Here is a 111,939-nt window from a genome sequence, read left to right as displayed (position 1 = left end):
CATTGTTCTATCCCTAGAACAGTGTCTGCCACAGAATATTCAACAAGTTCTTGTTGAATAAATGAGTGGCAGAAGCCCATTGGACTTGATACTAATGAACTGGATCATCCAAATAGTGTTGTGAACACCCTGTCATTCACCCACCTCTCTCTCAAGTTTATATCCTCAAAGCCTACCGTAATAATGTAGGTCCCTCCACTTAAACTCTGGAAAATTAAAGATCTGGAAAAGCATGAAAACTTGCTTTCCATATTAAATACTTCCATATTTAAATACTTTGGTGAGATGAAGACTCCCACCAAACAAATCTAGGGGATTCACAGTCACCACACACTACTGAAAGATGGTCTGGAAGGAAGGACGCAGCTAAATGTGGGAAATAGTAGCACTTTCCTCACCTAGAGGAAAGTTCTAGATACATAAAAAGTTCTAGATACATAAAAAGAGGTCTGTGGCTTTACATTTCCATTCTTGAAACCTCCCTGGTGTTACTAACTGTACATTCTCTTTAATCTATTAGTACCCTTTGATCACAGTCTCTTTGATTACAGTTTCCTGAATAGGATTTTGCATTCAGCAAGCATTCTATTCCCACCTTACTTACTGGTCTCTGACTGACTGCTGAGCATTTTTCTCCTCTCTCCTAAGGCTAGGAATATAGGCTATATCTCTATGTTCTCTGTCTCCTCCAGCACTAAACTAAACACAGGACAGGTCCTTCAGCAATACCTTGATCATGGAGTATTATAATCCATACCTTGCCTTTATTTCTCTTTTTTATGCTAAGTGTGTCTATGTGAATATCTTTCTTCTGCCCCATTTTAGGGAGAGGAATATCCATGGTTGGCCCATGGGTCACAAAAGGATTCTTTTGAGACCCATTCCAGAAAGCAGCTGTTCAACTCTATTTTGTATTTGTGTCTCTCTGTGGTGTGTAGGGTGGGTGGATTTTGCCCCTATCATCCTAAAAGAACAGGACATTAAGTGCATTCATAAATGCACTCACAAATACAAAGTCATGCTTACACATATAACCTAATAATCTCTGAGGTGGCATATGGAATTTCAATCTCCATATGTCTGGCCCCAGCCTGAAATGGTCAGTTCTAAATGTATCATGACCACTCATTCTCTTTTATTTATTTATTTTTACATCTGTAGCACTATATTTTTTTAATTCTTTTTTTTTAATGTTTATTTTTTGAGGCAGAGATAGACAGAGCATGAACGGAGGAGGGGCAGAGGGAGAGGGAGACACAGAATCTGAAGCAGACTCCAGGCTCTGAGCTGTCAGCACAAAGCCCGACGCGGGGCTCAAACTCACAGACCGTGAAATCATGACCAGAGCTGAAGTTGGACGCTCAACCGACTGAGACACCCAGCGGCACCTACATCTGTAGCATTATAAATTTTGACCAGAAAAACCCAGAAATATTTGAGGAAAAACAGTGAGAGGGGCTCAGAATTAAGCTCCTAATAGACACCTGTCTATCATACCATTCTCTTAGCATGAGTGTCAGCTTTATAATCTATATGCAGAATTGTAATCTTGTCTATTCCTCTTCCTCAGAGCCCTGTCTTTCCCCACTCTTCCTCTCCTCTTCACCAGCTCCTATTCTCATTGGCTCTGCTCCCTGCTGTTACTCCCTAATAGTTCTGCTTTCCTCACCACCGGCTTATACCTTGTAAATCCTGGTCCCGGAACTACTTTGCAAAGGCAAGGTGATGATCAGAGAGTGCAGAAACACAGCAGGTAAAAATCAGACCAAAGAACAAAAGAAGCAGTTCCCGGGCAGTAAGGATAGACATAAGATCATGCTCACAGTAGGGAAGAACCAACACAGAGCCCAGAGGAGTGGAGTGCAAATGTACGTCTCTTATGTCTCTGGGGATTTGAGACAAGTTAGAACAGAGGCCCTCTGAACCCAGGGGACCTATAAGCCTCAGATCTGAAGGCCCCAAGTCAGTCTAGGCCATGAGCAAAGGTTCGACCAAATTAACACTTTCCCGGCTTAGGAACTTACACCTTTGTTCATATTAGTGTTGGCTTGGAAATTCTGGAATCGATGATAGCAGCACACCTGAGCCTCACTAGGGTCTTTATCTAGTTTGATCAGTAATTTGATAAAGAGTCATATCTACCATGTGTCGGCTCAGTATAGAACTCCTAAGACTTCTGGTGCAAGGACTGTTTCATTTTCTTGTGAATCCCTAGCAGAGAGTATTTCATAGTGGAAAATCCATAAATGTCTGAAATGCATCTACTTCTAGCCTTATATAACAAAACCCTGAAGCTATTTCTCACTGGGACTGCATCGCTCCAGATGTGAAGAGGCCTCTCTTTTTAGATACTTACTTCAATGTTCACTATTGCTTGGCAATTCTGTCCATCTTCCCTCAGTGAAGAATCATTACTAATTTTGTGTTCAGTCAATTTTTAGACTATAGGCTACTAACTATTTGTCTAGAGCAAACCTCTAACACAAAGCAGACACAAATCTGAAAATCATAGCTATCCAGCCAGGGTATGGTCTCAGCCTTCCAATAGAACCCTGTGTACAACTGCCCATCAGATCAAGAAGGAAGTTTACTTTCAATGTCTTATGGCTAAAAATCTGGAATTTATCGCTTATTCCACTCATTCCTCCCTTCTGCTGTAACAAAGTACTTTAACTGTTCTAGAAATCAGTTTCTGCATCTATAGTAAGGGAATGATAACTTGGAAATGCTTAATTTAAAGAAGAGCTCTGAGGAATAAGTGGGGAAACAACTATCACCTTTCTGTGGAAAAATTCTTTTTCCATGACTCTCCATAATTTTTCTTTGATTATTTAGAGTTATAAATCCAAGTAGTCTCCCTCTAAGCAAATGGATTTCATTCATTAATTAAAACTTATACATTTCAACTCCTTTATTCAGCAAATGCTTATTGCATGCCTATTACAACCTAAGAGATTGTAAATGATAGGAATGCAATGGTAAACAAGGTAGGCAGGCGTGAACCTGGTCCTTGATGACACATAATGGGGGAATAGATATTAAACAACTAAGTATACAAGCAATCATCTTATTAAAGTTGTGGTAAGTCTTGAAATAAAAAGTACCTTGTGCAGTGAGAATGTATATAAGAGATACTAATCTAATATTATCTGAGGGGATTTGTAGTTGAAGCCTAAATAGGAATTGCCAAACAAAAATAAATAAATAAAGAGAAAGCACAGGTAGAAGAGAAAAGGAGAAATCTGATGCATTTGAGAAGCTGAAAGCTGGCAAGTATGGCGATGTACCGTCTTAATATATTAACAGTAATATCAGTATATCTTGCACAGTCGTTTTATCCAGCTGCCTCAACATACAGAGCTAAGTTCACTAAGATTCATTAAGATTCCTTTTTTTTCAACTGAATATGTAAGGAGGACAGCTGAGTTTAGAACAAGTTGAGTTTAGGGTTAACAAGACAATGACTGCAATTATATACTATGGAATCTAAACTGAATAGGGAAGAAAGGAAAAGTTAGGGATAATGGCAGAAAGGAAGGGGTTTCTGGTAAAGTTTGAAGGTGTATGAAACATTTATTGAGAACACATGTTATATCACATACTTTCATACCAAAGGGCATAAGAAGATGCTTAGGACTAAGTTTCAGCCTTCAAGGAGCTCATAATGTAGGTGTGGATAGATAAATTAAAGAGCAAATAAGTATGATGGTTTGTAACTGTGGCATGGATAAAGCAGCCCCGTCTGGGTATCTTCTGAGCTGCCTAAGGGCACTACAGACAGCAAAGAAAATGTCAACACACACACACAGACACACATACACATAGACACACACACACACACACACACACACACAGAGGATCTTATCTCATTATGCCAATTTTACTCTTTACTTCTTACTCCCAAGTAATTTAAAATGCTCATCTTGATTAAATTTATGGCTTCTCTTTCAGTGAAGATTTTAGGAAATGAGTGTTTTTATCCTGGGACAGTTTCTTAAGAGGAACATAGATGAATCCTACCCAACTCCACTCAATACACACTCTACTCACACCAAGTTGTTGTTGTTGTTGTTTTATTTTTTTAATATTTATTTATTTATTTTGAGAGAGAGAGAGAAAGGGAAAGAGTAGGGGAGGGGCAGAGAGAGATGGAGAGAGAGAATACCAAGCAGGCTCTGCACTGTCAGCATGGAGCCTGACATGGGGCTCAATCTCATGAACTGTGAAATCATAACCTGAGCTGAAATGAAATCAGATGCTTAGCTGACTGAGCCACCACGCACCCTGTGCTGTTGTTGTTGTTGTTGTTGTTGTTTTAAATAATAGGACATTGAGTATGACACACACAAAAAGAACATTGCTTCTGAAATTACTTGCTCAAAGAGTCAGGGATATGCAAATTAAGCAAAATAAAAATAAATGAAGTGTAAATGAATGTAAATTACATGTAAGGCTTTGAGCTTCATGCAAGATTGCTCTTTTTATTAAATTCTTCCATTCCTTGCATTGATACCAAGAACAATATTATGCATGATCTTGAAGGCAATGGAATTATTGAAGAGATTCAAGGTACAAAGTGACAGTATCATATGAATTGTAAAATGATCACTCTAGCTTTAACAGAGAGAGTGGATTGAATGGAGCTCCTATAAAAAGATGACTTTGAAATACTCTCAGAGGGACGAATAATAGAAAGGGGCCCAGGTGAGTTCAATGGTCAGGGTAAAGGTTAGAATGTCATGTATATATCTACAGGTATGGCTTATAAGGACCTTCAAATCAAACATTTAACCCAAGTATTGAATTAATTTTGTTGGATGGTGATGTAAGACAAATCAAGGACAAGCCACAGATTTCTGGCTTAGGAACTCATGTTGGGGGTAGTGCCATTCACTGTAAAAGAAGACCAAAAAGGAAGGGCACTTTTCATGAAGGAAGTTAGTGAGCTTCCAGGTCAGTTTTGAAGAAATTAAGTCTGAGGAGTTTGTAAGCCATTCAAGTGAGTAGTACCCAGGAAGCAATTGGACAGAAAATTCTGAATCAGGCAGACCTGGGTTTAGATCCTAAGTCTACTGATTGTCTCTCTGTAATCTTTGTAGTTCTCCATTTCCTATCTGTGAAATGAATGAACTAAGATTACCCTCTCATAATTATTTTTTTATTAAAAAATATTTTTAACATTTTTATTTTTTTGTTGTTTATTTTTGATAGAGAAACCAAGCAGGGGAAGGGCAGAGAGAGTGGGAGAGACAGAGAATCCCAGGCAAGCTCCACACTGTCAGCCCAGAGCCCGATGTGGGGCTCAAAATCACAAATTGTGAGATCATGACCTGAGCCGAAATCAAGAGTTGGATACTTAATCGACTGAACCATAACTGTTTTTAATTAAATTGATTAATATTTGTAAAATATGAGGTAGTGAAAATTTTCTTGGAGCGTGCAACTGAAGAAAACAGATACAAAAGAAAATGAGCTCCGTGTAATTTGAGATGGGTAGGGGAAAAAGTAAAGCAAGTACAGGACACGGGAGGAGGGATTACTCATGTACAGACTCAGGAATGAACTGCAAAGCATCAAGCTCAGAAGTTGTAGTAGACAGACTTGATAGCTACTTAAAGAGGGAAGACAGGAGCCTTTGCCTTTAACTCAGGAACTCAGAAGCAAAGGGGTGAGTTGTATATTAGGAAATAAGTAGCCTTCAAATATCTCAAAATTAGCAATAGGAAAGAGGTAAACCTTAGTATTAGTGCTCTTCTCTACTAATCATCACCTTCTTCATACAAGTGGTGAGAAAACTGAACCAAGAAAACCCTTGATTTTCTGGAAGTCTAGAAGGTTTTCTTTTTCCTTTTCCCCCACCTGTCCCTACTTTGCACACGGCTGGAACTCTAAAATTTCAAGCTATAGGAGTTACAGCTTTATTTTTATAGCTCCTATGTTATGCAAAATCTCATCTAATTAATTTACCTAACTTTCTCCATCAGTGGCCCTCCGCATTCAGTGTGTCCTCTTCAAAGAAAAGAGGAGAACAAATTTGTCCTGGATCTGCTTGGTCTTCACTCCATAGACCACAGGATTTAGGGCAGGGGGGATGACCACATAGAGGTTGGCAAATAGGATGAGCACATTTCGAGGGACACTGTGCCCAAAGCGATGTGCAAGGATGGAGAAGAAGGCAGGTGTGTAAAACATGAGGATGACACTGACATGGGAACCACAGGTGCTGAGGGCCTTTTGGCGGGCACCCTGGGATGAGAGGTGAAAGACAGCATGGAGGATGAAGGTATAGGAAACAGCAATAAAGATCACATCTGAGATGACAGTCATGAGAGGGACAGAAAATCCATACCAGATGTTGATGGAGATGTCAGCAGAGGAAAGCCGAGCAACACCTATGTGCTCACAGTATGTGTGCGGTATGATGCGTGTCCCGCAGAAGGGTAACCGTTTCAGCAGAAAAACATCTGGCAAGATGACAGAGAAGCTCCTCCCAACAATGCTCACCATCAGCTTGATGATCACCTGCCGAGTCAGGATGGTGGTGTACCTCAAAGGGAAGCAGATGGCCACATAGCGATCGAACGCCATGGCCAACAGGATGGCTGAGTCCACTACAAAGCTGAAGTGGAGGAAGAACATCTGGGTGAGACAGCCAGAGAAGGTTATTTCCTGGAAGCCCAGCCAGAGGTTACTGAGCAGTTTGGGCACTGTGGCAGTGGACAGGATGAGGTCCGTGGTAGCCAGCATAGCTAGGAAGAAAAACATGGGCTCATGGAGGCTGTGCTCAGTTGCAATGAGGTAGAGGAGGATGAAGTTTCCCACAATAGCCAAAACATAGATGACACAAAAGGGAATCCCAATCCAGATGTGGAACTTGTCCAGGCCAGGTATTCCCACAAGGAGAAAGGAACTGGGATTGTAGCAGCTCATATTATGCATGGTCCCTTTAGTCTAGGATCCACTGGCTTCTGAACCCTGAGGAGAAATCAGCTATCATAAGGGGCTGTGAAAGACACTTCTACTCTGCTACTGACCATGGTCGGGGACTGCAACTGTCACATTCAGTGTTCCTGCTTGAGAAGCACCTCTGTTCCCTGGATGTTGGCACCTGTAGAATTGACTTGTTATTGCACCTTTTCTTTGCCATTGGCCCCATTCATTTCCTTATACATTTATTAATAAACCTTAAAGAACGGTTATTTTTCTGGGTCAGCAATATCATATGCTGACTCTTTCTCACTGTAGATTATATGGGATAGGCACAGGTTCAAATGGAAAAAAGAAAGCATAGTATATGTATATGAGGAGAAGAAGGCATGTGTATGTAAGGGAGAGGGAAGGCAGGGGAGAGAGAGAAGGAGGAAATATTAAAATTATGAAATGGGATGAGCTGTGAGTAATAGGCTTTTGTAGAGCAAAAATTATGTTTCCAACAATGGTTTTGATAAAAAATAAACTGAAGAATTTCAATAAAGGAGTAGAAAAATAATGAAAAAATAAGGAAAAAAGAAAGGACAAGTTCCAGGGCTGTGGGTAGTACAGGAGATTTGTTGCACAGGGATTGAAATATGGTTCCGATTAGGAGGGATGCTTCCTGGGATGTGAAAATAAGAGAATGCATCTACCAGAAAATGCCCAGGGACAGGTAAGCAGCATTCCCCCAACTCAGGCAAAGGGTAGTGAGGTCAGAGGATGATTTATGGCTTCAGGGGCAATGCCCTAAACCTTGGAGGATCTCTGCTCCCTAACTTAGGAGGGGAGACCACTCTACCCATTAGTGAGTCTGACAGTGCCTCTGTGACAGATACCAGCCAGTGTGATTGGCTTGGGCAAAGTCAAGCTGAGCAGATTCTCACCTCCTAGAGATAAAATTAAGAGCAGTGCTGCCCTAATGTTTTCATTTCTGGTCTACAGGTTCGTGGACCCCATCTATGGGAATTGCTAGCTTTGCGCTGAATAGAGTCGGCCTTTGGAGGTGCCTTTTGCATTTTAGTTTTAACTCCATTCTATGATCTAGTTTATAAAGTACTTTTGAAAAGGGTGCCAGTAATGGTGATAAGCAGGGAGTGCAGCCATGGAAAGGCCAGAGCAACTGAGGCCCTCCTTCAACCAGTTTTGGAGAGGTTTAGTTTTTACCCTCTCCAACAAATCTACAAAGCCATTCAGAAAGCTTTGAGGGAAAGGGAGTGGATTTTGTGGGTAAGTCATAACAGTTCTATATTATTGTGTTTGGCAGGAATCTGTAGTTTTGTGACAAGAGAGGGGGATTTTGTGACATCTCCGCCAGAACCCCAGTCAAAACTTTACACATTGAGGTTCTCTCACATAGGGGATGATTTTGTCACTGCCAGAGTCCTTAATTAGCCAAAGTGGACAAAACATCTACGTGGCTGGGAGGAATGTAACCAGTTACCACTGTCCAAAAGCGGCACCCCCACCCTTGCCCCAAACGCGACTCATCCTCCAAGCCCGTAAGAACGTGTGTTTGAAGTTTCATCTGCAGCTCTGATTTAGGTTACATGCCTGTGGGCACCGAACTTATTCAAATAATGGTAACGACAGAATCTTCATAAAAGTCATCCCTAAAAGGACAGCTACCTCATCTCCTGTGGTATGAAAAGTAGATAGACTGAGAATGCCTCAAAATGTCTCTATAATTTAGGCTAGATTGCAACTGAGTCTCTTGAAACACAGACTCACTGCCTCTTGACAAAAAACACACTTCTTCGGGGTCACAGGGGATACATTTAAAGAGGAGAAAAATAAACCACTAATCATTAAAACCACAAAGGAGGTCAACAGAAAATATACAAACCACAGTTTGCTGCTTCAGCCTGAATCTCTTCTGATTTCACTTCTTTTACCCAAAGAGCTCTTCTTTCCTTCTGGATTCTCCGCTGTGTTACTGGTCACGTTAGTCAGTCTGCACAAAAAATCAATCGTTTTCTGCCAGGAGCTGTCTCTTTATGGAATCACTGGTATCAGAAGGACTCCTTCCTCCCAGAGTCCTGTCCTCCAGGGCACAGACCCTAGTTGCGCACAACACAAGGCTACATTATTTGATAAAGATCAAAGAGCCAGTGTAGCATTTTTCTCTTCCCTAATTGGCTGTAGTTTTCAACTCAATGAATTCTCTTCTGTCTCTTGCTTTACAATAGTAGAAAGTATCTGTTTGGAAGGAAAACAAGGAAACAAGTAAACTTTTAACAGAGGAGAGGTGCCATAAAGGGTAAAAACAACCTTTTTATGCATTACCTTCTATTCCCAGGAGATAGAACTCAGGTTTATGGGTCCCACCATTGTTTCATCCCCAGACAAGGGAGGAGGTCAAACATATTAACTCCTTTCCCTTGAGATGGAATGTAAGTTGGTGATTTTAGTAGGGGTGGATATTAGATCCCTAGGAGATTCAGCTTAGACAACTTAGACACAGTAAGTTGAGACAGAATTCTCAGAGGCCTAAGAATGTTCCTCTATATGTGGTATTCTTTAATTAGTCTATTTATATAAACTTGCACCAATATTATATAAATACAATTAAAGTTTTCTAGTCTTGATATTGGGATGTAAGACCTTCGACGTTCCCCCCCAAAATTTCTTAGCCATTATTTGCACTATGCGTTGCCAAAAATTTTATAAGCAGTTTCTCAACTTATAAATACATGCGCACACACACACACACACGTGCGCACACACACACTCTTAGAGTTTTTGTTTTAATTACATTGAATCTGTACATTAATACAGAAATACCTGATATGTTTATAATATTGTATCCTTATATTATAGATATGACATATTCCCCTATTAATGTAGTCATTTTTAATTTCACTAATAATGTGTTTAAAAAACTAATTTGAAAAGATATCTGCATGCCCATGTTCATTGAAGCATTATTTACAATAGCCAAGATATGGAAACATTCTAAGTGTCCATTCATGGAGGAATGAAAAAGAAAATGTGGTATAGATGTGGATTATACACATAGATAGATATATAGATATATATGGTGAAATATTATTCAGCCATAAAAAACAGTGACATCTTCCCATTTGTGACAACAGAGATGGAATTTGAGGGCATTATGCTAAGTGAAATATGTCAGACAGAGAAAGACAGATATTATATGACTTACATGTGGAATCTTAAAAAACAAAACAAACAAAAAACAAGCTCATAAATACAGAGAACAGACTGGTGGTTACCAGAAGAGGGGAGTGAGTGGTGGGCAAAATGGGTAAAGGTAGTCAAAAGGTACAAGCTCCCAGTTATGAAATAAATAAGTCATGGAAAGATAATATACAGTATGGTGACTATAATTAATAATGGTGTATTATGTATTTGAAAGTTGTGACAGAGCAGATCTTGAAAGTTCTCATCACAACAAAAAAAATATTTTGTAACTACGTATGGTGACAGATGTTAACTAGACTTATTGTGGTGATCATTTGGTAACATATACAATTTTTTTAAGTTTATTTATTTTGAGAGAGAGAGAGAGAGAGAGAGAGAGAGAGAACAAGAGTGGGGGAGGGGCAGAGAGAGAGGGAGAAAGAGAATCCCAAGTAGGCTCTGTGCTATCATCACAGAGCCCAACATGGGGCTCGAACTCATGAAACACAAGGTCATGACCTGAGTCGAAATCAAGAGTTGGAGGCTAGGGGCACCTTGGTGGCCCAGTCGGTTGTCTAACTTCAGCTCAGGTCATGATCTCACAGTTCGTGAGTTTGATCCCCACGTCAGGCTCTGTGCTGACAGCTCAGAGCCTGGACTCTGCTTCAGAATCTGTGTCTCCCTCTCTCTCTCCACCTCTCCCCCACTTGCACTCTGTGTCCCTTGCTGTCTATCAAAAATGAATAAATGTTAAAACAAATTTTTAAAAAAGGAGTTGGAGGCTTAACCAGCTGAGCCACCCTGGTGCCCGAAAGTATACAAATATTGAATCATTGTGTTGTGCACCTGAAACTAATATAATGTATGTCAGTTATGCCTCAATTAAAAAATACAAATATTCTTTTTTTGTGGGATGCAGAATATTTGTTTTCTATAGCTATTATAAAATATTACCACAGACTCCACAGCTTAAAATGCCAGAATTCGAGGTGCCTGGGTGGCTCAGTTGGTGAAGCATCTGACTTCAGCTCAGGTCATGATCTCACAGCTCATGAGTTCAAGCTCCACGTCAGTCTCTGTGCTGACAGAGTCTGGAGCCTGCTTCGGATTCTGTGTCTCCCTCTCTCTGCCCCCCCCCCCCTTTCACATTCTGTCTCTCTCTGTCTCTCAAAAATAAATAAATGTTAAAAAGAAAAAAAATCTCTGTGATTATATTTGAGCCAGCTAGATATTCCAGGAAAATCTCCCTAGTTTAAGGTGTAGTTTCATTTGATAGTCATCTTAATCCCCCTTTACCATCTAACCTAACATAATCACAGAGGTTTGCAATGGGGATGCCATTTGAGAGGCCATTATTCGGCCATTATTCTGCCTTGTGGTAGGCAGAATAAGTTTCAGAGTTTGTAAATGATGTTTGTCACACTCGCTATTCTTGATTAATTTAATCTCTAGATATACTGTCAATAATAGATGCATTTAAATGTCTCATTTTGTTATGCTCATTTCTCCTTGCTTCTTAATTAATATTTCACATATTGAGGCTACATTGTAATACACGTACATAATGTCTGTATGTATTCACAGATCCTGCTGGTTTTTTAACATGATTCTGAGTGGAAGATTCTCTCTGACTTTTCTCTTTCTTTTTTATTTCCTCTTTGTGCTCATTCTTCCAGTTCCCTCAACCTGTTCTCCTAGACACTCTGTCTTGAATGAAAGCTTAGTGTGGTGGCTTCTGATCCTGATCCAGTGATGATTCCATGGACATCACAGATCTAGTTACTGAGATGGAAGGAAGATTGGTTCAGTTCCTTGGGGGCAGAATGTATCTCTATCTCCTTACATTTCTAGATAAGCCACTTTCCAGAAATGTAATTCTAGGAAGTGGTTTGATACCAGTTTTTTGGTGTGTGTGTGTGTGTGTGTGTGTGTGTGTGTGTGTGTGTTTAATTTACATTTTTGAACAGGAACCCTATCTCTCATTATTCTTGGTCTCAAGTAGTGACCTTAGTTTGGGTCTGCTACATGAAAGAACTTGTCAAAATCTTGCAGAAGCTATATTTCTTTCTAGGCTACTACCTTTTTCTAGATCTGGAACTCTGGATATTATGGATTTGTGAATCCTCTGACCCATGATCCTTGTTTTATTTTTTCCTTGATCCACAAAAACGTTGTTAGTATCTAGGTATCACAATCCTGCAACATTTATTTTCCCAGAGACTAAAAACAAACTTCTAATCTATTTTCCCCATTTTTTATTAGTTTAAAGTGAGAAAGTTTCATTTGTACCATTTACTTCTCATAAACACTAAAGACAAAGTACCTGTGTTCATTGTTAAAATGACCGCTATCAATCATCTCAGACCCCCTTCCCCACAAGGATGGTGTCCTTAGATGCTGGGAATGCAGTAGAAAAAGACTTAAAGTGTCCAGAAAAGTCTTCCCCTGCCTTCCAGCACATCGTATCTGTGATATCACTTGCCAAATTCTCAGCATCCTACTGCTGTTTCCTCAGCCACTGAGGGTCTGCTTACATCTTCTCTGAAAACTACATCAGGTCAACATAAAATGTCAGGGTGTCTTAGTGTCAGAACATGGGACAAATTGGAGGCAGATACTATGTTTCTTCTGAATAGAATGTCATTGAGAGATCCACAAGCAATGTGACCGCATGTCAAAATAAGTCATTACTCTTTAAGGAAAGTCAGTAAACCAGATATTAGATGTAAAAAATACAAATATAAAGTCTTTACTAGAAAGCAGAGGAGAACATTTTTACAGTCTTGAGTAGTTCAAGATGTTTAAAAAAAAAACATTTAGGCCCAAGATGGAGCCACTTGTGCCCAGGGTGCCACATCAGCAAACAGAACTCAGGTAACTTTTGTGTTCCTGTAAGTGTTCCACTTGACCATACACACAGTATATCCACTGAGCCAACCCCCAAACGCCACTCCAACTCTGGGCCTTCTCACCCCACACAAAGTTGACTATATGACCCCTGCCAATTGGATATTTTCTATTTGCCTCTCCCTTGTTGTTCATTCTCTATCCTGTAGAAGTTTTCTGCTTTCAACCCAATTTTGCAGTTGTCTGACAGACTATCCACTTCATGAAGTATTAAAAAAGTTCATGTGTATACCTAAAATGTTTTCTTCAATCATTTCTTCAACAAAGATTTTATGGAAAGGAACCAGAAATAATAAACTTTTAAAAAATGATAAATCATGCAGGGAATATAGTCAATAATATTGTAATAACTTTGTGTGGTGGTAGAGGGTAACTACATTACCATGGTGAACATTGTGTAACATATATAATTGTTGAATCATGGTCCTGTATACCTGAAACTAATATAACATTACATGTCAACTATATTCCAATTCAAAATATTTTAAATGATAAATTAAACTACAAAAAAAAATTAAAGTTCTTCTCAACCACAGACACCAGTAAAAAGACACCATATGTGGGATGCTTGGGTGGCACAGTTAGTTAAGTGTCTGACTCTTGATTTTGGTTCTGGTCATGATCTCACAGTTTGTGAGATCAAGCTCCACGTTGAGCTCTGCACTGACAGCACAGAGCCTGCTTGGGATTCTCACTTTCCCTCTCTTTCTCTCTCTCTTCCCCTCCCATGCTCTCTCTCTCTCTCACTCTCTTTCTTAAAATGAATAAGTGAACATTAAAAAAAAAGACACCATATGCAAGCCAAAGTGAGAGAGAAAATAGTCCAATATTCACCCAACAAATATTTGACAAAGGACTTGTATCCAGAATCTATACAGAACTCCACAAATCAACAATAAAAAAGACAAAACAATCTAATTTTAAAATGAGCAAATGATTTGAACAGACATGTCATTCTAATTTTAAAATTAGGGAAGGATTTGGAAGTAAAGTTATGAGTGGCCAAGGTGCATATGAAAAAAATTCTTGCCATGATGAGTTCAGGAATATGCACATTAAAATCACAATGAAATAGCGCTAAAAATCACTAAAGTGCTTAGAATTGCAATGACTTACAGACTCATATGTTGGCAAGGGTATGTAGCAATCTGAATCCTCATATGTTGTTGGTGGGTGTGTGAAATGGTACAAATTTGGGAGAAAATCTAGCACTTGTCTTCAAGTGAAATATATATCTACCCTGTAACAAAGGAATTCAAATTTTATGTATAGTTTCAAGAAGAATTAAGCACATGTCCACCACAAGAAGACTTGTCTATACCTTTATTCATAAAACTAGTAATACCTTAATTAATAACATAAAAAAATTGAAGACACTTCAAATATATCTCAACAGGAGATTGGATACATAGATTGTGTATATTCATACGATGGAATGTTAATCAATAATAGAAGAGAACAAACCACTGATAAATAAATTAATATGAATAAAGAACAAAAATGTTATGTGAAAGAAAGCTTATCCAATGGAGTTTATACTGTATGATTCCATTCATAAGAAGATCCAAACAGGCAAAATTTAGATTGAACTTCAAATAGGGGAGGAATTCATTCTATCAAAACAATCTTCCCATAGAAAACTTCAAATCATGAGTGGTGGGATGTAGGGAGGGAAGCAGGGAACAAGAATCTGAAATCACTGTAAAATACTCAAAAACAGTCAGAACCAAAAGGGAGTATGCCCTTAATAAAAAGGAAATAACATTGGGTGAGTTTCCTGGTTTTGTATCTTTTCAGCTGAGAACAGACCCCAGTCAGCACAAAGTTACACAATTAAAACTTGTAGAGAAGCTCAATTTTGTTGACTAGAAAAGTAATTTAGAAAAGAAAATACAAGTTTACCACATACACGGGAAAGTGAAGAGAAATACCCACAATAGAAAGAGTTTGAAAATTCTACATATAAATACTGCAAACATCTCTAAAGTACACATGTTTGAGGAAGACTCTATACAATTCAAGTAAAACTGTAAGACCTGAAGAGGTATTTTAGCTGCTACTTACTGCCGAGAAGACACATGGAATTTGACATCATCCAAGTAAACTGCCTGAAAAAAAATTTCATTCAGAAAACTGTAACAGAATCCAGGCATTTTTGCAACATATCTTTCACAATTTCCAGAGTACATTATACAATCTAAAATCACTAGACATATTTAAACATGACCCATGCTTTAAAAAAAAAGAAAAAGACAGTCGTGGAGATTGACTCCAAGATGAGCCAGATGTTTGTTAGTGGACACAGACTTCAAAGCAACTGCCTTAACTATAGTCAAAGACGAAGGGATAAATATGTTTCTAATGACTGCACAAGTAGGAAATCTCAGCAGAAAAATAAAAATTATTTTAAAATAATGAAAACTCTGAAGCTATAAAAACAATAACTGAAACTTTAAAACCACTATATGGGCTAAAAGAATGATTAGAGATGAGAGAAGATAAAGGAACTTGAGGATAGATTAATAATAACTATCCAAGAAGGAAAATAGTATCCAACTTGAAAAGCATATTTTAAAAACTGAAGTAAAAAAAAGAAGAGAACAGAATCTCAGTGCCTTGTGGAACAAAATAAAAGGAATAATATACATTTAATTGGGATTCCAGAATTAGAACAAAAGGAAAACAATACATATCTGAAAAATATTTAAAGAGATATTAGCCAAAAAGGCCCTGATTTTATGAAAGTCATAGACCTGATTAGAATAAATACAAAGAAAATCAGTTTCAAGCATATTATAGTCAAAATTCTGAGAAAAATTTGACAGCAGCCAGATGAAGCAGCACAGTAAATACAGTGAGATGATTGTTGGCCTCTATTTAGAGACATCAAAGACCAGAAGGGAGTGGAATGATATTTTTTTAATTGAAGAAAAAAAAAATACACACATACACACACACACATATATATATATCTATATATATATATATAGATATATATATATCTGTCCACACTTCTGTATGAAGTGAAAATATTCTTAATAAAGGCAAATGAAGACATTTTATCAGATCAACAAAAACCATAACTATTTTTTATAGCCCAAAGTTGAGAAAAAAATGGAAGTGTTTTGTTTTGTTTTGTTTTTTTAATTTCTTATCCCAGGGGCACCTGGGTGACTCAGTCAGTTAAGCGTTCTGACTCTTTGATTCCAGCTCAGGTCATGATCTCACAGTTTGTGAGACTGAGCCCCACGAAGGGCCCTGCACTGGCAGTGTGCTTGGGATTCTGTCTCTCTCTCTCTTTCTTGACCCCTACCCCACTCGCATGCACTCTCTCTCTAAAAATAAATAAACAGTTAAAAAAGAAAATAAAATTATAAAATAAATTTTAAAAACTATTTAAAAAAATTCTTGTACTATACCTAATGAAGGTAGACAGAAACAAGGAGACTAATATATATCTGTACTTAGCAGTGCATGAGTTTCTTAGTGAACAGGAAGTCCTGGGATCATCGAGAATGAAGTGAGGGCACAGGTGCCCCTTGTGTCATCAGTTCATTCTAGTTTTGCTAGACTATATTAAACACCAAAAATATTTTATTTTATTTTATTTTATTTTATTTTATTTTATTTGTTTAAGTTTATTTATTTATTTTGAAAGAGGGAATGAGAGAGAGAGAGAGAGACCACATGCACATGAGTGTAAGAGCAGGGCAGGGGCAGAGAGAGAGGGAGAGAAAGAATCCCAAGCAGGCTCTCTGCTGTCAGCGCAGAGCCCAACACAGGGCTCAATCCCAGGAACTGTGAGTTCATGACCTGAGCTGGTATCAAGAGTCAGAGGCCTAACCAACTAAGCCACCCAGGCCCCCCTGTTACACATTAAATATAAATGTTATAAAATTGTATAAGTTTGTTGAAGATGACCGCTCAGCATAATGGCATGTTTGATAGAAAGAAAAATAACATTTATTTATCTGCTATGAGGATTTGTTTTCTCCATACCTTGAAAACAATATGGGTTATTGTTTTCCAATATTCTCAAAAACAAGTGAAAATACTTAGAGTCTATGAATGTACCTGTAGGGTTTTAGTAGCAAAGCAGCTCTCAGTAAAAAAATGAAGCCACACTTACCACCCCCAACCTACTAGATGACAGTCACCAGAGCTGAGGATGGAGGGGAGAGAGAGATAGGATAGAGAGAATGACAGAGGGGGAGGGGCTTAGGCCTTTGGAGATTAAAAACAGATTTGGGGTTGGACAATTTAGAGAGATTAGGGGTCTGGATCAATTAGATTGTGCAGTATTATCCTTGAGCAAAAAGGAAACCATTGGAATCCCAAAACCATGGGGCAGTCCGCGTGCCAGTCTTCCAATAACAGCATCACAGATCAGCACATTGAGAGATGTCTGATCACTTCTGGTGATGGTTCTAGGTACATTGTTGGTGGATAATCCTGAGAGCTGAAGGCTTCTTATGCACTGAGATTCTCCTGAGCCCACCCAGACTTCCCACTGTGGTCACCCACCTTATTCATTAATGTCCCAGCAAAGTCCTAAAGATCCAGAAACACGAATAGTGTAATTACCACTCAAAATTCAGAGGTAGTGGGGAGGGAAAAGCCCCAGAACGGATACCTGGTCTCTGAGAGTGTCTGCAGCTCCGATGAACTAGGGAGGACTAAACAATCAGGCATCAGAGTAGCTGATTAAATTCAGCAAGCCAAAATGAAAGTAACAGTGAAGCCTTTAAACATTTACTACAGGGGCATGTGGGTGGTTCTGTCAGTTACCACTTCAGCTCAGGTCATGGTCTCACCTTTCATGAGTTCCAGCTCCTAATGGGACATCTCTGCTGTCAGCGCAGATCCCACTTCAGATCCTCTGCTCCTCTCTGCCCCTTCCCTGCTCATGTTCTCTCTCTTTCTCTCTCAAGAATAAATAAAACATTAAAAATAAAAAGGATAAACATTTACTACAGTAGCATGAGGAAGAGGCTGGAACAGGGGAAAGTGCTGTATAAATAACAGAAATGAAACCGGTGAATTGCCAAAGTAGTAATTAGTAAGGGCTTATTTTGCACACACCAGAAAATACAGTTTGCAAACCAAGAGCACTCAGCCGAAAACACGGTATGAGGTGTGGGAGTATATAAAGCAGCTCATCTAGTGAGAAGGCAGTGATTGTTTATTCTTCACAATGATGGGTTATAATATTAGACTTTTCTTTAATGTTTATTTTTGAGAGAAAAAGAGAGAGAGAGAGGGAGAGAGAGCATGAGCAGAGGAGGGGCAGAGAGAGAGGGAGACACAGAATCTGAAGCAGGCTCCAGGCTCTGAGCTGTCAACACAGAGCCCGATGAGAGGCTCCAACTCATGAATCTTGAAATCATGACCTGAGCCTAAGTTGGCTGCTTAAGCAACTGAGCCACCCAGGTGCCCCAATATTAGAATTTTCTTATAAATGATAAGGAATTGGTCAGTGGTTACCTGATATCAACCGTGGGAAACAGTTCAAGTTTTGCTTCTGATTTCCAAGAACACAAGCAAGAAATGACCCAGGTCAAGGTAGCCTTGCAAAATAAGTTAAATTAAACTTTATATATGACTAAACTGGTTCGTCTGCTTAGGAAAAGGCTGAGTGTCTGTTTATTATTGATTTTAACAGTGCCAACTTCCTCATTAGGTCTCCCCCTGTGGAAGAGTGCACAAGCTCAGGGTCAGATAGACCAGCACAGACCTGGGGGCTGTCTCATTGCCAAGGGAACCCTGAAAAAAAGGTTCCTACAGTTTTGTGAACCCTGGGGTCTGAAGGAGTTTGAGGAAGGAGGGCTAAGAGTGGAAAAGTATTGAGTGTTGAGCCAGAGGACAGTATCTTCCAGGTTTCCAAATAAGAACACCTCCAAGCAAAGGCTTCCGGGCTAGCAGTATAAGTGTGCACCAAAAGCATGGCCTGCCGGGGAGGTGGGGGGCCCGGGTCCTTGACCGCCACTCCCTTCCAAGACTGCCATGCATGGCTGTGTACCAAGTCTGGTGTGGGAGGAGGTTTTTGCCCTGTGACATCCAGCCTATGAAGTAAAGCTTTTGTCACTGCCAGTAGAGGGGCCTAAGAAATTACACATAGGATTTCAGACTAGAGCTAAAATCCTCAATTTCACTCCCTGACTTTTCAGGACCTAAGCTGGAAACAGACGACATTATCATGAACTCTAATGGGTGAGACTTTGAGGAGTTATGTCAGAACTGGGTAATGAGTCTGACGCAACAGTGGACCAGGCAATGATCAAGATTATTCTGAGGAGGATGAAACCTGTCTGAAGAACTGAATATAACCATGGGTCTTCAGTTACCAAGTCAGAAAAAGAGGTCCCATACCCAGTAGGGCTTCCTTTAAAGAGCTAGAAAGCTTCCCCCTTAAGTTCCTTTTTATTTTAAATGTTTATTTATTTATTTTGATAGAGACAGAGCACAAGCCAGGGAGGGGCAGAGAGAGAGGGAGAGAGCAAGCTCCACACTGTCAGTGCAGAGGCAGACACGGGGCTTGAACTCACAAACTGTGAGATCATGACCTGTGCCTAAATCAAGAGTTGGATGCTTAACCAACTGCATCACTGAGGCGTGAACCCCCCACACTAAGTTTCTATAAGGATCTTGTCTTATCTGGTCCAAGGCATTGATTCAAGCACAGCACAGCTTTGGCCACAGTACAGCTAAAGGCTACCCTGAAGCTTTCAGAGGAGCTGAGACAGTGTCAGGATAGTCAGGGTTCACATGCAAGAAGGATAATCCCAGGGGGCAAATGTGGTCTCCCTAAAAACAGGGTTTACAATGTGAGGGCACCCCAAGGGGATAGATACTAATCTGGCTGCAGACTAACAGAGTTCCTGCCCTGGGGTTCCCAGTCCAGACAGAATAATTCAGTTTAGTCCTTGGTTTCAGAACTACCACAGATGGTTCGTTTCAGTCTTATTTGTGTGTGATATCAGTTTATCAGCCTGGTGATGTGAATGACATCTGTGTGTGCTCTGTTGTGTGACTGTGGGATCAGTAGTCAGTCTGGATCCAAAGCACTTACAACAGCTCAGAAAGGCAACACCCCAAGGTTTCAGTTCAAGAAGAAGGAGAAGCTTACAGGGCTGGTTCTAAAAGACCTGAAAGACCACTGATGTTTTTCCCTTTCCCCCTTCCCCATGCCTCCCGAGGTACCAGAGTGTTACGATTCTTTTCTGTTTTTTGTTATTCATTTTCCCATGTTGCTATCAGTATGTCTCTTTTACGTTTTTTAATTCTGTATTTTCATCTAAACCTTTTAGTCTGGAAGGACTATCTGCAAGAAGGGCGAAAGCATTTATACAGGAAAACATTTTTGTACAACTTAATCAGAAAGACACATCATGTTAAAGAATTGGTTAGCACAAAAATCTTGGATCTCTCATCCCTTGCTGTCATGTTAATCTCTGACCTATTTGAATCTTTAGAAAGGGGTTGATGGGTGTCTACATGGCTCAGTCAGTTAAGCTTTTGACTCTTGACTTTGGCTCAGGTCATGATCTCACAGTTCATGAGTTTGAGCCTCGTGTCAGGCTCTGCTCTCTCTCAAAACAAATAAATAAATTTTAGAAAGGAGTTGAAGGGATTAGAAAGCCTTTGCAAGGTCCTCCACAAAATATTGAAATGTCAAAGTTATAAAAGACAGATGTACAATTGAAGGAAGGGAGCAGACATCCTGATCAAACATGAGGCTCAAGTGAGAATTGTCCTTTTGGGCAATCACTGCTTTGAGAACCTGGATTGTTTGTCTGAGCTGTGTGGTCCAGGCTGGGGTTGTCTTATCTCTTCATCAGCTGCAGAATTCCATCCAGTAATTGTTCATTAAAATACTCAGTTTCCTTTGTGGCTTGAGTATGGCATAAAGCATGAAGAGTCCACCATGTGTCCCATGATTAGGTCCACTGATTTGTAGCTTGGGCTGCTAATCCAGGGCCATTATCAGAGGCAAAGTGCTCAGGAAACCTAACAGGAAACAAATATGGCCTTGTAGGGCCTGGACACCATGGCTTGAGTCAGTGGAATGCATGGGAGTGCTAGGACAAATACAAAGAAAGTGTCAACTGTAGATAGGGTTGAGTGAGAGCTCTGATGGGACAAGGGGTTTGATGTTAGGCAGGATGTTCTACTGGCCAAGAATATATTTGGCCCTTGGGCAGTTTGGGGATTCTGTCCTTGGGCAGTGATTTTAGCCTTGACCAGAGTCAGGGACAAGCTTTTTATACTATTTCAGTATTTGCTTCTGACAGTGGCAGTCTGTGCATGTAGGCTTTTTCTAGATTTTCCAAGGCCATCCTCACCTGAATTCAAGAGAATATTGGTCACAAACCTGTTTGCTCTGAAGTAGAAGACACTTTAGTCTCCACATTTAGTTGACAATCATGGTCTGTTCATTGATTGTTTCCTTGGCCAAGTGTAGGTCCTCTCTGCTGAGCATCCACATGGATCACAAACACTTATTAGGAGCAGAACTAATTTTTCTCCAACTGTTCCATCTCCACAGGGAAACTTGTTTTATATGCCAGGCTCAGGTTCTCTAGCAGCCCAATCAAATAGCCAGGCCATTTACTATCGCCCAGGAATCATGTTGGCTTACAGTCCTTCACATGCCCCATGAAAATATCCCTAACAAAGACTAGCAAAGGTGCACACAGACAATTTAACAATATCAATAATACCTTCAGCAGTGGGGGGGCATCACAGTAGAAGTTTGTAGGGGCCCAGAGACACCTACCCATTGTCAGGTTTGGGCAAAGGCCTGGGTGCTGACAAAGATTCTCTCCTGAACTGAACTCAGGCCCTTTAGTATCCCATCTAGTAACCTCTGACCCTGTTCCTTGGCTCTAAATCCCCACTTTTTTTATTGTACTCAGAGTTGAGCCAATCTCTCTCTCCCACTACAAAACCCCATTGTAGCAGCCCCCCTAGAATAAAGTCCTCCTTACCTTACATCTTTAACAAGTGCCCTGAATAGTTTTTTCTTTAAATGGTGGTGGCTTCAGACCCCAAATCAGAGCATAGTGTCTGTTTTTTCTTCATTTGGTGCCAGGGATTAAGGGATCACAGTAACCAGGCCATGGATGTATAAAATGCCTAAAAAGTGCAATTCTCTTTAATCTTCTCATTGAACTCTAACGTTGGCAAAGAGCATCTGGTCCCTACTAGAGACAGCGGGATCCACTTAATTCCTAGTCTTGTTTATATCTGAAAACAGTTTAGGTCGGGCCACTTCCCTGCTCTCATCTGTATGTCAGCTGGCACCTTGAGCATACTCCAGTGAGACCCTAAAGGAGAGAACCCAGAAGAACTTTACCCAGACTCCTGATCCACAGAAACCATGACATAATAATTGTGTGTTCTTTTAAGCCTAAAATTTAAACCTACCACTAAATTTGTGATAGTTTGTTACATAGAAGGAGAAAATAAATACAATTTCATATAGTCTATTAAGTTAAAGAGACTATTACAATTACAGGAGATGATGAGAATGAAGTAATTTTTACAATAACGTAATATTTATTTTAACCGGATAGAAAAAAATTTTAAACACTGATTCTTTACTCAAATTATCCTATTTCTTGAAAGCAAAGTTAATTATTTTAAAATGAATGGATGTGCTTTCTTAAAATCATTTATTTCAAGTCAGAAAATAAACCAATAAAAAGCATCAATAGACACACTCTGGGTCAATGCTTATGTGCTAGAAAACAGCAGGTTGTTACAACTAACCTATTATTTAATTTCCACAACATCCCCATCAGGTAAGTTTTATTATTTTTATTTGTTTTATACACGAAAAACTGAATCTGATAAAAATTAGTTAATGTGATAAGGGCCACAAAGGGATAATATCATTACACAAAATTTGGTCTGTTTTCAGAGTCCAGCTTTGTAACTGTCCAATTATAGTGTTCACCGTCTACATTAAAAGGTGGGGACATTTTCTTCATGTCATCTGCAGTAGCATGGTGGCCATGAAGCATCTCAGCATAATATTATCTATGACCTACTACTGTCTCATTTGGGCTATATGGATTGAGCATATCAAATTGAATTTCATGGCACCTAAGGTTTGCCCTAAGATGGCCAGGCTCCTCCTGCAGGCAGCATTTCCTGGCTCTCCCTCCTTCCCCATATCCTTGGGAGTCAAGTTGCTGCCTTCTCTGTGGTGTGGTGCAGAGGACAGCACACAGGTGTGGGAGTAGCACACAGCTGGTACTATTCCTGCCTCTCTCACTCATTAACCTTGAAACCTTAGGGGAAAATTCTAACAGCTTACAAACTTCTAGAATTTTTTTCTTCCATTTGTAAACCCTTTTAATCTCCTGATATAAATTTCTTCCTCTTAGGATATTTGTAAAGACTAACCAGAATGATGTTAATATATATTCACGTATTTATACAAATGGTTACAGGTATATATACCCATAGGTGTACATGCGTGTGTATGCATGTGTGTATATAGACAGACATATAAATATTGATCCCACTCCAGACACTTTCATTTTCATCCAGCATGGCCAAGGTATGCATCTTTCTCTAAAGTCCTGTGAATCTTGATTCAAATTTTGTACAGTGGCATAGTCTGCTCTATTTTATAATGCATGCTTCTCAAAGAGCAATCTGTGTCTTCACTATGCTAGGTAGTTCTATTCTTCATTTCATATTCTGACAAAGAAGAGGGAGAAGAAGAAAAAGAAGAAGGAGGAGGAGGGAGAGGGAGGAAGAGAAAGAGGAGGAGGAAGAAGGAGGGGGGAGGAGATGGGGAGTGGGAAGAGAAGGGAGAGGAGGAGGAGGAGGAGAAGGAGAAGAAGAGTGCATAGGGTGGTAAATGCAGAGGTATACTCAGATGTTTCACCACAAGGACAAGGACTGAACACCAGAAGGCTGTCTTTCATCAGCACAGCTGAGCCTAGACATGACGCTCTCTACACGACACAACATGAAAACTCATATTGTCTGCAGTGGAGTTTTGGAATCTGGGAAATGAGACTTCAGTGAGCCAATTATCATTTTATTAAAGCAAAACCAAACCAGAACAAAACAAAAAATTGTTCCTCATTAATACAGCTTATATTTTTTCAGCAATAACAAATGTTTACTCTTTCATGTAAGACTCTTAGATAAGTGCTTCACATCTAATAAAATTTGGTTTCTCAAAGTGACCCTAGGAAGTAGGTACAATCTTTCACATGAATTTTTTATTTTAGGAAAATGAGACCAAGAGGTGCTAAATAACTTGTTCAAGTTTACACAAATTGTAAGTAAAGACATGAGATTTGACCTCAGAAACTCTGAGCACCAAAAATCCACTCTTGGTAAATATTTTATTTGTGCACTTCTGCTTTAACTCCGTCATATAAAGGGGTGCCACTGTAAAGCAACACACTCTGAAGGATTCACTACCAAATGACAGATTCCTATGCACTGTCCTAAATCCTATGTATAGGGGTAGAATTGATAAGTTTTCCTTGTTAATTCCATTAAACAGCAGCGGGAATGAGGAAAAGAGATGTCAGATGTGGTACAGCAATACTGGTCTTTCTACAGAAAGGATTACATGTGTTCCCTTTGCAAATAAGCATCCTCTCCTCATAATAAACAAAAACAAATAAGAAAAAAAATATTCTTTCCTAGTGAGAACAAAATATTATGTAGAAAATGGTTCAAGCTTTCGCTGCATGGCAAAGACATGCAAAAGACTGTTGAGTTGACTTGTGTTCCCCTTAAGTTCATGTGTTACAATCCTAACCCCCAATATTTCAGAGTGTGATCTTTTGGAGAGAGGGTCTTTACAGGGGTGATTAAGTCAAATGATGTAATTAGGATGGGCCTTGCTCCAATCTGATTAGTGTTCTTAGAAAAGGGGAGATTTAGACACAGAGGCATGCAACAGTGGGAAGATGATATGAATATACACAGAGAGAAGACAGCCACCTACAATGCAAGGAAGAGACCCTTCCCTCACAGCCCTCAGAAAAAAGCCAACTTTGCTGACACCTTGGTGTTAGACTTCCAGCCTCCACAACTGTGAGACAAGAAATTTCTGTTGTTTAAGCCACCCACTCTGTGGTAATTTGTTACAGAAGTGCTAGCAGACTCTTCCAAAGACATTCTAAAATAAAAGATGGAGAAAAGAAGGAAGAGGTTTCAGAATGGTGCAGATGAGCTCAGGTGTAGGAGATGAGCCCCAAGGACAAGGAGCACTACACAAAAGTGAGGGGGGTGCCAAGAGGTTGAGGAGCTTGGTGGGCACAGGATGATGGAGACTGGACAATTCCAAGGATTAAAATATGGATAAGTAGTCTGAAAAAACTGACATCTAGAAAACTTGGAGATGAGTGACCCATGGTTTGCGATATTGAAAAATGAGACAATGCCTGCTTCATAGTCTAGGAAAACCCCAATACGGGGAGGGACAGTCATGCAAAGAGTCAAGACCTTGGGATCAAAGGTGGAAGACTCCTCAAAAACCTTATAACCAGATTCATTCTGTAACCCAATAACCCAGTAGCCAAATTGAGGGTTGTATCTGGAGTAAACATCTGGAAGATATACATTCGGGTCAAAAACAAACCCAGAACTCCCCTTTCTCTTGGGGCTTCTTGCTTTACTGTGCACCCCCAGGATCCAGGCGATCTTCTCAGACACATCTACTTCCCAGTAATACTTCCCTTCGGAGAAATGCTGGCAACCCAAGACATCAAAAAGAGAGAGACTACATAGATGTATATTTTGAAGAGAGAAATCTTGTATGCCTTTTACCTGTCTTTTATCTGCAGAAATGGTAATATTCAAAATAGCATTGACTGGCTTCAGCATCACGTCCACTGTGGGAAAAATGACAGGGTTGGGTGAAGGATACAGAGCAGGTGTGTCTTATGACATTTGAGGTGGAACATCAGGAACTGACTGGGAGGAACTCATGTTGATGGGTCAGAGATGAGTAGCACACTTAAGAACTGTTGTATGCATGCATGTTTGGGGGGGAGCACATGAAGCTAAGATCATGGGACCTGATAGTAACCACAACTTCTAAAAGGGATCAGAACATGGCAGTTTGAACAACCTGTAACTCCTTCTTACCCCAGTAGCGTTGAACCTCTGTCAGCTCTGAAATGACAAAAGTTTCAATGATGTTGTTAAAAGCAAAGGGATTAAACCCTGATACTTGGCTTCTCACTAGAATGGAGGCACGAGGCCCTGTGTGGCTATCAACTGGTGAATGAAATGATGAATCAGACACCTTGACCATTCCCCCTTAGATATGATCTCATCTTCCACACAATATATCTATCTCCGCTTGTCAGGCCTACATCCTCTCTTTTATCCTCATCTAGAAACCACACCCTCTTCCCCATTTTGCCCCAATACTACAACAATTTGACACCCACACCCTTCCTCTGACTCTCCTTACCTTTAAACACTTGCAGCGTCCCTTTCAGATCTGGAATTTGGTATGTACTCTTCGGTTTCTTGGAAACAATGTTTGGCCTCTTCAAAATCCAGCTCTCACTCCTAGAGAAGACAAAATTGGTCACCCCACATGTCTGACCTCTGCAAGACCACTGCTTCTCCCACTTTTCACTCCACTGATGTACTTGAATCCTCTCCACTGAAGGTCCTGAGGAGGGGAACAGGGAGAGACCTGATGCTGCAACCAGAAAAAATATCTGCTCACATCTACCTTTCCATTTGCCCTCTGTGTGACCTTCAGAAGGGGTCTTCACCTCAATGAAGCTCATGTTCTTCCTTCTAAAATGGCGAAACTAACCCCATACTCTCTACCTCTTAAAATAATAAAACTGTATAAAATAATGATGCATTTAACAGGTATTTGATGACTCTAAAAAAAAAAATCAAGTATTTGATACATGAAGAAGTCACTGCCACCCTAGGGGTTCCACCAGTGAGAGGCCAGAGATGTGAGTTCCCAGACAGGTGGTCAGTAAAGAAGCTCCAGAACCTGACTACAGAGGGATTTAGGTTATCAAGTATGGAGCTCTATGTTAAGAGTCTGAAGGGTCTCCAAAGCCTGGTATCCCAGTACAGATGTCTAGAGAATAATATTTGAGGTTACATTCTCTGGGGAAATATTACACACATGTGGAAAAGGAGAAGTTATGACAACCAAATGAATAGTGGTTTGAATTTCATGTATTTGGGAAGACCTTGAAGCTGCCATGTGGATAGGCCACTTTAGACACAAAAAGGCCATATTTTCTATAAGATACTAAAGTGTGTAAGCAAGTAGAAATTAATTATTGGCACCAGGACCAAAGCCACTGTTCTCCAAGACAGGGGTTGGGTTTTTTTGTTTGTTTTGTTTTTTTGTTTTTTTTGTTTTTTCTGAAGCCCCAATGAAACCACTAGAAAGACCTTGTTTCTTCTATCTTCAGGAAGAAAAATAAATGAAAGGAGCTGCCTTTGTGGAAAACTTGGGGGTCTGGAAGATAGAGGATAGGATCCTCCCTGAAATAAGACAGGTACCTATGAAATATGGAAACAAGCTGAAGCAGAGACTAAGGTTTGACTAAAATTAGTGAAATCATGTTCTTACTGGCCCTAACTGTGTGACCTCCCGCCACCCAAATTCCATTGAAAACTTTCACCTGTGATCAAAAATTTAAAATGATATAATTTCCCAATTCCCCAGCTCTGTGGTTTTTTTAAATTTCTTATTCATCCCAAGATAACTCTCATGGCTATAATTCTGTCTTCACATAAGAAAGGACCATACCTGGTCTCCCACACATACCTTTTCATGACATTAATCAAATCCTGGAGAAGAGAGAAAACATGAGTCAAGTACAGGATTGGTATACTTAGAAAATAAAAATGGATAGTTAAATTTTCATTTTAAGTAAAAATATACTTTAGCTTAAGCAAGACTCCTGCAATATTTAGGATATCCTTCTACTAAAAAAATGATTTATAATTTATCTGAAATTCAAATTTAATTATGCATCCTGGATTTGATCTGGCAACCCTCCAAGGATTTATAAGCCCTCCTACCTTGAAAAGTTTTATCCACCTTAACCCCCTAACATCCCTTGCTAAGGTGTGAAAAAAGAGATGATCAGAATGTGGAGGACAGAATATATGATAAGATCCAGATCAACCATCCTGAGGACTCATGTGAGTGTCAGAAAGATGCTTCCAGTGCTTGGAGATGGGATATATTTAAAAGAAGAGAAGAGGCTTGACATTTTTAAACAAATACGTACATGAGAAGACCTCATTAATTCATTATGCTTTTATTTATTCCAGAGACAGATAAAGGTGAAACACATATGTGCCAGACATCATTCCAGGCTCTGGAGAGTCAAAGATGAATAATCAATAATAATAGTTCTCCAAAAGTATACTTTCTTTTGCTGTGGGTACATGCAAACAAACACTTCAAGTGAATGTTTCTCTAGCTTTCTTTCACTCATTCTATATACCTCCTCTCCGTTACCTATAGGTAATCTCATCAATATTTGAGCATGAAATAAGCCAGAGGAACCAGAACCTGAGAAAGTCTAAAATGTAATTTACTATTTCCCAAATGTTTATATTCCATTGCCCCAAATGATACCAATACATACTCCGTCACAGTCTTAGAAACTATAATATCTTACTCTGAATTTCAATATTGTATTGTCAATCCAGCCCATGGTCTCAAAATCTTTTAGCCATCTTTTTATTCCCATCATAGAACAGAATGTACCAATATATTGGTTTTCCTCTTTCCAGCCCAACCCCTTTTATACCAATGAAGACCTGGCCTTCAGTTGACTCTACATTTCAGATAAAGTTTTACTCTCTGTATTAGGCTTTTTCTTGTTATTGTATATGACAAAAACCCAAATAAAACTGGTTTAAATTTAAAAGAAAGATGAATAAATTCAGGGGCAGGTGTAAATTTCGTCATAGGTGGTTTTTAAGTGAAAATCTTGTCATCAGAATCTGTTATTCTCAAAATTCTAATTCTATTTTCTACTTGCAATATTGACTTTCTTTTTAGGCTCTGTGTGGCATCAACTTGAATCTCCTGGTTTAAATGATAATCCCTTATATACTACCTAGTGAAAAAGAGAATTTCTCTTTCCTAGTCATGACAGTAAAATTCAAAGGCATAAAAATCTTTGACCTGAATTGGGTCAGATGCATATGTCAAAATAATTACTGCATTATTGGTAAACATAAGAATCTGATATTCTGACTTACCTAGAATTTAGAGACACATCCCTAAAGCTACTGATTTTATCAACCCTAACCAACTACATAGACTGGGAGTAAGAATGGTTCTTCAAAGAGTAATTCAAGAAGTTCTAGAAAGGAAAGAAAGAAAGAAAGAAAGAAAGAAAGAAAGAAAGAAAGAGGGAGGTAATTGAATTGAGGTTGGACAAACAAAAGTCCCATACAGTCCATCCCTTCACTGATTGCCATCTCCTCATTCTTTTTACCAAATTATTTCCCCCCAAAATGGCTCAAAATAATACAATGGTTACAATACTATTAAACATAGATGACTTGCATCACATATAAATTATAAATCAAGATGAATTAAAGATCTAGACTTGAGATATAAAACTATATAACTGTTAGAAGAAAACAAAGAGAAAAATATTCACAATATTAGATTTGGTAATGATTTCTTGGATATAACAACAACAACAAAAGCACAAGGAATAAAAGAAAAACCGCTAAGTTGAACTACCCCAAAGTTAAAAATTTCTATGCACCAAAGAACACTATGAAGAGACAATGCACAAAAAGGTAGATGATATTTGCAAATCATATATCTGATAAGGTATTAGTCATAGAATATACAACAAACTACAACAATGCAACAACAACAAAAAGCCAATTCAAAAAATGGGGAAAAATTTGAATAGATACTTCTCCAAAGAAAATATACAAATGGACAATAAACCCATGAAAAGATGCACAACATTATTGGTCTATATTAGGGAAATGAAAATCAAAACTACAAATATTGCACAGTCTAGTACTCAACAACAACAAGAAAATCAAATGTAAATAGAGATTTGTGTTATTTGACAAAACTTAATGAAGAGATGCCTTACAAATGATAGAGCATAGATAAGGGGAGCTTATAAAGAATCTTGTCTTCGGGGCGCCTGGGTGGCTCAGTCAATTAAGCGTCCGACTTCAGCTCAGGTCACCATCTCGCAGTCTGTGAGTTCGAGCCCCGTGTCGGGCTCTGGGCTGATGGCTCGGAGCCTGGAGCCTGCTTCCGATTCTGTGTCTCCCTCTCTCTCTGCCCCTTCCCCGTTCATGCTCTGTCTCTCTCTGTCTCAAAAATAAATAAACGTTAAAAAGAATCTTGTCTTCAAATTTTTTGCACTGCCTTTTATGAATTGCTAACAATGGCAATTTTCTTTGCCATTCTTTGAATTATCCCTCCAAGCTTTGAAATGATAGAGAGTGGGTATGGAGGGGCCCAAGAGCCTTTCAATGTCACCATAAGGAAGAAAATGAAGAAATCCAGCAGGGAAGGAAATTTACTCTCTGTTTCCCCTAAATCTCATCATGTAAACGCTCCAACCGAAGCCTTACCTGCAGCATGTCTTCTGAGGACCACCATATCTGATGCTCAATGTGTGAGATGAGCCCTCTCAAGTACTGCCTCTGCCAGTCCAGCTGGTCTCTGGCCACTACCAAGTTATCCAACACATTTACTTTGTCTTCCTCCAGCTTTTGCAACACCCTCTTCTCCTTGCTGTCCAGGAGGCCTTTCATTTCATTAAACTCTTTCAGAATCCTTTGTCTCTCAGTCTGCATATGATTCTTTGGGGACGGGAAGAGAAAGAGGCAGTCAGTCTGTTTGGCCAAGGGCCTACTTTGTCTGGGCCTGGGAACCAAGACAAGAATTATCTTCCTCAGGGACTTCTCAATGAGGTAGTGAGCAACTACTGAGAAAGCCATTTCCCCATGACTTTCCTTTGGATTTCTTCCAAAGGAATATATTAAAGTCTACTTTAGCAGGGCCCACCCTCAGACACAATATGACACCTGGATGAGTCTTGGCTTGAAGATATCTGTCCTGGATAATCATGCCACACTGTATAGTAAGCCCTTCCACCCACACCTCCTAAATAGGAAACACTGGGCTTTTCTCAGTATGTTTTCTGGAAGTATTAGTGCCTCAAACTTGATGATGGATATGGAACATGAGATTCATTAGTCACTTTTACATGGCTTTCTCCTATGCCTTCACCTCCAAATATTTGGTTTTATTTGTGATATGTCTACCCTCTGGAACCCAATTCCAACAGGGAAGGAATGAAATGAGGACTAATCAAATATCTTCTGAACTCATTAATTGTGAGGTAACCAAGAGAAAGGGGCCTCCTTGTGACTGGACTAAGATGCTGCCTTGTTTCCTGCCTCAGAACTCCCTCAGGAAATATTTTCCTGCCTTCCAGGAATCTCTCTCCTCTCTGATGTCAACTTCAAGCTCTTCTACTTTCTGCTGCTCCTTCCTCAGCTTCTTCAGAGTTGCCTGGAGTTTCTACTATGAGAAAAAGAATCACCAGAGTCAAGTTATGAGCTTTCTTAGCACCTGGATAGAAGGAAGAAATAAGACTCATCACAGAAGAGACTAGGTTACGGAAATGAAACTGATGATTAGAATCTACTATGTAGACAAAAATCTGAAGAGGTTAATGTATTCTTTATCCCTGTGTGCTGCAAGTTATCACCCCTTGATCAAGAGTAACCTGATTCTCTCTTTTCCTAGAGGAAGAAGTGATCCTGCAGCAAGGAAATTCCTTTCCTCTCATTGACAGCATTCTCCACATCCAACCAGCCATGTTCCCCAAAAACCCTTCTGCTCAAAGTGGCTATCAGATTTTATCTTGGGAAGCATTTCTCCATTCATCCAACTTCTCTTTGCTAAGGGTCTCTAATCTAGACTCATTCCTGATCAGATGAAAGAATGCACAGAAATATCCTTTAGGTCTCAGAAGCTGAGAAAAGGGTATGGAAAAGAGATTTCAGAGCTCAGTTTTATGATGGCAAGGGGAGGAACATAAGCTTAAAAAGTGAAGAATTCACTTCAGGTATCATCCTGCCCCATCTTCTTTCACCCTTGAGCCTACATGACATTCCTTGACCACCTTCTCTGTGAGGAATATATGATGACCGTGATACTCCTGAGACACTGCAGTGTGCTGGCAACCAGCCTTCCCATGCTCCTTACAGAAGACACAGAGTGTTTTTCCATGATTCTCACAGAACTTTTTCTTCTGTGGGCTCCTATTTTCCCTGACTCTCTCCACAATGCCGGCCAGAGGGTGGTTAGGTCAGAGATTCTGAAGCTGATATTTGCACTGGCACACAGGACAGTTGCTCTCCCCTCCTTGGTGAGTCCCTGTTCTTTGCAGTGATGCAATCTCAGCAGAAGGTGTGGCCACAGTCCAGGCTCAGGGGCTCTGTCAGAAGCTCCAGTAGGTCAAGTCCCTCTTAAAGTTTACCTATGCTAGAAAATCCATTGCAGTGCTCCCCTGGCTTCTTCCTTTCCTGACAACTGAGGCTCTTCTTGCTCACAGACTCCTGTAGGGCTGGAATGTTGAAGGGGACATGATAAGAAAGGCAGAAATAGAAAGGATACTGATTATGTAGAGATTTGGAATTGGGCAAAACATTAATATTCAATATAGAGAAGAAAACGGACAAGAGAAGTAGGTCAGTAGCAGAATGAAAAGCACTCTTTGTAATAATTTTAAACACGTCACTCTCAGTTTATGTAGCATGATAAATTTCACCCCATCAGGGCAAGCTTGCTAGTTTGTCTTCTTCTACTGGTAGACGGACAAACTGAAGCCCTTCCTACCAAGAACCTTGTGCAACCCATAAGTTTTTCCGGTCTTTACTTGCCCATCCCAAAACACATCCTTCCTGTTAAATACACTAAACCCACTGTGGCCCCTGGGCTTTTGCACTGCTCTTCTCCTGAGTGGAGTGATCCCACTCTTGATATTTACATGACCTTTTTTAAAAAACAATTTTATCAAGTAATATTTCTATCAAATGCATTAATTTCAAGAGTACAATGCAATGATTCTAGTAAACTTATGGAACTGGATAACTAACACCACAGTCCAATTCTAGAACATTTCTATCACATGAAAACAAGCCTCATGCCATTAGTAGTCACCCCATTCTGAACTTGAGCCTTAGGAAATCATCAATCTTGTGTTTTTATATTTTACAATCTTGTATATTTATATTATAATGTATAATAAGAATGGAATTATAATATATGATCTTTTGAGGCTGACTTCTTCACTTAGCATACTGGTTTTGAGCTTTATCCACCCTGCCTTTCTCTCCAGTTCCTCAATGTCAAAAGCACAGAAGTCACTGCTACCTCAGAAACTTTGCACTTGTCTCTCTACATAGAATCACTCTCCTCCGACATCAGCATGACTCTTAGTTTTCATTCAGTCTCCTTTTATGCCTTCTCATCAGGACCTGCTTTGTTAACTTCTCTATAGCAATACTGCTGATACTATCGTTTGCTGTACATTCGCTATATTTCTTTTATTTTTACTACATAATATAAAACATCTTTCTTTAAATATCTGTCTCTTCCTCCTAAAAAGTAACCCATAGATTTTGTTCACTGACGGATCCTCAGTACCTAGAACAGTACATCATACACAGGAACACAATATGTGATAAATATATAAAGTTAGAATCTCCTCATCTCTCCATAGATGATTAGATCTTTCTCATCAACTTTTCAGCTTTTTTTCCTTTTTTTAATGTTTATTTATTTATGTTTATTTATTTTTGAGACAGAGAGAGATAGAGTGCAAGTCGGGGAGGGGCAGAAAGAAAGGGAGACACAGAATCCGAAACAGGCTCCAGGCTCTGAGCTGTCAGCACAGAGCCCAATGCGGGGCTTGAACCCACAAACGTGAGATCATGACCTAGGCCGAAGTCAGACGCTTAACCAACTGAGCCACCCAGGCGCCCCAAATGTTTATTTATTTTTGAAAGAAAGAGAGAAGGAGAGAGAGGAAGAAAGTGCACTAGCAAGTGGGGGAGGGGCAGAGAGAGGAGGACAGGATTTGAAGCAGGCTCCATGCTGACAGCAGACAGCCTGCTGGGGGGCTCAGACTCATGAACTGTGAGATTATGACTTGAGCCAGTCAGACACTCAACCGACTGAGCCACCCAGGTACCCCTTAAGCTTTTCTTCCTATCTATTAGTAGTTCTCTAACAACTGAGAAGAATTTATCTCCTAACACACCTGTCCCACATAGAGCCTTCCCCATGCCCTCAAATTCGTTCCCCAGAGACACCTACAGAAATAGCAAGGATCACAATAGGGAGGTAATTTTGTCACTAATGGTTTTATAACCAATTACCATTTACAAGTCACTCTGACCTATTTATTCCTTATATAAGAATCCCTGAGAAATAAGAGTGTACATAGAATCTTTCTTCACATGTGTACATAGAATCACATGGCTTCCAGATCATTCTATTTACAGACGTCATTCTATTATAAAAGGTAGAGTTGAGTGGACATACAATCCTCAGGATCTTCTTTCAGAATTCTCTCCATTACTGCACAGATGTTAACAAAGACAAACAGAGGGAAAGGCTGTATGAACTAGACAGCTACACAGTGCTCTGGCGGTATAGGAATAGAGACCTCAAGACCAGATGGGTGGTCTGGGGAGTCTTGTATTTGTAGATGGAATTTCACCTTGACCTGGACATACAACAAGGAGGTCGATGGGCACAGAAAGGAATATGTTTTTAGGGAGGAAAGAACAGGTTCATATACTCATAGGGTCACAACCTATACCTGAGAAGATAGAGACTCAGGAAACATAAATTCCAATGAGGCAACCGTTGGTTGCTGTTGGTCATGGGAGAAAAGAATCAATATATAATGAAGGCCATAGATAGAAAGATAAAGTCTGTCCTGTTTCAAACACATTGAGTGCTATTATGGTTTGAATTATATTCCCCCAAAAGATGTCAAAGTCCTAACCCCCAGTATGTGTAGATGTAACTTTACTTGGAAATAGTGTCTTTGCAGATGATCAAGTTAATGTGAAGTCATTATGACGGGCCTTAATTCAACATGACTGCATCTTCATAAAATGGGGAAATTTGGGGACACAGATGGACATGCACACATGGAGAAGGCCACATAAAGACAAGAGCTGAGATCAGGGTGGTGCATCTACAGAGAACATCAAAGGTTGCCAGAAAGCTATCAAAAGCAAGCAGAGACATGGAACAGATCCTCTGTCACCACCCATGGAAGGAACCAACCCTGCCAACAAGTTGATCTTGTACTTTTAGCCTCCAGCACTGTGAGAAAATGAATTTCACCTAAGCCAACCATTTGTGGTGCATCTTTTTATGGCAGCCCCAGAAAACTAATATAAGTGCTTACGTTTCCTTATTCATGTGTTTTTTTAATGTTTATTTATTTATTTTGCATGCACTCAAGAGAGAGAGAACTGGAAAGGAACAGAGAGAAAGGGAGACAGAGAATCCAAAGCAGGCTCCAGACTCTGAATTATCAGCACAAAGCCTGACACGGGGCTCAAACCAACGAACCCTGAGATCATGACCTGAGCCAAAATCAGGCGCTTAACCAACTGAGCACTCAGGCGTCCCTATTTCGTGTATTCTTTATTCTGTCATTGAAGAAGTGTTACACCATTGAAAGTCTCTCCACCTGGCAGAGGAGAGAATAGGTGAACTAGAAGATAAAGTTATGGAAAAAGAGGAAGCTGAGAAAAAGAGAGATAAAAAAATCCAGGAGTATGAGGGGAAAATTAGAGAATTAAGCGATACACTAAAAAGAAATAATATACGCATAATTGGTATCCCAGAGGAGGAAGAGAGAGGGAAAGGTGCTGAAGGGGTACTTGAAGAAATAATAGCTGAGAACTTCCCTGAACTGGGGAAGGAAAAAGGCATTGAAATCCAAGAGGCACAGAGAACTCCCTTAAGACGTAACTTGAATCGATCTTCTGCACGACATATCATAGTGAAACTGGCAAAATACAAGGATAAAGAGAAAATTCTGAAAGCAGCAAGGGGTAAACGTGCCCTCACATATAAAGGGAGACCTATAAGACTCGTGACTGATCTCTCTTTTGAAACTTGGCAGGCCAGAAAGAATTGGCACGAGATTTTCAGGGTGCTAGACAGAAAAAATATGCAGCCAAGAATCCTCTATCCAGCAAGTCTGTCATTTAGAATAGAAGGAGAGATAAAGGTCTTCCCAAACAAACAAAAACTGAAGGAATTTGTCACCACTAAACCAGCCCTACAAGAGATCCCAAGGGGGACCCTGTGAGACAAAGTCCCAGAGACATCACTATAAGCATAAAACATACAGACATCACAATGACTCTAAACCCGTATCTTTCTATAATAACACTGAATGTAAATGGATTAAATGCGCCAACCAAAAGACATAGGGTATCAGAATGGATGAAAAAACAAGACCCATCTTTTTGCTGTCTACAGGAGACTCATTTTAGACCTGAGGACACCTTTAGATTGAGAGTGAGGGGATGGAGAACTATTTATCATGCGACTGGAAGCCAAAAGAAAGCTGGAGTAGCCATACTTATATCAGACAAACTGGACTTTAAATTAAAGGCTGTAACAAGAGATGAAGAAGGACATTATATAATAGTTACAGGGTCTATCCATCAGGAAGAGCTAACAATTATAAATGTCTATGCACCGAATACCGGAGCCCCCAAATATATAAAACAATTACTCATAAACATAAGCAACCTTATTGATAAGAATGTGGTAATTGCAGGGGACTTTAATACACCACTTACAGAAATGGATAGATCATCTAGACACATGGTCAATAAAGAAACAAGGGCCTTGAATGAGACACTGGATCAGATGGACTTGACAGATGTATTTAGAACTCTGCATCCCAAAGCAACAGAATATACTTTCTTCTCGAGTGCACATGGAACATTCTCCAAGATAGATCATATACTGGGTCACAAAACAGCCCTTCATAAGTTTACAAGAATTGAAATTATACCATGCTTACTTTCAGACCACAATGCTATGAAGCTTGAAATCAACCACAGAAAAAAGTCTGGAAAACCTCCAAAAGCGTGGAGGTTAAAGAACACCCTACTAACGAATGAGTGGGTCAACCAGGCAATTAGAGAAGAAATTCAAAAATATATGGAAACAAACGAAAATGAAAATACAACAATCCAAACGCTTTGGGACGCAGCAAAGGCAGTCCTGAGAGGAAAATACATTGCAACCCAGGCCTATCTCAAGAAACAAGAAAAATCCCAAATACAAAATCTAACAGCACACCTAAAGGAACTAGAAGCAGAACAGCAAAGGTAGCCTAAGCCCAGCAGAAGAAGAGAAATAATAAAGATCAGAGCAGAAATAAACAATATAGAAACTAAAAAAACTGTAGAGCAGATCAACGAAACCAAGAGTTGGTTTTTTGAAAAAATAAACAAAATTGACAAACCTCTAGCCAGGCTTCTCAAAAAGAAAAGGGAGATGACCCAAATAGATAAAATCATGAATGAAAATGGAATGATTACAACCAATCCCTCAGAGATACAAACAATTATCAGGGAATACTATGAAAAATTATATGCCAACAAATTGGACAACCTGGAAGAAATGGACAAATTCCTGAACACCCACACTCTTCCAAAACTCAATCAGGAGGAAATAGAAAGCTTGAACAGACCCATAACCAGCGAAGAAATTGAATCGGTTATCAAAAATCTCCCAACAAATAAGAGTCCAGGACCAGATGGCTTCCCAGGGAGTTCTACCAGACGTTTAAAGCAGAGATAATACCTATCCTTCTCAAGCTATTCCAAGAAATAGAAAGGGAAGGAAAACTTCCAGACTCATTCTATGAAGCCAGTATTACTTTGATTCCTAAACCAGACAGAGACCCAGTAAAAAAAGAGAACTACAGGCCAATATCCCTGATGAATATGGATGCAAAAATTCTCAATAAGATACTAGCAAATCGAATTCAACGGCATATAAAAAGAATTATTCACCATGATCAAGTGGGATTCATTCCTGGGATGCAGGGCTGGTTCAACATTCGCAAATCAATCAACGTGATACATCACATCAACAAAAAAAGAGAGAAGAACCATATGATCCTGTCAATCGATGCAGAAAAGGCCTTCGACAAAATCCAGCACCCTTTCTTAATAAAAACCCTTGAGAAAGTCGGGATAGAAGGAACATACTTAAAGATCATAAAAGCCATTTATGAAAAGCCCACAGCTAACATCATCCTCAACGGGGAAAAACTGAGAGCTTTTTCCCTGAGATCAGGAACACGACAAGGATGCCCACTCTCACCGCTGCTGTTTAACATAGTGCTGGAAGTTCTAGCATCAGCAATCAGACAACAAAAGGAAATCAAAGGCATCAAAATTGGCAAAGATGAAGTCAAGCTTTCGCTTTTTGCAGATGACATGATATTATACATGGAAAATCCGATAGACTCCACCAAAAGTCTGCTAGAACTGATACAGGAATTCAGCAAAGTTGCAGGATACAAAATCAATGTACAGAAATCAGTTGCATTCTTATACACTAACAATGAAGCAACAGAAAGACAAATAAAGGAACTGATCCCATTCACAATTGCACCAAGAAGCATAAAATACCTAGGAATAAATCTAACCAAAGATGTAAAGGATCTGTATGCTGAAAACTATAGAAAGCTTATGAAGGAAATTGAAGAAGATTTAAAGAAATGGAAAGACATTCCCTGCTCATGGATTGGAAAAATAAATATTGTCAAAATGTCAATACTACCCAAAGCTATCTACACATTCAATGCAATCCCAATCAAAATTGCACCAGCATTCTTCTCGAAACTAGAACAAGCAATCCTAAAATTCATATGGAACCACATAAAGGCCCCGAATAGCCAAAGGAATTTTGAAGAAGAAGGCCAAAGCAGGAGGCATCACAATCCCAGACTTTAGCCTCTACTACAAAGCTGTCATCATCAAGACAGCATGGTATTGGCACCAAAACAGACACATAGACCAATGGAATAGAATAGAAACCCCAGAACTAGACCCACAAACGTATGGCCAACTCATCTTTGACAAAGCAGGAAAGAACATCCAATGGAAAAAAGACAGCCTCTTTAACAAATGGTGCTGGGAGAACTGGACAGCAACATGCAGAAGGTTGAAACTAGACCACTTTCTCACACCATTCACAAAAATAAACTCAAAATGGATAAAGGACCTAAATGTGAGACAGGAAACCATCAAAATCTTAGAGGAGAAAGCAGGAAAAGACCTCTCTGACCTCAGCCGTAGCAATCTCTTACTCGACACATCCCCAAAGGCAAGGGATTTAAAAGCAAAAGTGAATTTCTGGGACCTTATGAAGATAAAAAGCTTCTGCACAGCAAAGGAAACAACCAACAAAACTAAAAGGCAACCAACGGAATGGGAAAAGATATTTGCAAATGACATATCGGACAAAGGGCTAGTATCCAAAATCTATAAAGAGCTCACCAAACTCCACCCCCAAAAAACAAATAACCCAGTGAAGAAATGGGCAGAAAACATGAATAGACACTTCTCTAAAGAAGACATCCGGATGGCCAACAGGCACATGAAAAGATGTTCAGCATCGCTCCTTATCAGGGAAATACAAATCAAAACCACACTCAGGTATCACCTCACGCCAGTCAGAGTGGCCAAAATGAACAAATCAGGAGACTATAGATGCTGGAGAGGATGTGGAGAAATGGGAACCCTCTTGCACTGTTGGTGGGAATGCAAATTGGTGCAGCCGCTCTGGAAAGCAGTGTGGAGGTTCCTCAGAAAATTAAAAATAGACCTACCATATGACCCAGCAATAGCACTGCTAGGAATTTATCCAAGGGATACAGGAGCACTGATGCATAGGGCCACTTGTACCCCAATGTTCATAGCAGCACTCTCAACAATAGCCAATCTATGGAAAGAGCCTAAATGTCCATCAACTGATGAATGGATAAAGAAATTGTGGTTTATATACACAATGCAATATTACGTGGCAATGAGAAAAAATGAAATATGGCCTTTTGTAGCAACGTGGATGGAACTGGAGAGTGTGATGCTAAGTGAAATAAGCCATACAGAGAAAGACAGATACCATATGGTTTCACTCTTATGTGGATCCTGAGAAACTTAACAGGAACCCATGGGGGAGGGGAAGGAAAAAAAAAAAAAAAAGAGGTTAGAATGGGAGAGAGCCAAAGCATAAGAGACTGTTAAAAACTGAGAACAAACTGAGGGTTGATGGGGCGTGGGAGGGAGGAGAGGGTGGGTGATGGGTATTGAGGAGGGCACCTTTTGGGATGAGCACTGGGTGTTGTATGGAAACCAATTTGTCAATAAATTTCAGAAAAAAAAAAAAAAAAAGAAAGTCTCTCCACCTTAAACAGACAGACAGACAGATACAGAGCCCAAATGTATACTCCCCTTGGAGATGGTACAAATGTGGAGTTTTTACAGTAGGGTAAGGGCCAACTAGGTCCTAAATTTCCTTATCTCCCTACATCTTGATTGTATGGAGGCTTTCTGTGTCTGCACAGATGAGAAAAATGAAAAGTGTCTCCACAATAAGGGGAGAAAGTCCTATGAGGAATGGAGACATACTTGATCCTGCCCCTGTTCCTGAGTAGAAGAGCCTTCTTCTTCTACCACCCCTTAGAGTCCAGGGTTTAATCTGCCCCACATTAATGACACTGCCCCCAAGAGCTCAAGCTCTGAGGTCAACCTGTTTCAAAGTAGTCATTTTGTCACAGAAGTCCATGTCCATAAGGCTATGGCAGGCTCATCACTGTCTGTCACCATCGGTTCATCAGAATGTCCTGTAAGCATTCTCTTCAAATTATGTCCCCTCCAACTGAGTCTTTTACCTGGATTCCAGAAGTAGCTTCTGCACCAGTCTCCCTGATACTGTCATCCATCTCATGCAGTCTGCTCTCATCACTGTTTACAACCCAGCAGGAATGTTTTTTTTTAAAGCATCCATCAATCTTGCCATTCCTCTGCTCAAATACATGCCATTCAGCTGGAGTCAGTCTTTATCATGGTCGAGTTAGGTTGACGTGACACATCCCTTCCTATGCCTCATCTTCTCAGCCCAGCTCCTACTCCTCCCCAGCCTACACTGGCTGCCTTATATGTGCCTTGCTCACTCTTAGCAAAAATCCATCCTCAATCCATCACTTCCTTGAAAACTCAGCTCAAAATCACCTCTCCACACTGAGACCTAGCCTGAAATCTGTTCTAAATTGCAAATCCTTTTATCAAGCCACAGCGTAGATACCTAGCCCTGTGGTGGGACTTCTTATCTACTAGTGCTCTTGCTTCTTTGTTTTCATATTTTCTCATACCGTGTTACTCTTTTACTGTTTACTTTCTGTCCATTCACCCAGAATATAATTTTTTGGAGATGCTTAATATCTACTGAATGTCCAGTAGATGTTAATACATTTTTTTCATCACAGCTATATGCTTTTGCCTTTGTGAATTTAATCAAAAATATTTTTAAAAATTTTAAAACCATTTTCTCCCATCTATTGGACCCTGTGCTAGCCCTCTGAGTAAGCAATTAATATACACCAAATACGAACCTGGTCTAGATGTAAGACATAGAACAATGACTTCTGAAAAGTGATAGGAAAGGAAAGTGCACATCAAAATATTATATAACATAGAGATCAAGGTACAAGGTGTTCAGAGGTGAGATTAAGACGGAGTTCTTTCTGAAAAATTACCAACTCCTTTCCTTACTCTGAGCAGGGACAAAGGAGTTAGGAGTTGAGCTAAAAAGCAATGGAAAAGTGTGTCTAACAGGACAGAGTTCTGTCATGTTTTTTTTTAATTAAAAAAAATTTTTTGGGGGGGCGCCTGGGTGGCGCAGTCGGTTAAGCGTCCGACTTCAGCCAGGTCACGATCTCGCGGTCCGTGAGTTCAAGCCCCGCGTCAGGCTCTGGGCTGATGGCTCAGAGCCTGGAGCCTGTTTCCGATTCTGTGTCTCCCTCTCTCTGCCCCTCCCCCGTTCATGCTCTGTCTCTCTCTGTCCCAAAAATAAATAAAAACGTTGAAAAAAGAAAAAAAATTAAAAAAAAATAATAATAAAAAAAATTTTTTTTTGAGAGAGAGAGAGCAAGCAGGGGAGGGGCAAAGAGAAAGGGAGACACCAATCCAAAGCAGAATCCCGGTTCTGAGCAATCAGCACAGAGCCTGATGCAGATCTTGAACCCACGAACCGTGAGATCATGACCTGAGCTGAAGTCAGATGCTTAACTGACTGAGCCACCCAGGTGCCTTAATGGAGGACAAGTTCTAAAGCAGGAGAGGACTCCAGAGAGTCCCGAGGTGAGGGTAAGCTGTCCTCACTCAGAAAAGAACAAATTCCCTGTGGCTGGAGCCCCAGAGACAAGTGACCACACGGGAGCTGTAGAGATGAGCAGCAGATTGCTCATCCAGTCTGTCTCATCAGCCTGGCCAAAACTCTGGTGATTTATCAGGAATGTTGCAGACAATTTCCCAGAAGTTACAAGGACAAGAAGCATAAAATGATGGGTTTCAAGAGGTCTTATCCTTGGCACAGCCCCTAAGATCCCTTTCCCTCCCACAAGTCTAGATGAGGGTCGTCATCTCTGCCAACTCTCTCCAGGAACTTGGGCTTTTATGAATAGGGAAAACAGGGCTCCATCTCGCAGGTTTCTCTGGAGAAAAAGAGGAAGGGATTTTCTGTTTCTGAAAAAAAAAAGTTATTCTGGCTCACCTTGGCAAAAAAAGTCAAAACTACAGAATAGAAAGAAGATGAGAGTAATTCAGCCTGAAGAAGTAATGATCCTTCCAAGAAAAAAACAAGGTTCTTTGCATTCTCAAGCCTCCCTTCTTTAGTGGTCATGCCTCCCCCACACTCAATGCACCTCTCTTCTGCAGAAAACCTACAAGCTGGCTCTTTGGTGAATTCAGAGCAGCTTCAGAACCACAAATTGAACTCATCCAAACACACTCAATTGATTCCTCCCAAACTTACTGCCCTTTGCCTTCACAGACTGCCCCACACACCTTCAGGCTTAAGTGGAGAAGCCTTGACTCAGCAGAGATCAGATGCAGGTATGGTCAATAATTCACTCACCAAGTCAAAGCACTGGTCTTAGTGAGGGAGTTTCCCTCCAGGTGAGAAATGAAAGTCAAAATCTTAGAAGGGGAAATGAAACAAAGGAAGCAGAACAGAAACTTGCAAGATAGTAACAGTGGGAGGGCACCGTGTGGGATGCCAGGGAAGGGTATGTCCTAGGACTTGCACCAGCTAAGCACCCAATCATAACATTCTTATTCCTCCTCCAGCTTATTCCAGCAAGAATATCTGAGTAAGAAAAAAAAATGTGAATTACAGTGATATAGCCTGAATATTCAGCATTTCAATTCAATCCTATAATTATTTGTTGAGCTTATCCTATATTCAGGCCCTAAGCAAGTCACAAAGGATAAAATAATGATCCAGAAAGTCTTGGCACCTGAGCTTTTGTAATGCAGAGGGTGATGGGAAAGATAATCAGTTATAAAGCTCTGTAAATATAAGCAGACCTAGTAAGCATTAGCAGCCATTATTGTAAATGGCAAAAATAAAATTTAAAAGTTTCTTCAGTGTGCGCCTATGGAAAAAATCTTTCCAAAATATCATTGAAACCATTTTTTGTTTCTTATCCAGGCAGGCCAAAAACAGGCTTCCAGAAATTAATCATGGTAGAACTGAGTCAGTGCCTTGTTACCTAATGAGTAGGAAGCAGGTGAGAACATGGAGTTTAAATTTTTTTTTCAACGTTTATTTACTTTGGGGACAGCGAGAGACAGAGCATGAACGGGGGAGGGGCAGAGAGAGGGAGACACAGAATCAGAAACAGGCTCCAGGCTCTGAGCCATCAGCCCAGAGCCTGACGCGGGGCTCGAACTCACGGGCCGCGAGATCGTGACCTGGCTGAAGTCGGACGCTTAACCGACTGCGCCACCCAGGCGCCCCGAGAACATGGAGTTTAATAGATGGTGCTATTCAAGTATAATCTTCGATGTGAGGGTAATCTGCCTGTGACATCTCTCACGCCATTGATTGCCAGAATTGATTCGGCTGATCTGGCTGGCTAGGCAAGTGTCCCCTTCCTCCCTCACCGCTCCATGTGTGTCCCTCCAGAAGCTACAGCTGCGAGCTCAGTGGAAGAGGATGACCTGCCCCTATAATAGAGGAGGGCCATTCTTTGGTTAAGGGGACACAAGTATCTGCACTCTCCTGCTAGGACCTCCAAGCAAGCTCTCAAGTATAATCTTTTTTTTTTTTTTAATGTGTGTTTGTTTATTTATTTATTTTTGAGAGAGAGGGAGTGAGCACAAGTGGGGAAGGGGCAGAGAGGCAGGGAGACAGAATGTGAAGCAGGCTCCAGGCTGTGAGCTGTCAGCACAGGGCCCAGGGCAGGGCTCAAACTCATGAACTGTGAGATGAGCTGAGCCAAAGTTGGTCGCTTAACCAACTGAGCCACCCAGGCGCCCCTCAAGTATAATCTTTTACTGAGTAACACACCTTCATAATTTTTCCACCTTACCCCACTTCCTTTGGGAAAAATTTGGTCTTTTTTACACTATCAATCAAAGGCAGATCTGAAATATTTTATACTTTGTACACATAGTTTCGTGCTTTGTTGTCTATCTTGTTCTTGTTCAGATTACATGCTCTTCATGGGGCAACTGCATGATGGTGGAAGCTCCATCATGGGTCCCTGACTGGCAGAACTGGAGAGCACAGTAAACTTCACACATTATATGATGTGAGGCATGTAGCATGACTCAGAAGCTGGTTTGTTGAACTAAGGCACAGATACTTTGTTATTGTCCATATCACACAGAAAAGTGAGCTAATCATGGCTTTTAAACACTGAATCAGGGGCACCTGGGTGGCTCAGTCGGTTGAGTGTCCAACTTCAGGTCATGATCTCAAGGTTCGTTGGGGGATTGAGTCCCATATTGGGCTCTGTGCTGACAGCTCAGAGCCTGGCACCTGCTTTAGATTCTGCGTCCCTCTCTCTCTGCTCCTCCCCCACTCGTGCTCTGTCTGTCTCTCTCAAAAATAAGTAACCATTAAAAAAATAACCAAAAATATTAAAAATAAATAAACTCCTTGAATCACTTTTATCTATGAGGCAGGAACTGAAAATCATATAGGCATAGTCACTAAGCCATACTGACAGTTTCACTTTCTTGGGTATGAAGTAAGTTTTTGCTAACAGCGAATAAATTGTATGATGCTTCTCAAGAACAATAATAATCATCTAAATTTTGCACACATTACATTTGGAGAGCTAGCATTTTTTATCACCTTTGTTATCATATGACACAATCAATGAGTATCCCTCCTCATGCAGCCCTGCACCAAACAACAGTAAGTTCTATGAAGACCGGAAGGAAACTTTTCTACCTTGTTCCTTCTTGCCTCAGATCTATTACAAAGTGTTGCATACAGGGAGTGACATTTAAACAGAAAGATATGTAGTTACCCAGCCATAGATACAATTTTAGTTGCATTGAGTGTGCTGATGATAATCATGGTTCTGTTCATTTGTTGGTCTTGCAGTTAACACAATTGCTGTGCTGAATGTGAAGTTCTGGTATTAACATCTATATGAACTCCTTTGAAAAAAGCTAACCAACAGGTTTTCTTATCTTCTCTGTGTCTTCCTAAGATTTACTCAGATACTTACCTCAATGCCTGTTGTTTAATCTTTCTGTACCAGTACACTTGAACCACATTACTTCCTGTGGCTTGTGGTTTTTTTCAGGCTGAAAACATGGGCCCAGAGTGGGAGATATTTCATTTGTATCCCTCTGCAACAGGAGATACAGGAATTGGAGGGAGACACAGAGCCCTAAGGAGGATTTATTATTCCCTGCTCCTTGGGAGCATAGTAAACTGGAAAGTGGATCACAGCAATGTGGTTAGCATCAGAGATAGACTTTGAGTGGCAGGAGGACCATGGCTCATTGAACTTTCCTACCAACCCATGTTTCCTTGTACCTGGCATGCTCAGATTTCCTCACTGGTTTCTCCCATCTTAAATATGATGTCTCAGGGGATGTTCCCAGGACATCAGTGCCATCTTCCCACCCTCCCACCCTCTTGGGCCTCTGATTCCCTCCCACATCTTCCAAATAAGTTTTTTATTATCTCTTCTCAGACATGCTCAAAAACATCAGGTTCTCTATTGACTGTAATTTAAAAAAAAAATAACAATCATTTATTATCTCACAATTTCTGCAGATCAGAAATTCAGGTACTGCTTAGCTCAGGGTCTCATAAGAGTGCAATGAAGGTATTGGTCAGGCTGCCTTCTCATTTGGTTCTTGGGTTCTTCTCTCAGTCTCAATCCTACGACTGGGAGAATTCAGTTCCTGTCCTTTATAGTTAACTGTAATTTTCAAATGACAGATTGATCCAAGGTTTTATAGCCCAAAGCTGCCCCATCAAAACTTCCTCAGATATGCATCATGGGTACTGGGATCTGTGTTTTGGAAGAAAGGGAGTTCTTGAAAGCTGAAGAGAAGGGATCCTGATTTAAAAGTCAGCTTTTAGACTCCCCCTACTGCCAAACATCACTTTCTTCACATTCCAGAAGCTCTTGTATTTCATACAAGCTTCTCACACAAAGTCTAGAGGGAATCCATTAGTCATCTGGGGCCCAGGATGTGGGATCAGATCAGAGATTCACAGGGAATAAAAGAATGGATATGGGACTTGTGGGAGGCAAGAGAAAGGAGAATATTAGAGAGACAAGAGGCCCTTGGATAACGAACTCCTCTCCTTCAGTCCTCACAATTGTCTCGCCTTTACCTTGCCCCTGTTCACATCCCATAAACAAACCCACACACCCACACACAAAGCCCTGCACTCCCCTCCAATAGTCAGCAAGATATACAAAGCAAAAATAGACTATACCATATAGACTTCTCCATATCACTGTGGAAGTGTGATGTGGGGCTACAAGTTTCTCGAGATTAGGCTATTGATAAGACTGCCTTTTTCTTGTAATTTGCCAAGGTATTTGTAAACTGATGGAGACCCATGTCCTGTATGACTGCGATCTCTATCAGTTGGCCACTTCTCTTCTTTCCTTTCCTTTGTCCTTGGGCAGCCAGGAGTGCCTAAAGAATGTCACACACATCCCAACTTGGGGGGAGCAGGTGTGCCAGTTTGTACTTTGTCCTCTGCCTGCCCCACGCTACCTCATGAAAGGGAACCAGAAAAATAACAGACATCATTCTAGATGGATGTTTATGTTAGGAGGCAGCAGCAATTATTAAAAATATTCTACTAATTTTCACAATAACTCATCAAGTAATTTTCATTACTTTTTTTTTATAAATGAGAAAGAGTATCTCATTAAATTTACTTTATTTGATAAGGGCCAGTATGTGGCAACACCAGAATTATAATAAAAGTCCACCTGTGATATAGAAAGAGAAATACTGCATGATCTCACTTACATGTTACACTAGGAAGTAGAGATTAGGATAGTGGTTGTCAGGGGCTGGGGGCGGGAGGAAATGGGGAAACACACACACACTCACACACACTGGTAACTATGTAGAGGTGATGAACAGGTTTATTAGCTTGCTTGTGGTGATCATTTCACAACATATACATGTATTCAAATATCAAGTTGTACAGCTTAAAAGTTTATAATGTTTATGTCAATAACATCTCACTATCTCAAAGCTGTTAAAAAACTGAAAACAAGTATGCCTATGAGGTGTGTGTGTGTGTGTGCGCGCGTATCAAAGGCAGAACTGGAAGAGTCTTCTCAGTAGCATTAAGGATCTGAAAAATGGGGGAATTGAGAAAAGCGTGTAAGATATGTCTCTGGGTTATTTCTCACACCTGTATGTGAAGCTACAGCTACCTTTCACTTAAAAAAAAAGTTGACAATTTTGGAAATTCTTCTCTAGGGTACAAGTTTTCCTTCGGTTTTGTATCCTCAGCTGAGCTTTGCTTCCAGGTGGGCAGGGCCCAGGCAGAGGCACAAGTATCCAGAAATCTGTCGGTTTTTCCAGAGGACTGGGCACTGGGCTCAAGAGAGCTGGGTGAAGAGAGGAGAGATTGCAGAACTGAGCAGGGGCCCAGTCATCAAGCCTCCTTTATACAGGTAAAGAGAATGATGTAGGGGAACAAAGGCTGAAGGAAATGACAGATACAATAAAATTTCCTTATAACCTGCAGCCCATTGACAAACGCTTGAGGCCCGGAGAGTACAACATTCCTCCAGAACTCCCTACTGCCTTAAGGTTAATGCTTTGCTAGAGGGAAAAAAAACCCTGAGCTTATTAGCCAGGCCTCCAGGATCCTATGAGTCTTCTTGAGCATATGAAAGTCCTTTTGGAAACTTCCCCCTGACTTTACCTCCCCCAACTGCCAAGTATATAATCAATCACTCCTCATAACTCCAGGGCAACTTTTTCTGCCCATAGTTTCTGTCCTTGTGCCTTATTTTTTGTTTAAAATTTTTAAATGTTTATTCTTGAGAGAGAGAGAGGGAGAGGGAGAGAGAGAGCATGAGCAGGGTAGGGGCAGAGAGAGAGAGAGGGAGGCACAGAATCCAAAGCAGGTGCCAGGCTCTGAGCTGTCAGCACAGAGCCCGATGCGGGGTTCAAACTCATGAACTGTGAGATCATGACCTGAGCTGAAGTCGGATGCTTAACCGACTGAGCCACCCAGGTGCTCCATGTCCCTGTACTTTAATAAAACCCCCTTTTTGCACCGAAGACATCTCAAGAATTCTTCCTTGACCTTGGGCTCTAAACCCCAACACATTTCCACATCAGAAAGCACTGAGAATTTCTCTACAGGATCACAAACACACTATATATTTACAAGTGTGAAGAGTTAAGGGAGAGGAAGCAATTGGATTGGCTTTCCTAGATCCCTCTGGAAAAATGATAATGAGGTCTCCTCATTTCCTTTTCTGTCCTGAAGCGGGCAGAGACATCATCTGGGGTCCCCGACTACAGAAGTGACCCAGATGAGGCTATCAAAAGGAGGATTGCCTGACACACTTTGGACACTTGTAATTTCATAATTTTGCACATACTTTTGTTATTATGATCCTATGAAGTTTTCTGCTACTTCTAGAAGATATTTTTGTATTTCCCCAGATTACTCATTGTAGCAATAGGGTGACAGGAAAACAGAGGTCAAAGGGAAAATTTAGAAGATCAATATCCTCCAGTTTCCATGGATGAGTGCTGATAGAGATGTGTGAATGCACACACACACACACACACACAGGTTCTAGAAATATTCACCTTGGAATCCCTTGTGTTATCAAAGGTCATCCAGAGATGAAGCAGATGGGGATTTTGTGGACAAGCAGAAATGAGAGCAGATCCTGTTTAACCAACAGCCCACTTTTTCTCTCTGTAGCTCTGAACGTAGTTAAGACAGAATTGGAAATGAAAATGCTAAAAGACACAGGGATCCCACCAAGCCTCAAATGGACATCCACTGCAGAGATAACTCCCCTCCTATCTCACTGAAGGAGGAAAGCAGGATTTCCCTCTTCCTGAGAACTTTCAAGTCACTGCAAAAGGAAAGCTGACCAGGCAAGCAAAACACTTACCTACACCATTGCTAAGAAATCCCATGATTGTACTTCTTGTACTGTATCACTGTGAATAATAACTTTTAAAGCTGGGCCAACATCTCAAATGAATATTTAACTTCAATGAAACAGAATTACTGCAGAAAAAATAAAAAAAAAAGACTAGGTACCTATGCAAAAAAAAGTATTTTACAATCAGCTAAAATTTAAAGAAAATTGAAATTCTTTAATGAAGTTATTTTATTTCTTAAAACAAAACGAAAGTACTAATGTTGAAAGAAAGCTAATAGGTATTCTTAAGATCATTTATTTTGGTCACAGTGAGAGGGAGCCAAAAAATGAATAGACACCTTATTGGATCCTGCGTATGTACTAGAAAACATTCTGTTTGTTAATTTTCACAATTCTACATCAGGTACTTTTTTTTTCTTTTCTTTTTACAAATGAGAAAACTGAATCCCACAGAATTTCATGAGACACTGACACAGCTTATATTTTTTAGGAATTAGTAAAGCAATTATTTATAATATTTATTAATAATTTGAGACACTTAGATGCTTTATTTTTATTTTTTAATGTTTATTTATTTTTAATTTTTTTTGAGAGAGAGGGAGACACAGAATCTGAAGCAGGCTCCAGGCTCTGAGCTGTCAGCACAGCGCCCGACGAAGGGCTCAAACCCACGAACTGCAAGATCATGACCTGAGCCAAAGTCGGACACTTAAGCAACTGAGCCACCCAGGTGCCCCTAGATGCTTTATTTTTAATGACATTTATTTTCTTACAATGATCCTAAGTACAGTGCAGTTTTTACACCAAGCTTATTTTAAGAAAATAAACACAACATTAATGTATGTTATTCAAGGTTGCATTTGCTACGTGTGGAGAGAGGACAGGAACTCAGACATGCTGAACATAAACTTCCATTCTTACTATTTATGATATTTTCTCATTTTCTCCCTAACTCTTTGATGAGTAAGAGGCATCATGAGAACACTGACACACCACTAAGGGTTCAGTCTTTAGTGAATAATTCCTACGCTTAGGTCTTTGATAATACATCAAAATTGTTGAAAAGCTTTCCTTCATCTTTTCAGTCATGACAGAGGAAATGGGATTGTAACAATCTGGCAGAGCTGTTCCCTCAATAATGATCTTTCTTTATGAGGCATCAGCCCCTTTTTTTTCCGTTGGGACTATGGAAAATTATGAACAGAGATTCTTTCCTAATGCAAACATCATACTGGGAAAAACATTATTCAAGGCAAATTGTACACCCTGCTGATGAATGAAGGTGTTCACGTAGAGAAAAGGGAGGCAGCAAGGGACACACGGTGAGACAGACTCAATGCATTAGGTGTACTTAAGGCAAGTGCAACTACAAAGAAATAAGTAGGGGTGTAAGAAGGTTCAAGAGCTTGGCGAGTACAAGAACTAGACTCTAGTAGTCTAGTAGTCTAGACTCTACTACTCTGACTCTAGTAGTCTAGAGTCAGTCCCCCCCGAGTCATGGGGTCAGTATATTTCCCAGGGTTGAAATACAGAAAAGCTTTCTGAGAAAAGGAACATGAAGAGAATTTATAGATGAGAAACCTATGGTTTGTGACATTGAAAAAGGAGACGGTGCCAGGCTTGTAGTCTAGGAAAACTCCAACACAATGGGGAGGAACAGGCAAGGCCAGGATTAAGACGAAGGGGTCAGAGAAGGAGGACTCCTCAAAAGCATTATATTCAACCCTTTAACCCTTTAACGCAATAGCCATATTAGGTTGATACCCAGAGTAAACATGTTGGTAATTTTAAGTATGTCTAACATGAAATTTCATATTGGATTCTGGGCATGTTCTATCATATACCCCCCAAGATCAAACCCCCAGTAATGTTTCCCCGAACTGATAACCAGGGAGCCTGGGACACCATAATCGCTGTTACATGCATTATTTGATTTCCACCAGCACATATATCTCACTGGTCTTCGTCCCGTAGAAATGCCAAAATACGTCGTATTTTGGGGTCAGTGTGGAATCACGTGAGCTGCAAAAAAAGTACAGGGTTGGGTGAGGGATATGACGTAGCTTTATTTGTGACCCTGTGACAGGGATCTGATCTTGGGAATAACTGGAGTGGGAACTATGAAAAATCTGTCTTTGGGGAGAGGTATAACACTGAAGAAGCACAATATGTACGTTATGTGTTACAGGGGAAAATATGGGTCTCGGAACATAAGACCTACTAGGAATGAAAAATTCTGAAAGGTGGTAAGTACAAGGTGGTTTGATGATACTGATATCTCCTTACCTTGCTAGTGCTAAACATGTGTCGGTTCTCAAAAAACAAAACAAAACAAAACAAAACCCCACAATCAACATAAGCAAGGGAGGCAGCCCTGAAATCTCTTTCCCCTGATGATCAAGGGAAAGACTGGGGATGATGGTGAGATAGTGAACTGGTGAAGGAGAGTATGAACCAGACACCCAATGAAATATGACCATATCATCAGCACAGGACATCCAGTCTCCTTTGTCTTCTCTCTCCATACCCAGAAATTGTGCCCTTTTCCCCATTTAGCCCCTGGCATCACAAGACTCCCACAGCCACCCACTTGCTCTAACACTCCTCACCTTTTTTAAAGGCTTGTATTATCTCTTGCAGATCAAGAGCTCGGAATGTGTTCCTTTGTCCCTTGAGAAAAGTTTTTGGTTTCTTCAGACTCAAGACCCTGCTCCTAGGGATGACAAAAATTGAACCCCACACTTCTGACTTTTTGTCCCTCCACACAACTTTTTATCTTCACCCCATTGAAGCGCTTGAACCCTGAATACCCTGAGAAAGAACAGGAGACTTGTGACCTTAGAGTCAGGGAAAAGTGTTCACACCTACCCTCTCTCAGTTGCCTTCTGTGTGACCTTAGGAAGGTCTTGACCTCTCAGAGGCACAGTTTCCAAAATTAAATCATGAACCTCTCCCTCTCTAAATCCTAGAAATCATATAAAATTACATGAAATAATGGATATAACAAAACAAAACTTTGGTACCTTTAAAAAAAACGTAAACTCTGCTTCCCAGCAGGAAAGCCCTCAGAATAACATCTGAGCTTTCAGGTTTTCTGGGAACGTTTGCAAACACTTGGAACTTGAGCACCAAACTAACGATGGCCTGAATTTCCTGTGTTAGGAAAAAACTCGATGCTGTCACATAGGTGTGCAAAATTGAGACACAAGGATGCCACCTTTCCAATCTGGCTTCCAATGTATGAGATCAAGATGGATCACTTGTGTATACTAGGGCCAAAATATTTCTTGAGATTCGAGTCTGTTTTTGGAAATCTAAGAGCTGCATAGAAGGTCTCTTCCATTCCAAGGGCAGAAATTTAAATATAAGGGAGCTGTCTCCAACTCTGGGTGCTTGGCAGATAAAGAAGATATGACATTCCCAGGATAAGCCAAGCGCCTAAGAAATATGAGAACCTGAGTTAGATATGGGCATGCAAGGTGAATAAAAGCTATCATGTCACAAGGGTCTGCCACGCCTTAGCCTTGATACTGCTACTGACCCAAACTGTGTGACTTCCCACCATCCAAATTCTATACCACAGAGCCTGGTCTATTCTCAACAGTTACAGAACACTCAAACCACAATTTGTGAACAGAAATTTCACATAAAACTATGCATCCAAATTGTCCGGCCCTGAGAAATGTTTTATTCTAACTGATCACCACAGAACTCTAATGCCTTTAAACCTCTTTCACCATCTCTGATCCCCCACACATACCTTTCCATGAGGTGATTCACATCCTAGGGAGAAAAGGGAAAACATGAGTCAAGAGGTAACAGGCCCTCCCCACTTACAAAGCATCATCACATTCCCACCAACCCTACGGTGGGAATAAAGATGGTCCCAATGTGAGAGCAAATAAGTAAAGATAAGACCCAGGCTAATCATTCCAGAAGACTCATGTGAGGTTGTCAGATTTCCTAAAAGGTAGAAACAGCTTTGAGCCTTGTGGAAGTAAAGCATGAAGCTTCTAGTATCCGGAGTGGAGACATATTTACGAGGAAAACAACAGTTCCATAATTTTTTCCCCAAGTGCATGAGATGATATGAATAATGCATGGCTCTTTCATTTATTCAATAGAAACGTAAAGGGATTTGCTATTATTTGCCAAACGTCAGGACAGGCTTTGGAGAATCAAAGATGAGTAAATAATCATAATATCCCTCAAGAGGTTTCCATGCCTTTGCTGAGGATACGAGCAATATACGAAGGTAGGCATTTTTCAAGTCCTCTTCTCATTACACGCTATCTGTAAGTGACCTTGTCCACTCCCTTAAGTTCAACACACATCCATGTCCACTTAATTTCCAACCCTATGTTTTTACTCAGTTTTGTCTCTTAAACGCAGGTTAATGATTTCAGTAGTAAACAGGCCACAGAAACAAGTAGGTTAGGATGTCTAATATGTAACTTACCATTCACCAACCAAACCGTCTCCTCCCTTACACTCCATTGTTCATAAGGTTGCCAATATCCATTCACTCACTGTCCTAAACATTACAATATTTACAACGCACTTCAGTCTCCACCAAGCAATTCAGTCCACATTCTTTGTCTAATTTTTTCAAGTTTTTATTTAATTATTTTTAATTTTTTAAATGTTTTTGAGAGAGGGAGAGAGAGAGAGTACAGGACAAAGGCAGAGAGAGGGAGAGAGAGAATCCCAAGGAGGCTCCATGCTGTCAGTGCAGAGCCTGACACGGGGCTCGATCTCACAAACTGAGATCATGACCCGATCTGAAATCAAGAGCTGGACACTTAACCAACTGAGCTACTGAGGCACCCCAAGTTTTTATTTAAAATTCCATTTGATTAACATACATACATAATACATACTCATAATACATACATACATAACTCATACATAGTATGAGTTCAGTTTAGTCCACTTTCTTAAAGTTTTTAGCCATCTGATTTTCTTTATCATCACAGATATTGCTTCATTTGTTTGAACAAATATCTACCAGTATATTTGATGTCGTCTACCTCAGACTTCACGTCCCTCATGTCACCAAAATCTAGGCCAACAGGTGGGTCTCCAAGGGCCATTAAAAATAAATGCTCTCTGTATTAGGGCTTTTGTGTTGTATATGACAAAATTCAAAACTAAATTAAGTAGCGAAAAGGATCTGGGGGCAGTTATAACTTTAATGAAAGCTTAATTTTGAAGCTCAAACCCTGTCATCAAGACCCTATGTCTTTCTCCAAATTCTACTTATTCCCTCTTAATTGACTTTATTCTCAGTTCATAAAGGAAACATGAATCTCCTGATATAAACTCCAGAAGAAAAAAGAACTTCTCTTCCCAATTAAAACAAACAAACAAAAAAAAACTCTTATGGCTGCATGGCACTGCCCTGCATTGGATCAGGTGCCCATATTAAAAGTATCACTGTAGGGGCGCCTGGGTGGCTCAGTCGGTTAAGCGTCTGACTTTGGCTCAGGTCATGATCTTGTGGTTTGTGGGTTCAAGCCCCGCGTTGGGATCTGTGCTGACAGCTCAGAGCCTGGAGCCTGCTTCAGATTCTGTGCCTCCCTCTCTCTGCCCCTCCCATGTTCATGCTCTGTCTCTCTACGTCTCAAAAATAAATAAACGTTAAAAAAATTTTTAAATCATTTATCCAATAATTAAAATTGGTATTAAAATTAGTATTAATCTGAGGTAGATGATGATAGGGTAAGAGGCATGCTGTAATCACTCGAATAACCACTATGGGGAAAAAAAACTAACACTGAAACAAAACAAAACAAAACAAAACAAAACAAAACCCCCACAGAAATAGGAAAATTTAAAATTAAACTTAAAATATTTGTTTAACTCAAACAAAGCTAGTCAAGGGAAAACAGAACAATGAAAACTACAGGCAACATATGGAGAGAAAATAGCAATATGATAAATTTAAATACAACAACACCAAAAATTGCATTAAATGTTATTGTTTTAACATCCCAATTAAAAGGCAATGATTATACGGGTGCTTGGTGGCTCAGTTGGTTGAGCATCCAACTTTGGCTCAGGTCATGATCCATATTTTGGATCCAAAGATAGAAATACAGTAAAAAGATAGAAAAATATATACCATGCAAGCAGTAATCACAAGATAGCTCAAGTATTTATATTAATACTAGACAAAATAGACTTTAAGACAATAAATATTATGAGAGAATGAGAGGGAAGTTTCAGAATGATAAAAGGTTCAGTATGTCAAGAAAGGATATAACAATTATAAACGTATGTGTACCTAACAGCAGAGCTTCAAAATACACAAAGCAAAACTGAAAGGATTAAACAAAAATAGACAATTTAGTAGTTGTAGATTTCAATAGCTCACTCTCAATAACTGACAGAATAACTTGTATGAAAATCTGCAGATACAGAAGATGTGGATGATACTATCAACCAACTTGACCTAACTGACATCTATAGACTATTATATCTAACAAACGCAGAATATACGTTCTTCTCAAATTCATATAGAAAAAGTTTGTGGACATACACTATTTTAGTCCGTGAGACAAGTATCAATACATTCAAATACTGAAATAATAAAATATGTGTTTTCTGACTGCAAAGAAATTAAATTTGAAATCTGCGGCAGAAGAAAAAGTGAGAAATCAAGTATTATTAAATTAAACGCACACTTTCTAGGGATTTACCCAAAGAATACAAAAATACAAATTCGAAGGGATACATGCACTCTAATGTAGCATTAGAACTGCATTATCTACAATAGCCAAATTATTGTAACAGCATAAGTGTCCACTGACTGATGAATGGATAAAGATGTGATATCTATATATAACGGGATATTACTCAGCCATAAAAAAAATGAAATCTTGTCATTTGCAACAACATGGATGGAACTAGAGAGTATTATGCTAAACGAAATAAATGCAATGCATTTATATCATTAAATACTATTATCAGAAAAGATGGTCTCAAATAAGTAATGAATGTTTCTACTTTAAGAAACTAGAAAAAGGATGGCAAACTAAACCCAACACACACATACTCGCATTCATGCGTGCATACACATACATACACAAAGGAAACAATAAAGATAAAAGCAGACACAAATGACACAGAAAGGTTAAAAAAAAACCTAAAGTCAATGACATAATAATTGATTCTTGAAGAAAATCAACAAAGACAAATTGACCAAAGACAACTAAACTGACCAAAAAAAAAAAAAAAAGAAGAAGAAGAAGAAGAAAGAAAGAAAAAGAAAAAAGCACACCACCAAAATCAGGAATCAAAGAGGGGACATTACTGTGAGTGTTGGAAAAGCTAGAGGTATTATAAGTGATTATTATGACCACCTTTATGTCTATATATCAGGCAACTTAGAGTGGAATGATCCCTACAAAGACATATATTACAAAAGCTGACTTAAGAACTTCAACAAAATGTAAATAAACCTAATACATATTTTTAAATATTATTTTAAGTCTTTTACAAAAGAAAAGCCCAGAATGAGATGGCTTCACTGGGTGAATTCTATTGAATGTTTTAAGAATAAATAATACTAGTCCTTCACCACCTACTTTTTGTTTGTTTGTTTTTCAGAAACTAGAAAAGGAGGGAGAAGAAAAATCTTAGTTCATTCTATGAGGGAAGAACAAGTCTCAGGATGTGAAGTTCATTTGTCTGTGACCAAGCTGAATCGGGAAGAGGTACCAGATAAGTCCTTAGCACTAGATCACAGATAACAGAGGCCCATAGACTATCCCTGGATACAAAGCAAATTCTCTCCACAGTGAGATTTCTGCACTGCACTTGATAAATAAATATGCAATTGTTCCTTGCTATTTATTCCTATAAGCTCTGACAGAGATGCAGGAAAGGGGTACTCTGCAGGGCCAAAGGAACCTTAGAGTCACCACCAGGAAGAGCAAAGCAACACGGGAGAGAAGGAAACTTGGTCTTCATTTTTCTCAAATCTCAGGTGCTGGCGCTTCTTCCCGAGTCTTACCTGCAGCATGTCCATCGTTGACCCCTGGAGCCGATGTTCCAGATCTGAGATGAGGTCGGTCAACAGCTGGCTGTGCTGGGCCAGTTCATCCCCAGCTTCAGCCAGCCTGCCTAGAACAGCTTTCTCCTCGTTTTCCAAATTCTGCAGCTCCCTCAGCTCCTCATACTCCAGGATGTCCTTCAGTTTTTTAAACTGTGCCTGGATACTTTGTCTCTCAGTTTGCATTTGTTTCTTCAGGAATGAGAAAGAGAGAGAGGTACCTGGGCTATCAGGCCGAGACTAGGAACCAGAAAGAACTCCTTTCTTTGGAAAGTTCTCACAGGGAAATGAAATAGAAGCCAGGGAGCAATTCTTGGGAAAGCTGACTTTTCCTATCATCTTTTCTCCATCACATTCCAAAATAATGGCCTCAAGTTTGCATTATTGAGGCTAACCCTGAGCCCCAATGGGATCCCCGGGTGTGGCTTAGCTTTCACACAGCTGTCCAGGACAACCAAGTCTCCTCATATTATTCTTGACCCCCACCCCTTCACCCTTGGCTGAAAACTGAACGGTGCTGACAGAACCATGAGTCATTGCTAAATGTCTTCCCCTAGAAAGATCAAAGACTCAAAATCACAACAGGAATGTAGCACAGAATTCACTAGCCATCTTCTATGTGAATACCTGCTTCTAAACATCTGTGTTCATTTATAATAGGTTCACTTCTCAGCCCCAACCCTTATCAGAGAAAGGATAAAGAAGAGGACCAATCAAATGACTTTTGGACATAGAAACTATCAGGGAACAAAAAGGAAGGAGGCTCTTTGTTAGTAAGGCCCAAGGTCCTGTCTAGATTTTTGTCAAACTCCCTCAGGAAACATCTCCTACCTTCCAGGAAGTTCTCTCTTCTCCGATACCAGCTTCCAACATCCTAGCTTCCTGCTGGTCTTCCCTCAGCTTCCATAGAGCTTCCTGGAGCTTCTTCTATGAGACAGGAATCACACCATAGTCAAGCTATGAGATTCCTCAGCATTAGCATAGGGTATAAATGAGGGGAAAAATCAGGCTGATCTCCAAAGAGACAAGAGTTTACAGAACCGGTGAAAATAGCAATTAGAATCCATGACTTGGAAGAAAACTTGAGGTGGTGGTGAATGTGTTCTTTAAGACTCAGGTGATAGACATCACCATCCCCTTGTCAAAAGAGAGTGACTGATTCTCTTTGTACCAGAAGAACAAGCTGAATCCTGCAGCCAGGAAAGAAATTACATCTCAATCTACCCTACTGTTCAAAGGAGTGATGAGAGCCTCTCTTGGGCACGGAATCTCCACCCATCTAGCACAAGGTACAAAAGTATCTACTTTTGGTTAAACCTGTGTGGTAGGGTTACAAAAAGTTGTAATTGAATGGAATGGCCAAAAATGTTCTTTAGGCAAAAAACAAAAACAAACAAACAAACAAACAAACAAAAAAACTGTCTTTCAGGTCTTAGAAGGTGAGAATAGAAAGACAAAATCACAGGCTTGGGCACAGCCTTCGGGTCTATGGTGACAAGGGAATGCAAGTTGAATACAAAGTGGAGATTGCTCATCAAGTATCGTTTTCATCAAGTATCGTTTTCTGCCCTGTATTTCCTCCATCCTGGTCTCTTACCTGGTAGTCCTGGGCAATTTCCTCCACGAGGACCGTGTGGTGACCACGGTGCTCCTGAGACCGTTCGCAAAGCCAGCAAATGATCTTCCCATCCGTCTTACAGAAAAGCAGGAGTTTCTCTTCATGGCGCTCACAGAGATTTATCTTCTGCCCCTCCTCGGGGCTCACCTTGACCTCTCTGAGCCTCTCCACTATGTTGGCCACATGCCAGTTAGGCCGCAGCTCCCCAGTACAGTACCTGATTCGGCACACAGGGCATCTGCTCTCCCCTCCTTGGTTTGTCGTGGACTCCTTGGTCTTTGCAGTGATGCAGGCCTGGCAGAAGCTGTGGCCACAGTCTAGGCTCAGGGGCTGTGTCAGGATGTCCAGGCAGATGGGGCAGGTCACTTCCTCCTGTAAGCATTTCAGGAGTTCAGAAGCCATAGCAGCTGCTCCCTGTCCTGACTTCTGTGGCTCTTCTTGCTCACAGATCCCTGCATGATAGGGAAGGTTAAAAGGGGGCAGAATAAGAAAGGTAGGAATAAAATTACACTAATTGCGCAGAAATCGAGGACAGGCCAAAATCATAATATCGAAGGACAAGAAAGAGAAGGTGGAGAAACAAGAAAGGAGCATGGGGACCTGGTAAACAGGACTTTTCTTAATAATTTCAAGTGCATTACTCCTGGTTCATGTGACAGGAAAAATCCCATCTTTATCTGCGACGACTATTATTTTCCTTTTATTTTACTAAACAAAAAGATGACCTGAGGCCTCCTCTACCAAGACCCTTGTGTGACCTACCATCTCTCTTGCTTTTTCTTTGCCATCTCCAAAACACAGCCCCACTGTAAAAAGCACCCATCCACATATGCCTTTGGGTTTTTATACCTGTCTTTCACTCAGCATGGATACTGCCCCTGACATCGATATGACTCACTCTTACACTTCAGTAAACTCTCAACAAGTTCTCTTATCAAAAAGTCCTGCTCTAACTTACAGTGTAACCATTGACATCACTTACGAGAAGTTTGCAATGATTTCTCTTATCATGGCATAATATATGACAGTATGTTTGTGTACACGGTAAAAGCAAACCCTTCATCAGATGTGTGAACAGAGGTGGTAAGTGACTTACAAAGGTCATTTATCTCCAATACAGAGTTGGGATCAACTTAACGTATTCAAAGCCCTCCTACAGAGGTCTGTCCCCTATCCCAATGAGCTAATCAAAGGCAAACAAAAGGACCCAATTAACACCCAGAACAATGGAAGGTGTGGGGATGAAGAGATCCAGACCAGCTGAGAGGTTCTGGGAAGTCCAGTGTTTATAACCAGTGAGATTTCAGCGTGGCCAGGAAATAAACCAGGGACATTAACAGGAACCTAAAGGTGTGTATGTAGGGGGACAGTAGGGGAGATGGTATATACTCATAGGATCATATAAGTCAAATACCTGAAAAAAAAAAAATAGAAACACAGATGAAATGTTAGTCTTGACAAAGAAGTCTCAAAATATTGGGCAAGTTTATTCAATTAATTATCATTAATGATGAATTAAATGCCAGCAACTTGACTAATACCCATAAACACCAAAATAAGTCTAAACAGAGGGTTTAAACCCAAACGAGCAAGGGGGGGGGGAGAGAAAGAGAGAGAGAGAAAGACTGAGAGAGAGAGAGAGAGAGAGAGAGAGAGAAATCAAGAAACAGACTCTTAACTATAGAGAACAAACTGATGGTTACCAGAGGGGATATGAGTGGGGGATGGGTTAAATAGGCAAGGAAGATTAAGGAGGGCACTTGCTGTGATGAGCATAATGTGTCATATGAAGCGCTGAATCACTATATTGTACACCTGAAACTAATATAACACTATACGTGAACCATATTGGAACTAAAATTTTTAAAAACAGAGGGTTTAAACCACTATGGACTTGGCATTCATAAATTAAGTAATAGACCACACACACATACACACACACACACACACACACACACACATACACAGCATGTGCAAGAAGATGTGGAAAACACTACTAGAGAGATGCACATACTGTTGGGAAAACAAATAATGGGGTAAATAAAGGGTTATCCAAGAATTCCAACTTGAAAACAGAAGGGTTGAATTGAAAGCTGAAGAAAATGAAGGAAAGATGGGATGAGACAGGGGACACAATGTACTGGGTAGAGGAAGTGATCTGGTCACAGAAAACATGTCACCTTGTATGAGTTTTAAAAGGTCAGTGTGGCTGGGGTGCAGAAAATTGCTGGGCCTTTGACATCACATGAGCCTTCAGTGGCCATCAAACAGAACACTCCCCAAATTACACAACGTTTAGGGAATCTCTTCCAAGAGCAGGGAGACATTATCAAGGTTTTCTCATCAGAGATGAGTAGGAGCATATTTAGCTCTGCACTCAGGCTGTGTGACAGATTAGGTGGATCCAGTGTGGAACTGGGAAGGTCAGGTGGGATGCCCACACAGCAACTCGGAGAAGGAGGATGATAGCTCAAGGGACAAGTTGATGAAGGAAACGGAGGGCAGCAGATAAGAGTGAGAGATAAGATGAGGTAAAAGGATAGGGTTGGGAGTTGGGAACAAGAGGTTAACATCAGGCTTGGGATCTTTCTTCTGGTAAAGGTAACACTGGTTTACTCTTCTGGCGGGTAGTTTCTTGTTCGTTTTTCTGGGAAACCTACCAGGTTACAATGAAGTGGAAGGTCAGCTGTCTTGCAAGGCCACAATATTAACAGCAAAAATGGCTTGATGTGTAAAGTGCATTGGGACTAGGAAGACTTGATACAGACCTTAAATGCCGGCTGGTAAGCAAAGACTCGCTTTTCACAAGCGGATTGTGACTCTTAGGGCCAAATAGGTCTTGTTTAGGCCCCTGGAAGCTGTACTCATGGGATTTCACCAGGTAATCAGCCCTTTGTAGCGCTAGGCTTATGGATGGCAGGTTCACCCACATCTACCTAGTCTGGTTTCTTAAGAAGCTGAGATACCAGGACTAAAATACCTCCTGTATCACTGTAAGGGCCATCACTGATGGCTTACCTGAAGCAGCCATGCCAGCATGCTGTGTCTCCTGTCCTCTAGCCCCCAGATAAGCTAAATGAAGCTGGAGGTTTGCGTCTTGTCAGGTTGCATGGATGGAAATGGTGACCCAAAGTGGAAACTACCGCCAGTGGTCAGTCACCACAACTGCAGCTGGTGGGTGTCACACAGTGGTAGCACAATGACACTCATTCTCTGATGGCCCTGTGGCCACAGTCTAGATTCAGGGGTTCTGTCAGGAGCTCCAGGCAAACAGGGGTATGTGGCAAAAAACAGAGAAAGGGAAGATCTCAGTAATGATTAAGGTTTTGATGGCTGCCAAGGTTTGATGGTAAAGAACGATCTCCAATATGAGACAACCGATAAGGTTTCCCTTTGCTCCACACAAGGGAAGGGAAAGCTATGAAGGCAGCATGGAGATCAATTTAAATCTACTAAAACTGTCCACTCATGCCACGTTCATCATGCATAAAGGAAACCTGATGAGAATAAGGCAGCCATGCACTGCAAATATAATCCAGCTAATGGTAAAGATACTGAAAATAGTTCAAAGACCATATGAAGTAAGCCCCCAGCTGGAGAGACCATGGGTCAGATGAGGTTCTGACAAACAGGAAGATCAGAGGTAGGTATCTTATCAGAGGTAGATATTATATTATGTGTACCTATTACACAATAAAATCTACCCCTATTACATGATAATATCTAGCCAAACTATGTTATGAACATGGAGTGAGGCCTCATCCCATTCAAGATACAACCAGTGCAGAGAAGCATCAAGAGCCTTCTACGGGAGGGAGCAACAGCGAATGCATCCCGCTGTAGGGCTGTGGGGTTTATTTTCACACTAGGGCTATAAAGAGCTAATGACAAAGCAGCTGCTGTCACCACTGACACAGGAGGAGGAATGGGCAAAGGGGCTGGAGTTGCCATACATGAGGGAGGAGCTCACTGCTACTTAAGCCGTGACCCAAGGGCTCTGTGGCAATCTGGGAGATAGATACGGGAACATGAGTGGTATCTGCCTGACAGAACTCCCAGGTCATCTGGCTGCCACAGGTGTCAGGACCCTACTCATGGGTCTTCTCCATACATCTGAGCTCGTGAGAATGCAAACTCGACATGTTCCAGAGGCGAGAGCTAAGGACAAGCAAAAGGACATAAAAAGACAATTAACTATGTAAAAGTCCAAACAGTAAAGATACACACAAAATTTGATTCTTTTGTGACTAAACCAAACTGTTTCTCTAAGTATGATGAAGCCACGAGTTATGGACATATATGGGAAAGAGTCACTTTGCCTAAGTAGAATGGGAAAAGAAAATTGTGCTGTTTCATTTGCCAGGTAGTCATCTAATATATTTAATATGAACTCCTTATAAAACTAGCAAAATGAAAAAGGAAGCAGAAAAGTAAACAAATCGATTCTAAAACCCTGTGATCATTGGCATGACAAGAGGTATACTATTTGAGTTCAGAAGTCAGGTGCCAGTCACTGACCAGTGGCTGAGAGGGGCACAAGGAATATGTAGCAGAGGTAATAACCTCCAAAATCAGCTTTGATAAAGTGACGTTTGTCAGATGAAGTAAAGTCAGGCAGGGTGGGAGAAGAGATCTGACGTGACGGGTGTCCCCATCCCGCTGTAAGGGGGATGCAGCTGTACCTCCTATGGGAATGGGGTGGAGTAAACAGAGGCTCCCCTGCTGTAAACTGCCTTCCCTCCTGGCTCTCAGGATTCTGTAACATACTTCTTCCCACATCTTTTTACATCGTTAACAACAATCAAACTCATTTTGTTTATTAAAAGTTAGAAAAGACCCCGCGTCTGGAGAATGCTCCCCTCACTCCTGATCTCTCCGGCAACCTGTTTCCGAGGCAGATATGGCCTGGGAGAAGGATGAGTAAGGTTGGTCATTCTCAAGGACCTTCTAGACGAGTTCACAGATGAAGGCTGCAGGTCCTGCCGGTTATCACCCCACCAAGCTCCTAGGCACAGACAGGCCAAGGTAGTGAAAATTTATCTAGAGTCATGCAGAAATACTTTATTGTTAGGCGATAGGCATTCAAACGTTAGGATTCAAAGATCCTTCTGCCTTCGGTCTTGCTGTGGAGAGCAGGAACTTTCTACCTCTGAAAAATGGAGGATTCTGGCTTGTCCTCAGCAAGGTGCAATTCACACTTGCAGAATGGGAAGGAGAATCTCCAGGGTAGACTTTGCTGGGAGAAATGAAGGTTCCTTCCAAGAAAGAACAAAAAGCCCTTCCATTCCAGTCTTCACAGCTCCCTTCTTTGAGGACTGCGCCTCCTCCAGCCGGCCTTCCCCACCCTCCCCGCCCCCCACACCCCCTCCCCCGACTTGCACCCCTACTCGGCACTCTCAGCAGGAAGGCTGCAAGCTGGGCGTTGCCCCGCCCTTCACAGCAGCTGCGAGACCCCACGTTAGACTCACCCCAAAATTCGGTTCTTCTCCCCACCGCTGCCCTCCGCAAACTACTGCACACAGCTTCCGACACCAGGGGAGAAGTCGTGCCTCCCCGAAAAAGAGTAGAGGCAGACGTGGTCAGGATCCTGTCCCCAAACCAGGCGCTAATCTCCGCTGAGACCCGGAGGAGCAAAGTGAAAACGGAAGTTGAATTCTTGGGGGAAGGCAGGACAGGAGGAGAGGCCACCGACCAATGGGAGGCCTCCGCATAGGACCCCCCCCCGCCCGCCCCCCAGGAAAATGACCAGGTTTCCGAGCCGCGGCCGGCCGGATGGGCCCGGGATTGCGCTCCTGCTGCTCCCGTGCTTTACCAGGGTTAAGGCGGCCTTTGGAGAAGGAGGCTTACCCGAGCAGTGTAACTTCGCACACACCCGCCTTGCCTTTTTCCGCTACAAATGAGCTGTCATGGGGAGGGAATAAAATTCCTCCTTTTCCACAAGGAGGCCCCGCACTTGAGGCTGGCCTGGGGCGGCCACATGGGCAGGCTGTCTACAGTTCCGCATCCCCCCGCTGGGGTCTGTGAATCTGACCGGTGTGTGTCCTCATCGGCGTGTGAGAGGGCAGGACTGTGCAAATCTGGCGTTACCTCACTCAGGTGGTCAGTCAGGGGCTGTCACAGAGTGGTAGCACAGCGAAGCTGACCTTCAGATTTTGGATTCAAGACGGCCAAAAATGACGCTTTTTCTACGGAGGCTGGGAAGATGGAGCTGTTTCAAGTGTCACGTTGGGCAACGCATCTAATACTTTTCAGCATATAATCTCTAAAATCCTAGCATAATAAAAACGAAGCAGGAAAATAATCGTGAAGGTTAATGTCATGTGTCAACTCGACTGGCCCCGAGGTGCCCAGATTAAACATTTCTGGGTCTGTCTGGGAAGTGGTTGTTTCTAGATGAGATTATCATTCAAATCTGTCCACTCAGGTTGTCTTCACCAGTGTTGTTGGGCATCATTGAATTTGTTGCGGGGCCTGAGAAGAAAAAGGGATTCATCCCTTTTATTGCCTGCCTGCCTGCTTGAGCCGGGATACAGGTCCTCTCCTGTCCTTGGACTGGAATTTACACCATTACCCACCCCAGTTCTCAAGCCTTTGGTCTCGGACTGAATTACGCCACCAGCTTTCCTAGGTCTCCACTTCGCAGCCACCAGATCCTGGAACTTCTCAGCCCCAAATAATCATGTGAGCCGATTCCTCATGATAAATCTCCTTCATATTGGTTCTGTTTCTCTGGAGAACCCTAACAATTCTAAAATTCTATGTCAAGTGGCATTGGTGAAGTGTGATAATGACGATGATAACAAAACAGGGGAGCTGTGCAGTTTCAAAGAATGCATGCCAAACAGTGATGTAGGAGAGCCAACTGTACAAGGAGGGTGTTGTAAGGGTGATAATGTTTAACATTTTTTTTGTTTGTTTATTTTTAAAGGAGAGAGAGACAGAGTGCAAGCGGAGGAGGGGCAGAGAGAGAGGGAGATACAGAATCTGAAGCAGGCTCCAGGCTCTGAACTGTCAGCACAGAGGCAGAGGCAGACAGAAGGCTCGAACCCAGGAACAATGAGATCATGACCTGAGCTGAAGTCAGACGCTTAGCTGACTGAGCCATCAGGTGCCCCTGATAATGTTTAAAAAGTCAACTTTAATCCCAAAAGACCTGCTCAGATAAGAGGAAGTCACTGTAAAAAAAATAAAATAAAATAAAATAAAATAAAATAGGAGTTTTGATGGGATCTGCAGTCTGAATGAGTCAGTCTGGAATGTAGCTGTCATTCACAGGAGGAAAGGTAGTTAAAATAAAGAAGCTTTCCTACTCTCTCTTTTCTCATGGGTCTTAGGATATTGTTAACATGCCCCTTCTTCTGATGTCCTTTCATATTATTTAACACCAAACAAGCATCTCATTTTGTTTTATTCAGTCGTCAAGATGCCCCTTATGGAAATCCTTCCTATGTGCTCTGGCTGATCTCCCAGGTGAGCTCAGTTTCTGGGTGGCAGCAATGACCCAAGGAGAAGGATGAGCAAAGTTAGTAATTTTGTGTGTGTGAGCTGCTGGAGATCTCGGAGTTTGAATTTGGAAAACTTGTAGGACTAGAAAACACCAAAGGAGCTGTAGAGGGACTGACTGTCATACCATTAAGGTTCCCAGACCCGGGGACAGGGTATTAGGAATTTATGTGGAGAGCACTGCAGAAATCCTACATGATTAATACTGACAGGCGTTAAATTGTTAAGCTTCAAAGAACTTTCTGACTTTACCCTACTGTCTTCCTCATAGCATCTTTTGCATCCCTGAGCAAAACCAGGCCTCTCTCTCTCTCTTCTGTTGCACTCAGTGCACAACTGGTCCAGAGTCCTGGGCCATGGCCCACAGAGATGCCATAAGTTCTTTATCTAGGGCTTCCTTTGCTTGAATTTCTCTCTGGCAGTCCTTGCTGAAACAAGGTTACTCCTGGAGGTGAGGACTCAGCCACTATACCTTGAGTTAGAAAATGAATATGCAGGGCGCCTGGGTGGATCAGTCAGGTGAGTGCTGATTTCAAGGTTCATGGGTTTGAGCCAGGCATTGGGCTCTGTGCTGACAGCTCGGAGCCTGGAGCCCGCTTCGGATTCTGTGTCTCCCTCTCTCTCTCTGCCCCTGCCCTGCTTGTGCTCTGTCTCTCAATGTCTCTCAAAAATAAACATTAAAAAATTAGGGGAGCCCGGGTGGCTCAGTCAGTTAAGCATCAGACTTCAGCTTGGGCCATGATCTCATGGTCTGTGACTTTGAGCCTGGCATCAGGCTCTATGCTGACAGCTCAAAACCTGGAGCCTGCTTTGGATTCTCTCTCTCTCTCTCTCTCTCTCTCTCTCTCTCTCTGCCCCTCCCCGGCTTGTGCTCTGTTTCTCTATCAAAAAAAATAAAACATTAAAAAAATTTAATTTAATATGCAAAAGTGCAAAGCAACAGAGAGAAATGCAGCAGGAAACCTACTGTATTACTGATATTATCAGTGGCAATATCAGTGGCCACCCCCAACTTCAAGTTTCATGAGGTTAGGCAGGGACTTTCCCTATTTTGTTGCTTATTGCCTCAGATCTATTAGAAGTCATTTCATATAAAGAATGATAAATAGATACACAGATATATAATTTTAAAAATATTTTTAATTGAATGGAACATTTTGATGATAAATCATGCTTCTATACACTGTTCTTGCTCTGAACACAGTTGCTGCCACATCATAGAATTCGGTTACTCTTCTGGTATCAATAACATATATTGGATTCCCCTTTGATCATTTTTTATTGAAGTATAATTGACATACATTATATTAGTTTAGGTGTACAACATAAGGTTTCAACATTTGTACACATTGTGAAATGTTCACCACAATAAATCAAGTTCCTATCTATCACCATAGGGAATCAAGAAAATGTTTTCTTTCCTGTGATGAGAACATTTAAGATTTACTTTTGTAGCAACTTTCAAATTTGCAACACAGTATTATTTGCTATAGTCATCAGACTGTATGTTACATGAGTTATTTTATAAGTGGAAGTCTTTACCTCTTGATCCCCTTCATCCATTTTGCCCACCTCCAAACCCCCATCTCTAGCAACCACCAATCTGATCTCTGTATCTATGAATTTTGTTTCATTTGCTTGTTTTGTTTTTTAGATTACACATATAAGTGAAAACATATGGTATTTGTCTTTCTCTGTCTAAATTCACTTAGCATTACACCCTCAAGGCCCATCTGTGTTGTTGAATGTCAAGATTGCATTCTTTTTTTATGGCTGAGTAGTATTCCATTGCATATATCTCACATCTTTTTTATCCATTCATCCATTGATGGGCTCTGGGTTTGTTTCCACATTTGACAAATTTTAATCAATTTTTCACATCTCTTTCTTCCTACAGTTTACGTGGATTGGTGTTTTATCTGTTTCCACCGATATACTTTAACCACGTTAAGTTTTGCTTTATTTACCCTAAGATTTTCTCAAATGCAAAAAGTATTAAAAATCCACGGGCCAAAGGGGGAGATATTTCATTAGATTCCTCTGCAAGCAGGAGATGTAATGACTGGAGGGGAAATACAGAGCCCTAAGAAAGATTTCTTTTTCCCGGTAACTCAGAAGATAATAAGCTGGAATGTGGAACATAGACACGTACTCCGCTCTGGTGAGAAAATATGTTTGGTGAGAGAAGCATAGTAAATTCAGATGTTCTGCTTGCCCAAGTTTTCAGGTATCTTGACAGGACCTGACTTCCCCACTGATTTCTCTCAGCTGCAAAGCTAATGTTTCCTAAGAATGTCCCAAGATACTGACCATGGATGTGGGGTCATTTCAGAGATTCAGATGAAGAGGAGTAAAACCATGGATGTTGGATCTGTGCAAGGATTGGCAAAGGAAGAAGTACTGGGTAGAGAAGAGGTCCTTGGGTGAGGAAGCTCATTTCTTGTGAACACTGCAATCAATACCACTATGCTGCACTCATCACACAGCGAGACTCTGAGCTCTCCAGTCCCCTCCAGTTTTAACCAGATATAACTAAAAACACATCTATTCCTACTATGTCTTCATTAACCATCCTACTCCATCCCATTATTCCCTTTCTGAAATATGTGGGAATGCAAAATGGTATAACCACTTTGAACAAAATCTGGAAGTTTGTATAAAAAAGAAAAAAAATACTAAAATTCAACAATTGAACTTATAGCTTAGGATACCCAGGACAAACAAAACTTGTTCTGTTTCCACAAACAGAGGTATTATTCTAACAAAACAGTACCCGTTACCTATACGTCAACATTATGAAACTTGAACAATTGTAAGAACAAAACAAAAAACATGAAGGCACTAGAGAGTGACAAAACACTAGAATCTACAGTGTAATCGACCATGGGAAGAAGGGAATACTACTGGAGGAGTTTCCTGGTTTTGTGGGTTTTTATTTGAAAGCAAACCTCAATTAGTAGTAAGTAGGACATTAAAACTCAGCAACATACAGACTTATTAACTTGAAGAGCAAGAAGAATAATTTGAGGATGTACCTGCAGCTGAAAAATGGCAAAAGAATGTCTGTGAAAGAGAGATCCAGAGAAGGAAATCCCAAACTGTACGTACACACTCAGCAACAATCAGAACTACACATGTTTGAGACAGACACCAAGTAGCCCAGATAGAGCTACAAGAACTGACTAGAGATTTCACCTGCTGCAAAATGCAGGGGAGAATTTAGGATTTGAGTTCAACCAAGTTAACTACCTGGAGAAAAAAATATTCTTCAGAAAAATTAACAGAATCCAGAGTCTTTACATCCCATTCACAATTCCCCTGGGGGAATTTTAGGTACATGTTAAAATTGTTTAACATACAAAGAAAATAGAAAACACGGTCCATACTCAAGAGCAAAAGCAATCAATAGAGATCAACTCCAAGATAATCCAGATATCATATTTACAAGGATTTACAACAAAAAAAGATAAGGACTTAACAGCAGCCCTCAAATCTAAGGTTAAGGTTATGAAAGAAAATATGGTTATACTAATGAGCAAATAGAAAATGTCAAAAGACAAATAAAAATAGTTTTGTTAATTGAAATTCTGAAACTAAAAGCCACAATCACTCAAAAAATAATGTAGGACTGGCTTAAGAGAAATTCAGGATCACAAAAGAAAGACTAAGTGAACTTCAAAGTAGATTAATACAAATTATCCAATATGAAAACAATGAACAGAGCCTCAATAATCTGTGAAAAAAAATATCAAGGTACTGACATAGGCTTAAACCACAGAACAACTACTAAAGTACAACAATAACAAAACTATAAAGGTAGTTGAATTAAATGAGAAACAAAAAGGTAAAAAGTGCACATTCATTTTACATACATGCAGAAAAGCATGCACAAAGACATTCTAAAATAAAAGGAGAAAGGATGGAAGCGGGTAAGCTCAGGTATAGATGAGCCCAGGACAAGAGGTGCCACACAGAAGTGGATGAGAGACTAAGAAGGTTCAGGAGCTCGGTGGGCACAGGGTGATGGGGCCTGGACAGTTCAAAGGATTAAAATATGGATAAGCAGTCTGAGAAAAGCAACATTTAGAAAATTTGTAGATGAGTGATCCATGGTTTGTGACATTGAAAAATGAGACAATGCCTGCTTCATAGTCTAGGAAAACCCCAACATGACAGGGAGGAACAGCCATGGAAAGAGTCAAGACCTTGGGATCAGATGTGTAAGACTCCTCAAAGGCTTTATACTCAAATTTATTCTGTAACCCAATAACCCAGTAGCCAAATTGAGGTTTGTATCTGGAGAAGACATTTTGATAATCTGTACCTTGTCTAACAGCATATTTTATATTACGGAAACATGTTCTACAGTATACTCCTAGGATCCAAGCAGTCTTCTTGGACACATCTATTTCCCAGTAATGTTTCCCTGAAGAGAAGTTTTGGGAGCCCAAGATACCATAATTATAAGATTTAACAGGCCAAATTGGCATAGGCATTACTTGTCTCTGATCTTCTGAAAGGACAAGGTTTAAATTTAGGTTGATTGGATTCAGTGTGATGTCCACTGTAGGGAAAAAAAATTATAAGATCAGGTAAGATGTACGAGATAGGTTTATCTAGTGAAGAGGGACCATGGGAAGAGACCAGGCAGAGCTTGTATTATGGGTTGGGGAAGGGGGTAAAACACTGGAGAAATGTATTTATATATATATATAGAGAGAGAGAGAGAAATATATAATATATATATTATACTAAATATATAGAGAGAAATATATAATATTATATATATTATACACATATATAATATATATAAACACATGGGGCTAAGATCATGAGATCTCTGAAATCACAAAAAAATTCTTTAACGTAAGCTTCACACCCAGCACAGAGCCCAACATGGGACTTGAACTCACGACCCTGAGATCAAGACCTGAGCTGAGATTAAGAGTTGGACGCTTAACTGACTGAGCCACCCAGGTGCCCTGAAATCACAAATTTCTGAAAGGAGATCAGAACCCAGGGATTTGAAGAACCAGTAACTTCTTACCCCAGTAGCACTGGACATGTGTTAGCTCTGAAATGATAAAAGATTCAATGATGTTGATTAGAAGCAAATGATTAAGCACCAATACCTATCTCTTCTCCAAAGAAGGGCCAGCAGACGGGAGCCCTGGTAGACCATAAACTGGTAATTGAGATGATGAACTGGACACCTAGCTATTCCCCCTTAGATATAACCACATCTCCTAAAGCAATATCCCTCCTTCTCTGAAAACCGTCCTCCTTTCTATCCTCTCTTTGAAACTATACCAGCTCCCAGTTAAGTCCCTGAAACCACAGGGTTCCCATACCCACCCTCCTGTCCTGGCTCTCCTCACCTCTATGTATGTGCAGCACTGCCCTCAGATCTGGAGCATGGAAGGAACTCTTCAGTCTTCTTGAAACAGTTTTTGGCTTCCTTAGTGTCCAGATCTCACTCCTAGGCATGACAAAAAAATGTTGTTCCTGTATCTCTTTCCTTGTATCCTAACAACACAGCTGCCTTCCTCTCTCCTTCCATGCCACTGATGCACTTGATCCCTCCTCCCTCAGAAGCCTGACCTGGGGGGGAAGGGAGAATCCTGATGCTGGAGCCAGAAGCAATGTGCTCATATCTCCCTTCCCATTTGCCTTCTGTGTGACCTTGGGAAGGTTTTCATCTCAAAGAAACAGTTTCTTCTTCTAAAAATGGAATAATTAACCCTTTTCTTGATACCTTGTGGACATAATAGAAAATTTGATGAAATAATGTATAGAAAAAGCCTTAGCTACCTCTAAAAAAGGTATGCAATATGTCGGAAATTCATCACGGTGGGTCTTTCATGGAGAGTTCATAGATGTGTGCTCCCAGGCAGATAGATCAGTAGTGAGGCTGAGGATCCTATCTATGATGTGAGATCCATAGGTCTCTTTTTGAGAGCCTGTGAACTTGTGCCTTAGTCCAAAGCCTGAACCCCAGTGGTATGACCCACAAATAACATTGGAGATTTCCGGTGTTCTGAAAAAAGTTAAAAACCCTTGGTAAAGGAGAAGTATGACCACCAAACTACAAAGGTTAGTATTTCATGTGTTTGTAAGGAACTTAATGCTGTCAGGTGGGTTGGCAACTTAAGCCACAAGAAATACACTTTCCCATAGAAGCTTCTAATGTGTGTGAATGGGAAAAAATTAATTATATCTGTAAGGTCAAAGTCACTAGCCCTGGGGCTCATGTTTGTTTTTGGAAATCTAAAGAGAACCTTGTAAAATGACCTAATCTTTTATTTAAAAAAATTTTTAATGCTTATTTATTTTTGGGAGAGAGACAGACAGAACATGAGCAGAGGAGGGGCAGAGAGAGACAGAGACAGAATCCGAAGCAGGCTCCAGGCTCTGAGCTGTCAGCACAGAGCCCAATGTGGGGCTCAAACCACAAGCCGTGAGATCATGACCTGAGCCAAAGTTGGACGCTTAACCAACTGAGCCACCCAGGCTCCCCAAATGACCTAATCTTTTATATTCCCATGTAAGCAAAGTAACTATAAAGGAACTGCCCTTATAACCTATTTTAGGACTTGATGAAGCCCTCCATGTGATAGGACAAGCACCTGTGGAGTACAGGAAGAAGAGCAAGGACAAAGTGAAGTCACAGGACTCTAATAGTGAAATCCCTGATCCTTATTACCCTTACTGGCCCTACCTCTGTGACCTCCAGCCACTGAATTCACTAGCATAGAATCTCGTCTATTTTCAATAGATAAGGAACACTTAAATCCTTGTCTATGACCAGGAATTTAAAAAATACTACATCCAAATTCCCCTGATTTGGAAGATTTTTCATTCTGATTGACCATCAGATCACTCTTATGGCTACAAACCTTTCTTCAGAACACAAAAGTACAACTCCTGGTCACCCATACGCACCATTTCATGATTCCACTCATGTCCTAGGGAGAAGAGAGAAAACATGAGTCAAGGAGTATAAAGAGTAACGCAGGATTAATGAAAGAAAAAATAGAAAAACACTAGAGAAAATCAGGGAAATCAAAAGTGAACTACTTAAAAATATCAACAAATTTGACAGATTTTATACAGACATACCATGAAAAAAGAGAAGAGAAATTATTAAAATCAGGAATAAAAGGGAAGACATCACTACTGACCTTTGCAAAAATTAATAAGAATATAAAGGCTATGAACAATTATATGCCAACAACTCATATAATCTAGATGAAATGGGCAAATTCCTAAAAACACAGAAACTGCCAATACTGATTCAAGAAGAAATAGAAAATCTGAATAGACCTAACACATGTAGTGGTTAGATTGGAAATTAAGAACTTCCTACAAAGAAGTCAGGCCCAGATGGGTCCAGTGGTGAATTCTAATAAAGGTTTAAAGAAGAAATAAAAAAAAAAAAATACTTCACAAATTCTTCCAAAAAATAGAAAAAAAGGGAACAATTCCCAACTCATTCTATGAAGCCAGTACTACTATGATACTAAAATGAGACAAACATCAGAATTAAAGTGAACTACAGGCCAGCATTTCTTATGAGTATAGATGTAAACTTCACCACTAAAAAACTGAATCCAGCAAAATATGGAAAATTATCTATACACCATGGCCAAGTAGGATTTATCCCAGAAATGCAAAGTTGATTTCACATAAATTAATGTAATTCATTATATTAATAGAATAAAAGTAAAAGCCACATGAATAGACACAAGGAAAAAAACATTTGACAAAATTCAATATCCCTTCATGAAAAAAAAAAAAAAAAAAGAATAGTAACAGCCCACTAGAAATAGTGGGGAAACTTCCTCAGCCTGACAAAGGGAGTCTATGAAAAACTCAAAATTAATGCAGAACTAAATGCTTTTTCCCTGAAATTAGGCGCAAGAATGTCTACTCTTACTCCTTCTATTTCAAGTGGTACTAGAGGGACTCCTGAGTGGTTCAGTGAGCTGATCTTGACCAGCTCAAGTCAGGCTCTCACGGTTGATGGGATTGAGCCCCACATCAGGCTCTGTGCTGACAGCACGGGATTCTCTCTCTCTGCCCCTCCCCCACTCTGTCTCTCAAAAAAAAAATTTTTTTTTAAACAGCAAAAAAAAAAAAAAAGCCCCTAACACTATGGTACTAGAGGTTCTAGTCAAGGCAATTAGCCAATAAAAACAAACAAAAAAAAGCATTTATGTTGGAAAGAAGTAAAACTAGCTCTATCTGCAGAATACATAGTTCATATACAGCAAAACTCTGTTCCATACACTGCTTATTGGTAACCTCTTCCACTTCTTAAATTTCAGCTCACATGCAGGTGTCACTGATCCCAAACTTTACATAATCTGACCATGGCCTATTGTCTATAATCATGTATACAGGATAATACATCACACAATGAAGAAGAAACAGGTACTAGAATCTCAAAATATCTAAAATACAACCTACTATTCACCAACTGTTTTCTCTCTTGTGTCCATTTGTCAAATACGGTACCAATATTCATTCAGTCCCTGTCCCAAACACTAAAACACCCTACCAAGCCAGTCCATTCCACATCCTTAACTTCTTTCAACTAATTTGCATTTCCACATCATCACCACTATGGATTTATTTGTTTTCAACAATATATACCAATATATTTGGCCTTACCTTTAAATGCCACCAGCTGGGTTTACAACGAAATCAGAGGAATAGCTTTGCTTCTCTGTATTAGTATAGTTTGGTTGTACATGACAAAGAAGCCAACTAACATTGCCTTAAACTCCTCGCCCCACCCCAACCCCCCCAAAAAAAAGATGTGGCCAGAGAGGTATTATTTCAGTCACAGATGGATCTTGAAGCTCAAATACTATCATGTATCTAGTCTTTCTGTGTCTCATAATTCTCTTTCTTCTCTGTTGACTTTATTCTCAGACTGTAATTGATAGCAACTTTAAAATCTCCTGGTTTACATTCGTTTCAGTGACATAATTCCCATGCAAAAGGACAACTTTCTTCACTGTGACAATACATTCTGATGCTCCAAGCCACTGACCAAAATTGGGTCATATGCTCAACTGCATGGTTTGTGGGAATATAGGAATTAGATAAACTAATTTAGGTAAGATTAACCCATCCATCCTTGATAATGTTGATTTTCTCAGTCCCAAACAAGTAGATGTACAAAAATAGACATATTGGTGTGTCATCAGAAAAAAAATCCCAGGTGTTGTTATGAGAAAAAGGGGAAAGGATACTAAGCAGATAAAATAATAAGTGCCATCTTCACTCCATCATTTAATTGCCTATCATCATTCATACATGTGTAATTCTACAAAATTTCTAAAACGAAAATGACCCAATATAATAACTATGACAAAAACATTAAGAAGTACCTCCTTTCCTAAGGGAAAGAACCTAAAATCTCATCTAATTTTTCATCCATTTTCAAATACAGCATGTCTCTGTTAGCTCATTCTTCCCAGTCAGTATTGAATGTAGCCCTCATGCAAACAACAGCCCCTCTCACAAACAATAGACATATAATGTCCAAAGAACAACAATGAAGATCTGGATAAAAAGAGCTGTTATAAGAACTTTCAGTAGACAGGTTATGAGGGGACAGCACCACAATCAATAGTATATATCTTAACATTTTGGAAAAGAACATCCAAATTCCCTAATCTAGTAAAAGAGTAAGTTCCTTGGTTGGCCCATTTGTCATTCTTTGAAGATTTTATCTAAATATGGGATGTTAATCCCACAAAATTTATAATGTTTATCTACTGAGTATTGTTTTTATTACAAGTAAACAGATACAACTTAAGCTAGCTTAAGTGAAACAAATGCCTGGACAAGTAACATAAACACAATGGTTGTGTGAAGTTGGAAATTGAAAGAGTTGTGAAGAGCTTGTGGATGAATTATAAACAAGGGAAAGGAATAAATAAGCCTACAAAGTTTTTGGTTTTACTCAGATGTAATTAAAATATCATAAAATTCATCTTTTATAGTGCACAATTTAGTAGGGTTTAGTACATTTATAATGTATATTTACCATCACCACTATTTAATTCCAGAACAATTTCATTATTGCAAAATGAAACTGTACACTCACTAGCAACCATTTCATAATTGCCTCCTCTCCAGAGCCCCCTGACAACCAGTAATCTAATTTTTATGTCTTTGGATTTGTCAACTACAGACTTTATATAAACAGAATCCTACAATAGGGAACTTTTGTGTCTGCCTTCTTTCACTTATGTTTTCAAGGTACATCCATGTTGTAGCATCCGCTAGTGCTTAATTTCTTTTTAGAGCCAAATAATTCCATTGTTTGGATATAACACATTTTGCTTGTGCATTCTTCGCTTAATGGACAATTGGGTTGTTTCCACTTTTGAGCTATTACGAACAGTGCTGCCATGAACTTCTGTATACAGGTTTAGTTGTGGACATAGGTTTTCATTTCATAGGTATGTATCTAGGAATGGAATTGCTGAGCCATACGGTAACTATCTTTAACCTTTTGAGGAACTGACAAGCGGTTTTCCAAAAGTAGCTTCACTATTTTACATCTTCACTAGCAATGTATAAAAGTTCCAATTTCTCCACATCTTTGTCAATCCTTGGTAATGTCCATTCTTTTTTTTTTTTTTTGGTGGTATTACCATTGTGGTTTTGAGTTTACATTTCCTTGATGGCTAATGATATCAATCATCTTTTCATGTGCTTATTGACTATTTATATATCTTTTTTGGAGAAATATCTATTCAAGCCCTTTATCCATTTTTAAATTGGGTTGTCTTTTGATTATTGAGCTGTTAGAGGCTTTTTATACATCATGAATACTAGGCCTTATCAGATCCATGATTTGAAAATATTTTCTCCCATTCTGTGGGATGTTTTTTCACTTCCTACATGGTGTCCTTTAAAACACAATAGTTTTTAATTTTGATGAACTACAATTTATTTTATCTTTGGCTGTTTCTATTCTGGGTGCCATATCTGTGAAGCTATTGCCTAGTAAAAAGTCACAAAGATTTATACCTATGTTTTCTTCTAAGAGTCTTAAAATTTGTGCCCTTCCTTACATTTAGATTTTTGATCTGCTTTGAGTTAATTTTTGTATATGGTGTGAAGTAAGAGTTTAACTTCATTTTTTTGCATGTGGATATTTTATTTTCCCAGCCCAACTTATCAAAAAGACCTACTGCACTTTTTACCAAAATTTGTTTGGTATCATAATCACTTAGAGAACCTGGTAAAAAAATGCAAAAGCTATCTTACTACAATGAGCCTGAGGAGCTAAGGTTTTTTTTATTTTTTTTAATTTTTATTAGTATTATTATTTTTACTTTTATTTATAGCACTCTAGGTGATTCTGATACAAAAAAAAAGGTATGATGCAAGCATCAGAGACAAAGGAAACCAGCCAACACATGAAAGTCAACTATCCTTCTGCTTGATATCAAGAGTAAAACAAAAGTGTTTGGAAATCCAGCAAAGAAAGGCAAGAAGATATACAGGAAGTCAAGCAAAATATGAAAAGTCTGTAATTCCCTGAATGACCATCATACTTCATGCTCAGGACCATAGTCAGACTATTAATGCTTAAAAAAAAAAAACCTGTCTAAATTTTAACATTAGTTCAAATTGTTCCCTCAAGTCTGTAGATATATAGTAGGGGGTGCCTGGGTGGCTCAGTCTGTTAAGCATCAGACTCTTGATTTCAGCTCAGATCATGATCTCCAGTGGTTTCATGCACCACGTCGGGCTTTGAGCTGACAGCACAGGGCCTGCTTAGGATTCTGTCTCTCCTCTCTCTCTGCCCCTCCCCAACATGTGCTTTCTCAGTCTTTCTCAAATATAAATAAATACACTTTTTTTAATTTAGAAAAAAAGTGGCGTGCTTGGGTGGCTCAGTCGGTTAAGTGTCCCACTTCAGCTCAGGTCATGATCTCACCGCTCTTAAGTTCAGCCATGTGATGGACTCTGGCTGATTGCTCAGAACCTGGAGCCTGCCTCAGAGTCTGTGTCTCCCTCTCTCTCTGCCCCTCTCCTGCTCACACTGTCTCTTTCTCTCTCTCAAAAATAAACATTAAAAAAAAATTTTTTAATTAAAAAAATAATAAGGATTTGCACCAGCATGCTTTCCTGACACCAGCAACCTTTCCTGGCACAGACCCATTCACACTTGCACAGAGATTCACACGACTCAAGTATAACACTTTCTATGCATGTATGTGCCGATCCTCACAAGAAAAGGCTCAGTATTCTATCTCTTTGTGTTAAAAAAAACTAACAAAAGAAGTTTGTGATAATAAATACACACTTTTTAATTAAAAAAAAGATATATTTCTTAAAGCTGAAAATACATGTATTCGCCTGTGGCTAAGATGAATGAAAAGAACTAGACAAATGTCCAACACTAGATCAAAGATAATAGGAGCCTAGAGAATATCACTGGATACCATAGATCTTCTCTCCAAGGTCAAATGTATTCCCTTACTTCATAAAATAATAAAGTAGGACACTCCCCTGGAATGCTTATATTCAACTGCCCATGATATATATCTCCAATGGAGAAGGGCTCCAGAAGACCAAAGGAACCTTTTAGTGTCAATACCAGGATTAGAGCCCAAAGACACAGAAAAGAAGGTAACTTAGACTATGTTTGAAGAATTCCAGACTGAGGGATTCTTCTTACCTGCAGCAGGTCCACTGTTGGCCATGCACTGCGATGCTCCAGATCTGAGATAAGTTCTTTCACCAGTTGGTTCTGCTGAGCCAGATCATCCTCAGCCTCAGCCAAGTTATCCAGTATTCTCTTCTCCTCTTCTTCCAATTTTTGCAGTTCTCTCTGCTCTTCACTGTCCAGGATGCTTCTAAGCTGATTAAATTCTGTTCTTATCCTTTGTCTCTCAGTCTGTATCTGGTACTGCAAGGTTGGACACACAAGAGAGGTAAAGAGTCTATTAGCCTGAAAGCCTACCGTGGAAGGGATTAGAAGCCAGTAAAAGAAATATTTTTCATTGAGTTCTAACCAATAGAATAAGGGCACAGGGGCAAATTTTGAGAAAGCTGGGTATTTTTCCTGCTATTTTCCTTTCAGTACATACTGTACTTATCTAGGCCAACCCTGGGATGAAATGCAAAACCCAAGTGAGTTTTTACATTTAGGAGCGCCCGGGCAGCTCACTGGGTTAAGTGTCCAACTCTTGATCTAAGTTCAGATCTTGATCTCAGCGTTGTGAGTTCAAGGCCCAAATTGGTCTTCGTGCTGAGCATACAGCCTACTTAAAAAACAAAAACAAAAACACTAAATGAGGTTTATGTTGTAGACAGCTGTACTGAACACTCATGCCTCCCTGCATTACCATGTTCCCAAGTTTGAACCTGGGGGAAAATCTTGGTCCTTTGCCTAGTGTCTTCCACTGGAAGTGTTGGAGCCTCATTGGAAAAGAGGAATTGAAGACAGAATTTTCCACCCTTCCTTGCCAAAGAGTCTGTCTTTGTGCTCAATTCCAAATACCTGTGTGTACTTGTAACATATCCACTCTCCAACCCTCAACTGCAACAGAGACAGGACAAAAAGGAGAACTAATTAAATGGCTTCTGGATGCATTCTGTGCCAGGGAACAAAGAGGAAGGGTCTTCCTTGTGATTTGAACTGAAGGTCCTCCCAAGATTCTTTTGTCCAAAACCTCTCAGAAAGAGTCTCCTCATACCTTCCAGGAAGTTCTCTCTTCTCGGATGTCAGCTTCTAGCTTCTCAACTTTCTGCTGCTCTGTCTTCAACCTCTCCAGAGCAGCCTGGAGCTTCTCCTATGAGGAAAAAGTCACATCAAAGTCAACCTATGAGTTTTCTCAGCAAAGAATAAATGGGGAAGAAATCAGGCTGATCTCAGAAGAGACCAGGTTACAGAAATTGTGATTAGAATCTAGGATATGGGAGAAAAGCTAAGGAGAATACATCCTTTGTTCCTGGGCGACAGAAGTCACCATTCCTCACCACAAGTAGCCTAATACTCTCTTTTCATAAGAGATCGACTGTGCTGCGGCAGGAAAAATCCTATACTTACTGGCACTCTTTCTACATCCAATCCACGGTGTTAAATAGCAACCATCCTGCTGAGGGGGAAAATGAGAGCCAAGCTTGCGAAAGGAATTCCCCATCCATATAACAAAAAGGCAAAAAGGAAAACCTCCCACTCATGGCCAAGGGTCTAGGCTCTAGAGTCTAGGCTTATTCTTTACGTAAGTGTAAGGAATATACAGAAATGTCCTTCAAGCATTGGAAGCTGAGCACAGTGTAAGAGATACATGTGGAAAGAGATTACAGGGTGCCAAGGTGAGTAAAGAAGGACCGAAGGGTGACATTTCCCAAGTACCATCTTCTACCTCTCTCCCTCCATCCTGGGGCCTACCTGACATTCCTTGACTACTTCCTCCACGAGGAATGTGTGGTGACCATGGTGCTCCTGAGACCGCTCGCAAAGCCAACAAATGATCTTCCTATCTTCCTTACAGAAGAGCAGGAGTTTCTCTTTATGGCGCACACAGAGGTCTCTCTTCAGCTCCTCCTCTGGGCTCAACTGGACCTTTCTGATTTTCTCCACTATGTTAGCCAGATGCTGATTAGGCCATAGGTTTTCAAGGGAGTATCTGACACCACATACAGGACAGCTGTTTTCCCCTTCTAGTCTGATCTCTGCCTCCTTGGTGTTTGCAGTGATGCAAGCTTGACAGAAGCTGTGGCCACAGTCTAGGCTCAGGGATTCTGTCAAAAGCTCCAGGCAGATGGGACAGAACACCTCGTCTTGTATGTTCAGGATTTTTAAAGCCATAGTACGTGTCCCCTGGCTTCTTCCTGTCCTTACTCCCGAGGCTCTTCTTGCTTAAAAGACTCCTGGATGGCTGAGCAGATTGAAAGGGGATGAGGTAAGAATGGCATGAATAGCAAAGATTCTAATTGTGCAGATATTAGGGATCGGCCAAGACTAAAATATTAAAGGACAAAAAAGAAGAGGGGAAAAATAAAACAGAAATGAAATTCAGTAGCCTGGGTAAGCTGCTAATACTTCAGGCTTCTGCATTTGTTCTCCTTTCAGCCTGGAACTGACCTCCCCTTGATTTTTGCATGACTTCCTCTTAATACTTCATTCAACGCCCTCTTTAAATATCATCTCATCAGAAGGACCTAATATGATTACTTTATCTACAGAATAATTACCAATATATTATCTGTTGTACATTTGCCATCTTTTTCTTATTATCACTATATAATATATAATATCTTTTCCTTAAATATCCTACTCCGAAAACATCATCTGCACATAGATCCAACACTGTTTTTGTTCACTGCCGTATCCCTAGTGCCTAGAACACAGGAACATAACCTTTGATCAATACATAAAGACCCTCCTCATTTCTCCATAGATGATTAAAACTTTTCTTTTTCTTTCTTTTTTTTTTTTTTATCAGCACTTTGTCTTTTTGTTTCATTGATTCTCTGTTCTCCAATGGGTAAACTTTGGGACCACAGATATGGTTTCAACATAAGTGCTTACCTCCAAATGTACCTGTCCCATTTGGAACCCCTCCATTCCCTCATATTCACTCCCAGAGACACTTACAGAAACTGCGAGGGCTATGAGGCTATGACAGAGAAGACGTTTTACAACTAAGAATTTTAGAACCAGTTACAATTTGTAAATCACATGACCTATTTATTCTTTATACCAAAGTCCTTGAGAAATCAGAGTACTTTCTTTATCGAAATGTGTAAATTGAATGAAGTAGCTTATGAAGATTATCTCATCCAGTAAGTTGATTTGGGGTGAATACAATTCCTCAGGATCTTCTTTCAGAGGTCTGGAAAGTATGATAAACACTACCACCCAGAGGGGCATGTTTTGGGGGAACTAATAATTTCCCAAATAGGAGAATATCAAAGATATCTCCCTTTAAATAAGCAAAGGTTGACCTAAAAGGTGTGAGAAGGGATATGGAATGAGAAAGAGGAAAAATATATTTTAGAGAGAAGAAGTCACCTATATGAGTGCCTTGTTGATGGAAGATACATCTTCTATAGCTTTTAAAATGCCTATGTGGCACCTGGGTGGCTCTGTCCGTTAAGCGTCTGGCTTCAACTCAGGTCACGATCTCATGGTTTGTGAGTTCGAGTCCCACATCAGGCTCTCTGCTGTCAGCACAGAGCCCACTTTGGATCCTCTGTCTCCCTCCCTCTCTGCCCCTCCCCTGTTTGCACTGTCTCTTTCAAAATAAACAAATAAACTTAAAAAATTTTTTTAAATGCTTATATGGCTTGGGGCCTGAGTGGCTCAGTCAGTTGCGTGTCTGATTCATGATTTCAGCTCAATTCATGACCTCAAGGTTCATGAGATTGAGCCCTGCATCAGGCTCTGCATTGACAGCATGAAGCCTGCTTGGGATTCCTTCTCCCTCCCTCTCTCTCTCTCTCTCTCTCTCCCTGTCCTTCCCCTGCTCATGGTCCTCTCTCAAAATAAACAAGTAAGCCAAAAAAAAAAAAAAAAGGATGCCTGGGTGGCTCAGTCAGTTAAACATCCAACTTCGGCTCAGGTCATGATCTCACAGTTCATGGGTTCAAGCCCCACATCGGGCTCTGTACTGTCAGCTCAGAGCATGGAGCCTCCTTCAGATTCCGTGTCTCTCTTTCTCTTTCCCTCCCCCAGCTCGTGTTCTGTCTCTTTCTGTCTCTCAAAAATGAATAAACATTAAAAAAAATTGTAATAAAAACTAAAAATAAAATAAAATGCCTGTATGGCTGGTGTGCAGAGGGTTTCTAGGCTTTTGGCATTACTATGCCTGCAGGGACCAAAAATGTGACTTCCTAAATGATGTAAAAGAGACAGCTTATTTCCAAAGATCAGGGATCAGTGAGGAAAGTCTGCTAGAGGAAATAGAGAAGCAGATGAGGATGAGAGAAAAGGTAAGATAAAAGGGACAGGACTGGGGTTGGGTTGAATGTATGGGAACAAAGGGTCATCGTCAGGCTTAAGTCCTTTCTTCTCATAAAAAGGACATTGGCATTACCTTCTCCTAGCACTTTGTTTTGCTTTATTTTTCACTTATTTTCAGTAAGCACAGACCTCAGCTTCCACAAGTGGGTTGTGACTCTTGTAATGAAATTTGTGCTGGTTGGGGCCTGGAAGCTATGCTCAAGGCTCATACAAGGCAATCAGCTTATTGGACCAAGACTTACCTACGCTATGTTAGTTTCAAACATATCCACCAGATCTTACAAATGACCTGATGAAAGGGATACGGTACCACCTGCAGCACTGTACAGACCCTCATTGAGAGCTCACCTGAGGCAGCCATGCTGATATGCTGTGTCTCCTGTGCTGTATGCCCCAGCTAAGCTAAGTGAACCTGACTGCATGTCCTGCCAAGTCACATGAGTGGGAATGGCAAACCAAGCCAAAAACTATTGCTGGTTGTCGGTCAGAAGGCATATCACAGAGTGGTGGCATGGGGATGTTGCTGATTCTTAGAACCTGGACTCATCATTCTAGACAAGGAACTATGAGGCAAAAAAAAAGAAAGAAAAGAAAAAGAAAAAGGAAGATCTCAGTAGATATTTTTGTCATGATACTTGTTCTCATAGATTGAATTGTATCCCCCACGCTGATGTCACTGGTGTGAATGTAATCTTGTTTGGGAAATAAGCCTCTGCAGATGTAATCAAATTAAGATGAGGTAATACTAAATAGGGTGGGTTCTAAATCCAATGACCAGCGTCCTTTAATAAGAGAGGGCACACCACACACAGGGAGGGCAGCCATTTGACAATGGTGGCAGAGACCAGAGCAATGCAGCAACAAGGCAAAGAATGCCAAGGATTGCTGGAAACCACCAGAAGCTAGGTGAGAGACGTAGAAGAGGTTCTCCCTCAATACCTACAGAAGAAACCAACTCTGCCAACACCTTGATTTTGGACTTCTGGCCTCCTGAACTGTGAAAGAATAAATTATTCCAGCCATAATTTGTTACAACAGCCTTCGGAAAATAATTTGGAAAGGTTTGATGACGAGGTTTGTAACAAACTATAATCTTCCCTTTGCTCTAAAAAGAGAGAATAAGGGCATAATGACAGCTGTGTGGAGATAAATTTAGGTCTAGAAATATACTCACTTCTCCAATCATCCATAAAGTGAAACAGAAAGCTAACTGTGGGCTGACCAATGTAATCTAGCCAATGGTACATATACTGAAAATTGTCCAAAGACCATATGCTTTTAGCTCCTAGCTCCAGTGACAATGGTCAGATCAAGGCTCTAATGACTGGCAAGACCAGAGGTTTACACAACATGATGTCCACCCCTGCTTGCAACTGAAGCTATTAGCCAAAAGTGGGGCTAATAGGAGTGGGGTTCTCTGCTATCTTTCACAATATCCAATCAATGCTGAGAAATACCTAGAGTCTACAGGGGTGTGGACCATGCATTCTACCATGGGGCTATAAACCTTCTTATCGCAGTGGGGCTATAAGAAGTTGATATCAAAGCAGTTGCCACCACACTGGCCACAGAAGGAGGAAAACCCCCATGCATAGGCAGGGACCTCTCCAATGTCCAAGAGTGATCCGAGAGCCCAGCAGCAATCAGGGAGATAGGAAGGGAGTACAAGTAGTATCTGCCTGATGGAAGTCCCAGGTCAGCTGACTGCCACAAGTGTCAGATGATCGTATCCTACACTTGATTCTTCTAACATCTGGACTCTGATAATGCAACTCTGCATCTCTTTGCAGGTTGTATAGTAAAATAAAATATCTCCAAGAAGTGGAGTGCAGGGAAAGATGTTCCTTAAAGTTTCCAGACAGCATCCTAGACACTTCCCTTGGTTTCCTAGGCCAGAAACTGCCAGTAGGCAAAGCAGAACCTGTTTTTGACATGGAGAGACCTGGGCAACTCAGAAATAATGCAATCCCCTCTCCCCATTCTTCTGTATTCAGAGTTCCTACTTCAGGAACTCCTTAGAATCCAGAACTAAATATGCCACCAATCCACACTATTCATGAACCTCTCTTCAAGAGCTCTAGCTCTCTGGTAAATATGTTTTTGAAAAATCATATTTTTAAAAAGTCATTTTGGGGGCGCCTGGGTGGCGCAGTCGGTTAAGCGTCCGACTTCAGCCAGGTCACGATCTCGCGGTCCGGGAGTTCGAGCCCCGCGTCAGGCTCTGGGCTGATGGCTCAGAGCCTGGAGCCTGTTTCCGATTCTGTGTCTCCCTCTCTCTCTGCCCCTCGCCCGTTCATGCTCTGTCTCTCTCTGTCCCAAAAAAAATAAATAAACGTTGAAAAAAAAAAAAGTCATTTTGTAGCATAGGACCACTTTTTATAAAATTGCTTCTGGCCTCATTAGTTCATCAGAAGTTGCTAAGAGTGGGGCGCCTGGGTGGCTCAGTTGGTTAAGTGTCCGGCTTCAGCTCAGATCATGGTATCACGGTTCATGAGTTCAAGCCCTGCGTGGGGCTCTGTTCTGACAGCTCAGAGCCTGGAACCTGCTTTGGATTCTGTGTCTCCCTCTCTCTCTGCCCTTCCCTTGCTCATGCCCTCTCTCTTTCTCTCTCTCAAAAATAAAATGAACATTAACAAAAATTTTTTTAAAAAGTTGCTAAGAGTGTTTTCTTCAAGTTAGTTCCAATCATTTCCACTGCCACCATCCTGGAAAGAGCCACCTGTGTCTCCTGCCTGAATTCTGGAAAATTGCTCTCCCTGAAACTATCATTGATTGCCCTTCTTCAGTGTGCTGCCATGGCTGTTCTTATGTCACAGACCAGAGTGCCCTTCAAAGCAGACACCAGTCCTGTCTATTCAAATGCATGTTGTCCAATATCAGCTGGTCATCATTATGCTCTAGGTAAGGCCACATTAGACACCTCCTCCTACTGTCCTACTCTTTCCCAAAGCCACCTCCTTCTCTTCCCCCTGCATACTCCACCCCAGCCCACACTGGCCTCCTTTCAATCCCAGGAAGAAACCCATGCTAAAGCCTTTAAATCCCTCACATTCTTAAGATTCTACTCAAATATCTCCTCACAATGAAGCCTTCATGAAAACTACTTAAATTTGCAAGGCCTTTACCATGTCACTACATTCAACACTTAAAAACTGTTCCCCAGTAATTATTAGTCACCTTCTTGTGTACATATCAGTTATCTGTTTGTTTACAATCTCTCCCCAACCAGACTGTAAGTTCTTATATGTATTTAACATTCACTGCAAGTTGAATGCATATTCATTGCACTTTTTTTTTTTTACAACAGCAGCTTTGGTTCCTATGAATTAACTGTTTAAGTGAATAAATAAATAAATCCATTCCATCCTATGGATTGAGCCTTGTTTTGGACCCTGGGGAGACAATCAGTGTCTGGGCAAAAATGGACCCATTTCAGGAGCAAAGCATAGGCTCCCAGGAAGACCATAACCATGACTCCTGAAAAGTGGGAATACAGGACAGAATGGGTGTGTCAGAAGGTATGTAACAAATCCATCAGTGTGCAAATTGCTCACAGGTGAGCTCAAGGTGGGACACAGTCACCATCAGTCATGGAGCAAATTTCTTAGCAAGACCATTGGATCTCTGGGCTCCTTCTGAGCAATAATCAGCTCCTATTAATTAGCTATGAGCAAAGAACAATAGTGAGAATTGAGGTAAGCATGCAAAGGTGTGTCTTCAGAGAAGAATGAGGAAGAAAGAGCTCTCAGGCAGGTAAGGATGTGGGGTCAGTGGACTACTGGAAGGAAGTGTACGCTCTTCAGGGAAGCGCCAGGAGACTTCCTGAGACTGAACTTCAAAGGACACTGGATAAAAGGGGGCCACAGAGGCAGGTGGCAGGCCAACAGCTGAGATTCAGGAAGGCCACAGACCACCCCGCAGCTGGTTCTCCGTAAGGGAGTGAGAGAATCCTCCTCTTCAATATTATCCCAGCCATGTCTCCAAAACTCCATTCTGTCTCCTGCCCCACTCACTCTAGGAGCTTGGGTTTCTATATGTTTGGAAAACAAGGACCTCTTTTGCCAGCTTTTCTTCAAGAAGGTAGTGGTGGGCAGAGGAGAAGACACTTTCTATTCATCTTGGAGAAAGAGAGAGAAAGGGAGAGGATTCCAATTCTCCTCAGCAAGGTAGACAATTAAAATTATAGAATAGGAAAGGGACGAGTGAGGATGGACACAGCCCAGAGAAAGAAGGGCCCCTCCAGGAAAGAAACAATGCCCTACGCCTCTTGAGAACTCCTTTCTCTCCAGGCCGTCCGTCTCCAGAATCTTGGCTTCAGTCTGTCTGTGCTCAGAGCAGGAAGCCTGAAGACTGGCTTTTCTTCCTTTCAGAGCAAGTCTGAGCCACATACTGAACTCACACACCTTTGCGTAGCACCTTCCTTCTGGCGTCTCCCACCCTCTGCCCCTCCCCCCAACCTCCCCACGCACCTTGAGGCCCCAGCGGAGAAGTCTTGACTCCTGATTTTAGTGGCGAAGCAAAGCCAGGGCGGGCGTGGTCAGCATTTACTGACTGAACAGGGAACAGGCGCTGGGCCTGCATGTAGCAGCTCCTGACCAGCCGGCTGGGAAGTGAAAGTGAAACCTCAGGGCTGGCAGGAAGAAGGAAGGGGAAGGAGCTTCTGGGCCCAAGGGGCTACAGTCCTGTAGGGCCACTGGGTATGAAATGTTTTACCTCAGTGGTTCTCTAGTGGGGGAGGGAGGGTTTGCCCTAAGGGACATTTAACCAACTCAGAGGACAAATTTGGCTGTCATAACTGGGGGATGCTACTGCCATCTAGTGGGTAGAGGCCAGAGGCACTGCTAACCACTCTGCAAGGCACAAGACAGCTCCCACAGCAAAGAAACATCCAGTCCAAAATGTCTACAGTGTGAGGCTGAGAGTCTGTTTTAACCCTCTCTGCTTCCTGGGCCAGCTAAGAACCAAGGGTCTCCTACCCCTTTCATGGATGTGCACAGGCCCTCAGTTTGGCCTTCCAATTTGAACTATCCCTTCAGGTACCGTGTTCCATTTGCCCCCAAAGAGCACACCACCACATCCTAGGAAATAGATGGGACTTGGGCAGACGAGGGATGGAGGGTTCTGGAAGAGTTGGCTACAAAGGACCAGAAGAGCTTTTTGGAGTATTAGAAATTCTCTGAAGTCCATTTGTGTAGTAGTCACACAGGTGTAAAACTTTGTCAAAACTAATCAAACTGCATACTCTATATATTTTTTTAATGTTTATTTACTTTTGAGAGACAGAGTGTGAGTGGGGGAGGGGCAGAGAGAGAGAGAAAGACAGAATCCGAAGAGGCTCCAGGCTCTGAGCTGTCAGCACAGAGTCCAACGCGGGGCTGGAACTCACAAGCCGTGAGATCGTGACCTGAGCCGAAGTCAGAAGCTTAAGCGACTGAGCCACCCAGGCGCCCCTCAAATTGCATACTCTAAAAGGGTGTATGTTATACCCATAACACATACCCCAACAACATTGATTTCAAAAGAAAATTGTTTTCTGTTTCATTATTTTTTTGATTTTTTGATTTTTATTTTAATTCCAGTTAGTTAACAGTGTAACATTAGTTTCAGGTGTACAATATAGTGACTCAACAATACCATACATCACCCAGTGCTCATCCCAACAAGTGCACTCCTTAATCTCCATCACCTATTTAACCCATCCCCACCTTGGATGGAAGGAGGAGCAAGTTTGGTGTGTTTGGGAATCTCCAAATAGTTTCATGGGACACTACTTGGAGCTCTAGGTAAGCAGAAGAAAGGCCACAAGATGTGGACAAGCGTCACGTCATCAAGACTCATTTCCACAGGCAGGGAGAGAGATGGGGAGTTATCTGAAGGAGGATGACAGCCACCACCTAGATCCCAGTGAGGGAGTAAAGTGTCAGCTTGCCCAGGTCCCCTGACTTCCCTCTCATCGTGCCCACAGTACCCACACCGTCCCACGGCAGGGCCCAGTGGGGCTCTCTGCTCTTCGAGCTTGCACTTGCAGAAGGAAGTCAGAAGCCTGGGTTTCCTCAAATATCAGCGTGCATGAGGCCCAATGCACATGGAGGATAATTGTGTACATCTTGTAATTTTTATTTTCTTATAAAGCTTTTCCGGTTTTTTTAATAGACTTTTTTTCACAGAATTCTAAAGCTTATTAGTATAGAATTATGTATTTTTTTTTACTATTTTTAATTATCTGTAATGAACTACTTTCATCCACAATTTCATTAGTTTGAGCTACCTTTTGCCTTGTTAGTTTGTGTAAAATGATCACCTAATTCTTTCTACTGAAATTTAGTTTCATATATTTTATATGCTAATATACTCTTTCAAAAGCAAATTTCCCTGGGTGAGGGAAGATGGAGGTTTGCAGACAGGAAGGGGCTGGGACAGCTCTCTAAAACTGGAACCCTCGGGGTGCCTGCGTGACTCAGTCAGTTAAGCGGCTGACTTCAGCTCAGGTCATGATCTCCCAGTTTGTGAATTCGAGCCCTGCGTCAGGCTCTGTGCTGACAGCTCCAATCCTGGAGCCTGCTTCGGATTCTGTGTCTCCCTCTTTCTTTCCCCCTCTCCGACTTGTGCTCTGTCTCTCTGTCTCTCTCTCTCTCTTTCTCTCTCTCTCAAAAGTAAATAAACATTAAAAAAAGCTTTTTAAAACTGGAATCCTTGGCCCAGCTTTACAGAACACCCTGTGCTGTTGCATTTGCCTCCAGTTGTGATACCAGCCAGTGGTCCTTTGAGAGCGAATGATTCAGAAAGGAAGGGACAAGAGATAGGACACTGCTGATACCAACCAGCACAGCACAGTGCAGACTCACAGACTCCTGGGCCCCAGCTCCAGCCCATCTCCAGGAGACATTTCAGAACGTTTGTATTCATCAGTGCCAAGTGGCACATTCACCGAATGAAGAGTAAAATCCGAGGTCTCTAAGAATATGTGAGGGACCACAGATACCACCTGCAAAATGTGATGTTTGCTTCAGCTTTCCTACAACACAATAGAAAGGTATTCAGGGGTGACTGACAGCTCAAAGCCTGGAGCCTGCTTCAGATTCTGTGTCTCCATCTCTCTCTGCCCCTCCCCTGTTGGCACTGTCTCAAACTCTCTCTCAAAAATAAATCAACATTAAAAAAAAGGTACTCATATCCCACATTAAATAGAAATATTCTAAAATTGTCTGAGTGTGTTCAAGATGACCACGTGACATAACAGCATTTCTGGTAGAAAGATAATTAACACTTATTTATGTACTATGAGGTGTCCCCCCACCCCCCAACCAAATAACTTGAAGACAATTATGACCATGCTTCTTAAGTCTCCAATATTCTCAAGAATAACTTAAAACATTTGGGAGATAGTACCTCACCTGTAGGGTCTCAGCTACAAAGCAACCCTGAGGAGAAAAACAATTCCTCTTTCCTACACGAGGGGGACTAGATGAGTCACTTGCACCGGGTAGTGCACAGCCTGAGAGAGGCACTGCAGAGGGGGGGAAGGTTGAAGGTGCTGAGATTAACAAAAACAAAATAGGTCTGGGGTGCAGTCAGGATCAAGAGATTGCCCAGCATCATCCTCAGATGAAATGGAAAATCTCTAGAATCTCACACAATTGAGTGCAGATCCTATGTTTATTCCAGTGAGGGTCTCAGGTTCCCAGGGTTGAAAAACTTCCGATCGCCATTTGGTGATGGCTCTGTATACTGTCCATGAACAGTCTTGTAGGGCCTGAACAGTCCATGAACAGTCTTGCAGATTGAAGGTTCCTTATGCCCTGAGATTCTCCTGAGCCCACCCAAACTTTCCATGGTGGATACCACATCCCTAATTATGACCCAGCATAGTCCTAAGGCCCCAGAAATAAAAGATGGCCTTATAACCACATATACTTTCAGAGATGATGGGAAAGAGAAAGTCCTAGGATGGATTCCTGGATGGTGCGAATCCACACTTGATACCCACTGGATTGTGTATTTTGAATTCAGATTCCTTCTCTGGTCTTTTCTTCAAAATGGAAATTTTAGAAGCAGCTCACAGCAGACGGCGCCATTTCTTGGGCCAGGATGCTCTGTGAAAAGATCATGGCCCTTAGCCTGGAGATTTCTTTGTTGGGGTTTGCTAACAAGTCCCCTCCTTCCCTCCCATAACCACTTTCTCATCTTGAACTCGGGACTAGGAATTTCAGAGGATGAAAGACCTGAATATCCCTGGAGAGTTGCCTGTCAATAATTCAAGAGAGTGTAGGATGTTCCTAGTGAGGCAGAGCCTCATTGTTGCAATATACTGACTGGTATGCAGGGGTCTAACAGAAATAGACAGAAGCTGATTTCTGCCAGTTTCCATGGATGAGTGCTGGAGATAAGGGTGTGTGTCCATACTCAGAAAGGCTGGATGTATCTGATTTGATATCCCTTCCCTCACCAAAGGTCACCAGGAGATGGAGGGGTTGAAAACTCCCTGGCAAAGAAGGGACCAGAGCAGAAACTGCTTGGCCAAACAGCCCATTAATTCTATTTGTCTCATTTTAGGTGTTGGTAAAAGGATAGTTGTCAATGAAAATGCCCAAGACCTGGGGATATTACCAAGTATGGCAACACCATTTGACCTTCTCTGTCGCTGGAGACTCAGAACAGGCCTTTCTTCATTCCTGACAGGAAAGAGTGAGGCTCATCAGGAGAGGAGAAACACTGACCCACTTACACCACTGCTGAGGGCACCCGTGCGTCCCAGCACTCCGGAGTCTTCCTATGTCACTGTAAGTCCTAATGTGAACAAGCCAACTGAAAAATGGAGACTTGGTTGGGCAAAGAAAGGAACAAGTTTCTAGTGAAACATAATTACTGAGAATTAGAAAAGAATATCAGATACTTGCAGTTTTAGTTCCAACATGTAAAGAATTTAAAAGCCATTACTTCCAACTTTACAGTAAGAAAAAAACTGAACAGAATGACTAAAATCCAAAAGACAAGAAATAACAAGTGTTGGTGAGGATGTGGAGAAAAAGGAACCCTCGTGTACTGTTGGTGGGAATGCAAAGTGGTACAGCCACTGTGGAAAATAGTATGGAGGTTCCTCAAAAAAATTTTTAAAAAAGGGGGTGCCTGGGTGGTTCAGTCAGTTAGGCATCCAACTCTTGATCTCAGAGTTGTGAGTTCAAGCCCTATGTTGGGTTCTGCACTGACTGCGAAACCTACTTAAAAAAGTAATAATAAAACTAGGACTACCATATGATACAATAATTCCACTACTGGGTATTTACTCAAACAATATGAAAACACTAATTCAAAAAAAAATGTATGTACCCGTGTTTTTCATAGCATTATTTACAATAGCCAAGATATCGAAGCAACCTAAGTATTCATCGATAGGTAAATGAATAAGAAAATGCCATTTGCAACAAAATGGATGGACTTAGAGGGTATTATGCTAAGTGAAGTGAGTCACACTGAGGAAGACAAATACCATGATTCCATTCACATGTGGAATCTAAAAGAGCAAAATAAAACATACAAACAAAAAGCAGAATCAGACCTATAAATAGAATAAGCTGGTGGTGACCAGAGAGAAGGGGGGAGGGATGATGAAGGGGAGGGGGAGATACAGTTCTCCCGATATGGAATGAATAAGTCACGAGAATAAAAGGCACATCACAGGGAATATGGTCAATGATGTTATAATAAGTTTGTATGGTGACACATGGTAGCTGTACTTGTGAGCATAGCATATACCATATAGAGAAGTTGAATCACTATGTTGTACACTGGACACTAAAGAAACATTGGGTGTCAACTATACTAGAAAAAAAAGAAGAAGAAGAAGAAGAAGAAGAAGAATGGAAGAGAAAGAAAGAAAGAAAGAAAGAAAGAAAGAAAGAAAGAAAGAAAAAAGCTGAACAAACAACATCAATGTCTTTTCCTGGTTGCCACAGAGAACTGAGGCTATAGGATAAACCACCATCCTCAAATCTAGAGTCAGAAGATAGGTAAATGCAGACAATAACAGTCTCCATCTACTTACCTAGAGAAGTTGCATGAGTCATCAACTAATAGGTGCATTAAAATGGTAATTTTATTTTTTATTAATTTTTTTAGTTTATTTATTTAGAAAGAGACAGAGACAGCATGAGTGGAACAGGGGCAGAAAGAGAGAGAGAGAAGGTCAGCACAAGAACCCAATGTGGGCCTCGAACTTGGAACCATGAGATCATGACCTGAGCCGAAACTGAGTGGGACACTTACCAACTGAGCCACCCAGGTGCCCCTAAAATGGTGATTTTAATGAATTGCTAGAGGCCAAGCCTGGATAGCTTGAGAGTGAGAAATTCCTGGGAGAAACCAAGTTAGGGGACTACCTCACACAGTCTGGGAATTTATTTCCAAGAAAACCAAATCAGGTCCACTAATGAAAAGCCAAGGGGGAAAAAGAAAATCTTGCCTTTTCTCTGGCAAAGGGAAGGTGAAAGAACCATTACAAAATATGTCTAAAGAATTACCCATAATAAAATGAAATGCAAGAGAAAAAGGAATGAAAAGGGGGGAGAAAAGAAAATATCCAAAGAATTGTGGGTCAATTTCCTAATATGTAATATATGTTTAACTGGAATACCAGGAGAAAAAAAAAGAGAATGGACCAGGATCACAAAAAGTATTCAAAGTAAAAATGGCTAAGAATTTTCCAGAAAAAAAACCCCAAAAAACAAAAAACAAAAAAAACCAGCCAACATCAAATCAGAGATCTAAGAAGCTGAGAAAACGTCAAATAGGACAATTTTGTGTTAATTCTACACCTAGAAAATGAATATCAAATCACTTTTTTAACTATTATGTTCAGTTTGCTTAAAAAGGCAGCAAGAAATAAGAGTAAGGAAGTTTTTGTTTTAGAATAAAGTTTGTTTGTTTAGTTTTTTTTTTTTTTTACAATGATGAATTCTTTTATAATCATATCAAATTTTAAAATTATCTATGATTAGGGCACCTGGGTGGCTCAGTCAGTTAAGTGGCTGACTTCAGCTCCGGTCATGATCTCACGGTTTTTGAGTTTGAGCCCCGTGTAGGGCTCTGTGCTGACAGCTCAGAGCCTGGAGCCTGCTTCAGATTCTGTGTCTCCCTCTCTCACTGCCCCTCCCCGACTCACACTCTGTCTCTCTCTCTCAAAAATAAATAAACATTAAAAAATTTTTTTCATTATCTGTGATTTTCTAATCAACTTACTCTATTTCTTGAAATAAAGCCAAGGTAACAATGTTTAAAATAAACCAAACTGCATTCTAAAAAGGATTCATCTCAAAGCATAAAGAAAGGAAGCCAGGATAAAATCAATCAACAGCTATAGATTTAGATAAATAGATCACCTCAGTTATGAGCTATGTTTCACACTGCAACATACCTTTTTTCACACACACGTGACAAATACCCCTCTCACAAACTGCATATCCAGAAGGACTGTACTGTAAGCCTAGATTTAAGGTCAGTTCAGAGATTCCAGAAGAGATAGGATTAATAATGAATGTGGGTGCTGTGGGCAGGCTGGAGAGGCAAGACAGTGAAGGAGACTTGCATGGTCTCAGTCATGTCTGGGCACCGCTATCCCTCCACTGGGGCCCCTCACACAAACCCACACAAATACAAGAAACCACCCACCCTCCACATGCCATCAGAAGATATATATCTAAAACTCCATCTACTTTTTTTCGTTCTCATTCTAACACTATTTTCCACACTGGCATCACCTCTTTTCTGCCCTATGGCCTCCTGATGATTTTCCTGATTAACACACTCTACATACCCAATATACATTCTTCACAGAACAACCAAAATTATCTTCTACAATGGAAATATGATCACACCATGTTTGAAAACAAAACATTTCCTTGGGTGTCCATTGCTTTTAGGTTTACAATTTAATTCAATTTTTTTAATATTTATTTTTGAGAGAGAGAGAACACGCTCATGTGCACACACATGGATGGGGGAGGAACAGAAAGAGGGAGACCAAGGATCTGAAGCAGGCTTCACACTGTCAGCACAGAGGCTGATGTGGGGTTCCAACTCAGGAACCACGAGATCATGACCTGAGCCAAAGTCGGACGCTTAACCCACTGAGCCACCCTGGCGCCCCTTAAGCTTAATTTATTAACAATGTCTACCTGGCACTTAGTGAAGGGATCACGGAGAGCTTCTGATCTTAGTTAAAGCCAATCATTGTATTCCATTCCTGCTGCCCCTCTTACAGTACCTCACCAGAGCCAAGCTCCTTCTCATGTCATGTGGTTTTGTCTCCTGAACTCTCTGCGCCTAATTTACTTAACCAAGTCCAACTAATCCTTCATATCTGTCATTAAAGTCTCCTTCTTCAGGTAGGTATCTTTGACCATGGGACCCAACAAGGTCCTCCATTATCACAAGTGTTACTCAAATACTTATTTATATCTTTATTTGTAGTGTCTGTTTTCTCAAGTCAGCAAACTCTGAGTTTGCATATTCCTCTCATATCCTAAAAAATATGTGGAGATTGAAATGAAAAAGTACCATTTTCAAATACATCTAAAGAAAAAAGTGCTTACATATAAAGTTAGCAAAATATGCATTGGATCTGTATGCTGACCATTAGAAAATGCTGATGAAATAAGCCAAAGAAGATGTAAATAAATGGAGAGGCATACTAGGTTCATGAATCAGAAGACTCAGCATAGTAAAAAGATCATATGTCAATCTTTCCAAATTTCATCTATATATCTAATGAAATTCCTGTCAAAATCCCAGCAACATTTTTGGTAGTCATAGACCCACTTATTCTAAAATCTATAAGGAGAAGCAAAGGACCTGAAATACATAGAACAATTTTAAAGAAGAATGATGTGTGATAAATCACTCTATTTGAAGTTGAAGCTAACTATTTAGCCATAATAATCAACAATAGTGTGTCAGTGGCAGAGGATAAATGCAGAGATCACTGGAACAGAATAGTAAACCCGAAAACAGGCCTACATAAATATGTCCACCTGATTTTGGGCAATTAATTATACAGAAGTAATTTAATGGGGGAAGAACAGCTTTTGTCAACAAATGGTGCTGGAGCAATGAACAATCATAGGCCAAAAAGAAGGGGAGGGAAGGGGAGGGAAGGGAAAGGAAGGGCAGGGTAGGGAAGAAGGGAGGAAGGGAGGAAGAAAGAAAGAGGGAAAGAGAAAGGAAAGAAAGAAAGAAAGAAAGAAAGAAAGAAAGAAAGAAAGAAAGAAAGAAGAAAGGAAGGAGGAAGAAAGGAAGGAAAGAAGAAAAATGGAGAGAGAAATGGAGGGAGGGAGGAAGGAAGGAAAGACAGTTAACTCAAAATTGATCATAGATTTAAATATAAAATGAATACTCATAAAACATTTGGAAGAAACAGAAGAAAATCTCTCCAAACCTGGAGCAAGATGAAGAGTTTTAAGATGACACCAAAAGCACAACCCGTAAAAGGAAAAAAATCAATAAACTGGGCTTATCAACTTAAAAACTTTAAAAAGTTTTAAAAATTAAAACTTTTTACTCTGAGAAAGTCCCATTAAGAGAATGAAGACAAGCTATGGGCTGGGAAAATTTATTTGCAAACCACACATCTGCCAAAGGCCTTACATTTACAATATGTAAAGAATCCTTAAAACTCAGCGGTAAACACACAACGAATTCAACTAGGAAACAGGCAAAGTACACAAACTGACATTTCATTGAGGAGAAATGTGACAAACAAGCACATGGAAAATGCACATCATTAGCAATTAGAGAAATGCACATTAAAACCACAACGGCATAGCTATCAGAGTGACTGAAATAAAAAATAGCGATGACAAAAAAAAAAACTAGGACACCAAATGTTGGTGAGGATACAAAGAAACTAGATCACTCACGTGTACCGGTAGAGCAGGAATACAGACTTGTGGTTTCTTATGAAATTAAATATTCAGTTAACGTGCAACCCAGAATTGCACACTGAAGCATTAATCTCAGAGAAATGAAACCTTACATCTACACAAACACCTATGCATGAGTGTTCATAGCAGCTTAATTCATAGCCCCAAACTGGAAACAACTGAATCGTCATTTAACATATGAATGTTTAAAAACACTATGGTACATCCTTTGTACATCCATGGTAGAATAACAGGGAATTCTACACAATAAACAGAAATAAACTACTGATACACAGAACTATGTGGATGAATACCAAGCAAATTATGTTGAGTGAAATAAACCCAGTCTCTGAAAGGTTATGGGCTGTATGATTCCATTTACGTATCATTCATAACAAAATTTTAGAGATGAACACCCAATTAGTGATTGCCAGGGGCTAGGTATGGAAGGAGAGGGATGTGGATAAGGCAACAAAAGGTATCATAAGTGGTGATGAATAATTCTGTTTCATAACTATGGTGGAGGTTCTGTGAATCTAACATTATAGAATTATTTAGAACTACAGGCATACATGCGCACACACACTCACACACACAAAGAACTATACACACACAAGCACACATACAAATCGTACACATAAAACTGATAAAGTCTAGTAAGCTCTGTGGTTTGTACCAATGTCAACCTTACAGTTCTGATATTGTGTTAACTAACATGGGGTGTTACCATAGGGGAAAACAGGTTGATAGAGAGAAACATGAACTCCCAGTACATAGTTATTATGCAACTTTCTGTGAATATATAATTATTTTTAAATTTTTTTAATGTTTATTTATTTTTGAGAAAGAAAGAAAGAGCATGAGCGAGAGAGGGGCAAAGAGAGAGGGAGGCACAGAATCCAAAGCAGTTTTCAAACTCTCAACTGTCAGTACAGAGCCTGTCAAGGGCCTGAAACCCACAAACCATGAGATCATGACCTGAGCCAAAGTCTGACGCCCAACCGACTGAGCCACCCCGGTGTCGCTAATTAATTCAAAATTAACAGATGTTTTGTAGGGGCGCCTGGGTGGCTCAGTTGGTTAAGTGTTCAATTCTTGATTTCAGCTCAGGTCATGATCCCAGGGTTGTGGGATGGAGCCTGCATTGGGCTCCATGCTAAGCATGGAGCTTACTTGGGATTTTCTCTCTCTCCCTCTGCCCTTCTCCTCTGCTTGCATGCACTCTCTCTCTCTCAAATTAAATTAATTAATTAACTAATTTAAAAAAGATGTTTTGCAGTTGTTAAATGTGAAAAAAGGTATCTTAAGACGAATGAAAATAACAAGCAATAATTATAATAGCAAATATACATAAGTATATGTTTAACGACATTCTAAGCATATTACATATAGTAACCCATTTAATCCTCATAAGAACTCTATAATGTTTATAAAGTAATCCTAATTTAGCGATGAGAAAATGAAAGTAATGAAATTAATATGAATAATACTCAAATCCTTGCTTATAGTGAATTTTCTATGATTAAGCAATGTAACAAGACAGAAAAGACATACATATAGCTATTAATGTATTTAAATGTTAAATATTTAAATCAGTTTATAAAAACAATAAAAATAAAAATTTATCTAGACATATTGGATAAATACTTAAAAATGATACTGAAAACATGTATTGTTATAATACAATTTAAAATTAATGAAAAGAGATAAGGAGAACCCAGAGTTTTGAGAGTTAAATGGCAAAACCAAAAGTAACTAAAATCATCTGGGGGATTTAGTAGTCAAGAGCACAACCTGACAAATAAAAATAAAATGGATTTGTCTTTGCCTCTGACATTTTCCTTGGTAGAATTTCTGTTTCCCCATCTGTAATACCTATTTTATGAAGTGCAAGCGAAGGTGATGTGAGGTAATGTATATAAAATGTTTTGCATGGGACCTGTAAAGTAAGTACACAAATGATTGTTACTATTACTTTATAAGATGAAATATGGTCATCTAATATATGTTTAACCTCAATGTCAATTAAAAATATAAGTAAAAATTGCAGTGTAAAGCAACTTCTTACTCAACATGTCTCCAGAGGCAAGGGAAAAAAAGCAAAAATGAACTACTGGGACCTCATCAAAATAAAAAGCTTCTGCACAGCTAAGGAAACAATTAGCAAAACTAAAAGGCAACTGACAGAATCGGAGAAGATATTTGCAAATGACTTATCAGATAAGGGGTTAGTGTCCAAAATCTATAAAGAATTTATCAACCTCAACACCCAAAAAACAAATAATCCAGTGAAGAAATGGGAAAAAGACATGAATAGACGCTTCTCCAAGGAAGACATCCAGATGGCCAACCGACACATGAAAAAATGCTCCACATCACTCTTCATCAGGGAAATACAAATCAAAACCACAATGAGATACCACCTTACACCTGTCAGAATGGCTAACATTAACAATCGGGCAACAACAGATGTTGGTGAGGATGCGGAGAAAGAGGAACTCTTTTGCATTGTTGGTGGGAATGCAAGCTGGTGCAGCCACTCTGGAAAACAGTATGGAGGTTCCTCACAAAACTAAAAATAGAACTACTCTACGACCCAGCAATTGCACTACTAGGCATTTATTTACGGGATACAGGTGTGCTGTTTCGAAGGGACACATGCACCCCATGTTTATAGCAGCACTATCAACAATAGCCAAAGTATGGAAAGAGCCCAAATGTCCATCCATGGATGAATGGATAAAGAAGATATGGCATATATATATATATATATATATACATACATATATGTATACACGATACACAATGGAGTGTTCCCTGGCAATCAAAAAGAATGAAATCTTGCCATTTGCAACTTCGTGGATGGAACTGGAGGGTATTGTGCTAAGTGAAATTAGTCAGAGAAAGACAAAAATCATATGACTTCACTGATATGAGGACTTTAAGAGAAAAAACAGATGAACATAAGGGAAGGGAAACAATAATATAAAAACAGGAAGGGGGACAAAACAGAAGAGACTCATAAATATGGAGAACAAACTGAGGGTTACAGGAGGGGTTGTGGGAGGGGGGATGGGCTAAATGGGTAAGGGGCACTAAGGAATCTACTCCTGAAATCATTGTTGCACTATATGCTAACTAATTTGGATGTAAATTTAAAAAAATAAAAAATAAAACAAGCTAAAATTAAAAAAAATTGCAGTATAATATTTTTGTCCTTTTAAATGGCAAAAAAAAAATTAAAGAAAACTGTGCAACTCAATTATTAGTGCAGAGATAAATTATCCTCATCCTTTCTGAGGACATTTTTATAAGATTCATAAAAAAAATCTATAAAATCTGCAATAGCATATCTAGGACTCCATCCTGAAAATAAAAAATTGAAATACCCAGAGTAAAATATATGTTCAGGGAAGTCTTATTTATATAGTTAAAAATGGAAAGCTCCAAATGTCCAATAATATTTAAAATGTATGAAAATATATATGCAAAGAACAATGAAGGTAAAGCAATACACCAAACTGTTACCAGTGGTTTCCTCCTGACTAGGGATTTTCTTTATATTTTTGTTGTTTTCCAATTGTCTTACATTGAGTATTTACATCTTATATTAAAAGAAAATATGTAAAACTTTGATTTGTGAGCATAACTCGTTCTGGAAACATGCTTGTAATCCAAAGCACTTGTATACCAAAGCAAATTTCAAGAACCCTTGGCTCAGTTGTGATCATGTGACATTGGGCATCACGCACTACTCCAATTACAAGACATTGCTCATTTATCAAGTTAAAATTTATTAGAAATGTTTACTCGTCTTGCAGAACACTCATAGAACAAGTTACTCGCAATCCAAGGTTTTACTGTTGCTTACAAATAATTTATCTAAACATATCTGGTCTGTAAACTTAAGCAGCAAATAAAAATGAGCCTTAAATTTGTAAATATATAGTCATAATGCTATGCAAAAAGGGCTTAAAATAATAATGCTTCATTAAATATAGTAACACTCTGCAGTAAACTACTTCATAGGCATAGTAATTGATTGTATAAATGCATATGTATTAGAAACAATGCCAACAAGTACTGCCAGAAAACTAGTTATACATAGTGGAAAAGAAACATATATAGTACAATCAATATTCTGTTTATGTATCGTATGATACTATTTTCCAGGTAGATAAAGGAGTAGATCAAGCTTTAGATACAGATGGAGATGAAATACAAACACAGACTCAGAGACAGGTGTACATGCAGATATAGAAGTATATAGATATGGGTAGATAGCCATAGAAGACAAAATTTTAACAATAAGATTGTTCAGGGGCTGTAAGTTTATGGGTTTATGAGTTCCATTTCATGTTTGTCTTTTTTCTTAATTTCTAATATTTTCTACAAGAAACATAGATTTTTAAAAAGATACATATTTTAAAATGAAATATGGACAACACACTATCTTTCTCAGGAAGGAATTATCAACGAAAGAGCACACTGGGCAGATGTGGTTGGAGAAAGGACCACAGAAGAGAGAAGATGAGAGGTGGGCATGGAAGGAGGAATAGGAGTTTTCCACAAGTTGATGGAGGTTATTCCAAGGCAGATCAGGGACATGGAGAGCATGGCATGATCTGGGGAAGGTGGGGCATTAATGGCCCAGTGTGTCTGATGCTCAGGTTGCTTGGAGGTGACATGGCAGTGCTGCTATAAAGGAAGTCAGAAATCAGGTCATTAAAGGCCTTGAATGCCCTGCTGAGGAGGGGATCATTGAAGAACATAGCCTGATGTTGAGATAGGAGGGTCCCTGTTCCCAGCACACACCACCCCCCAGAAACTACAGGAGAGACCAGTTTCAATCCCCTCAGTCTCCTCAGGGGGTTTTCTGCCAAATACAAAACACAATTCATTTATTTTCTCTTATTACAGACATGCATGCTGATTGGATATAAATTATAATGTAATAGGAATAACTGCAAAACACAGGGATCACTGATTCTAAGAATATCATTAGCCAGAATGAAAGCCATTAAGGAGCAGAGGTTTGTATGTGATTGTCTAGAAACATCAGGAGATGTCTCAGAGCTTGAGAAACTCAGTGAGAAGTAGCTGGGCAAAATCCCAGGCCAGAGCACGGCTCTCACTTCATCCATTTCTAAAGATCATCTTAGAGTCATTAAGGACATATGACTTCTGAAAATCAATGCATCCTGTCCCAGGGTCTTTGCAGGAGCGGGCTTGCTCAGTCCAACATGGTGCTGAGCTCAGTTGTTTTGACAATGAAGGAGTGAGTCCTCCAACCTCCCTGGTGGTCTTGCTCCAGAGACAGAACCCACTAAGCTTTCTCCTGGTGTTTCAGCTTATCTCTCCCACCCACCACTTCCACAGACCACTTCACATATGGTTAGAGATTCTGAAAACTCAGTTCTTCAACCAAAGTGATTTCTGCTTTGTAAACAACATGTGAACCACCTGCTCTCTGATTTGCTTGGTCTTAATCCCATAAATGATGGGATTCAGCATAGGTGGGGCAAGCATGCAGATGTTGGCCAACAAGATGTGGGTATGAGGAGGAATGTGGCGTCCAAACCGCTGAGTAAGGGTTGTGAAGATCGCGGGGCTGTAAAAGAGGACAATGATGCAGACATGGGAGCCACATGTGTTAAGAGCTTTGTGGCGAGCATCTTGGGAAGGGATGTGGAAGACAGCACGGAGAATCAGCACATAGGAACCAAAAATTAGCACCACATCTAAAACCACTGTTAATATTAGGATGGAAAATCCATACCAGATGTTCACACGAATGTCATTACAAGCATATTTGGCCAAGCCAATGTGTTCACAAAAGGTGTGTGGAACAATATTATTTTGGCAGAAAGTCAATCTTTTCAAAAGAAATACTATGGGGAAAAGTGTACAGAAACTTCTCAGAATTATAGTCACACCAATTTTTCCAATCAGTGCACGTGTAAGAATAGTGGTGTATCTCAGTGGGTAGCATATGGCAATGTAGCGGTCAAACGCCATCACCAGCAAGATCCCCGACTCAGACATGAAAGTGCAGTGGATGATGAAGAACTGAGTTATGCAGCGATCCAGGGAGATCTCCCCAGCACGGAACCAGAAGATGGCCAAGGCCTGAGGTACTGTGCACGTGGAGAGGACAACATCTGCTCCGGCCAGCATGCAGAGGAAGAGGTACATGGGTTCATGGAGGCTGCGCTTTGTGAGGATAATGCAGATGAGCAGGCTGTTCCCAAGCAGGGCGATGACATAGGAAACAAAGAAGGGGATGGAAATCCACACATGCTGGTCCTCTAGCCCGGGGATGCCCAGCAAGTGGAAGATTGTATGGCTAACAGCAGTGTGGTTTATGGTTGTCATGCTTGGAGCAGATGACCTGGGATCTCACTTTCTGTTCACAAAGAGATGAAAGAATTATTCTAATATTCCTTGTGAATATTAGGACTTTTGTCATATCTCACACTCTTCATCTTCTCAGAACATGCAAATAGGAAATATGCAAGGATGAAGGATATGGTCTGCACCACAGTGAGTGACAGTCAATTATCCTTACCTCCAACTAACCAAAGTCAGAGACATTACTGTCTGTATTTCACTTTCAAAGAGGATTATGCATAAATAGAGAAACTCATTATTCATGACTGGGAAGAGTGTAAAAAGATACTTGAAACTGACTAATTTAGTAGACAAGAGGCAGCATAAGAAAAGGCGAGCATACCAATCAATGCACAGTATGTTCATGAAACACTTCCAGCGTAGGGTTACAGGTGCATAGGGACTTGCACAAGCAGTGAAGAACCTGATCACAACTTCATACTTAGACCTCACCCTTCACACAGGACACAGCCATCAGATGTCTTAAAGCTATTAGTGTTGAATGATAACCTGTGAAGGTTTATTGGAATAGTAATTGAAGAGATTGGATGCTAAAAAGTAAGTTGGGTTCCAGGAATAGAATGGATCTGAATGTAATACAGCCACAGAGGAATTAAACTAATGTTTATTAAGCATTGTTTTATGCCAGGAATTGCAGTATGAACATTATACGTGGCATTTTGTATGCTCTTCATGTAGGGAGCAGACATCCACTCTAGGGAGTGGATATTGTCTCCATTTCACACCTAAAGAGGGACTCAGAGAATATGAAACTCTTGTCCAATTTCCCAATCAATAATTGATAGAAATGAGTTTGAAATTTCTCCGACTTCAGTGCATACAGTTTGCTCACTTGTGAAGAGAATCAAGAGAACTTCAAGAGGTAACAGGGCTTGTGTGTCTCATGTTCATACCTTGGGGAGCTAAGCCTAGAAATGACTGAAAGTGGAAAAACAAAGGCATTATTTCTGGGGATGGGGAGTCGCAGTACTTGACATTTGTAAGATTCTTCTGATAGAAACGAACATGTAATTTTACCATTTGTTTCCTAACACACCTTCCTTCATTCATTAGCTTAATCATTCAGCAAGCTTATTTGGAGCATGGGCTATTTTTCAAAAATCATGTCCTGTGCTTGAGTCCTAACTGAGCTTATAGATTGAGTGAATTGTGGGTAGGTAAGCAGATGAGATCAGTAAAATGTTACAGGTGTAATGGGCTCAGAGGGCACCTCCTGACAAGACAGCCATATCTAATCCCGTTTTTACCAGAATGAAGAAGAAATGGAACCAATAATAAAATACCTTCATCCTGGGGTTTCTGAAGATGTTAAATGACGAGGTATCTTAAAATATCTAGCTCAGGGGCTAAGATAAATCTTATGCTCACTAACATTATTTCTTCCACTCCAGCTCCCTCTTTTGGTGCTGCGATTTTTCTTTCTGGGGAGGAAAATCAGCTCCTAGTTTTTCACACCCGCTGAGATGCCCTGGCCCCTTTCCCAAAACTCCCTCCAACATCTGGCTTTGGGGCAGGTGACCAGTTTGCTGCCATCCTCAAGGCTCTTTTCATGGTTTTCCAGGAGGGGTCCATAGTCTAAGTAAATGTGTTTTCTGTTTTCTCATCTCTCGTAGAACTATGCAGGCACCTGCCATTAACTGGATTGCTTCTCCTGATTTGCCACCCTACAGGAACTTCCATCTGGCCCATACATTCTCATCTACCCTCCCAGACCTCACTTTCCACAGCTGCTAGAACCAATCAGATTTGTGCTTCTGGTCTTTACCATTCTTTGTCCAGATGTATCAATAGCCTCCAAGAGGCCCGTCACCTCCGGCCTTTTGGGGACAGAACACCAGCCCAGTCCTTACGTGGATATTGGAACCTCTCTACCCCCAGATGTCTAATTCACTCACCAACCTTAGGCTGAGTCTCCAGGAACAGAGGCCATGAGATCCATAATAAAAATTGCCTGGTGGGTCAGGAGTTGGGCTGTTTATCCTCTCTTGTGGAACTCTGGAGGGAAGTATTTATACCAGGGCTCAGGGGACAGAGCAGGTCTCCACCAGCCTCACCTTCTTCCCAAATGGGCTGGGTCTCTAAAATCATTTCCCATTACCCTCCCTTCCCCCTGACCCTCTTACTCTCTTGCTTCTCTCAAGATGCTCTGATAAGAAAGCCTTTTCTACCTAATCTAGTCTTGCTAGAGGCTTATTTAATGAATGTTGACTCATTTTCAAAGGGAATATTAAATACTCACAATTACTATGTACCAATGATTTATATTTGTAGAGCTTTTTCCTCACAAAAAGACTTAGGTTGAAGTTATATTCATCCCCTGGATTTTAATAAGTTGGAAATTTTAGAATCATGAATAATGATGTTTAAGTATTGCCCAAGAGTATATGAGCATTTATAAACTGTTAACATGCTTAACAGTTAGTGGAAAAGGTGTGAGTCTTAATTACCTTAAACATTTGTATTTTATTTGCCTGCTCCCTTTGGCGGCTGTTAAGATTTTTCACTTTATCTCTTTAGTGTGATTGTGACATACCCAGACACAGTTTATTGATTTGTATTCTCTTTGAGGGTCAATGAGCTTTTGTAATCTGTAAATTTATGACTTTCATGTAATTTGGAAAATTCCAGTAATTATTACTTCCAAAATTATTTTCTACCTCAGTCTCTCATCTCAATTTTGGGATCCCAACTACATATGTTAGACCTTCTGGCATTGTTCCATCAGCACCTGAGGGGCTCTTCATTTTTTTTTTCTTTTCCTCTCACATCTTTAGTTGGAAAATTCTACTGATAACTCTTATGGTTAATTATGAGAAGTACAACTATCAAGGTCAAAGAATAAATGTATTCATAGATTTGTTAGGTATTAAAAGTTCCCTCATGGTGGTTGTACCATTGCCATCTGTCATTCTGATTGTTTATCGAGTGTGGCCATTTGCAAGAATGGCTGCCAATAATTCTTCCCTTGGCTGCACACACAAACCAATTCCCCCAATCATGAGGTGTAGTCTATTCTCTGACCCATCGAATCTGGGATCACCTTATGACTTGCATTGGCCAATAAAATAGACTTGAAACGAGGTGTGCATTCCAAGGCATATGGACCTGGCAACTTCCATTTTGTCCTCTTGGAGGCCAGCAGCCATTTAAAAAGCTGAGGATAGACAAATGAATCAGAGAACATGTGGAGAGAGATCACACAGAGGACAAGAGAAGCATACCAGCTGACAACCATAAAGGTAAGGGTTTTGCTTTGAAAAAAAAATGTTTTAATGTTTATTTATTTTTGAGAGAGTGAGAGCACAAGTTAGGGAGGGGAAAATAGAGAGGGAGTCAGAGACTTGAACTCAGAACTGGGAGATCATGATCTGAGCTGAAACCAAGAGTTGGACGCTTAACCAACTGAGACACCCAGGTGCCCCTAGTTGCTTCTTTATAGCATAAACATGAACTGTTCTTGGCATACAGTAGGCACATGATAAATATTTATCGAATGAAATATGATAGAATGAATAAACATTGAGCAATAGAAATACGTGACTTCAGTTGCTGGGTGTCATTTAAGGTGCTTGGATACCCTGAAATCTGGTGATTCCCCGATCAGGGAGAGTTTGGTAGAGTTTCAGAATGTTTTATTGGTGTTGGATGATGCCAGGGAATGGGATTTGGGAGCCTCTCACTATTCAATTCATCGAGGAATTTATCAAGAATTCCCACCTCAGCCTGGTACCTCAGGCAGTGAGGCATTTCGCTACAGGCTACATTTACAGCAATATTTCCCATTTCATTTTTCATAACTGCTCCTCAGACACAGTGCATAATTCATCCTTCACCCCTCGTTTGTCATGCCATGCACTTCTACTACTTCTGCATCCTTATACTCGTTGACTTTTTGCCAAAAATATCCTGTTTGATTTTTTTTAAGTCATATAAAATTATGAAATTTTTACTTTAATTTTTTTAAGTTTATTCATTCATTTCTACAGAGACAGTGAGCGCGAGTGGGAAGGAGCAGAGAAAAAGGGAGAGAGAAACCCAAGCAGACCCTGCACTCTCAGCACAGAGCCTGAGGCAGGGCTCAAACTCACAAAAACGTGAGATCGTGACCTGAGCCGAAACCAAAAGTCAAATGTTTAACCAAATGTTTAACCGACTGAGCCACCCAGGTACCCCCTGAAACTGTCACTTTAAAATAATAGTAATGAAATACAAAAAAAAGGACAACTGTTGCTAGTGAGGTTTCATTTACTTTTTCTTTGCTCTTTTATATATATCTTTTTACATTCATAACCAAACTATATCTTTTATAGAGATTTATAATAGTTACTATATTTCAAACATACGATTTTATGGTTGCAAAATACATCAATTTATGATAGAATCATATTTTACCCATCCATTTCATAACTGTTTTTTAAATTTTTAATAAATTTTCATTGTGATAAATATATATAACATAAAGGTTACCATCTTGATCATTTTTAAATGTACTGTTCAGTAGTATTAAGCATGTTCACACTGTTGTGCAATCGATCTCCAGAACTTTCCATCTGTAAAACTGAAACTCTATAGTCATTAAACAACTACTCAGTCCCCGCTTCCCTCCAGCCACTGGCAAACATAATTCTTTTTGTCTCTATCAGTTTGAGTACTCTCAATATCTCACGTAAGTGGGATCATACACTATCTGTCTTATGACTGGCTTATTTTATTTGTCAAAACGTCCTCAGGTTTCATCCATTTTGTAGCATGTGTCAGAATTTCCTTCCTTTTGAAAGCTGAATAATCTATTATATGTATAAACAACTAATTTACAGGTTCTCAGACCCAATTCCAACATGGGGGAGGTCCTCCACAGAACACAAAGCAATTCTAGGCAACGACCAGGGTGTCCAAGAATTAACTTCATTCTGACACCACCTTCCCAGAGATAGCATCAGATTCCACAGATTACGTGTTCAGTCCTACAAAACTACCTACCCCTGCCCCCATTTGAGACACCAGGTGCAAGTCCCAGGCAGTTACCCGGGCTTCTGACTTGTACAACCACAACCTCCTCCTTAGGTTCTTTTAAACTCAGGGAAACACTTACATTTGTCAGCTGAAGGATGGAATCAGCATCCTCATGGAAGAGATATGTAGGATGAGGTATGGAGAAAAAGCGAGGAAATTCCAAGCTCTCTGAGTGCACCACTTTGCCCCAAACACCTGCTGTTCACCCAGTCCTTTTGGGTTTTTATAGAAGCTTCATTCAAAGTCATGATTGACTAAGTCATCGGCTATTGGCTGATTCAACCTCTAACCCCTCAGGATGTCAGGGGTGGGACTGAAAGTTCCTACCCTCGAATCACAAGTTAGTCTTCCTGGCTACCAGCTTCTTGGGTGGTGTCCAAAAGTCACCTTCATTAACATAACTAAAGACACCTTTATTGCACTTAATCACAGGAAATTCCAAGGGTTTTAGGAGCTGTGAGTCAGGAACCTGGAAAGAAGACCAAGTACATATGAGGAATATATTTTGGTTGTCTGGATGACCAAATACATACATTTCTAATAAATCACAATATTACAACCACATCACGTTTGTCCATTCATCCACTGTTTACGATTTAAGTTGCTTTCACCTTTCGCCCATTACCCATAATGTTGCTATGAACACAGGTATACAAATATCTCTTTGAGACCCTACTTTTAATTCTTTTGGATATATACCCAGAGTGGATTTGCTGGATCATGTGGTAATTCTATTGTTAATTTTTTTTTAAAGAACCATCATACTGTTTTTCATAACACCTGCACCTACCAGCACTGCACAAGGGTTACATTTTGTCCAACAGTTAAAATTTCCTGTGGAGATATTTTGTTGTTGTTTTTTTGTTTGTGTGTTTGTTTTGTTTTTTTAATAGCAGACAGCCTAGTAACCCTGACTCACAAAGGTAATGTAAACAGATTAAGAAAAAATGTAAATCTTCTCACATAAATACTAAAGCGTTATCAAAAATGCCAAAGTTTAAATGACTTGCTCACTAAGGCATGTATTTAAGTTCAAGTTTTTTCTAAATTATGAAGGAATGTATTTTTTTAGAGTTAGTGTTTTAAACATATACGGATTTTCAAATTATTTGTGCTGATTTAAAACGGGATGAATCTTTACTAACTCCCATTCAAATGGAAACAAGACTATTTGATGCACTAATGCTAACAATGCTAACATGTGTAAACCTGATTTGGGGATGGTATTGTGGAGGAGGAGATGCGCAGGCTTGGAAAGCCATAAATATCTGACCTATGGATGTGGGTCAGAGGGAGAGATGCTAAAAGGCAGCTCTGCTTCTGGGCTCCCTGGGGTAATAGCTGTCCTTGAGACCTTGAGGCAAATATATAAACTCACCCATCACTCTGATAATTCCTGTGGTGATTCATGCCATCCTAACCCACAAGAACCCCACTTGAAGCAAATAGGTGATATTTTCTTTCTGTGGAGTATAATTTCAGGGTGGAAGACCCTAGCCAGACTGTATGTTATTGGATCTAAGGCAGGTGGTTAGCAATATTAGGACTGTCGTCAACAGTGAAGTTGACAGAGTTGGAAAGACTAGAGCAGTTGTATGCTAGCGCCACAGTCACTGGCTGGCAAAGTCAACTGTGTGCAGGTCTCTCAAACGCAGCATTCTGTGACATTACACTGACAATGCGAAATTGGCCATAGTAGGAGAATATGCACCGTGAAAACTGGCAAATACTACAAATTAGGGCCCTGTTTCTATTCATTTTTTTAATGTATTTGTTTATTCATTTTTTAATTTTTCTATTTGTTTGTTTATTGGTGAGCTGGTTTACCAGCATACCATAGCACTAGACTCACAAATAAGGGCTGCCCTAGTAGAGTGGAAAGTATTATCTGGGGGGCAGTATGAATATTCTGGGCATGAGGACCCTCTTTAGCTCTCAGGGTGCCAAAGATCTCTGAGCCCCTCCAATGACGTTGCACAGTGGCCTCCGATCCTTTTTATTATAAACACCCAAGGATTTAAAGGGGCTTATTTATTACTTCCTTGTCCTGATCCTTCATTACACTCATCCAATATTTGCCATGTGGTTGTTTTGTTAAACATCTTGAAGACTTACACCATGCTTCAGCATACTGTGGAAACACACAGAGAAAAAGGATAATTTTGTGAGCCCTCACAAAATTCACTATTAATTGGAGGAACATGGCCAAGTAGTCAGATATGCTCCTATCTGAGAAAGGGCTACTGACTGACCAAACTCCTTGTGAAAAAAGGGAAAAGAAATGGTTTACGGGGAGATGTATCAGTAAGCACATTCCTGACATACTGGGCAGATGATAAGAACTTCCCTGAAAAAAAGGTCTTTTTCTCAGCAAGACAAAGCAGGGAGCTAGAGGTGCATTGTCCAGGATTGTGAAAGTACCTGGATCAAGGCTAATGAAGGATTCATGAGGCATCTGAGAAATTATCTTCAGTGACCCTGAGCTAAACAATCAGCCACTTTAGTATATGCAACTTCACCTGTACAACAGACCCCAATTCTGGGCCTCTTAGCCTCTATATTCTTCCTCACGGTAGAAAAACTCTCTTTGCTCCCCCCAAAGTATCCAATGAATACCACAGTTTGTAATCTCT

At 40.4% G+C, this 111,939-nt stretch overlaps 4 protein-coding genes, 1 long non-coding RNA gene and 1 pseudogene across 5 annotated transcripts; 1 reads left to right on the top strand and 5 right to left on the bottom strand.

The window, feature by feature from the left end:
• Positions 1-5,362: 5,362 nt before the first annotated feature.
• Positions 5,363-7,835, bottom strand: LOC122482603 (olfactory receptor 52H1-like). Its single transcript, XM_043578913.1, has one exon. The coding sequence runs from the start codon at positions 6,937-6,939 to the stop codon at positions 5,998-6,000; it is 942 nt and encodes a 313-aa protein (XP_043434848.1). The 5' UTR covers positions 6,940-7,835; the 3' UTR covers positions 5,363-5,997.
• Positions 7,836-24,055: 16,220 nt separating this feature from the next.
• Positions 24,056-41,078, bottom strand: LOC122484275 (annotated as a pseudogene).
• Positions 41,079-50,063: 8,985 nt separating this feature from the next.
• Positions 50,064-65,130, bottom strand: LOC122483478 (tripartite motif-containing protein 5-like). Its single transcript, XM_043580484.1, has 7 exons — positions 64,927-65,130; positions 59,438-59,910; positions 58,672-58,767; positions 57,802-58,032; positions 53,545-53,567; positions 52,394-52,497; positions 50,064-51,806 (listed from the first exon to the last, which is right to left on the bottom strand). The coding sequence occupies exons 2-7, from the start codon at positions 59,858-59,860 to the stop codon at positions 51,787-51,789; spliced, it is 897 nt and encodes a 298-aa protein (XP_043436419.1). The 5' UTR covers positions 59,861-59,910; positions 64,927-65,130; the 3' UTR covers positions 50,064-51,786.
• Positions 53,934-57,506, top strand: LOC122483479. The gene is made up of 3 exons (XR_006297404.1): positions 53,934-54,039; positions 54,761-54,858; positions 57,396-57,506. It is a non-coding gene; the product is annotated as an uncharacterized LOC122483479 (long non-coding RNA).
• A 2,953-nt stretch (positions 65,131-68,083) lies between the features above and the next one.
• On the bottom strand, positions 68,084-88,723 carry LOC122483476 (tripartite motif-containing protein 34-like). The gene is made up of 8 exons (XM_043580482.1): positions 88,439-88,723; positions 81,393-81,874; positions 80,695-80,790; positions 79,674-79,904; positions 73,904-73,926; positions 72,340-72,440; positions 72,009-72,035; positions 68,084-71,525 (listed from the first exon to the last, which is right to left on the bottom strand). The coding sequence occupies exons 2-8, from the start codon at positions 81,810-81,812 to the stop codon at positions 70,960-70,962; spliced, it is 1,464 nt and encodes a 487-aa protein (XP_043436417.1). The 5' UTR covers positions 81,813-81,874; positions 88,439-88,723; the 3' UTR covers positions 68,084-70,959.
• Positions 88,724-103,294: 14,571 nt separating this feature from the next.
• Positions 103,295-104,257, bottom strand: LOC122484274 (olfactory receptor 52B4-like). Its single transcript, XM_043582260.1, has one exon. The coding sequence runs from the start codon at positions 104,255-104,257 to the stop codon at positions 103,295-103,297; it is 963 nt and encodes a 320-aa protein (XP_043438195.1).
• Positions 104,258-111,939: the final 7,682 nt, after the last annotated feature.

Source organism: Prionailurus bengalensis, chromosome D1, assembly GCF_016509475.1.
Source record: "Prionailurus bengalensis isolate Pbe53 chromosome D1, Fcat_Pben_1.1_paternal_pri, whole genome shotgun sequence".
NCBI classification, from domain to species: domain Eukaryota; kingdom Metazoa; phylum Chordata; class Mammalia; order Carnivora; family Felidae; genus Prionailurus; species Prionailurus bengalensis.
The sequence above is the reverse complement of the archived record's forward strand: the minus strand, read 5'-3'. Positions and strand labels throughout refer to the sequence as shown.

Bases quoted from the DNA above. Each gene is read 5' to 3' on its own strand.
- LOC122484274 (XM_043582260.1), bottom strand. From the start codon at position 104,257: ATGACAACCATAAACCACACTGCTGTTAGCCATACAATCTTCCACTTG.
- LOC122482603 (XM_043578913.1), bottom strand. From the start codon at position 6,939: ATGCATAATATGAGCTGCTACAATCCCAGTTCCTTTCTCCTTGTGGGA.
- LOC122483478 (XM_043580484.1), bottom strand. From the start codon at position 59,860: ATGGCTTCTGAACTCCTGAAATGCTTACAGGAGGAAGTGACCTGCCCC. The intron at 53,568-57,801 runs GTAAGACTCGGG...TTTTCTCCCTAG, and splicing joins CAACGATGGACATGCTGCAG to GATGTGAATCACCTCATGGA. The intron at 52,498-53,544 runs GTATGTGTGGGG...TGTCATCCCTAG, and splicing joins GTGAATCACCTCATGGAAAG to GAGCAGGGTCTTGAGTCTGA.
- LOC122483476 (XM_043580482.1), bottom strand. From the start codon at position 81,812: ATGGCTTTAAAAATCCTGAACATACAAGACGAGGTGTTCTGTCCCATC. The intron at 72,036-72,339 runs GTGAGGAGAGCC...TTATCATTTCAG, and splicing joins AGTGCTGCACATACATAGAG to AGCTAACACATGTCCAGTGC. The intron at 71,526-72,008 runs GTAAGAAGTTAC...TTTTCCCTACAG, and splicing joins ACATGTCCAGTGCTACTGGG to TGGACATCACACTGAATCCA.